Genomic DNA, 135,880 nt, shown 5'->3' with positions numbered 1-135,880 from the left:
CTACATGAAGAGCAGCACAAAGCTTTCAATTCAGGATGATAAAGAAACCTTGAGTCCAGGGCCGTGGCATTGACGCTGCTACCTGTTTGTTGTGTGTGTGTGCTTGTCACACACTTGAACCAAGGCTGAAAAACAAAGCTGTGTCTGTTTTTGAGTCACAGGGGGGTGTCCAGTTCAGATTCCCACACCAGGCTGCTCTTGAACCACAACAATAAACCACTACTCCACAGCACTGATATTTGTAAGAAGAAAAAAAAAATCTGCCACCGTAAGCAGAAACCGTGAATATATGGGTGTGATCAGTATGCATGCTAATGCATATGGCGCAATCAGTACGAGTGGTATTGGGGGAATGTTTGTTTTTATGGTGGGACCGCAGACAGAGGTATTGTTTAGTTTGGAGCTCTCCCAGTGTTTTGTGCAGTGACAGAAGAAAAACGCACATTATTATGACAACAGTAATCCTCCTCACTTAATGATTTTCTAAATTACATGCGGCATACTTCCTTCAAGATGGCAGTAATGTCCTGTCGTTCAGCTTGAATCTGTAAACGCTCCATCAGTCTGTCACAAAATATGAAAATCATCATTAGTGATGGTAAATATCTATTTATCCAGTGGTGTGCACAGTGAGAGGGCGGGGGGCGTTCGGGGGGTTCTGCCTCTGCTACTTATGCTCCGAGTGCCAGAGTCTAAGTACCCCCATGGACCCTTCTAGTCCAAAGTGTCTCCTAAATGCCGATCTAGTTGGTTGATATGCCCCTCTGATGAGCCGAGTTGTCCCTCTATTTTGTAAAATATTACAAAATAAATTTAAAGCTGGAATAGGCAGTTTTATTGGGCAAAAATCCTCAAATACACTTTGAGCATATTGCAGTGTGAGCGGACTGAGAGAAAACTAGACTTCTTCACCTCTGCTTGATGTAATCACGGGTCATTTCAGAGAGAGGGCGTTCCTATTGGCTGTATAAATGCAGATGCACGTCCCTTCACTGAAAGTTTCAGTGGCGGAGAATCCTACAGACAAAGGTACTGTTCAAGCACTGGAAACAACTGCAGACACAGCAAAGCAACCCAAAAAAAGAAGACGGATTTATGAAGAAGAGAATCTCAAAGAGAGTCTGACAGTAAATGAATAAAACGTGTGTCAATATTGGTGAAGCATTTGAGAGATGAAGAGAAAATGTTGCTAATAGTTTAGCCTTCTGCTAACCAGAGCCAGTGTCTCATAGCCATGGCTTCAAGTTCATGTTTATATAGCTAATAGATTGCTAAGATTCATACTGTCTTCGTATTTAGAATATTTTAAGGTTTTCTTATATTCAGACAAACAAGATGTAAGGAGATGTGTTTTACCTGCTTGACAGTTTCAACTGAGACTCCAGTCTTCCTCAGAAGCGTCATCTGACGTGCTGCTGACGTGTCATGTATCAGCTGGTAGGCCTGGTAGGCCTGGCAGACCAATCAGAGTCTGTCAGGCCAACCCCGCCTCCCGTGTCGTTGTCCGTTTTCTGGAGTAGGGAATCCCAGGTATGCGAGAGGGTGTACGCCCCCTCGTCCCGGTTGATGGTGCCGCTTGCCTGCTTCCTGATCTCAATGGCCTCTTTTAGCCACCGTTTGAATTTATTGGTCTCTGATGTGATTATTTTACTGCTGTCCCAGTCCATGATGTGGTTATTTCTTCTGCAGTGATCTGTGACGGCTGATTTTAGGTTTTCCTGTTCTGCTTTGTCTTTTTGTGTCCTTGTGAATTGCCCCGCTGTCTCTTTTTCGTGTTCTTTTTGATGTTCTTTTTTCCTTGTGTTGAATGATCTGCCTGTTTCCCTGATGTATGTTTTCATTCATGATTTGCATGGTATTTCATATATGATGTTGCATTTCTTGTCCGGTTCTACTTTGTCATGTCAAGCAGGTAAAACACATCTCCTTACATCTTGTTTGTCTGAATATAAGAAAACTCCAAGAAGCCTCCAATCACAGTGGGTCCCTAAGCTCACTGCTACAGAGACTTGGGCAGCACCTTCAGAGAAGGATCCCCGGTCATCGGCCACAGTAACTCAATTCCAGCCAACACAAACCCAGCTCCAGTGGACCGGACAGCCCTGATACCACTGGATCAGCAAACTTTCTGTTGCTGCCTTTACACGGGTTAGACCTGGTGCTGCTGCTTGCTATGTTACACCCAGTGCTGGGAGGTGTGCACTGGTGACATTTGCAGATGACTGAAGGTCTGTCTCTCCAGGAAAACAGTCCGCAGTGGTGGGAGCAAGGCGGAGGGAGTGCTGAACGCTAGGTAGCTAATTCTCGCATCTGTGGTCTGATACCCAGTGAGAGCGGACAAGGATGGGTTAAGGGAATGAGCTGTGTGCAACTTGACGATAAAATCAATTGATGTGTTGGAAACATTGCATTACTGTATAAAGCGCATGAATATGCATATTGTCGTCTGGTGGGAGGGCCTTAGGACTGAGAGGGTAGAGCTGCAGGAGGAGGGTGTATTTTCAGATTCTGCCCTCGTTTTGCCTTTTCCAGATTTTAACCTACCCCAGCCTCAATTGGTTAAAGTAGCTCTTAAGTGCTTGTCTGGTTGCTAGAGGAATAGTTTGTCATTTCAGGGAATAGGTGTAATCACTTTCTTGCAGAGAGTTGAATGAAAAGATCAATGCCACTCTCATATCTTAGAGTGGCATTGATCCTCTTATCTCACTCTTGACAGGAAAGCGAAAGTGCAGGTCTTAAAACATCAAACTATGCCTTTTAAATATTGCTCGCTGCACCACAGATTATTCACTTAGTGCTAAAAAGGTGCCTCTTTTTTGTATTTGCAATTGCTCCTGAGCTGCAGTGGTGTGCACAGGTTCTCTGTCTCAGATATATTTAAGACATACAAATTAAGTTCAAACGGTGTGATCATTGTTTTGCTCTCTGTAATACTCAATTGCTTGCTGCATGTGTGTATATCTCAATTACATATGAAGCTACACTGTCAGGGTTCCACAGGGCAGGCTGTACTGAAAGCTACTGCAGTGATGATGCTTTGTCTCACATTGATTAAAAGCAGTACCATTGAAATGCACACATGCTGTTACAGGTTAAACATTTCATCACAACTTACACAGACAAGAGAACTGGTAAATCACTTCACATCTATTACGGATTCAACACTTCTCACTAAAGGATCACATCATGAGGGTGTACTTTTGTAACAGTTAGAAACAATCTCTTAACTTCCTTAGAGCACTTTAAATGTTGGCACTCCTTTTTTCCACAGAAACCACACCCTTTCATCCTTAAACAAGCAAAAGGATAACATGGCTAATATTTGATCAAGACAGAGGCCTTGTAGACTTTTTTTTATTTACTTTTTATGAAGTTTAACATCGGTGTCAGCTGGACACAAAAAACACACTTAAAGTGAACTCAAAAGAAAACAAGAACTCAGGAAGGATTCTTGAAATAAAAAAAGCAAGATATAAATTTAGACGTTACCGTTTATATTGACATAGGGCCAGGTTGCGTTACATGACACATACCACAGCCGTTTCTCAGTATGCTTTCTTGTGCGGACTTGTGTTTGTGTGGACTTGTGACACGTCATAAGTCACAGCCCAAGTACTGTTCCAATTCAAAGTTCACATCTAGCCAAGTTCAGTCCAAATTCCCGGATGTGTTCTCGCCACACCCATTTCACCGGGGATGCATCGGAGCAGACTTGTGTCAACTTCAGACAGCCAGGTATCCCAGCATGCATTTCGCAACAATCATCAGAAAATGACAAGTGAGGGAAAGGCGCACAATTGTAAGCCATACCGATATGTTACTGTTTTGTCACAGAACATAGTGTTTTCATGCGTAGTTTAAACTTCAGACCCGTGGTCGATGTTTTAATATAGAGCCCGCTTGAATGTCAGGTCCCGCTAGATAACAGCGGTGTCAGCGCTCATGTGTTTATGAGCGCTGACACCGCTGTCATCTAGCCGTGTCAGTGCTCATAGATAATAAACGTGTGTGTATGAGCGCTCAGGCTGCCCCACAGAGAGCAGCCTCTCTCGGGTAGTCCTTTTGAAATTCGTGGCTGATATCTCTGTAGTGGTTGAATATGAAATGTAATTCATTTGGGGAATGTCCAATGGGCAATATTCAGTCTCAGTATAAGATATATTCTTGTATTATTAAATGTTGTAACATGTTATTGTTCTTTGCATTCTTTTGCTTATTTATGTGTTTTTACCATTCAATAATGATTTTAAGAATTTATTGTAATTTATTTATTGTATTTAGATGAATTGTATTTATTGTAGTATTTATTCAACAACATTTTAAATATTGATTATCTGATATGAATTGTATATCTGATGTCTGAAGTGTGGCTGAATAAAGTTTTCCTCTGAACATCTGACCTGTTTGATCCCATTTATATCGGTGAGGACAGACTAAATGACAAACTGCTGTCATTGTAATCCAGTACAGTTCAACAGCACGACAATCTACAACTCAACACTTCAATATAATGTTAGACTGAATATTAAACTGGTGTTGTTTTTTCTAGGTGTACCAAGTAAACTGTCAAGTCTCCATAAAAATGCAGACAGCATAATGATGAGACAAATGCAGTGATGGACAGTGACTAAGTATATTTACTCAAGTAGCTACTGTACTTAAGTACAAATTTGATGTACTTGTCCTCATCCTCCGCTGTCTTTCTCGGATCTGCCTCCTCAGCTGGGCAGCCTCCTCCTCAGCCTGCAGGTACAGCAGTCCTGCTGTAATAACTGCGCCAAGACGCCTTTTCCGATCCGTTATTGATTTTTGATTTCCATCTCGCCAATGCTCACGATCACAATAACCACCAACTCTCCACAAACTTTCCCCCCCGCACTTGACTTTTGATTATAATAAGAAGCCAGCTGTGGGGAGAAGGTTTTAAAAGATATTTTATGAAAATATTTTGGCTATTTATATGTTTTTGTATGTCAGTTATATATGTTGAAACGTTAAAAACATATACATATTAATTTCTTACAATGACAATGAAAAGCCGCAGGACTGTGTTTATATTGTTTTATTCTAAATGCATGTATACAACACAGAACAACAGCCAAGGCGAGCGGAGGTGGTGACATCATCAAGTTTGCTGCTGTTTCAAAAGCAGAAATGACTATACTGCCATCCTCCCGTTCTCCCATTCTTGGGAAGTCAGGCCTCTTGCGTGGACTTGCCAAGTCCGAACTTGCCAAGTCCACAAGTTCGAACTGCCGAACTTGAGTATTGAGAAACAGCTCACATCTCCTCTCTCACACTCTCCACACAGCTCCGTCCCACTCACTCACTCACGGGTTCTCCAGCAACACTTTTAGAGCTGTAGCCTGACGTGCACCTCCCCAGAACTGTACTATACTGTAACTATACGTCATGGTGACACAGACCTTCTGACCTCCATTTCCCTCAGTGGAAACAAAGCTTTTATTTACTTTAATTTCACAGATAAGAAACAATAAATTGTGAAGACAATAAAGCCTCCACAAAAATAGCATTTTAAGCATTGTGTGTGATTTATCCTGGCTTCATATTAGTAGAGGAAAAGTCAGCTAGCCACTTGGCTAATTTAAACAGTGTAAAATGCCATAGGCTTGTGCTAATGACGTTAGCATGTTATATTTGTTTGGAAAATGTGTTTAGTGTAAGAGAATTGTTTTGTCAGTGAACCTTGTGAGTTGTAATGGAGCCGAATTTTGTAACATTACCTTTGTTAAATGTTGTGCTAGCCGCTAGTGTGGCTTTGACTTGCAACAGAAAACATGTAGCTCATTTCATAAAAAAAATACAGAGAACCATACCGTGCATGGCCAGTCAGCCTGTGAATCCCAAGATGAATTTTTGTCCTTATCACCCAGCCCTAGTACCCTGGAAATCCAGAGTTCTCACGAGAGCACAATTTGAATTTGCTCAGTGAGTTACTCTGGGAATTAGTAATGATGCTCATTACCTATACCCTTGCAGCAGAGCTGCACCAATCACATTGGTGTATCTGATATAGGCCGGCCAGAGGCGAGCTAAACAGATGACAACAGCACTGTGACGACGAAGTCTGGAATCAGTCAGTAAACATTGCAAGATGGCTACGGATGAACACCAGTTGTTTGAAATGGCTTTGGCCGCTACAATGAATGAGTTAGACTTGGCTTTTTCTCTAAAAGAGGAACAGAAGACGGCGCTCGAATCTTTCCTTTGCAAGAAGGACGTTTTGCTCTCTGCATGTGGAACAAGTTGGTGATTTCTGCCAGCGATTTCTTAAAGGAAGCAACATCCTCATTTTTTGTGACATTAGTTATTGAGTAAGCTGCCCTTCTGAACTCTTCTGACCTCTCTGTGGGTTCCCCCAGCTCATTTTCTCTCCTCAAAGGTATTTGAGTTTTCAAGTAGGGGGTTGGTTTTTATGACCCGTTAAAACAGAGTAGATAGCCATGCGTCCATACCCAACATGGCTTCACCGGAAGGCCCCCCCCCCCCCCCAAGTCCTTGTAGACTTTTATTATGTATATATTGTCCACCCTGCTTACACTGAATTAACTTGGCAATCAAACATTGCTGTTTTCTGAGATATTTATTTGCAAATACGAGAGGTGTACTGAGCATTTAACAGAGGCTTGATAGACTGTGTTTGAGTAGGTGACATAATGTGACACATCTTTATGTTAATGGGACATTCATATATTAACACCATGTAAGGTAACAGAACAGAGAAGGAGGGTGTTATCTGAAATAACATCAACTTGCTGAAGCTGTTTCAAGCAGAATGTATAAGAAGTCTATGATGCTTTGAGGCCTTTCACAACTTATCGTTTCCTCATTTCACAAATCGCTTACTGACGCAACATCTGACAGTTCCTCACAATGTTAAGAAGGGAAACTGACAGACGGACAGAGGAGGAGAAGGGAACTAAGAGGGTTGCCAGGCAAGGCTCGTGATGTTTGTTGGACCACATTTTTCTATCAGCAATCACTAAAAATTGACAATCAATAAATCAAAGTCTTAATTCTATGGTCCCGCTCCCTGAGTGGCGCCTTGAGGGCTTTTACTGGAGAGCGATTTTTAATGAAATGCAGGCGTAACAACAATATTTCATGTTTATTGTCTTTTGTTCATCAATGCTGACCTCTTTAAAAGCAACCCTGTGCATTATTCAGTTTTATATACTGTCACTCTAATTACAGGCGGCAACAAGCTGCACAGCCGAGGACTGTTCGATTTCCTGTTTTGTTTACTGATGGTTTGAAGGGAAGGCTCATCCACAAATCATAATGCATATTTTTCCTCTTACTTGTAGTATTATTTATCAGCCTAGACTGTTTTTGTGTGAATTGCATTGTGTTGGAGATATCGACCGTAGAGATGTCTGTAACTAGATCAGTAATTATGGGCCTATAACCCGCTTTCCTTTTCTTGTGTCCTCAAGTAGCTAATCTTGAATGTTTTCCAGTCAGGTTAACATGCAAACAGTGGCACCATCAGGTTGACGTTTGTATCATTACTTGGTGGTTTACTTGATTACGACACAGCTGATAATATTTTAAGTGTGGCCAACTTGATTTATTTATGGAAACTTTTACATTTCCCTTGGTAAATTTAAATCAGAAAAAAGTGTGGTGTCCCACAGAGGTCAGGTTTAGGGCCCTCTACAGTTTAACTTGTATAGGTCCTAAAAAGTATATCATACAACAGTTAGTTCTGACCGAGTAATTTGATTGGACGAGAGGCATTCCATGAGTGCTGATACAGAGTACAACATCACTGGGACATGTAACAGTAAAATCACTCCGCTCACAGTTGTTATAAATATAAATACAACCGTTAATTAACCAGCTGTCACACTCGCTACATTGATGCAAACTGACACTATAGCGTTACACCAAGAAGATGGATATTTTCCCCAAAATTACATTGGAATTAAATTATGAGTGGTCCTCAGGATAGGACAAGGAAAAGGAAAGCCAGGACTCTTCTGTGCAGACCTCCAGGTGTGTTTGAATCTGGCTGTGCCAACATCCAGGTTTGCCAGCATTTCATCAGCCGAACTGGACGAAGTTACACAGTTGCAGATCAATGTAAATACAAAGTAGCTTGTGAGTTCCTGGCATGTGTGCTGCGTTGCCTGGCAACAGACTGGGGGAACTGTTTTTTTTTTTTTGCGGAGCTACATAACATTCATTCATTCATTCATCTTCTAACCGCTTCATCCTCTTGAGGGTCGCGGGGGGGCTGGAGCCTATCCCAGCTGACATCGGGCGAGAGGCAGGGTACACCCTGAACAGGTCGCCAGACTATCGCAGGGCTGACACATAGAGACAAACAACCATTCACGCTCACATTCACACCTACGGACAATTTAGAGTTATCAATTAACCTGCATGTCTTTGGACTGTGGGAGGAAGCCGGAGTACCTGGAGAGAACCCACGCTGACACGGGGAGAACATGCAAACTCCGCAGAGAAGGGCTCCCACGCCCGGGATCGAACCGGCAACCCTCTTGCTGTGAGGCGAGAGTGCTAACCACCACACCACCGTGCCGCCCAGCTACATAACATATTTAAATAATTTATTTCATCACCTTTGACCGAATCACAGCCATGACGATATACAGTACATCACTCCCTCTCGTGTGATATTGCTTAAACATCCAGTGCTGTACTAACACTAACATGCACCTTTACATTGTAGTATCTTAACCCCACTACCAAGAAGTTGGTCCATCTGTCCCATTCTTATGAACATGATATCTCCTAATTAATTTAATAATTAATTTTATTTCCTTAAATGTGGCACAGATGTCCACTTGAACTCAAGAATGAGCTGATTAAAATTTGGTGGTTAAAGGTCAAGGTCACTGTGACCTCACGTCCGTCCCATTCTTGTGAACTTGATATATCAGGAACTAGATGGTACTCGGCTTGTGGTACTCAATCTGCTGAAACAAACAAACCATTTGTCTCTTTCAAGAATACATAGCCTGGTAGCTTGACATAAGCCACAGACTTTGTCGTGAGCAGTTTCATGTAGAAACCATTTTCTTTCTCCTGAACTACACCTGCCGACAGTATCACCACGCAGACGGAGGCGTGTATCTACTGCTAGCTGACCTAGCACCACTGAGCAAGCTAATGTTTCAACTCAGCGAAGGAGAACGCCATTAATGTTTACTTCACTCGCTATCTCATGAGTATGAACCACTTGTCCCTAAGTAGATGCTTCCCTCAAAGTGGTGATATGGTTACTGGGTGTAGTTTGGTAGATAGGTCCTTCATGAAACTGCTCACAACAAGGTCTGTGGAATATCTTGACTAAGCAGGCCATGGTCTTTGCAAAGAGACAAACTGTTGAGTTTTTTTAAAATGTAAGTTTTGGCATGAGATTGATAGATAGCACTACAGGTAGGAGGAAATATGTATTTTTGATTTTGGGGTGAACTGTCCCTTTAAGTTGAATAGACAGCATTTATTGGAAAGCTGTTGGGAATGTAGCAGCAATACCAGCGCTATCGGTCAGCTTTGATTAAATCATGTACATCAAGCAATCTGTATTACATGAAAAAAACAAACAACAAAAACAATGGTAGATTGTCACAGACTGAGGGCTAGTTAGTGGAGATTGTGGTTTCTTGGCTCTACTATTTCTCCCGCTTAGAAATTAGAGGCAAATCTGACCACAATTATTTTAAAGCACATCAAAGGTCATTTTCTACAGTCTTAAGTAATAAGTAATGATTCACTTTTACCATGAACACTGCTTCTCAAGTCAGTCAGTTGTACTGCTTGAGCAAGGAGACAGCTGGATGGGGTTGTTCATAAAGCATCTTGGCTGTGACTGTGCATTTGTTTCCTTCCTTTTATGACAAATGCATCAAAGACATGTGCTGGCTCTTTTTAAAATTCCTTCCTCCTGGCCAGAGACCAGTAATCACTCTCATCATGTATCACCACTGGAGGTAGCCCTGTGGGCAAATTCACTCAGTGTGGTTACACTCATTTTAGTCAAGTTTGTTTGACAGTAAAAAACTTGTTTGTTAAAGATGGCACAATGAAGTTTGGAGCTGCATATCCATTGTGGTCCTTATTAAATAAACAGAGGATACAGTTGGAATGGCAGCATTGAATAAATACAATTTACGTGATTATGATAACACCAACGGGTTTCAACCTAAAGAATCACACCACTCAGATTTACAAATTTTAAATTCAACTTTCATACTGAAATGGTGGATTGCCCCCTCCAGGTTGGGAGAGAGTTACTGCCTAAAGCGAGGGATCAGCGGTTTGGTTCAGTTTCTGCAGTGGTGCGGGCGATGTGACGGACCGCCGTGGTGAAGAGGGAGCTGAGCCAGCAGTTAAAGCTTTTGATTTACTGGTCCTTCTACATCCCAACCCTCACCTATGGTCATGAGCTCTGGGTAGTGACCGAAAGAATGAGATCGAGGATACAAGTGGCCAAAATGAGTTCCTTTGTGGGGTGGCTGGGCTCAGCCTTAGAGATAGAGTAAGGAGCTCGGACATCAGGGATCGCTCCTTCATGTCGAAAGGGGTCAGTTGAGGTGGTCCCTGGGTGCCTCCTGTTAGAGGTGTTCCGGGCATGTTTTGCTGGTAGGAGACCCAGAACACACTGGAGGGATAATATATCTCATCTGGCCTGGGAATGCCTCAGGTTCCCCCAGGAGGAGCTGAAAAGCGTTGCTTGGGAGAGGGGTGTCTGGGGTGCTTTGCTTGGCCTGCTGCTGCTGAAGATGGATGGATACTGAAATTAACTGGAGAGGTAGAGCGCTCCACATCAACAGGCAAACTATTCCACTTTCCTAAGTATCTAAACCACTTTTTTCCAATCATTGCTCTAACCAGACTAAAATCAGTGACACTGTATTTTGCATTGCAGCTGTGTCTCTCATAGGAGAAATAATTCTTAGTTTGGAGCCCTGTTGTTAATTACTTTTTATGAGTTCTGATTCTGTCTTCTCAGTTTTTGATTATTATGTTTTTATGTCTTATTGTTTGCTGTTTTGGGGCTCCGTTAAAGCAGTTTTTCATCAACAATGTTGACAAGGCAATTACATATTGAAGTTAATTGTGTAATCAGTAATTATAGGCCTATAACCAACTTCCCTTATCTTGTGTCCTCAAGCAAAGAATCCTGGGTGTTTTCCAGTCAGCTTGACGTCAAGGCCTAATGAATCAGCAGTGATGTCAGTATGTTGTAGTTCACCAGATTTGACACGGCTGATAATGTTTTAACTGTGGCCAATTTGATTTATCTGTAATTTGAAAGGTGGAGACTTTTAAATTTCCCCTAGTAAATTTAAATTACAACAAGGGAGGTGTTCCACAAGTGTCAGGTTTAGTGCCCTCTACAATTTAACTTGTATACTCTCTTTAGTTTTGTGAAGTATAACATCCAATACTAAAGTTAAACAACTCCCACCTTTACAATACATTGTCATCAAGGGACCTTGGCCCTACTAACAGCAGAGTTTAATACCATTGCTAAAGGCATTATGTTTTCAGGTTGTCTGTTTGTCCCATTTGCTTGATTGTGGTAACTCAAGAATCCCTGGAGGGAATTTCTTCAAATTTGGCACAAATGTCCACTTGGATTCAAGGATTATCTGATTAAATTGTGGTGGTCAAAGGTCAAGGTCACTCTGGCCTCATAAAACGTTTTTGGCCAAAAGGATTTATATAATTATGACAAAATTTGACACAAATGTCTAATAGGGTAAAATGTTGACATTTTTTATCTAGGGCCACCAGCAAGTCCGGGTTTTCATTTATTCAGTTACATATAACATCTACCATTAGGATTGGTACAAATTCATTACAGTGAACATGGGTAGGGCAGCGTGATATGCAAAAATGATCATGTTGTGTTTATTTTGGCAGATTGCAGTTGCAATGTAAGTTATGATTTTAGTGGGAATAATAATATTTGCATTTCATTTTCACTGGAAAAAAAAAGATGGTTGCTGGGGTTTGCACCGGACTAGTGTGTTCCCCTACATCTAGAATATGATTTGTAGGCTGAGGCGTCTCTTTATTATTGTCTGGTTTGAGGACATTTGGACTTAATTATCTTTGACAATGTTAAGTTTTTTTTATACTTATTGGGTACTATTGATCCCAAATAGCTGGGGGAAATTAAAAATGCATATCAAACAGAAGTTCTCAGGAGGCTCGGGGGTCTCAGGAGGATATAATGTGCACTTGTCTTCATTGTCTTTCATTGTCATCGCAAGGCAATTGAATCGAACGCAACTGGACTTGGTTTTGTCTGAGAAGACATTTCACCTCTTATCCAAGAGGTTTCATCAGTTCATGCTTATCTGACTAGGCTGAAACTAGTCTGACGTCTTCTAAGACAAAACCAAATCCAGTTGCGTTCGATTCAAATGCCTTGAGATAACTATGACCTGGATGAATGAGAATATCCACAGGCACGTCTTTCATTGTCCTTCTCAAATTAACAAATAAAATGTTTGGATATTGCACTTGACCATATTGCAAATTTAATTATATTTGGATTAATTCTGCAGTCCAAAACATGGGTATTAATTTTTGTTGTTGTTGAGTAGATCCCGGATACACATTCATGCTGGTTTCAATACACAGCTGAAAAAAATATAATCAAATTCACTCCTGTTTGAGTAATATTTCTGAAAACTACAGTGCCTAGATTTTTAGAGTATTACATTGCTTTACTCTAAAATGAAATTTTTTGACGCCTTCCTTAGAGATTATCGTCTTAAGTGTGACTCAGAGGGGCCACAAACAGGGTACAGAGGTTGAAAAGCATTGATAAATGGGCTTTTGCATTGTTGGTTTTGGTCTTTTTATTAACGTTTTTGACAATAATAAAATTATAGAATATCACTAGACATTTCCTTAAAGCAGCATAAAAGTGAGCAGCCTCAAAACATTTTCCAAAAATTATGAGTATCAGCTTTTAACTGTTCCTTTTCCGCCTGTGTTGTATTGTATATATTTGGTGTCCAAACTAATTAGTTTAATCATCAGATCTCTCACTGTATTTCCTAAAAAGAAACTTGAAGAAACCTATTAGTCTCATAAAACAAGGGAGGAATAGAATAAGATATGTAATGCATTTTGGGGGGCAGTGCGTCGCATTAACATCCCAGTAAGAGCTGTCTGATTGAGTTATGGCTAGACTTAAAGTGTCTGTTGAGAATGTCTCCAGTGTAGCAAGACGCTGTGCTGTGAAAGAGAGACGGGGAGAGGAAGAGAGGGTGAGAAAATAAATTCAACAGCAAGTCATTATCAAGCCAGTGAAGAAGACAACAGACAGACAGACAGACAGACGAACGGACAGGATCTCCGGTTCATTCTAGGGATATTAATGGTTCTCTCCATGTTCCACCCTGCGCCTGTCTCTTTTCATCAGCCACAACCACACTGAGGCAAGAGAAGCGAGTGGGCTAACATGGTCAGGTTGAGATCTAGAAACCACACTTTTGTAGCATGCAAAATTTAAAAACACACAGACACTTGCACCTTTTGTTTCTTTATTTTCTGCAGATAAAGGAAGTCTTAAGGTTTGAAGACTGTTAGCAGCATCGCTCTATAGATGGCAAGGTTGGTAGAGCCATCTCTTTAGTCCACACTGAGGCATCTCAAACACAGGATGGATTGCCATGAAATGTTGTAGACATTTATGGTTCCCAGAGCATGACTCCTGCTGGCTTTGGTGACACGCTGACTTCCCCCTAGCACCACCATACGGTTCTCATTTGTTGTTTGAGTGAAATGTTTCGTCAGCTATTGGTTGGGTTGCTATAAAATTTGGTACACACATTCTTGTTCCCCACATAATGAATTGTAAAAACGTTGGTATCCTCTGACTTTTCATCTAGCACCATCATCAGGTCAAAGATTTAATCTGTGCAGTGCTTTGGTTTATCACCAAATACCTGCAAAACTATTGACATCCCAATCAGCCTCCATTGTCCTTTGTTTGCTAATTAGCAATTGTTAGCATATTAACATGCAAAGCTAATCAAATCAATCCACCAAGTTTTTAGTCATGTGGATTTAAATAAGAATACACTTTTAATGAAATGTAATCCCGTCAGCTCCTTCAGACTTTGCATTAAAATAGACTGCATTGGGGCAGTCTTAGGCAGGGTCCGAACTGATGGGTCACAGTCCAAAAGTGGGTCATGGGTCCATTCTGAATGGACTGCAAGTGACTCATGAACATGTCAAGTTTGTAAAAAGCACTTTTCTGGCACAGTTTTTATTTTGAAGTGCCATTTCCTGCTGTAGAGTGAGTGACTAATGGACAGCTACTTGAGAGAGACAGCAAACTAGTTCAACAACTTGGCCAAACGCAAGTATGATGCTTGATATATTAAACTTTGAGGACCTTGAACTAATGACTAAGGAGAAATCTGGATCTCATAGCTGGACCCATTGGGAACCACTGTCCTTTATGATCTTTGGGGTGTGAGGGTAGATGGGAGCAAAGGTGGTTATCCAGGTGGCTAGTATCTTTAATGATTTTCCAGCACGTGGTGTCCATCCTTTAGGCAGGGTAGAGCAGCATCTTCAGTGTGTTCAGCTGAGTGAACAACTCTTTGCAGGGCCTTGTGGTCCTGTTGGTTGCTGTTTTGGTACCAGGCGGTGACATTCCCCATCGGGCGCATAAAGCCAAGAAAGTTTGACTTCCTGGGTGTAAAATTACCCAGATGTTCCGCAGAGCAGGCGTAAGACTTCAACGGCTGAGCAGCGAACTTGCGCCGGCAGAGCCAGCTACTTCTGGTGGGTCCATGTCATTGGTCCGACAGCCCATTGGTCCGACATCCCATTAGTCCGACGGTCCGCGGTGCTGAACGGCTCCCGGCGGGCGTATTTCTGCCTTGATGGTGCACCGCGACCAGTTCTGGGTCAGCTGGGAAAGGCTTGAGGCGAAGCAGGCTCACGGCTTATGTGTTTGTCACTTTCTTTTTCATTTTAACCCACACCATGATCTTTTCCTGACCCTAACCAAGTGGTTTTTGTGCCTAAACATAACCAGACCTTAACCACAGGGCATCATGATGATTTCGGAACAACGGGACTTCGGAACAATGGGTTTAATATGGTCGGAACAATGGGATGTCGGACCAATGGGCAGTTCCCCTTCTGGTTTAGGCTTGAGATAACCTGAATGAGGATAAAATGACTTGTGTGCAGCTCTTGTTCTCTAAATGTTATCAGACAGAATGTATTGAATCTTGGTAGTTAAAGCAGCCATTTTACAGGGGGTTATGACACTTTGAGAAATGTATCCACTGATGTACAGACATTTCTTTTGCCTTGCAAGTCTATGGGACAAAGTCTTTTTTGGCTTTTTAGGCTGCACGGACCAAAAATGGGGATGGTACAGAACGGTTCCATTGGTACCATCCACAACTTTTCACAGTGGAAACGGAAAAAAAAAACGCACCGAACTGAACCGTACTGCTTGGTGGAAATGGGGCTTTAGTCTACAGTCAAACTTCTTATATCTTGTGTAGCAAGAACCATCAATTATCTGTTTGAGCAGCACTTTTGAAGTGACTCTCGGTTGCTTATAATTGTACACATGTGAAATAATTCTGTGTTCTCACATCTTACTGAATAAGTGTTTTCACATGATTCACCTTTTACAAAACTGAATGAAAGTAAAAACTCTGGCACACTGTTTTGATCACTGCTAGTTTATTTAAAGCAAATGTTTTGCCCCAAACAACATTCTTCAAAGATATTTTTCAGTGTTTTACATAATATGTCTGGTTTTGAATTTGTATTCCATTCAGGAGACTGTGAAAGGAATGTGAGCATGTTTGGGGGGAAAAAAGTGACATAGCAAGTGAAAAGACTCGCTGACAATACACACACAGTGTAATCAGGAATTAGTTTCCTGAGCTGGACATGAAAGCATTTCAGCAGAGGGGTCGCAGCGCAGGCCACGCTGCCAATAAATGGCTTATGTTCCATATTATAGTTGAAAGAAAATGGGAAGCCTTGTGAATGGCAAAATATAATTAGTTAGAGGTCAATCAAAATAAGAGAGTCAGTTAGGGTTAATACATAATTCATATGACCCCTTCACTCATGCTGACCTTTTTTGGGTTACGGCCCCTCCCGCTGAGGAGTGTTACCATGGCGCCTGGTCCCAGAGGAAATGGAAATTGTCAACAAAGAGGCTTTTTGTGAATTGGCTTTTTGTGCAAGATAAAAAACATGATTGTTTGGCAAAAATAGCTCAAATATACTTCTCCCTGTTATTGACTGGTGGCAGTCACATGGATTAAAGCTTTATGTGACCACACATTCATATGTGGAAGTGGGAGAGAACCAATTTGTGGTTGTTTTTTGTTCATGTATCATGTGACACTCTGAAAGGGGAACTTTCTAACCTGCCTCGTAATGAATTATCTGCCTTTTAAAGCCTTGTCAGTGTCTGTAGAAACGTCATGTTCAGTGGAAAGCAGTTTCTCGTACATGTGGATTCACATGGATGTGAAACTTTCAGTTACAATACAGTGGTCGTTTATTTGAACCATTCAAATCGTGACAGTTTCTGAAGTTGTACTCTGGGAATTTCTGTTTGAGCAATTTAAATTTATCACTTTTTTGGTGCTATATTCTGAATGACACTTCCATCATGCTTTGCATTGTTCACCACCTGTAGAGCAGCTTTTGTCTTGATTACATCATCAGAGCAGTCTCACTCTTTGATGGTCAGTAGATATGGTCAGGATAGACTGACCTTACTAGTATGGCTGAGTAGTATGATATCACAGACACTTGTACTCTCAGCTGAATTTTCCTTTAATCAATAGAACTTCTCATCTACATATAGATTGAGGTGCACTGCCCCCTACTGGCATACAGTATTACCTACACAGGTCAATAAATCTTTTTGTTTTTAGGTGATATTTTATGCAGTGAGGAGTTGCTGACACTCTTTAAGTATAACATGGTATGACAGGTATCTTCAGTGGTGACTTATTTCTGTTTTTTTTTCACTAAACATAGTGGAAATGTGGAAAGACTGAACCTCTGTTTCTGTGCATGTTTTGAATTAGTTTGAGTTTTTTCAGTTTTTTGGTATCAGTCAGTTGTGGTTTTAAATGAAATGTCCTGTAGCTGTAGTCCACTTTATTGTGTTTTTCCTGTTCCAGCTAGAATTTAATCCGTCATTTCCGTGCTCTTGGTAGATGCTCCTCTGCAGGGCACTAACTCACAATGGCTATCTCCAGCGCTGATGAATACACATGAGATGAGAGTTTTATAAAATAAGGAAAAACTGCAATCTGTGCAGGAATTTTAACTGTTTTGGGTCTGAAACAATCTGCAAAATGAAGAAGTACTTAATGGATAGCTTTACCATTTTTAAGTCTGTCTTAAAGGGATAGTGCAGTTCTTTGGAAGTGGGGATGTATGAGGTACTTATGCTCCTTTCTCATCCTCGATCTGTGGAAAAATATATTCCAAAGTTTACCTGACATTAAAATGAGGCTTCAGCCATCTGACAATAGGCAAATCAAGTGGTTATGTTAAGTTATAGCCTTTTTAGTACAAAGGTCCAACAAGTAAAACCTGTGTTAGTGTCCATAAAGGCATTGTAAATTGTAGGAAATTGTAAAGCTAATGTCAATATCCAGACTTAAATAATGTAGGGATAAAATGATTAGTTAATTGTGTTATTAGTCACTGACAGAAACAGCAACCGTTTTCATAGTCATGTGAGTCATTTTCAACCAATTAAATGCAGCCGTGATGACAATTTTTTTGGCATTCTGTTCTATATCTTTTTTTAATTATATTTTAATGTTTGTATGAAATTAGTATTTATGACATTTTCATGGCATGCTTTTTTATTGCTCTAAAAATAATATTTTGTATGACACACTATACTGTACTAAGGCTTTTTATTACATCTTTGTATGACACTATACTATGACTTTAATGTCAATGTCAATGACATTTGACGACATGCTATAGCATGACGTTTTTTTTGTCATTTTTGACAACATACTATACTATGATGATTTTTTTTAGTAAATTTGGACAACATACTATACTATAACATTTTTTCATGATTTTGGACTATAAACTATACTGGGGCATTTTTTCAGTATTTTGGGCGACATGATATACTGTGATGTTTTTTCATGATTTTAGGATGACACGCTATACTACGACTTTATTCCACGATTTTGGACGCAGACTATACTATTTGGACAACATACTGTACTATGATGTTTTTTCATAACGTTGGACAACATACTATACTATGACTTTTTTTCATAATTTTGGATGACATACTATACTATGACTTTTTTTCATGATTTTGGACGCAGACTATACTATTTGGACGACATACTATACTATAATGTATTTTCATAATTTTGGACAACATACTGTACTATGACTTTTTTTCATGATTTTGGACGACATACTATACTATGACTTTTTTTCATGATTTTGGACTATAAACTATACTGGGGCATTTTTTCAGTATTTTGGGCGACATGATATACTGTGATTTTTTTTCATGATTTTAGGATGACACGCTATACTACGACTTTATTCCATGATTTTGGACGCAGACTATACTATTTGGACGACATACTATACTATAATGTATTTTCATAATTTTGGACAACATACTATACTGTAACATTTTTTCATGATTTTGGACTATAAACTATACTGGGGCATTTTTTCAGTATTTTGGGCGACATGATATACTGTGATTTTTTTTCATGATTTTAGCATGACACGCTATACTACGACTTTATTCCATGATTTTGGACGCAGACTATACTATTTGGACGACATACTATACTATAATGTATTTTCATAATTTTGGACGACATACTATACTATAATGTATTTTCATAACGTTGGACAACATACTATACTATGACTTTTTTTTCCATAATTTTGGATGACATACTATACTATGACTTTTTTTCATGATTTTGGACGCAGACTATACTATTTGGACGACATACTATACTATAATGTATTTTCATAATTTTGGACAACATACTGTACTATGACTTTTTTTCATGATTTTGGACGACATACTATACTATGACTTTTTTTCATGATTTTGGACTATAAACTATACTGGGGCATTTTTTCAGTATTTTGGGCGACATGATATACTGTGATTTTTTTTCATGATTTTAGGATGACACACTATGCTACGACTTTATTCCATGATTTTGGACGCAGACTATACTATTTGGACGACATACTATACTATAATGTATTTTCATAATTTTGGACAACATACTATACTGTAACATTTTTTCATGATTTTGGACTATAAACTATACTGGGGCATTTTTTCAGTATTTTGGGCGACATGATATACTGTGATGTTTTTTCATGATTTTAGCATGACACGCTATACTACGACTTTATTCCATGATTTTGGACGCAGACTATACTATTTGGACGACATACTATACTATAATGTATTTTCATAATTTTGGACAACATACTATACTATGACTTTTTTCATAATTTTGGATGACATACTATACTATGACTTTTTTCATAATTTTGGATGACATACTATACTATGACTTTTTTTCATGATTTTGGATGCAGACTATACTATTTGGACGACATACTATACTATAATGTATTTTCATAATTTTGGACAACATACTGTACTATGACTTTTTTTCATGATTTTGGACGACATACTATACTATGACTTTTTTTTCATAATTTTGGACAACATGCTATACTATGACTTTTTCTCATGATTTTGGACGACATACTATACTATGACTTTTTTTTGATAATTTTGGACGACATACTATACGATGACTTTTTCTCATGATTTTGGACGACATACTATACTATGACTTTATTTCGTGATTTCAGACGACATGCTATACTATGACTTTTTCTCATGATTTTGGACGACATACTATACTATGACTTTATTTTGTGATTTCAGACGACATACTATACTATGACTTTTTTCATGATTTTGGACGACATGCTGTACTATGACTTTATTTCGTGATTTCAGACGACATACTATACTATGACTTTTTTCATGATTTCGGACGACATACTATACTATGACTTTATTTCGTGATTTCACACGACATACTATACTATGACTTTTTTCATGATTTTGGACGACATGCTATACTATGACTTTATTTCGTGATTTCAGACGACATATTATACTATGACTTTTTCCTCATGATTTTGGACGACATACTATACTATGACTTTTTTTCATGATTTTGGACGACATACTATACGATGACTTTATTTCGTGATTTCAGACGACATACTATACTATGACTTTTTTCATGATTTTGGACGACATACTATACTATGACTTTTTTCATGATTTTGGACAACATGCTGTACTATGACTTTATTTCGTGATTTCAGACGACATACTATACTATGACTTTTTTCATGATTTTGGACAACATGCTGTACTATGACTTTATTTCGTGATTTCAGACGACATACTATACTATGACTTTTTCTCATGATTTTGGACAACATACTATACTATGACTTTTTTTATAATTTTGGACAACATACTATACTATGACTTTTTTTCATGATTTTGAAAAACATACTATACTATGACTTTATTTCATGATTTTGGACAACATACTATACTATGACTTTTTTTTATAATTTTGGACAACATACTATACTATGACTTTTTTTCATGATTTTGAAAAACATACTATACTATGACTTTATTTCATGATTTTGGACGACATACTATACTATGACTTTTTTTTATAATTTTGGACAACATACTATACTATGGCTTTTTTTCATGATTTTGGACGACATACTATACTATGACTTTTTTTTCATAATTTTGGACAACATACTATACTATGACTTTTTTTCATGATTTTGGACAACATACTATACTATGACTTTTTTTCATGATTTTGAAAAACATACTATACTATGACTTTATTTCATGATTTTGGACGACATACTATAGTATGACTTTTTTTTATAATTTTGGACAACATGCTATACTATGACTTTTTTTCATGATTTTGGACGACATACTATACTATGACTTTTTTTTATAATTTTGGACAACATACTATACTATGACTTTTTTTCATGATTTTGAAAAACATACTATACTATGACTTTTTTTCATAATTTTGGACGACATGCTATACTATGACTTTTTTTCATAAGTTTGGACGACATGCTATACTATGACTTTATTTCGTGATTTCAGACGACATACTATACTATGACTTTTTTTCATGATTTTGGACGACATGCTACACTATGACTTTATTTCGTGATTTCAGACGACATACTATACTATGACTTTTTTCATGATTTTGGATGACATACTATACTATGACTTTTTTTCATAATTTTGGACGACAAACTATACTATGACTTTTTCTCATGATTTTGGACAACATACTATACTATGACTTTTTTCATGATTTTGGACAACATACTATAGTATGACTTTTTTTTTTATAATTTTGGACAACATACTATACTATGACTTTTTTCATGATTTTGGACAACATACTATACTATGACTTTTTCTCATGATTTTGAACAACATACTATACTATGACTTTTTTTTCATGATTTTGAACAACATACTATACTATGACTTTTTTTCATGATTTTGAAAAACATACTATACTATGACTTTATTTCATGATTTTGGACGACATACTATACTATGACTTTTTTCATGATTTTGGACGACATACTATACTATGACTTTTTTCATGATTTTGAACAACATACTATACTATGACTTTTTTTCATGATTTTGGACGACATACTATACTATGACTTTTTTTCATGATTTTGAAAAACATACTATACTATGACTTTTTTTCATGATTTTGGATGCATACTATACTATGACTTTTTTCATGATTTTGGACGACATGCTATACTATGACTTTATTTCGTGATTTCAGACGACATACTATACTATGACTTTTTTTTCATGATTTTGGACGACATGCTATACTATGACTTTATTTCGTGATTTCAGACGACATACTATACTATGACTTTTTTTATGATTTTGGACGACATACTATACTATGACTTTTTTTCATAATTTTGGACAACAAACTATACTATGACTTTTTCTCATGATTTTGGACAACATACTATACTATGACTTTTTTCATGATTTTGGACAACATACTATACTATGACTTTTTTTTATAATTTTGGACAACATACTATACTATGACTTTTTTCATGATTTTGGACAACATACTATACTATGACTTTTTTTCATGATTTTGAACAACATACTATACTATGACTTTTTTCATGATTTTGAACAACATACTATACTATGACTTTTTTCATGATTTTGAACAACATACTATACTATGACTTTTTTCATGATTTTGAACAACATACTATACTATGACTTTTTTTCATGATTTTGAAAAACATACTATACTATGACTTTATTTCATGATTTTGGACGACATACTATACTATGACTTTTTTCATGATTTTGGACGACATACTATGACTTTTTTTCATGATTTTGAACAACATACTATACTATGACTTTTTTTTCATGATTTTGGACGACATACTATACTATGACTTTTTTCATAATTTTGAACAACATACTATACTATGACTTTTTTTTCATGATTTTGGACGACATACTATACTATGACTTTTTTTCATGATTTTGAACAACATACTATACTATGACTTTTTTTTCATGATTTTGGACGACATACTATACTATGACTTTTTTTCATGATTTTGAAAAACATACTATACTATGACTTTTTTCATAATTTTAGACGACATACTATACTATGACTTTTTAAAAATAAAAAGTAAATTAAGTAAGTAAGTATATATAGTATAAGTAAACTGTTATGTTACTGTTATGACATTTTAAAGCATACTGTATTATTACTTTTTAAAATATTTTGTATATCATTCTAAACAGAAAAACATTGACTTTTCCATGACATACCAGTGTTACTTTTTCATGACATTTAAATGGATACTATACTAGATAGAACTTGTTTTTTTTCTCAAGAAAACTTTAACTGACTCCTCAAGGCATTTTCAGATGAATTTAATATTGCAACTTGCATTTGAAAGACATTAAGAATCCAAACATGGATAGACCATCCACAGAGAGCAAAGGCAAAGAGCTGTAGTCAAAACAGAGCTTCCTCCATATTCTTGAAAGGAATGCGTAGACAGAAAAGAAGCCATGGGAAAATCGACTCAGGTTGTTTTGTTAAGTCTCTTCTTGTACAGCACCTCAACATCTCCCACAGACAGACGGCACAAAAATCACTTGACAGATCCTTGCTGCTCAGCCACTTTCACAATGTTAGCATTTTGTCGTGTAGTATTTACATACAGCATTAACAAAATCACACATTTCATTGAGGATTAAAGCAGAGCTTGGTCAAATTATTCCAAATATTTGGTTTAATGTTGGAGTACCAGATAGATGGTGGGGTTACTGTCATAGACAAAATGCACAGAAAAGCTGTTTCACATTCAGATGCTTTCCTATGAGTTAAAATACTATTAGACTCTTTTCTATAAAACATTCTGCTTCCTCATTTTGACCTACGTGAGAAAAAAACGAACCCATGATTCTAAAAGTTATGAACTAACTGAACATTGATAATGACTTTTTTTGTTGCTCTGGCATTAAGCAGGCACTGAATCACCACCTGTGTACTGTGGTTGCTGCCATTACAGAATTCATGTAATGTTTAACTTTTAAGTATTTCTTTCTATGAGTTAACTATGCATCTGACACAGGTTGTCATGAAATCGTACTGACTCTACTGCATTTAGCGACTACACCTACCTTTTCTTACGATCACCTCTTAATGCTCAGCCTTCACCTCAGGGTTGTTCTATTTTTCCGTGTCTTAAAAAAGTACATATGGCACTGATTTGTGAAAAATCTATAATACAAATAAAGCAATAAACATACTCTTGAATATTGCAGGTTCTTGGCAAAAGGCTTGGTTATATGTGCTTTTAATGTGCAGTCATTTTAGCAAAATACTTTTTGCTGTCTACAGACAAAAGGCAGACTGTTACATCCATGTTAATCGTAGTTGCATACCACTTTTTTTTTTTGAGGTACAAAACCAGTTTAATGGTATTTCATGACTTTGTGATACGTTTAACTGAGAAACTTCTGCCTGAATCCACATCAGAAATAAGCCCCTGTATCGTCACCTGCCTCTGTTAGATAACTTTACCTTCTTGGCATTATGGCTGACGTGATGCATTCTCTTTCTGACAATATTTCCAATGGAAAGAGCATCACATTCGTGATGGGCATGTAGTCTCAATATCGCCTCTAATCTCAGATAGAAGTCATCAATAAATGAAATTATGTACTGTATGTTTACATTTAAAAAAAAAATAAAAAAATCTTAACATTCCCGTCGTGTTCTCCAAACTCAAGAATGGAATGTCATCGTCAATACATAAATACATTTACAATAACTACAACTCTTAAAAATATTACGTGGTCAATCCAAAATAACACTTAGATAAACACTTAAAGTACAGTATTATACAACAAAACTGAAGTAAGAGACAAAGTCTGAAACAACACTTCATGACAAAATAATTATCATACATGATGTGAAATATACATTATTAATCTAACTTTTTTCATTTACAATTTTCATCCACTGACATACAGTATATTACAGCGAGGATGGCGTTAATGATAGGACAAGTGCATAGCAAAATAGATCATTTGACCAGGTTAAAGAAACCCATAAAACTGACAAACCAGCTTTAGAAAACAACATTAAAAACCATGTTTAAGGCAAATCTCGTCATTTAAAATTGGCATAGTCTGAGAAAATGTCGACAAAGTCTTGTACCACCCTGTAGCAGAAGTCATACTGTTCCTGTGGAAGAACGAGAGACAGAAAAATGGATTAGGGTGTAGTCTGTAAAATCTGTTTCAGTCAAGATAAAGCAAGAAACACGAAATATTGAATAAGATGCATAATAAAACAGCAACAACATTAGTTAATATACGTCATACATAAATCAATTTTGCAAATTATTTTATGGCATAACTTAAAACATAAAACTGACTTAAAAACATTTTTAATGGCATTTCTTACTGACATTTTTATGACATACCATGACCTTCATTTTTTCATGGCATACTTTACCATGATGTTTTCTATGGCATCCTATACTATTATTACTATACTTTTTAAATTTTAAATGGCATACTATACAATGGCCTTTCTTTCTGTATGGCAAACTGTAAAATTACTTTGAAATTGCTTGAAATAGTTTCTTATTGTATACTTGACCATAACAACCTCCCTTTCTTTATGGCATACTTTACTATTAATTTTATTGTTTTTAATACTTATTCACACATGGCGTACTATACCATGACATTTTTTATGGGATTCTGTGACTTTTTTTTTTTCATGTCACACTTAGCTGTGATGTTTTATATAGCATACCCTGCAATGACATTTTTTCTAGCATGCTATACTATGACTTTTTTTTTTTAAACGACATTGTACTTTTTTTATAGTATCCTTTACAATTACAATTCAAATTTGGCATACGGCATACTATACTATGACCTTTCCTTTTTTATGGCATACTGTAAAATTACTTCCATTGTTTTTTATTGTATACCTAACCATAACGTTTATTATGGCAGACTATACTATGACTTTTAATATTTTTTTAAGGCATAATTTACAATGAAGACAGACTTTTACAGCAAACTACACTATTACTTTTTAATTGTAATGCCATACTATACTACCACCTTCCTTTCTCTATGGCATACTTAACTGTTACTTTCATTAATTTTCATGGTATGCTTAACCATAAATTTTTTCAACTTTTAATGGCGTACTATACCATGGCTGTTTATTAGAATTATGTTTTATAGCATGCTGTACTATACTATGACATTTTTTTTTAGCATGCTGTACTATATTTTTTTATGTTATATGGCATACTATTCTATGATGTTTTTAATGGCATATTATACTACTATATTATACTATGCTTTTTATGGCATGCTATGACTTTTTGTTTATTTTTGAGGGCATACAATACTATGACATTTTTTATTATATTTTAATCAGACTATACCAAGAACTTTTATGGTATAATGTTGTCATGATACTGGAATTTCTAACTTCAACACCTTGAAAAATGCCAATATTTGAAACTATATTTGGTGCCACAGGGAAATTTAACACTGAGGGACATAAAATTTAATTAAAAAAACAAAACAAAACAAAACAAAAAAAAGAAATATAATTAGGCTGTAACATCAGATGACAATTCTTTTCTTGGTTAGCAGCAGAGAACAGCAGAATGACTGTAGTAAACATTAACATTCAGAACGAGAAAATGCAGCTGGTACCAGTGAACTGATACTGCTGGAAATGAGTACTGAAATTGTTTCAAGTATAATTAATATGCATTGATAAATTGGCTTACTATACCATTATTTTATTATGATTTTTTTTTAAATTGATAGACTACCAACCTTGCATGTGCTTAGTCACTCAGTTCATTCACTTGTGCTTTGTTTCCACCCCATCTATCTACGTTATGTTGCATTGATACAGTGGTCCATGGACTTACAATTATGACTGTTTAATTGTGCTATCATACAATCAGTATATGGTAAACTGAAGTTGTCACTGATGTTAACGGTTAGAACTTGAAGTGGCGATGAGTTTTTAAAATGTATGGGAAGGGTGTTTTAAAAAGTCTTTAACTGTATTAAATTTAACTGAAGGATTCCTGCACATACCCTGATACATTTTTGTAGTTCTTACGGTTATTTATGATCCACTTGTGTTGATACTTACCACAGTTTGGACCATATGAGGCCTCTGCATGCGTAAACTCTTCACAGTTTGGAACACGTCCAGCAGGCCCTCGGCCTTGACTCGCTCCAAGATATTGCTCAGTGCAATGAACGTACCTGTTCGCCCTGCACCAGCACTGCAGCACACAAACACAAAAACTCTTAGAAATTAAATCAAGAGCGACCAGTGGCCTGCAAGCACAGAATCACAATACTGTTTTAAACAAATACAAATGCCAATCTAGACCATGCTCAAATGTGTGTTTTGAAGCTACCTGCAGTGTACGACAATGGGATGGTTCCCAGACTGCTGCTGCTGTCTCTGCACTGAGGCGATGATGTCGATCATGCCTTTCCCCTCGGCCGGGATGCCGATCTCCGGCCAGCCGTGGAAGTGGAAGTGCCTGATCACCCTCGTCTGCTTCTCCTTTGAGAGGAAATGGACAGGCAGACAAGAGATCATAATACCTTTCAAATATGATTTATTAGCAGCCTATGAAAGCATAATGGCAGGCGCAATGTCAGGGTAGGTTAAGTGTGCAGCAGATTAGCGGTGGACTGATGGGTGCTGCTCCGGGAGGCAGGAATGTACTATTGAGCCTCTCAGAGGTGATGTGGGTCGAATTTAATGAAATATATGAGGTGGGAGGCTCCCACTTGATAATCCTAAACACATCCTGCCCACCACATTTCCTCTGGCAGCCAAAAGAGTTTTATGTACTCACTTGTCATAAGACAATCAAGTTACATCCTGTGAAGCTTGTTCTTTCTCTCTCCCTCTAACTCCTCCTCCTCCACCCTTCCACGTCCCCTCTCTAACTCCTCTTATTCTAACTCACTGATTACAACATTTGCATCTGCTGCATAGTGTTGGGCCAATTTCTGGTTGTGCTAGTCTGGTCTGGTGCACAAGCTATTCTACATCAGAAACCTGTGCCTAAAGTTAACTTTTATATGTTTATAAATGGACTAAAGGAGCCACTAGTGTCTGACGAAACAAGGCCGCTGTCGGCAACATGAAGGAGATCAAATTTCAGTAGCGGAAGATGTACACATTGTTTTACTAGAAAGTTCATGTGTTTTTTGGGGTGATGAGTTAAGACATGGCATGGTCTCTCAAGAAAACTGCACTAGTATGTTAACATTTTGGATTTGAAGCCATAAAATAGGGTTCCTCACACACAGCCATGTGGTGCACCATTTTGAGTAAAATTTTTGTTGGACGTCTTGTTTCTATTCATTCATGTTGCTTGCTTTGAAAGCGCCGCAATTGACGAACAACAGCTGATTCGTGAAGTTCAATTGCAGAGTTATCTATACGATACCTTTTTATTTCATTAAAAAAAAAACAGAATGAGGTGGCAGCTGGCAGGAGGGAGATCAACAGGGAGCTGAAAGTTTCTGGTAAATGACCATCGCCGATAGCAGCCTACTTGCTACTGGTTATATTGCCATTTCTGATAGTCTGATGCTCACTTGCTGTAATGGTATGTGTCTGCAGGATTCATCATTTCCACCCTTCCAATTCATTGTCTATGTGAGCAGCTGTGCATCAACAGGTGTCGACTGATTCAGCAACTGCATGGCTTACTTCTCGCCTTAAATGTTTTCGGAAACTAGAGCTGCCAGCTAATAGTTGACCAAACGTTAGTCGACCAGAAAAGTCGTTAGTCAGCAAGATTTCATTGATCGCTTAGTCGCAGTACCGCCCAGCGCCAGACCTCTTGTTTTCCAGGCATTTAAAGACGCAGTATGTGTATGGCCTTTAATTTCCAGGGCTGGTACCTGCGGTTATTCCACAGGCTAGTTAATAACATGTCGGGCAGGAAATCCAAAGTGTGGGATCATTTTGAGAAGGTGAAGGACGAACCCAAGGTGATATGTAAACTCATCTTCATTGGTCGACTACAAACATGACGTATCATCTGAAACATGGAAGCAGCTACATGCCCATTAGCCCACAGCGTCATTAACAGGCGGCTCGCTCAGTGTGTGACGTGCACTTGTAGATAAAATATAGGCCTATATTAATGAAGGTTCATTAGTACGGTTTTGTATTTCTCTGTAATGTAGCACAGTGTTAACAATGTTACTGATACTATTCTTTCTCACACCTTCAACTCAAACCATTGTGTTGCCCCGCCCACAATCTATCATTTGATAGTTGAATTAATATTGCAAACATGTGGGCGACTAGTTGACTAATGGCCCTAAATGATGACTATCGGTCGGCTAGGAAAATTCTTAGTCGTGGGCAGCCCTGTCAGATAACATCGTAACGTTTAACACAGAAAGTTTCCAAATGAGCCAACATGTTTGAAGTCTGCCAGCAGACAGCCCACAGGCCTTACGGCATGCCTATTAAGCATCCAAGGCTGGGAAGCAGCGCAACCTTTCACTTAAAAAAATGCCCCTGTGGACACCCACCTTTACATGCTGTCATTATGTTCTACTCGGGAGCAGCTGCTGGGTCAAGTACACCACCTGTGGAACCTCTGGTGTTTGGCTTAATGTAAAAAACCGGGACAACCCTACTGCTGCGATCTTATCTAACCCTGACAAGCAAATATAATGTGTCGTTAACTGCTTCATTCTAACAGCTGTGTGATAGTGCGAGGTAATTTGCTTACCGGGACAAAGGTGAGTACCAAGTCTCGTAGACTGAAGGTGTCACACAAAGTGTCTCCCTTCAGCTCCACTGTGTAGTCTCCGTAGGTGACGGAGTCCTCTGCTGGCCAGTACTGGCAACATTTATCCTGCAGAAGCAGAGAGACGTGTTTGTTTAATGCCGGCAGTAAATTAAACTGCAGGAATACATGGAATGTAACTATTCCTAAAGTAGTTTTGGCTCAGAGTATAAAATACTGCACGAACATGACTTGACATGAAAGTAGTTTTGTGAAAGAGGCAGAAAATCTGAGCATGATGGTTTGTGCTGCTCTGCTGTAGTGGTTAATGCTGTCATTACTCTCAGCCTGCTCACAGTCATCAGCAGCTTACCTGCTCCCTCTCCTGGAGCTCAGTGAGCATGACAATGGAGTGACATTTCCACTCCCACACCATTCTCCAGAAATCCTCCACTGTGTGTGTCAGAGGGCCCTGGGTGGCAATGAAGTAGTCCTTCTGTCTGTAGCCCTGCGTCACAGCAAAACACACATTACTCAGATCCCTGTTATCTATTTCAGTAGCAACACCCCTGAACTACTGCAGATATAAATGCAAGAATGAAGGCATGAGGTAATAAAATGTGCGCTTACATCTATAAAAGATGCATTGATGTAATCGGTGAACTCCTGACCTCTTCTCATGGAGAGAATTACTCTGTTGAAGTCATCTGAAATGGGAATACAACAGGAAACCATTTGAAACAGAGCAGCTTATAAACATGTTCACAGAGCATCAGGTACACAAAGTGACCCCGAGTGGCTCAGCAGAGCAGATTGGAAAAAACATGTTCAGACTCTAAACATAGTAACAAACAATATAATCTGGAGGTTAAATCTGCCGCGAGCTGATACATGGAACAGGCCGTCTATTTTTGTTGTATGGGTTTCCTTTTTCTCTTACATGGAATAATTTGCAGAACTCTGTTCTTCTTCATGTTGGCAGGGAGGTTCCCCGTTCTCATGTTCTCCTTCATTATTCGCATGTTGGTCAGTTTCTGGGCAGAAATCAAGCAAACAAACCATTAGAAACCTGCAAACGATCGCTACACACTTATCAAGATTTTAGTATTAGTGAGTAAATCTGTAGGCTCTGGCACATTTCTCAGTTCTTGTGCTTTCATAAGGCTCATTTTTACGCAACAAATTTATTAGCAATAATTGGTTTTTCAGTGATAAATATAGACAATACAGGTTTTCAGTCACTGGCCACTTTATTAGGTACACCGTGCTGGTACCGAGTTAGACCTCCTTTGCCTTCAGAGCTGCCTAATTTCTTTGTGGCATAGATTTAGTCTCTATATACAGACTCTACATTCAGTGAATGTAGAGTCTGTAGGCAAACCCCGGAGATCTTGCCTCCAGAAGAAGAGCGGAAGAGCCCTGATTTCCGGTTGTAGGCTGATTGTAGTCCGCGTGATATTGACCAATCACGTTTGAGCCGGCTGCAGTTGTTGCCAGGTTAAACGGTCCGTGCGGTGAACTAACGAGGTGGAACATGACTGGTGTCACTGCAAACTCTGAATCCATCGCAGTGGTTCAGCATATTTACTTATATATAAACAGAAGTCAGAAACGGAAATTCGCCTCCTCCGCCCAAATCAAACCGGAATGCCAAAAAATCGGGGGTCTGCCCCCAGAGGCTGTATCGCTGTCTGCCGGAAGTCAGACGCCGAATACAGCCAATGGGTTCCGAGAATGGCATAGATTCAACAAGGTGCTGGTCTCTTCCTTTGCTTGAGACGTTTTTATGCACATGGTTGTTTTTTTTGTACAAATGTAATTGATAAAATTAATTCATAAAATAAGATTTAAAAAGTGTTACATTAAGTCTGATGATCTGAACTCAACAGTTGTAATGATTTTTCTACTGTCATTTGTAGATTAAAAAGAGGTGATTTTAAATCAGCTGCTCCTGGTATTCTAGCTGTTTCTTAGTTTGGCAGTAATAGACTTGATATCTGATTTAAATTAACATTTAAATAAAAATTAAATAAGATTAAATAATAATAAAACACTAATTTTGAACAGATGCCAAAATGCTGATTGCATAAAATATTGAAGGGTTACCTCTGGTGCTTTCACAACATACGTACACAATGAAAGTTTTGATAAATAATCATCAGTAATGTGGATAAAATGACTAAGTGAGTAAAGACAATTAATAGAACAGCTAGAACAGTCTACTAAGTTCAGAAAATTACATCATTTTACTGTAATGCAGCCTTCAAAACCAGGAACAGACATCGCTCATGATATTATCATATCAAAAATCTAAGACAATATTTAGTCTCTTGTCACGATATCGATATAATATCATTACATTGCCTGGCACTAATTTAAATGTGAGTTATTATGGATTGTGATATAGCAATTCTAACCTTGAACTCTTCCTCTAGGCCAACCCGGTCACCGTTTGCAAAGGTGTTGTGCAGTTTGTGCAGATGTCCTTCCAGAGACGACACGTCCAACTCCGTGTCTCCGTAGAGGTAGTATTCAAGCAGGGCCTGGTAGATGAATGAGTACTGCATCTGAGGTGAGAACACACACAAACAGGTTAATACACACAATATGCACAGGCACATTTGAACATTTACAGATGATTAAGGAAGTATAATTCACACATTATCTGTCAGGTATTTGTGTAATGTCATGTGGCACGATAAGCAAGAGGAAACTCGTCTCCGACTCACATCTGTCTGAATGAGCTGTGAGCGCTGCTCTCGTATCTTAGCGACGAACCCAAACACATCAACTTTCTGCTCTGCGTGCATCATGTCGATCATGGCATCTATTACGATGAAGGTTCCTGTCCTCCCAACACCAGCGCTGCAGGGACACAAAACAAACCACAGATGGAGTGAACCACAATCCTCAGCTGACGCTGGAATGTTTAATAGACAACAGCAGTGAAACAAAGAGACGTCTGTGCTTGTAAACACATGTATTGCTGTAGCCACTCACAGTGTTTCCAGACATAGCTAACAGTTTGTTTTCCAGCTATTTATCTCCATAGAGACAAATTGTATAATTAAAACCATTTAAAAGTGATGTTCAGTCAGAAGCACGTAGATCCAATTAAACAACAACATAATAAACAATGAGCCATTAGCTCAGCGTTGTGGTACCTGCAGTGGACCACAATCGGCCCAGAGAAGGGGGGATTGACCACCTTGACCTTTTTGAGGAATTTGAGCATGCCGATGGGGGAGAAAGGAACTCCAAAGTCGGGCCAGCTGGTGAAGTGAAGCTGGGTGACGAGCCTGGGAGTCTTAGCAGCATCACTGGCTTGCTACACAGAGACACAAATGAAGCACAGACACAGTTAATGGTGTTAACAGCACCTGCATAGCAAGTCCGAAGACACAACAGACCCAATTTGACCCCAAGGAAATCTTTGGTAACTGTTCATGTTGTTTTTGAAACGAAAACAACAGTTCAAAAGTTATTCAGATATTCAAAGCTACTAGAAGTTGTCTAGTTGACTCCCTATGAAAAAGGAACTGAACTACACAAACAGTATACAGTGATGTTTCACAGATGCCACACCTGTTCCTGTTAAAGCTGTAGAAGAGTAGAACATGAGGCAGATATTATCTTCCTCTGCCTCGTCGTAGTGCTTGTAATGTTTTGTCTCTAATGCAGCTGTCAATCACTGCTTGTGAACTGCCGTCAAACCAGGCAGTGCTGATCAAATATGAATCTGTGTTCTGTCACCACGTGCCTATTTCTCGCAGCTGTCGATCTACGCAGCTCTGATCACCTATGAATCAATATTTGTTATTACATTGCCTGTTTCTCGCCTCACATGCTTTCAGAAACATATTTTAGTGAACTGTTGAGCTGTAAATTGAGACCCTTTATGAGCTGGCTGGCATTTTGAAAACAGTTGGTCTGGCTGGTTGGCGGTGCTTAGTTTTTGGCTCACTGTCTCCTTTTACAGCTAAACAGTACACTAAAATATGTTTCTGAAATCACGTGAGGCGAGAAACAGGCATGTAGTGACAGAACACACATTCATATTTGATCAGCACTGCCTGGTTTGACGGCAGTTCACAAGCAGTGATTGACAGCTGCAGTAGAGACTCCTCAGCTGTGATTGGTAGTTTTCCATAAGCCTTGATGGATTCTAGCAAATGCCATTAGAGGAACAAGGAGTGGGAGGAGGAACCTGATTGTTTCTGTCTCATGTACTTCTGTGTGGATGTAGTGACAGTTTCAGCAAATATGACAAAATTTTATAAAAGTTAACAACTCTAAAACTGTTGGAGATATCGGCTGTAGAGATGTCTGCTTTCTCTCAAATATGATGGAACAAAATGGCACTCGGCTTGTGGTGCTCAAAGGTACCATACCAAAAGTGTTTGGTGGAAACGGGGCCTTAAGGCCCTGACACACCAAGCCAATGTTTGGCCGTCAGTCAAAGTCGGGCCGTCGGTGAGCATCTGTCGCCCTAGTTTTTGTGGTGTGTTCTACCCCGTCGGCGGCTTTTTGGCCGATTGAGCATGTTGAATCGGCAGCGGAGCTAGTTGGTGAGAGAGATCACTCTGATGGCTGTTCAGGTTTTATTTCCTCGCCCCTGTAGCGAGTGAATCTGCCTGTAGTGAAACCGGAGCTAACCGGTGTCAGCTGCCCGACAGACCCGCTGTTTCTTCCCACTTTAACCTGAATAACAAACCGTGGCTAGCTGTGAGGCTAGCGGAGCGTTAGCCGCAGCATGACCAGAGGGAAGCACAGCCAGTTAGCCTCCGCTAGCTTCCCAGCTAGATCCAACTGGAGCACCGAGCCCCGGTTTGTTATTCAGGTTAAAGTGGGAAGAAGCAGCAGGTTTGTCGGGCAGCTGAGTGCCATCTAGTTCCATTATATTCGAGAGAAGGCAGACATCTCTACGGCTGATATCTCCAACACTTAAACAATCTAGATTTTATAAACCACTACAGGTGAAAAGACAATGTGTAGTTTTGATTTTAGGGTGAACTGTCCCTTTACCATACATTTCCCAAGCACTGCTTGAAACTTACATATTGAATACAGAACTTGCGTATGGTGTAGTCGACGAGGACAGTGAAGTCTTCTACTGCCACCCTCACATTCCCGTAGGTCCAGCAGCCCTGATCCGGCCAGTACTGGTAGCACTTGTCCTGTGGAGAGTTGACAGCCATGAGTCGATATTAAATACCTACAGTATAATGGAACTGTTCTTCTGGAACGTATTAAAAGACTTTCCTTTCAAGAAACAAAATGGCTCAAATGCATGACTTCACAAAGGTGAGCTTTGCAAAATGCGTCAATTTCACAGCCAGTCAGTCCAGATTAGTTTAAGTGAGAGGCGAGAAACCACTCAATACAAGTCTGTGCTGGGTGATTATGATGCCGCCGTGGAGGACTTTATTACACATTATGTAGCCATTGATTTCAAAGCGTCCACATGCTGATTTAAATCTTCGCCAATTCTCTTCTTATTGATCCTTTTAGCCTTCCTCCCTCCCTCTCTCCTTGTTCATCGAGGGAGTTCTGGTTCACATGGTTCACAACAAAGACAGAGCTATTACAGCAGAAAAACAGATGTCAGAGGGGAGATTACAGGTGTGAAATGAATAGTTTAAAACAGACTCCAAGGTTTCACCTTTGACCATAACTAATGAAATCTATTTGGAGCACATTTCTTCTCAAATCTTTTTGTGATGCTTCATTAATCCTTACAGAGAGAGACGACTTCTCGCTTGCCCCCTTCACAGGGAGCAGAGAAGAAACCCTGGAGCTCGTAGGAAGAAGTCATTATTATCGTCTTCACGGACACTGCAGCAGGGGAGCCGAGACATAATAAACAAGGCCAAATCACTCACTTCTTTTCTTTCTTTCAGATTTGTCAGCATGACAATGGTTGCTACTTTCTGCTCCCAGATCATCCTCCAGAAATCTGCTACGGTGTCTTCTTTTGGGCCTGTGAGGAAAAACAAATAGTTGAAGTAATGTGATTTATTAAGACATGAAATTAACAATATAGATCAACATAATTATGCATGTCATTCCCACGCGCGCCACTGTGTCTTACCTTGTGCTGCTATGAATTTGTTCTTTTCTGTGTAACCCTGTTGGAAATGAATATCAAGTTAAGGACTTTAATCAAATCAAGTTTACTTATATGACACATTTATAAACAACTGCAGACACATATAATATTAAATATAATATTAAATACTAAAAAATATAATATTAAATACTAAAAAAAAAACGCTACAAACAACCAAAGGCCATTGAAAACATGTACGTTTTAAGATCGGCTTTTAAAGTGTCAATGGAGGGGGAGGATTTAATTGAGAATGGAAGGCTATTCCAAAGCTCCGGAGCAGCTACAGCAAAAGCACGATCTCCCTTACCCACCAGCCTCGATTGTGGGACAGTTAAAAGAAATTGGAGGATCTAAGAGGTCGGGAGTTGGAGTAGTGGCAGACAGGTTCAGCAATATACTGGGATGCCAGCCCATGTAAATAATAAATAATAGATAAATATAAAACTCCAGAACATCTGCTAATAGACCTTGTGGCGAGATTGCGTCCTCAACTGCTGTTTCCAAGAACAAGTAAGGAAGATTTTCTCAAGGTTTAAGCCAAAATAGAGAAGTTGTATACTCAGAAACAAACGGGAAATCAACTGCTGATTGTACAATAAGATTACCAGTCAATAAGTATTACATTGATGTATGATTAAATGAATTCATTAAAAACATGAGGCAATAACTGTTGTTCTGCTACGCTTAGTGCTGCCATTTTACAAATGAATGTACCATGTTCAACAGAATGATGAGAAAGCACAACTCACATCAATGTAAGAAGCATTCACATAGTCTGAAGAGGGATTTCCATCCAGCTGAGACAACACCACTCTGGAATGATCGTCTGTTGGTGAGAATACATTGGAAAGTTTAGAGCAGGGGCGTCAAACTCATTTTAGTTCATGGGCCACATGCAGCTCAGTTTCATCTCACATGGGCTGGAACAATAAAACCATCGCACAATAACCTGTAAGTACCATCAGCTCAGAAGAACAAGTGCAGTTTCAACAGTATGTCTCAGTGTTGCCACATTCTGACAGTCGGCTTCTCACCGTCAGTACATGTGCATTTATCCAGAAACTTCCTGATGCAGATTCTTTTGAACTGAAGCTGCTGATTGACCACATTTTGCACAATGTTCGATTTCTTAAAACATGGTTACAGTAAGTATTCACATCAGGGTGGAAAAAAGCCTCAAAGCAGAATTTTACAAAAAGTAGGCAACACGTTGTTTAACTTAGTCTAGTCATGTAGAGGGCCATATTGGACCCTTTGGCGGGCCGGTTCTAGCCCGCAGGCCGTGTGTTTGACATCCTTGGTTTAGAGAGTAACAGCAGAAAAACAACACATAGAGTATATGACCTATTAAACACTGTTACAGTGCAGGATTGCACAGTAGTTTGACTTGTTGGGGGAAATACTTATTTGCTTAATAGCAGAGAGTTAGACAAGAAGATTGATACAACTCTCATAAGAAATATGATAGGTAAATATTAAGTTAGGAAGAGGAATCTTCACTAGCTCTCACTAGCTTCAGGCAAGCATTTAGTCTGGCACATAACCTCCCATAGAACAGCTAATTGTCGAGTCCTGTCATGGCTTTCTTAGTACAACGAGGTTTATTATCCAGTAGAGCTCTGGTCAGCTATCTTACTATATAATAACGAAAACTCTGTCTGTGTGTCTGTTCCACGTTTTTCTCCTCACTGACTTGGTCAATCCATGTGAAATTTGGCACAGTGGTAGAGGGTCATGGGAGGATGCGAATGAAGCAATATTACATCAATTGGCCAAAGGGGGGCGCTATAGCAACCGACTGAAATTGCAAACTTTGAATGGGCATATCTCATGCCCCGTATGTCGTGGAGACATGAAGCTTTGCACACAGATGCCTCTCCTCATGAGGAATAAATTTGCCTCAAGAACCCATAACTTCCAGTTATATTTTTTGCCATTTTGAATTTTTTGAAAAACACTTAAAATCGATCTCTTCCTAGGAAGTTAGACCGATCTGCATGAAACTGGGTGAACATGATCTAGGGACCAATATCTAAAGTTCCCTCTTGGCAAAAGTTGGAAAACTTACTAAAACTGAGCTTCTATAAGGCAATGACTTTAACTATCTGCCTTTCAATGCGCTACCTCAACTACTAATGTACAGTTTTAGCCCACTAACTATCCCACTATTGGCAATGGTACTACTGTACTTTCAATAAAGCAATCGTACAATCAAATTCACAAAAACTCTGTCTGAATACATTGCTCTTCGTAATGGATTCAGTTGACTATTTAATATGCAATTTCCTATGAACTGTATCCCAAACACACACCATGTAAAACTGTAGGTGGGCAACTGTGCACTCAATGGGTATGGACTAGTCCATTATTGTTGATGAAAACTAAATAAAAATTAAGTTTAAAAAAAAACAAAAAAAAAACAACAACAGCTAATTGTCAGTTCTTGTACAAATTAATCAGTTAAAAGTGTTAAAGGTTCAGTGTGATGGATTTAGGGGCGTCTTTTGGCAGAAATGGAATTTAACATTCATCGCAGAATGGACAAAACAAACACTAGCTCTACATGAGGCCATTTGTGTTTTCACATCTGCCACCATTCTCCTACACACCCATCTCACGGGAAAAGTTTCTGTTCTGCAACATCACTAGGTGCCACTAAATCCTACACACTGTACCTCTAATAAATTAGCTTAAGAGACGCTGGTAGGCAGATTTTGTTAGCTTTGACAGAGCCAAGTTAGCCCAGTTCCAGTTTTAACACTATGCTAAGCTAACCAGCCTCTGGCACAAGCCTCATATTTACCATGCGGGAGTGAGAGTGTTCAATCTTTTCATCTGAGGCTTTAAAAGAATATTACACCCACAAAATAATTATTTATGTATCAGTTACTCACCCCGTTTGTCTTGCATGCCTCCTTGGTGAACGAAGAATCCAAAAAGTGTTTTAAATCATCAGGGTTTTAGCAAAAATACATGTGTTTGGGAGGTGCTGAGCGTGAGACCTGGTTAGACTGCACAAGTGGTGTGAGAGTTTGTAAACAAATGTTTTAATTTAGCTTTACTGCTATTAAACACAGCCACCTTTTACTCTAATTTAACAAGAATTCTCTCTGTTTTTGGATTCTCGGTTCACTGTGGAGGCGTGCGAGAAAAACGCATTCACAAATTCAACACAGGATGAGTAACAGATATACAAATGACCATTTTGTGGGTGATATGTTCCGTTACAGATCAAAATGCAAGAAAAATACATCGCACACTGAATTATTAATGAGACAAATGAGTGATGGGAACTGCTACTGTATGAGGGAAGAAGGGTGAGGAAACTCAGGACTGAGGTGTTTCATTGTGAATGAAATGAGCTAGTGGGGAGGACCTACTGTGAGAAAAAAAAAGACGTGCACACACAGGCAGACAGGAAACTGTGAGCTCTGAGTGTGAGTCAAAAGAAAATCTAGCTGCTATAGAACAGAAAGTAAACTCACAGGGAAGGATGTTGGGGTATCTGTTCTTCTCCTTGTTGTCGTCCTTGTTAGCCTCCTCGTACGTCCCCTGGGCATTACCCCCCGGCAAGGACTGCAAAACAACGTAACAGTTTGGCAGTTAAGAGTCAGATTGTGTAGAAACTGTGACCAGTGCATTGTGTTGTGCTGTACGTTCGGCTTTGTTCAGTCTCGATGTAGGCACTTCCTCTGCTACCTACAGTGAACGTACCACCATTAAAAGCTGAGAACTTCAACTTCCTCTGTCTGTGCTGACAAACTGTCTGAATAAAATCACACTAATGTGTTACATGAGCCATGAGTCACACACTTTATTTTGACTCAGATCCCTTATCATAGCCAAAAATACCTTAAAGGGTATTTTTCATGTGTGCGTGGGTGTATGTGTACAGTATGTGTCATGGACAATGTGACACATTTAACTCCAGTAGTTTTCCTAAATAAAAAAATGCACAGAGGTCAAAATCTTCGGCCTCCTCGCGCACACAGCTCATCATAGCCGTTGTGGGAAAATCCAGTTGTAGATATATTGTTGAAAGGTTTTGCTGCCGTAGTCGAGGGCACAACACAACGTTACATATTGGTAATATGGGTATGTTTGCTTTTATAGAGCTTTAAAAAGGTACACTTAAGATGTGGCAATTGCGTCACAAATGAGTCCAAATTGACACTGTTGTAAAACTCACAGTAAAGGTTGAGCCCTCCTGTAAATCATGGCGTGTGTATACGCCACAATACTTTAACACCAGATGTAAACACTACTTCCACTTGTGCAGAATGCAAAAGACTCCGACCACCTGTTACTCCAACCTCCAGGCGGAGAAGAGAGAATGCTTACATTGTACTCCTCCCTGAAGAGCTTGCCATCGTCAGCCGAGCGGAGCCTGTACTCCTCCTCGAGTTGGTCCACTGGGATGGGGAAGTAGGTCTTAGAGGCTGAAGGGGATCTGGGCAGAAGGACCACCGTCTGTTGCTCTGTGGGGAGAGCAGGCAGTGGGTTTATTATCCCTGCTGGTCTGACGCAGTTTAATGATGGTGAATGATTTGTTGTGTTCAGGAAAATAACCGATTTGTCCTTCATTAACATTATTATTAAATGACCAGCTCAGAGGAATTTATTCTAAAACAGAATTGGGTTTAATTAGATCAGTGGCTCCCAACCAGACGTACCAACAAAGCCCTGTCAGACGAACAAGGCACCACCTGTTGTTCAACACGAGCTTGACGCCAACGATTACGAGAGTGCCACTGGAGAGCATTGGCAGTGCCATCAGTGTGGTTAACTCATCAACATCAGAAAAAAAAAGTGCAAATTCATCTAACAAGTAGTTCATTTCATAGAAGTTCTTCGGATGTAGCCTATATACCTACCTCAAATTATGTGTCCATTCCTCAATGACCCTGCAAGTTATTCATATTTCTTTCTTCTGTAAGGGTCCTCAGATTAAAAGGATCAAAAGGGTTTTTCATAAAAATTAATCCAAGTTGTGAGGATAAAGTGGTGTTGTGTTGGTATGCCAGGTGTCTTAACTCTCTAATTGGAATACTATCTGAAGCCTAATTACTAATATTCATACTAATGAACAATTTGATTATATTTACCATCTTTACTGAGCAAATGTTTTGTGTGAAAAGAATTAAAGGGTCTAAGCAAAACTGAAATTTTATGGTAAAATATTAAGATAAAACACAAATTACAAAGAATTTTGTTTGGTTATTTTAATAAAGATTTTCAACATTCTTTTGCAGTGTGTTGCATTTTAATTATTAAGCTGCCATACAAATGCATTTATTCAATTACTCATTTTCTGTAGCCACTTATCCTGTCATGGGTCACGGGGGGCTGGAGCCTATCCCAGCTGACATTGGGCAAGAGGCAGGGTACACCTTGGACAGGTCACCAGACTATCACAGGGCTGACACATAGAGACAGACAAACATTCACACTCACATTCACACCTACGGACAATTTAGAGTTACCACTTAACCTGCATGTCTTTGGACTGTGGGAGGAAGCTGGAGTACCTGGAGAATACCATGCGGACACAGGGAGAACATGCAAACTCCACACCCCAGATTTGAACCAGGAACCATCTTGCTGTGAGGCAACAATGCTAACCACTGCACCACTGTGCCGCCCACTATACAGTATCTCTATTACTCAAAATACAAGGTGACGAAAAACAGCTACCGTTTTTTTTAGTGTCAGCAACTACAAGCTGATGCCTGGCTGAAAACCTGGCAACCACTTTTAAAAGTTTGTGTTGAGCCCTGTAACACTATTAATTATATAAATGTGGATATTGTTATATTATGTTTGATCCTACTGTGAGCGTTGTTACAACCATTTATTAAATACTTTTAGCTAACTTTACTCTTAACTCTATTTAACCATTACTTTCAATATCATTTCTGTTAATCTATAAGCAAACTCTGCATATATATTTTAAACCGACTGCCAAAGCACCTTCTGGTTGGGAACCACTGAATTTGACAATAAGCTTATCAAACTACTCTGCAAAAACCTTAATGATTGTCAAACTGATTTCAAATCTCATGACACATTGGTGTGTGTTTTCCACCACCTTAACATTTGAAAAACACAAAAGGAGTGTGAGTATTCAATGATCACCAAACATCAACAGGTGTTAGAGAACCAAAGGACCCCAGGGACCCCACTTACAGCACCCTGTACATTCTGGAGTGGAAAACCTCCCTAAAGCACCCGGCTAGGCATTCTGTTAGCGCTCAGGTTAAATAAAAAATTACTGAGAGTGTTAGTAACATGATGCTCCTGGCGCCGCCACCCTGTATACCTGACCTGGTGGCACAATGGTGTATAACGACTCAGTACTGTATCCAAACTCTAAAACACAACACATATCAAATCAGCACACACGTGTACAGAGTCATAAAGGCAAAACAATACTGTCATTACAAATAGCATTAATGTTCATAAAACAGACATATGACACTTCTGCTTTCACTTTTATCGATTAAAAAATACAAAAACAACATCTAAACATCAATAAAGCTCAAGAAGGAGTATATTTAATTTCTTGAGTGCAGAACATATGCTTCCTGAACTGATTTAACATTGCATCTTAATATATACTGCAATGTTTTCCAACTTTAGTAACCCTTTAAAGTTAAAATTAAATACAATATCACTTTTTATGGAAAAACAGGGTGTCTACAGGTATCAGACACTTAAATTTCATGCTTTTTCAGACATTTTAAAGCTATTTCTAACCAAATCTAAGGCTGATTTATGGATAAATCATCTTTTTCTTATTCATATATTAATATAAAAAGACTATGAAACAGAAATACGTAAATAATTTCAATAAAATACAGATAAAAATGTGCATACTTAAGATAGTAGGAATTAAATATATACATCTTCACTGTGCTGAGTCTGTACGTGTGTAAAAATATACACATATGTGCAGCGACGTCCCATGCAGACGCAGAGGCTTTATGTAGGAACATGGTCATTTAAATGAGTTGGAATTTTAATTTAGATTAACCTAAGAAATTAGATAAAACATTTGTGGCATTTAAGACCTCACAAATCCAAATTTAAGACTATATGATAACTTTTAAAGCCCAATATTTAAAAAATAGAATTTCAGACATTTAAGGACCTGCAGACACCCTGGAAAAAGTGGACAATGTGTCATGTTTACAATCATAGTAATTAGCAGCTCGGCTAATGCCTTGTTATTCACAGCCACCTCTGGGTGTGCTTTTCCAGCCACATATCCTAAGTTACATTCCTGTCTGCAGGAATACAACCTGTTCTGCACTTTCCATTGTAATGCCAGATAAGAAAACACTTCCTAAAGAACTCTCGCAGCTCCTCAAGACGTATTGTTTCCTGTGAAGTCCAATAGCTGTCAGCACACTTCACACAAATCAGTTCTTAATATAAACGATGCAGCTCAGAGGTGAAAAGCCCTGATCTTTGCAGCCAGTAGTGGTACTAATTTTATAGATCGTGTCGAGAAGCTATACATGGTGCTGATGATAACAGAGCTCTGTTGTTCACATTAACTACAGGAAGTCTATAACCACAGTGCAGTGGTGGGACCTGCACACACAAACATAAAGCTGCCGCCTCTTAAACACCTCCTTTTATCTGTCTGAATCTCTTTCTCTTTCTTCGCCTCCTGTTTCTACACCTCTACTTCATGTTCTCACTGCTGTGCTTCTTTTGAGTGCCAGCCTGTCGCTCTCTCAATCTACAAACTGTCTCGCTGTGTCTCACAACAGTCTTACCTTGTTCCTCCAGGATGCCATTTGGTATCTTCTTGTCGACCGTTGTGACGACTGCTTTTCTCTGGTTTTTTAACCTGCAAGAAAAATATTCAATAAAATGAGAACAGAGTGGCACAAAACGTTATATTCAATTGTCATGGTAATAGAAGTTCAAAATTTAGGTAACCATGAAGAAAAGGCTTTCTGTCGCACCATCTGAAACTGAAGCTATTCTTTCTCATTAGCTGATGTCTTGGAAAGATGGCGCTCTAATCCGAATGTGGTACAGAATTTGTCCTTCTCTCTCCTCTGCTGCCCGTCTAGGTCCTCTGTCACAGCCTGGCTGCCTGCTCTCTTCTCACTAAAGCATGAGAGGGAGTCGACTAGCAGCACTTCCTGACTGGGCTCCGCCTCAATGACTAAAGGAGGAAGTGTTTGTCACCCTGAGCTCGGCCCCCAAGCCTGGCTCACAGCCAGTCAGCGGGGGTCCTGAGAAGGGAGATGAGGTGAGAAATGGGGGGGTGGGAGATTTCTTTCTTTCTTTTTTTTTTTTTTTTACCTGAGGAAGTACCAGGCTAGCAGCGCAACGATGAGCAGCAGCAGGGACAGGACCAGCACGGTGGGGAGGATGTGGTGGCTGGGGGATGCAACGTCTTCTGAGGAAGAAGGAGAGGCAGAGCCAAGGGGTCAGGGAGCACCGCCAACAAAGAAGCAGGAAGAGGGAGCAAGGCCAAAGAAATATGTGCATAGGTTTATGTGTGCTGCGTTCATGCGTTTGAGCCAAGTGTGTATTGCATAACTGATAAAGCTAAATCAATACTCAGCACCTCCCGTGTTCTCCCCTGGTCACAGGCCTAATTTAATAACTGGTTTCTGTAGTGTTTCATCTACAGAGATAAGCATCAGCCCATTTCGCCCTGCCGGTATGTCTGTCTGATGGAAAATAAGAAGCTCTAAGAATGGAGACTCATCCAAGAGTCACAGCCACACAGCCAGCTATTAACTGTGTTTATAAAGACGCACAATAAGCCATAAATTACGGTGCGGGGCTGCTGGAGTTCATTGTGATCCCGTAATAACAAGTCTGTACAAAAGGCTATTATCAAGCAGATGCATGCGCTGAGTACGGCACATAATAATCATATCTTGGGGAAAAGTGATGACTGCAGTGGATAGCAATGGGATTTTGTTGCCGTCTCAAATTGTTCAGCCTCACACGGGGCAATGCATCGCCCTTGTTATTGTTCTTACCTTTTGTATGGTTGCCATTGCCCGTGGAATTGGATGTTGTCGTGGCTGCCGCCAAAAACAGAAGTGGGACCATTGTGACTGCAGGAAAACAAAATGAAGACGGATATTAAATTTAGTGCCAGACATGTCTGCGAAAGTGAGGATTCATGCGAACATGGCCGCTGGATAATATCGCCATTTAGAGAGCACAAAAGCTATTGACAGATCTGAGGCATATTTCTTTATTCATGACGGCTGCTTTCAGGAATGTGCTCATCGGTGCAAAGTTCACGGGGACACAATGGAACAACACACTCATATCCTGGTCATTCATTACTCCTGTCATAAAGCTGGCAGTGTAATGCCTGGTAAGTCCACGTGGAGGCGCAATACACCAGTATTTGAGAAACAAGGCTGGTCATGACAGCATGCTCTCTCACCAACCCATTGAGAAAAAATTGCAAAGATGACACCCAGGCCAAGGAAACATCCATTTTTATATTTCTTTTTTTAATGTTATCAAAAGCATGTGTGTCCACAAATACCACTGCTGCATATCTGAATCCAAAGCAATGATCTTACTACTCCAATAAGGCATCATGTGTTAATCAGTGTGTTATCAGATTGAGCAAAGAGAACTTGAGTAAATGCCACTTGAAGCTGATAACAGCCATTTCCCTTCAGCAGTTTCCGTGGCTATTCCATGCTGAAATGTGTGATTTCCAGGATATAGCGTGTACTATATGTTAGACATCACACACACACACACACACACACACACACACACACACACACACACACACACACAACATGCATGCCAACATAAGGCCTGGACATCAGCTGATACTGAACTACGAATGAGCGGTTAAGCCGAGCGAAACTGGATGTATCACATCACGGGGAGCGAAATCTAGAGTCAGGCTGCAAGAGGCTTAACACATACACTCTCATGATCTGCTCTCGGCCACCTCCCCCCCATTCCTCTTTAATAGCATCTCCTTCACATGCACACACATGCACGCCAACACCCACAGCACCAAGAGCTGTGTCCAGAGCCCCATACACAGTGACGTCCAGGAGTCTCAGCTGATTGGCTCTGATCATCCCTTCATTTTCTCCCAGTAGAAAAATGCAGAGGAGGGAGGATGAAGGAGTTTCTCTGATCGATTCTAGTGTTTGAGCATTCAGAACGGGTTTCACATCACATTGATTTAAGCACCGCTTTTCCTTTGAAATCTGCTGGTGAGCTTTGCAAACCAATAAGCCTTGAGATGTTTGCAGTTTTCAAGGTGTTTTTTTTTTTTTTAATTTTATTTTCACAAAAGTTGGAATCTAAGCAATGCGCACCGGCACCAGAGCTGCTATCACCCCATAATGAAGCAGAGCAGAGTGTGCTTTGTCTCCCCAAGGCTGCAGGTGTGTGTGTGTGTGTGTGTGTGTGTGTGTGTGGTGCTCTGCAGCTGCGGTGAAAAAGAAAGCCCAGGCCAAGTGCATAGTCAATGAAGACACTGTGTGTTGAAGCCTCCACGCTGTGCCGCAGTGTCCTGTAATGTGTCCAGACAGGACACCGGAGGAATGTGGAGGCAGCAGAGCAGAGACACTGACTGCAGCAGGGAGAGCGGGAGCAGAAGGTCCAGGTCAATAATATTTCCTGGAGCGATTAATAAACCCTGACATGTCCCCCCACGCTCCATGGGGAAGACTGATGAGAGAATTCTAATGAGAGGAGAGGGGAGAGGAGGAGCATGCTACCCCCTTCTCTGGCTCTCCTCCCTCTTTATCCCCCCTCTTTAAGGCTCTCTCTGCAAATGTCACAAGCCTGGATGAGGGGGAGGTTATCGAGCTGAGTTAGTACAGCGTGTGAATCCTCTGTGTATAAGACTTGAGGTGCTGTGATGTGGAAATTTACTCATGGTGCCGTTTGGGACTTTCCGCTACACAAGCTGCGATGAATTTTATGTATGCGGTGCCTGTTTGTTTATATGCGTGTGTGATGGCTCAACAGGGACGGCCAGCAGAGTGCTCGTAGCAAGCCCTAAGGCTGTGTCTTGTGGTTAAAGTGCTGCTGCTTCTTGTGAGCATCTCCTAGTTCCTGGCTCCTTCTTTCCCCTCCGTCACCTCTGGAGATGTCACCCTGTCACGTCTTAGCCTCCAGCCCTGCGAGGCTCAACTGCTCCTGGGGGACCACAGAGCTGCTCACCCCTTGCTCTCCGGCTTTTCCCATCTTGTCATTGCAGCGGTCTCCAGCCTGACCTCTCCAGCATCTCTGAGGAGATGCTGGACTCCCTTTCCTCCATCTTTGTGGGGGAATGTCCGTCACATAACTATAAATAACACTGCGTCCTGTTCTTCGGAGTATCTAATCTCTTCTTCTCTGTTTCTCCTCGCTCAGCATAAACCAGCCGAGACCACAAGTCTCAAATTAGACTATTAGTGTTCGTCATCATTTAGCTCGGGTCAGACTCTGGGCAAACAGCTATCATCACATTGTGTGCTCTCGTCTGTGTATTGTCCTTTCTCCATTTAGCACTCTGCAGCTCGTCACCGACCATCAGCCATAATGAAAATAGGTCATGGGAGATGTCAGCTCGGGGGAAGTTCTAAGGCGTCCTTATTTTCCGATAGGAGACATTTGCAAGTAGCCTTGGGGAAGGGTATTGTCCTGACCAGTTATTTCAGTGGCATGCGTGTCCCGAGTTACCCAGCAGAGAGTTCGCTCTGTCTCACGGCAGGTCAGTGTCATCCTGGGCTGCAGAATGGGAAGCACTCATTCATCCTCTCCTCTCTATACTGGCCGGGAGACGATCCCTTCTTGATATGATTCCAGTGGAAGAGATTAAATATGAGGCTTCGGCACTCTGAGTTAGCTGAATCAAATGGGCATCTTCCAGATTTAGTCTTTCTAGTACAAAATCCCTTTCTGTTTTTCCTTGCTGAGCTGCAGCAGTGAGATGTAACTCATTGACTCTCAGCGGACTGCATTGTGATTAACAGCCTGTTATCTTATTTACAAAATCCTGCTGCCCAAATTTAAAATTGTGTGCGAACTGTAGTTAAAAACAAACAAAACTGTAACAAAAATTAAGTTAAAGATGAGTAAAGACAATTTTCTGATGTACAATAGAACACAGTTCACTGCCAACTCCAAAGCCCCCTTCCCACTGGACACAAAACCCACAAACATCCTCTAACATCTGGCCCTTGTATTTTAATGGGAAAGGCTGAAATCTGCATTCATGTCCAGGACAAATGATTGCAGCAGTAGTCATGGGTATTTAATGGCTTAGGCGCCAATGGAAATATGACACCCAGGTGGCCATGCTAACTGTCACCAGCTCTCGGACGCCATGCAATAACACTTTGCCACAAATACTGTCCATCTCCGTCAAAGGAGCAAGCGAACATCATTCCAAAGCCCTGTCACTGCATCTGTGTGGGTGGACTCTTACCAGTGAGTGTATAGCATGACAAACCTCTTGCTGGTTAAAAACAACAACATATCTGCCGCTCCTATGTTACAGGGAGATTACTCAACGGGCCTATCAGGCAAAGGCCAAGGGATCCAAAGTGTCAGGCGCCCCCATGGCCTTCATCTGCAAAACGTAACTCAAATTAACAAAAAGCTACCAGGAAGTCACTGAAAAAGACCACAAAGAGATGCACAGAAACTGCAAAGAGACACAAAGCAGCTACAAAGAGACATAGCCAGATGATACAAAATTACCTCTGAGACACACAAAATGATCACAAGGAGACACAAATTTACCTCAAAGAGACACACAATCACTTCAAAGACACAAAACTTCAAAGATACACAAAAGTACCTAAAGGAGACACGAACTTACCTAAGGACACATAAAACGACTTTATAGAGACATAAAATTACCTCTGAGACACACAAATCCACCTCAAGGAGACACAAATTTACCTCAAAGATACAAAAATGAGCTCTTACTATCAATCCACCAGGCCAGCATGCAGACGGCAGACACACACGGAGGGTAGGAAGAGTAGTGGTCAACTTAGTTAACTGACTATTTGTTTTCTGCTCTGGTTTTTTGAGAGTGATATTTTTATTTGGTTTACACTCTTACTGTTTAAGAGCACTGATGGCATTGTTTTGGGCACAATTAGTGAAACTGGAGCCATGGATGGACTATTGCTTGTTTAAACAGTTGTACAATATTGTGTGTGGTTTTTTGTCCCCTCTGTTGGTCCCAGGAAACAGCAGTACCAGGCTGGCACTGACACTACTAAAATAACTGAAAAGGAAAGGTTGCATTGTTTGTTAAATGTCAACAATGTCTTGTGGTGTTAATCTGTTTTCTATTTATTGGGGGGCCAAAGCACAAGTGTGTGGAGTCTTGCTGCTATTTTAATTTCAGTATTAGACATTTTCAAGATTTCTTGTGTTGATTTATTTTCTATTTATGAAGGGGCCAAAGCAGCCAAAGCAAACCAGCTATATTTTTTATTTAATGTTAATGTTCAAGTTTAAAGTTTGTTTATTTAACCCTGTTAACAATTAATGGCTCAGTTTCTCATACCATCTTGTTAGAGTAATATTGCTTGATCAAACCTTTTCTAACATGACTGACAACAAAATAAGTGAATATGTATAATACGCGCTTGGATCGGATCGGTATCGGCCATAACTCAAGGCTGTAATATCGGTATCGGATTGGAACTGGAAAAAGCTGGATCGGGACATCCCTACACAAAACAACTTCAAAGAGACACAAAACTTCCTCAAAGATACACAAAATGACTTCAAAGAGACACAGAATTACCTCTAAGACAACAATCTACCTAAAAGAAACACAAAATTATGTCAAAGACACACAAAACGACTTCAAAGAGACACAAAATGACCACAAGACACAAAAAACTACAAAGAGCCAAACCCAGAAAAAGATGCATTACAACTGGAGACAACGGAGACGAAAACAACGCACATCAAAAGAGGCCGAACAACAATAAAGTCTGAGTTTTGCTCCTATGTAAGAAAGGCCTTTAAGCCCACTGTCTGATAATCGGCCCATGAAGTGGTCACTCTAGCTGTACGTAGAGACATGTTCCAATGCCAGGTGTGAACAGTCTTTAAGCTGTCCACTTGTGATCAGATCACGCAGGATGCACGTTAATTCCAGGTGCAAACACGCTCAAAGTGAGTAGGTTGAAAGTGTGAGGTAGACCTGCCTGCATACTGTATATGACAACACCTCAGCCACGCTCGTGTGTTCATAAAGACCTCCAGCACCTGGTATGCACTGTGTGACTCACAGCTCTGCCTCCACTAATTACAACCTGTCACCTCAAAATACCTGCAACCCGGACAGCATGTAAACAAAAATGTGGAGACACACACACATGCACAGATATCAGTATATCACACTGAACAAACAGGCAGCAGAGAATAGAAGCAGGCTATGACAAGGCTCCTCTTTATCCTCGCTCCAAACATGAAAAAGCCAGTGTGGGAATTCTGACTCATGCATACTGAATATTGTGTCGTTTACGGTCCCAAACCAGAGAGCTGATAAATGTTCTTCCCTGACAGTATTTTGTTTTGGAGGATGAGCTATCCCTCCCTGTGGTCTTGTGTTTTCCTTGTGGTGTGCTTCCCTGCTCTGTCATTCTTCCAGTCTGGGTTAAAAGTGACATAATGATACCCCTGCAGCTCTCCACTATTGTCTCACTAATTAGCCCCAGAAACCTAACCATCAGAAAGGACAAGCTTGTTACAATTAGACGATAAGACAGAGAAATTGTCTGTCTCTGCCTGTGACAGGAAACACGGTGTTCCCTGGCATCGTGTCTTCCCGTAGACAGAGCACTGTCAGTTCCACTGAATGTGGTTTCACTGGGCACAGAGTCGCTCTGTCTCTTCAAATACATCAGCTGGGGAATTTGGAAAATGGGTGGTGGGTGTAGGGGCGATGTGACAGGGTGAGCGGGCAGTAGGTACATTGTGTCCTCTGAGGAGAAAGCTGCCAGACTATTTATCCTTTAGGCGACAAGCTTTTTTTTATGAATATAACTGAAACCTGCAAGATGGCTTATAAGAGGAAAACAACCTATAACCTGAAGCCGTCTGTGTAGTTTCTCAAAGCTGTGTTCGGTGTCGGCACCCGTTTTGTTCTTGCCCAAAACGGATTATAAAAAAATAATCAGACATAGATTACTTTAATGGTTTAAAGGGACAGTTCACCCCTACATCAAAAGTACATACAAGAAATCATCATGATAATCCACAGACCTTGTTGTGAGTAGTTTCACGTAGGAACTATTTTCTTTCTACCAAACTAAATCACCCTCACTCATGAACAAAACCCTGCGATACTTGAACTCCCTCGCTTGAGGCAGTAAGTCCCTCGGCTTCTGCTTTGATGCAGGTGTGGCACCGGACCGTCATGGTGAAGAGGGAGATTTCGATTTACTGGTCCATCTACGTCCCAACCCTCACCTATGGTCATGAGCTCTGGGTAATGACCAAAAGAATGAGGTCGCAGATACAAGCGGCCGAAATGAGTTTCCTCCGTGGAATGGCTAGGCTCAGCCTTAGAGATAGGGTAAGTAGCTTGGACATCCAAAGGGAGCTTGGAGTAGAGCCGCTGCTCCTTCGTGTCGGAAGGGGTCAGTTGAGGTGGTTCAGGCATCTGATCAGGATGCTTCCTGGGCACCTCCTGCTGGAGGTGTTCTAGGCACGTCCCACTGGTAGGAGGTCCTGGGGCAGACCCAGAACACACTGCAGGGATTACATATCTCATCTGGCCTGGGAACGCCTTGGGGTCCCCCAGGAGGAGTTGGAATGTGTTGCTGGGGAGAGACATCTCTACAGCCGAAATCTCAACACTTGGCAACTCACATCAAAACAAATCTAGATTATCAGAAATAATCTTGCTTGCTTCATGCGGAGGATAAGATGAGAAAATTGATGTTACTATCATAACTGTACAGTCATATCAAGCTGCAGCCACGAGACAAATAGCTTAGCTTAGCATTAACATAAGACATAGGATGAAACAGCTAGCCTGGCTCTATCCTAATGTCAAAACATACCAGCGCTTCTAAAGCTCACTAATTAACATGTTGTATCTAATTTATTCAATCTATAAAAAGGGAAAGGAGCAACAAGTATGGATGGATTACTCGACTTCACTTACAAAAATGTCAAATTAAAACATACCGATCAGGAAAGAGACTCAAAATGACCATAAAGAGATACAAAGCCACAAAAAGATGCACAATGACTACAAAGAGACACAAAGTAAGCGTGTCTTGTTCTTATGTAGGAGTGGTGGTGTCGACCTTTGCATCTCTGTGCCCAGGGGTCCTCCGTCTGGTAATCCACCCATGGCAACAAGCTGTGGGTAGCCCTTTCCCCTTGCTCCCAGTCTTTATGCTAAGCTAAACTAAGCTAAGCTAACTGTCTCCCAGCTGTAGTTTCATACTGAACTGACACATACCAGAGTGGTGTCAAATTTCACACCAATCTAGGGCATAAAACAACTACGTGCAATATATTTTCAAGTAAGATATAAATGTAGACAACACCATTTATATCATTGTAGAGACAAGTTGGGTTACATGACACATACCAGTGTTCATCTCTCCTCTTTCACACTCTCCTCACAGCTCTGCCCCACTCACTCACTCACTCACTCACTCACTCACTCACTCACTCACTCACATATTCTCCATCAACACTCAGAGAGACACAGAGCTGTTCCTCTGTTTAATCTGTCTCTTAATTAGTCTACAGTGCGACATCGGTCTGTATGTTGCACGTGCTAAATCAGTCTGTGAAATGAAACGACCGCAGCCGACGTGCAGTACAGCACTGCGCTGCTAGTTTGTGTGTGAGGTGGCTTATAGCATGTCGCTGTTCAGCTTGTTAGTTGTAGCCCATTATGTGACATGGAGACAGCGCCTGAATGCAGGCGACAGACGTGTTTAAAAAAATGCAGCGACAACACAGACATTTCAACAAGATGTATAAAACGTGGACAAAGTATCTCTTGCTCTCTTCTGTGCATTAATAAGATTAATAGACTAAATAAATAAAATGATTTAAATCATTTCCAGCACAATATTCATTTGAAAGGTCAACAGAAAAATCCCCCCACAAAGATTCTTAATTGTTTCAAACCTACTTAATACCTTTATACTCATGTTATAGTTTTGTGTCCTGTGCTGCAAACCTCTAAACCTCTGTAGCTCCAGTGCTGTGTGCAGAAACATTAACGTACAGTCCTGCTATTTATTTTAAATACTTTTTCTTTTACATGCCATACAGCTGTATATTTTCAAACAGAGAATAAAATCCCTGTCTCTGCATTTTATTTTGATCATTTTTGTTTTTATAAAAGTGCTTGTGACGTCTCAAATGCGACTTTGACTTGCAACTGAAAACATGTCGCCCATCTTGTAGAAAATACTGAGATATGAATTTTGTCCATATCTCCCAGCCCTACATCAAACTCTCCACAAGAAAACAAATACGTGTGTTTTATAAAATTCAAAACTTCTCCAAAATGAACTGATTTTTTTTCTAAATTCACGCAGGAACATTTACTATGCTAAATGTAGCCAGACAGATAAAACAGCCGTCACATATCCGCTTTTGACAAATATATCAGTAATGGCATATGAAGGCCGATACGTAGCAATAAATTCATTACAATATTACTAGATTTTTTAATTTCTCACTTCAATATTAGGTCAGCCTGCATTACTGTATAAAAAGTACATTTATTTTCTTAAATAATAGCAGTGCATGAACAGACCAATTGACTCTCAAGTGCAGTTATTAATGAGCAGTCTTACTTTGTCTTACGCACATGTGGCTGTCAGTGATGATCGCATCAGCGTCGACCACAATGTAACATTAATATCAGCACGGCCCTTCTCCGCTGCTATAAAGGTACAATATAGTCATCCTTACTTTGTCTTTGTTAGCTGCTCGCTTGCTGTGGTGCTGCCGCAGAGTGACCTGCGAGCAAAATAGAGAAGTCTTATTTACAGAGCAAAGCTACAAGAAGCTGATCAGAGTGATAAGGAGTGATGTGGCGGTTGGATGGTATATTGTGTTTGTTTGTAGTTGTTTGTTTCGGTAACTGCAGGTGTGAAATTTAATTGTAATGTTTGGTTGCCATGGCAGAACGAGAATGTGATGTTGTAGGGTTTTTTTGTGTGTGTGTGTGTGTGTGTGTGTGTGTGTGTGTGTGTGTGTGTGTTAAAATGTGTCTAAAGGCTTTTGAATGTATTTTCTGTTGTCGGTCTTGACCCATTTTATGGACTAAAAATCAGTACACATCATCCTCTACTGCATCAGTTTTGACCATCGTTTTTTCAATGAGTCTCCTATGAGTCACCTGACTTTATTAAAATGTACTGAATCACTGTGTTTGGGTATCTAATGTGAAAAATATTAATAAATCTCTATAAGAAAACAGTTTTAAATCAGCCCGTGCAGGAAGCCTAACAACTTCTTGCTTTCTGTTTCAGCTGGTCGTCCGCATATCATGGCGCCTCTGTGCTCTCTGCCTTTGGGGAACTGCAGCATGTAAACCTGGGTCGGGTTAGCTATTTATAAGGACACTGCACTACATTCACAGTCTTGACAGAGGAAATGAAGCTGGGGTGTCCATCTGCTCGCGCAGATGTGCGACTGCTTCCCATGCAATGTAACCTAGTTGGACAAGGTGATTACTGTTGCTCTTTTGAAACTTATCCACCGTGTTCCTGCAGATTACCCCCGTAATCTAAATTCAGACTGTATCACAGTGCAGTCTGTGCTTTTTTTTTTTTTTTTTTTAACATTTAAAATGAAACTACAGGAGCCATCTGTCTCCACTTGTGACACTATTCATGATTCAGTCTAGTATTTTAAAAAAGTACGCTGCAGGAAATGTAGATTTGCTTTAACATATATAGGCCTACGACTGTTTTGCCACAATGTGTTCCCATGGTAACCTGACCAGCAGTACTGCCACCGACGTGGCACCTGTGGGATGTGTAACACGTTGATTTTATCAAGATTTTTTTTAAAAAAGGGAAGAAAAGCCAGCATGCAGACACCCGCTGAAAAACTGGGAACCTGATGTCAATCCAGCCTTTTGTCTGAGTTAACAGCTCCTGAGGAACAGTGATTTTTGGTAAAAGCAGTGAGAGGGAGTGTTTGGTACAATCTTAAAGACCCCCTCAGATGAAAATGAAGTTTTTAACCTAATAAACGTGTTTATATGGTGTTTTTCAGATGCTACACGACATATCGTGAGCAAAATAAGCACTGTGGTTAAGCATTTCTGCCTTAGGACGTCCGTTTACCAATGACAGTCTCAAAAACACAGATTCAGACTTCCAGGGTTTTACACATCACACACCTGAGGAGCCAATGCTGTCTGTTTGCAGGGTGGGGCTTTCCACATCACTAACTAATGCTGCAGCGAAATGAGGGGTACTAGAGGAGAAGCCAGGAAGCCAGGTTGCCCTTTCATTTCAACGTGTCAGAGCCTGGGAACGAGGTTTATCTGACATTAGCTGCACATTGTGAGCTGTATGATAACACAGACACAGCGCTGAAGGTAAAGAGGTACGCTTGAGCTTTAGGGGAGTGAGACAGAGTCGGAGACTTATTTGCATATTCCAAGATATGCAAATAAGCAAAGACGTAGAGTGACAGATCACCACACTTTTTTTCTTTTCTTTTTTTGAGTGTGTGTTTCTTTGTGTGTCTCTGAATTCACAGTTGAAAGCGCAGTTGGAACTCACTTCACACTTCATACTTTTTTTTTTTATTTTTATTTTTTTACCTTATCAGCAGTTTGTTGAGTTTGAGTCGCAGGGTAAAGAATTGATGAGTCAATCAGTTTGTAGTTGAAACATCAGATCAGATTGATGGATAAGAGGAGCAGCTGCTGCAGAGGTGAGTGAAAGCAAACTTTTAGACCCGGCGTGGGCACACGGTTGCGCAGTTTCTTTGACAACGAAGCCGGTTTCCTTTGAAGTAGCTCATAAAAATGATGAATGAATGAAATGAAACACTTAAATGAGAGCGGTGCTGTTCTAAGAAACAGAGCATTATATTTCTGTTTCAATTAAGGAACGGTTTCACTCTCACTGCGCCTGGTGTTCTGCTGCTCCGTCTGTGCCAAGAGTTTGCTCTGCACTCCAACAGTGAGGTGCCAAACAGTAACTATATTCCAACTGTGCTTCCAATGAACGGTCCAGGTCCAAAACTATATCATCAATATGTGGTGGCAGATGCTGATATCACACCAGACCACCAAAAATAAATGAATGTGTGGGAAACCCTGAATTAGAAGAATTACTTTTTTTTAGCAAGTAATTTTTTAATAACATGCCTCAGACTGTCCATAACTGCAAACCGAGAATGAGTCCCATAATCTATCAACTTCTCTTTACTGAAGATCCAACTCTGCTACACAAAGAATACTATTATTATCACCAGGACTTGTAGTACCGTGTCACACTCTGCAGTATCTCACACCAGCACTATCTATAGCACCATTCTACAGTAGCAACTTCTGCAGCGCTGCTCTCTTGCCAATCTGGGCTCCTCCCCTCCTGCACTCCTAGCATTGTCATTAATCAATTCCTGCCTCCTTCCCAGGGCGCCCAGACGCTGTGGCAGTGGTAATGACCTTGGAGACCCGCTGGCTCCGCTCTGCAGCGTCAGCCCTCCACCTCTGTGGGAACAAACGTATCATCTCCCGAAGAGATCTCAGCTGAACACGTGAGAAAATGCATGCATGCTTATGTATGCAGGTGTTTGCATGTAGGAGAGAAACATTTACTGAATAAAAGAACAAAGAGAAAACCAGGTGAGCCACTGCCGGGGGGGGAGCTGTGGTTGGTTGCCAGATTCAGGCCAGAACATCCTGTTGACTGAGATATGGTGGCGACTGTGTCTGACCCTGAAAGCGCCGCCATTAGAGTAGTCCTCACTGGAAATAAGAGCTTTTAGCTGCTGCATATTAGTTAAAAATAACATGGTGCTAGATGAAAAGCGATTATCGATAATCCTCTTAAAAACATTCCAGCCATAACATTTGAGAGCAGCTCTCGTTCGGCGTACAAGTTAATGTCTTCAGCGTTTATAGCACTTAGAAGCTACTGTCACATTCTGGTGAGGCATGGAAACCAAGAGCGTAATTGGTAGTAAATATTTACTCAAGTCTTTCTTCTGTGCAGGCAAACACCACATCTGAGCTTACACTTGGTTGGCTTGTTTGAGCGTCATTTAGTCTGTGTGTTCGCGCGGCCGTCTGTGCGAGTGTCCCCCTCAAACACACACATACACGCATACACACGCACTGTCTCAGTAATTTTTTCCAAGGAGCCAGTAGGCCTCTAAATCACTTCTGATCCACAGATTTACACGCTTGCACAATCACACTACACGCATACGTTTCTGCCCCAAACCTGGCATGCACAGCTACACTGCCTGGCTGCTTGGCATGGAATACACACACATGGGGACGCACACATACCCACAAATGCTTCAGCAGGGATCCATGGGAAACACATGATGTGCCAGGGACTGTTTGAGGACCACCATGCCAGAAATCATTCTACTAGTGGTCCATCATTCACCACACGTGTGTGTGTGAGGAGGGCAATCTCCCCGTGAGGGTCTCATCATGTCCTCCAGGCCCCCTTACACCTCCCGAGCTGACAGCATTAAACACAGAGGCATCCATCTTTCTCCCACCTTGACACCTCTGGGATTTGCCTCCTCCCTTCTTTCAATTATTCAAAGGCAGAGCAATTATGGCCTGGAATCAGAGCCGTCGATAGCCAGCGTAATGCGCAGCAGCTGGGCTGGAAATGACGAAACCAGCGTTGTGACACTTCTTATTATCACCCAGCACTCGGCGATTACCAGCACTCTGCTATGATCAGGTATTAGTGTGGGAGACACGTGAAGGGAAAGAGAGAGAAAGAAGGGAAGAAGGGATTGTATATAAAGCTGTGGGCCTGTCAGTGTGGTGATGTATGGGAAATTTACTGCTCAACTTGTAGGGCCATTACGGAGGGGATCAACACGTAACATACAGTGGTAAACTAATGAGTTCTTAGGCTGCTGAATATGAGGCGAGGGTCTTTTTTTTTGGAGGTCTGAGTACATGTTAAATCTGCATTCATCAAACAGTTAAAAGACAATTCTGGTATTTGTCAAAGTGGGTGTTATTCTCATTTTTAATGATCATGACTGTTGGTCATATTTATGGATTTTTGGAAATCTGGGACTGCAGCAAGAATGATGTTGATTGGGGCAAGGACGCAAGCCTCTTTTAATTTAACAGAACATTCGTCTATGAAGCTAACAAAACACACTAAAGCGGGATTTAAACTTGTGTGGCAGAGCCTACGCCGTAGCCTACACACATGGCCTACGTCGTTGTGAGCATTTATACTTGTGCGGTGGTGTGTTTGTGTCACTCCACAGTTACACCTCCAAAACACTAGTCGGCGGTGGAGGTTTCTGTGAAGTGCTGTAAAGTTTAGTTAATTCAAAACACACATTAAACACACATTAAACATGGCTTAATAGAGACAGTTTCAAACACAAGTACACAAATCAGCTTCATTATAACTCGCAGCATTCACAGACAAACACTTGTCTTTATCTGGACACATTTTCCCCACAAATACAACATGCTAATGTTATTAGCACAAGCCTATGGCATTTTACATTGTATAAATTAGCCTAGCGGACAGCAAGCTTTTCCTCTACTCATATGAAAGACTCATATGAGACAACAGCAACATTCAACAAAGGTAACGTTACAAAATTCGGCTCCATTACAACTCACAAGGTTCACTGACAAAACAACTGTCTTATACTAAACACGTTTTCCAAACAAATACAACATGCTAACGTTATTGGCACAAGCCTATGGCATTTTACATTGTATAAATTAGCCTAGCGATTAGCACAGATTTCCTCTGCTCATATGAAGCCAGGGACAACAGCAACATTTAACAAAGGTAATGTTACAAAATTCGGCTCCATTACAACTCACAAGGTTCACTGACAAAACAACTGTTTTATACTAAACACGTTTTCCAAACAAATATAACATGCTAACGTTATTAGCACAAGCTTATGGCATTTCACATTGTATAAATTAGCCTAGCAGCTAGCAGAGATTTCCTCTGCTCATATGCAGCCAGGATAGATGACACACAAAACTTAAAATATTATCTGTGAAATTAAAGTAAATAAAAGCTTTGTTTCCACTGAGGGAAATGGTTTCAGCTTACAGAAACAGACAGGAGGTCTGTGTCGCTGCGAGATGTGGTTACATTTCTGGGGAGGTGCACGTCAGGTTACGCCGTAGGTACAGTGTCGATTCAACGCATGAGTATAAACCTCGCCTAACAAACACTGTCCCCTGGAAATCCACATAGCTGTTGAAGCCAAATGCAATTTGTCATTTTATGTGTGGAATTCCGAGATGAAAAACATCTTCTCAGATTTGCTATTACTTCTCTAGTGTGCACACACTTAGCTAAATCACAAGGGAGCCTCAGAATCACAGTAAAGCAAACAAACCTTAAATCAAACAGGAGGATTTCTAGACAACTTCTGTCTGTGTTCACTGTCAGTCAGACTCAAAGACAAGTATTTGAGATTATTTCTATCAACTTTTAAGGAATACTTTTCAGCAAACAAGCTAGTTTCTTTTTTGCAGAGAAGAAGACTGATACCACTCTTGTGTCAGAGAGATAAACACGAAGCTACAGTCAGCAGGTCATCAATCACAGAACTCATCAGCTATCGGTCAGACAATGATAAGCTTCTGATGGCGACGGCTAATATTTCGGGAGATCCAGTGCGGCTAGCAGATATCTGGGCCCACATTTCCTCTTTGTGCCGGTTATTTCAGCTAATCTCTCTGAACAGATATCTGCAGGTGCATTAAAAAACACTTATATGAAGCTAAATCATCATCAGAAGATAGCCGATGGGTTCTGAGATGCATTTCAGCCAGTATGCTTTGTCTCCTCACACTGACTGTTTGACCTGTGGCTCAAACGTGGTCAATACTACTCAAACTACAAAGGGAAACCAGAAGTCTTCGGATACAAAACACTTGCCTACAGATATCTGCATTTATATACAGGTAGCTGTTTATTTGAGATGAAGGAAGAAAATTGATTTTTGGATTTTATGAATCGATATCAGGTCATTCAAATGGAGATCAGTTTGACTCGGATGAGTCGATTATTTCAACCCAGCCCTATTCAGCTGCGTTAAAAGCAGGAAATACATTTTGAGAATGTTCAAATTATTAAAAACATTTATTGAATTGCTGGACAGTAATCAGTGGTAGTGGGCCAATCACACATTGCATTAAATAGAAGAACATTTGCGTTGATTGGCTGCGATATCTTAAAGGTATCAACCAATACCCAGCTCAATATGTCGGTGAGTGAAATGTTGATGATAAAACTCTAACTATTGACAAATACTAGAATTTCGCTTTAAAAGCCTCACTTTTATCAGGACTCTCTATAATTTGTAACACCGCCTTTCTATGGATAAGTGTTTGATTGGACTGTGCGGGTCCTTTACAGTTGTTCTACTGCATTTACTTACAGGAAGCGATGCAGAAACATTAGCCATTCAGGAACCACATCCTCTCTGATTACAGGCTTATACATCAGAATAAATCTGAAACAATAAACAAAATTATGACTGGTGGTCATATTATGGGTAAATCACCTCTTTAACTGACCATAAATCCATCAGAGGTCCGTTTTGAGAAAGTTTTAATGGTCAATAAAAAGGATTAAAAAAGATTAAAATGCAGTTCGTTGCAGAACCATAACAGCTGAGTCAGACGGCGTCTGGGAGCCTGGTTTTAGAGAGCATTACAACCAACCAGACTGCCTCCCCTGAGAATGTATGGCTCATTTTTATGTCATGTTATTCAAGCGTAGAAATAACAGGCAATTGAGAAATCCTGTGGGATAAAGAAACCTACTTCACTCAAATGAATTAGAATAAATCGCAGTGTCAGTGCTTGTAATGATGACAATCCACAAAGCTTTTCTACTGCTGTGAGATTTGTTTAACATCAGCGCTGACACACAGAAACTGGGGCTAAACAGACCTGGCTCTGGTGGAAAACCAACCCCCAGAGAAAGAGGGGGGATCTTGAATAGAACCCCCGTTTTCAGACACAGAGAGACAGAGATAACCACAGTCTTTCGGGATCTGCACAGGACAGACAAGATCTATCCCCAAAAATATCCTTTCACTCCCCGGGAGGAGGATGGGGAGGAGGGGAGCGGTGGAGAAACGAGTGATAAGCACTGCTGCGGGAGAACAAAAAGCCACTTGATTCAGAGGGGAGGCAAAGAGGAGGAGAGGAGATGTGGGACCAGAAGGGATAAAGTGAACGGCCCACGCTGTGAGGATGAGGAACCTGCCTCTGCTGCTCTGCAGAGATAGAGCAGACCTGTCTGCTCAGTGCAGACGCAGACTATAAAACCCTCCTGTGAGTCTTTAAAAAGGGACGTGAAGACTGGCTCTTGACATGTCCCCAGACTGTCTGTACGAGAGGCAAGGTTTTACTGTCAAGCAGCTCCAGTTTCCATAGCAAAACCGCAGAATCACACTTCATCTTCCAGAATAACAGCCCCTTTAATGCTCCCTTATCACACGCCCGGCGACAACAGGTTTGACAAACAAGCAGAAAAACAACCGGTGTTTTCACGGTACAGTCCAGAGTTGCAGTGATTCCAACAGCAGCCTGCCCCTGAAACAGAAACTGGAAGTGGCAGCAAAGCAATTATGTTACCCAAACTCAAAACCCCAACCTAACACATTTTTCACAATCCTCTTTCGCAGGATCACGGCCCCTGCTGAGCACATTATGAGCAGCACTTTGTTGATTAAGATTGTGTAACCCTGTTGTTTGGTCTCTGCCTGGATTCTATAGGAATATGAGTCACTCAGCGAGGCCTTGGGAACCATAGTGTGCCTCATTGTCCTCCCTCCTAAGCAGGCTTGTTACACGAATGAGAGAGGACACACACACACCATATGGAGAACAAATGACTATCCTACATCGAAGGCCTCTCAGAGAACTCGCTGCCCTCTTAGAAAAAGGAAGTGCAGCATCCAGTCCTCACACGCTACTGACAAAAGCTCTGCGAGACATGCAAGGAGAGACCCAGCCCGCCACTAACAGTTCCTGACAGAGGCATGGAGGCATGACAGGCCATCAGATATCATGGGCGTACACACCAAGCGGGGGGCAGGAGGAGGAGGAGGTGATGACATATTGAGCGACGCTAAATCTCAACAACGGACAAATGTGTTTGATCTGCAGGCCACAGAGGTAACACAAGGGTCAAAATCTCAGCTCTGCTTGTAGACATGTCACGATACTACAAATTTAGTAGTCGATACCAAGGCTAGTTAAACTCCATTGTCCTCTGTTGTTGCTGTTTAGCACCTACACATGTGTGACGGTTGGTGTTGTAGTAAGCTTTTTGTCCCGCCCCTCCTCCATAGGAGCAGATTTCAGGGTGCCCTCCTCATTATTTGGAACATGTGTATTTGTCCCCCTTAATTAAAACATGAAAGTAGAAGAGAACTTTTATTTTGGCCAAATTAAAGACATTCACACCATTAAGTGACGAAAATTTACCAGAGCGCAGGAAATAAAGTATATGACACTTAGAATATTCTGGCGGAGGAGCCCCAAATGTTAAAAAACCTACACCCTTGCCCTTATCCACTGTGACTGGAAGGCTGAGTGACAAGCACAGCGTTTTACCCAAAGTTTAACATTTTTCAACTCTCAGCAACCAGAACAAAACGGTAAACATGCAGCGCTAGGGCTGGACGATATCACCTCAAATCAATATCACGATAAATTGAACATTTTACCTCGATTACGATTAATGAACGATTATTTTGCTTTGGTTTTTGCCCTCATAGTTAACTGACAAGGTTTGTACTGTAAATATGCTCAACTGTTAAAGCTGGGATACTTTCCTAATGAAAGAGTGCATATCTTATCTTTGTGATTTTAAAATAATTGAAGGAAACACGCCCACATGATCTATTTATGCTAATTTGATTGAATATTTCATGATTGAAATCAAAACAAACGTCGCTTGAAATGAAAACGTCTTACAAAAAAGGTCACATTTTAGTTTAAATATAAAAAGCGAGTTCCCTAAAAAAGCAGAAAATAAATAACTTGCATCTCTTGCAAACAAAATAAATTATTTTAAACATTGGCGTGTAAATAATTTGAAAATAACTCACATCTCCTCAAAAATGTCACATTTTAGTTTTAAAGTAAAAATCAAGTTCTCTAAAACTGTATAAAATACAGTAACTTTTAAATATTATATTATAAATTTTAAATATTGCCATGTCAAAAGTAAAAAATAACGCATATCACTTGTGTTATGACATGAGTTGTACATGTTTGGCAGCGCAGTTTGTCGTTTGAGTTTTAATGAGGTGTTTAAACCCTGTGCTCCACTGTAGCTATGGGACCCATATCCTTTGGGATGTAGCAGGAAATGGCATCGGTTACTTTCTTGAATCTTTATCATATTGTGTAAATGCTTGTGTTGTCGAGAGCTGCTTCTTTTTGGAGGCACTTGTTGCTGAGCGCTTGTCAGTCTCTTTTGTCTGAGCCATGCACTGTTCATATCTGGTAACGTGATTGTGCTCAAATGCTGAAACGGTTTTTCTGCACTGTTTACATTGTATTTTCCTTCTGTTCGGTGTCATCTTCACAAAAGCCAAAGAAAAATGTGCGACGGACATGGCGTTTCCCTTTAGTACAAGCTGCTCAAGTTGCTCAGTTTGCTCTGTGTTTTGAGTTCTCCTCCATGTTGCTTCTGCGTTGTGGACTGGACGGGGCGAAGTCACGTGACTACACATGCATTAGTGCGTTTTTAAGGGGGCAACACAAGAACACACCAAGTTGGGAAAGCATTAAAAAAACAAATTTACCAAGATGGGAAAGATTACATCAGTTAGAGGTTCTGAATGTTGGTTTTGATTAACTTTCGATTGACTGCCCACCCTACGCAGCACTTGGTGCAGACTAGCGCCAAGTCATGCTGCTGGTGTTTGCAGCATTGTAGACGCTCCCATTACAAAGAATTTTTAAAAAATTTGCTGGCCTCAGAAACATTTCTTGCTGATGCTGCTACAGCCCAATGTTTTCCTTCTTTGGTGTAAGAGTAGGGGCAGAGTAGACTAGAACACTTGTAGGTGTTTATGCTGCCCCGTCAGGTCCGGAAGTCTTGCATCCCTGGTATCTAAGGTACTGGAGAACATTGAGTACAGTTGTGTTTCAAAAACTCTGGCATCCATTTGGTATAAAGTATCAGCTCTTGTGGCTTCCCTACTGCTTGTGTCTATACCTATGAGACAAGACCAAACTGAACTGAAAAGCTAAATGGAAATACATGCCCCAAAGACCTACAGCTTTGGTTTAGTGTATAAAAATATTAGCCAGTATTTGAAAGTCCTTCTCATACATAATCAGATTTTTTCTCCAGTTTTGCGAACGAGGCGAAGCATAAGCTTACTGTATGTGCAGGTACTTTCTGACCCAGCTCTGTTTTTCAGAGATGAGCAGAGATTTGAAGGTTGAAGAGCTACAGGGGACTGCAGCACTATGTTAAGTATAAATACAATGAGGGAAGAAAAAAAGCATTGAGAAAAGTCAAGAGGGCAAAACAACCTTCCAGCAGGTAAAAAAAATGTCTTTGCTATTTTGAAAACATGTCAAAAGCACATCTGAAAACTTGAGTGTCCTCTAGCTTCCTCATTCAACTACAACTCTGTGAAAACTTCTGATTCTCCACAGCACAATGCTATGTGCTATGTCTCACACTCTTGATAAAGCTCCTGTATTTGCACACAGTTCCTTATGTGTGCAGGACTGCATGCATGTGTGTGTGCGTGTGTGTGTTTCTGCAGTGTAAGCACATGCTGTCCTCCATCTGCTGTTTGATAGAGACTGTTTCCTTTCCTGTGCAGCCAGCCAACCAGCCAGTCTTCCTGTACCACTCTGCTCCAGAGCGGAAATGGGAGCAAGACTGCCACACACTCCTGACAAAAACCCTGGATAAGATACGTACACATGCAGACACATGTGGAGAGACAATGACTTAGCCACACATTTTAACACACAAACACACACACATAGTCTCCTCTCCTTTCCCTTTCCTTCCGTCTTAGACTTCGAGCCTTTGTTTTCCATTCGTCCATCTACTGTATGTTCCTTTTTTCTTTATTTTTTTATGGTACAACACCTCCATAAGTCATTAAATAGCTTGGCGGAGACCAAAATGCTTGATTTGAACAATAATGAAGGGGATTATTAAATACAAGAAAAGTCAAAAGCATGGGTGTTGAGAGGCTTTCGCAGTTATAAAATCTCCTATAGCCACAGAGCATGGGTTGTAATAACAGGAAAGTGAATGTGTGCTTTTCTTTTTAATTCTACAGAGGCGGACTGTCTAACTGGGAAAGCCCCAGTGACCTCAGTTGATGGCAGAGACTGCAAATTGAGAAAGAACCATCTCGATTAAAAAAAGGCAAAAAGAAATCACTCACTGCCTTACATTTGGATTTACCTCCATCTCTGACTGCTTAGTTTCCCCATCACGTCTGACAAAGTGATACCTGTTAGTCCTCTGTCTTAATTATACCAGCCACTTAAATGCCACAATGTGCTCTAAGGAGCAAAAACTTAGGAGTATTTGCCTCTTTAATAAAAGTAGGCAGTTATGTCTCCAGTTAAAGGGCCAGTGTGTAATATTTGGCATGGTTTATTGTCAATCTGAATCTGAATCTGAATATTATACCCATTAATATGTTTATATAAGTGTATAATCGCTATAAAATAAAATTCGTTTGGTTTTCGTAGCCTTATAATTATGCTTTTATATATTTAAATAAACAGTAATTTTATTATCAGAAAACACAATGCCAACAAATACAAAACCAAAAAAAAAAAGCCTCAGAAAAACTGTCTCAGTTCGTCTCTCCACTGTTCCAACAATCACCAACTCTGGTTTGCTTGAAATAAACCCTGAAGTTACCCATTTAGATGTGAAAATACCCTGTCTCTATACACACTTAAATAACTACTTTTTTAAATGGAGTTTGGTGGGTTGGGGGTGGCGATTTTGGGGCTGTTCTGGTGAAACAAAAACGATCTTACTCTTCAACAAAGAGGCCTCGCTCTGTAGGGGTCATTTCTATAATGTTGCCGGACACTTGTAATAGCGCTCTGAACCTGTCAGTGGCAAAAACAAGTACTTTTAGTGGACGTACCTTGAGGGGAAGAACGCGCTACATTGCAGCCTGTTTCGCTTCTGCACTCACTCAGTACTGATTAAATTAAAAAAATTTCCAATAGTCACTTTGACACAAAACATGGAAAAATAGGGACCGGGTTGAAAAATGCCAAACCTTTTTACACACTATGAATACAAACCGTACCATGCAATATTTCAAACAATACCACTTATTTGAATAAACTGCAGCACGCACGCTCAACTTAGTGGATGTTTACTACTGTGCACTGTACTGTGCAGGCCTCTGTTCTCACCCGTTTCACATTACTGTCCAACTTCCTGTTTCTCTGTCCTTTCTACCAGCTGACAAAGACAACAACCGCTAGCCATGAATCTCCAGATTGAGGAAATGACTGAGTGGCCACAAATATGCTGGGGAAAAAAGTGTGTCAATAATACCAAGAAAACAAACAGCCCTGTGCAGAGCAAAGGTAGTTGTGTGTCCAAGTCTTCAAGAACATCCCCAACCTCAAGTGTGACCTTATACAAGGCTCATATCAGCAGCTATATACATTAATGCAGTGTTATGTAGGCAGGTCACAGTGTGCTAAATTACCTGGATGAGTGTTGATTCAATGTATGCGGAGTCTCAGATCCATAATAGCAGGTCACATGGCTCTGACAGAGACCAGTAGTCACATTGTTGTCGTCTTCAGTGAGAGGTTGGAGAGAAGCTGGAGGTGAGGGAGCGAGGTGTGCTCTTACAGCCCAGTGAGGAGAGACAATCCCTGGACCCAGGCGGCTGTGAGTTTTCGGGCCTTAGCACTTCACTTCCAGGGGCTCACTGAGCAACAGCCGGCTTGGCACCACAAGCCTTAACAGGATGCTGCTCGCCACCTTTATTTGAACAGAGAGCAAGACAGACAGAGACCATGTAAGACACTCAACGACACAGCAGAGAGACAGATGAGGTACCAGGGCTGGAGGAGGGGGAAGGTGATGCAGTTCCTGTGTTGTGCAGGAATGGTATGTAGCAAGAGGAGAGTGCAGTTAAAGCAGAGGACAGCTTCCTCAAAGGACGAGGCTGTGAGGTAATAAGGAGACCCCGGAGCCTTGTGAAACAGCTTAGATATCCTCTATAGGTTACCCTTCACTTATAATGATGCCATTAAGCTTTGAGGGAAATTCATGAGACAGTGTGAACATTTTCCTCACCAGCTGAAGATGGTGAAGCTGGCATGAAGAAGGTGAGCAAAGGCGATGTGCGCTATCGGCAAATAAAATGACATTCACCGATGGCAGTGGCCAATATCTTTTGTAGCATCACTTTAATTTCGCACAGGCTAAAAAGCAGTGCTCAAGACTGACAGGGTCATGTCATGTCGCAAACAATAGAAAACATGTTAAGGATGAACAGAGATCTCCCCCCCAACACCTTTGAGAAAAAAGACCTCCCTAAAACTCCCTATGTGTTAGAGACACACACACACCCTGTTATTTCCTGTTAGCTGTTAGCAATCTGTGGCCGACACTAACAGCTAACGGGGGTTACAATAAGTTACGTTAGGATACATTCAAGCTCTATTTGGTAAAAATTAGTATTGGGGAAGGTAAATTATAATGTTATCATGATGTGTTCAAATGCAATCTTGTAAAATGTACTATGAGAGTGAGAAACTTGAGTAGATGCAGTATATACTAAGGGTGTGCCATATCATCTTGCTCATGATAATACTGCTTTAATTTTCAATGTGATATGTAGAATTCATGTCGTGATACTCGCTATATTTCGACTTGTTGACATATTGACGTCAAACCGTTACCCACGGCAACAACAAGCGTAGCTGAAAGTGAAATTATTACCGACACCGCGGTGGTTCCAAAAAGAGGAGCAGCTTCAGTAGTGTGGAATAAACTGTGGCGTCCTGAATGTTTCATGAACAGCCCCGGACTTCTCAGACTCTTTTAGCGACTTGCCACTCAGAGGGAACTCAATCAGCGGCTCCTCTGGCAGCAGCACAGCGTCTCTCCCTCTCCTCTCTCACCGTGCGCACACAGGAGTCGGTGTCGTCAAGTGATTTAGTCATAAACCAGACATGTCCAAAGTCTGGCCCGGGGGCCAATTGTGGCCCGTAGACCAATTTTAATCGGCCCTCAGCTTGACTTTCAAAATATACCATATGTGGCCCTTTACACAATAATGGTTAATCGAGCAAGATCACTTCCAATTTTTACCCTTCACCTCACATACTGTATAGGACTATCATACAGTTTGCAGACAGTCATAGTAGTACGTATTAACAGTTCATTAAAAGATAAAAATGGTTGAATTTGTCTCACTTTTTTTTTTAAAAACCCATCTGATGAAAGAATCAGTTGCCCCCAGGTATTTTCACATTGTTTTATCTGGCCCCCATTCAAAAATGTTTGAACATCCGTCATAAACCTTTGGTAATATAAACCTACGTGACGCTCGTGGCTCGACCAAAAACTCCATATATGTGAATTTGTGATAGTTGTGGTATCGTAACAGCCTGTCACAGGTTACAGCGCGATGATTAGAGGAGAAATGGCAGAGCATAAAGATCCAGGTGGAAAAAACAATCATTTAGGATTTTACTAAAAGAAGGAAATCACCTGTTGGTTTATATATATAGAGCCCAGGGGACATTTTTTTTTATTTGGGAGCTGTTTAAATGTGTAATTTGTGGTAGATTTTATTTTGTTGAAGTATTAATACTGTATACAGAATCTGAATCTCACTCTGAGTTACTGCTGTTGTTCACAAACTAAAGAAATGAGAGATCATTTTACTGAATGTTTGAAGGCAAACTGTAAAACTATCACTTATTTTGTTGCAATTCTGTTAACCTAAATTAATAATACTTGTTTTTGGTTTTACTAGTTTGTCATATTGTCAAGAATATCGTTATCGCAAAAATACCCTGATATATCATGATATTGTTATAGGGCCCTATCATCCACCCGTATTATATACAGTAAAAATACTTCTGAGGCATTTTTGCAAAGATGTTTTTCATGTGGAAGGTCATATCAAAGGTTGTTTCATAAATTTATTTGAATTTGTACTCATTTAAACATGGTGTAACGAAGGGCTGAAAGATCAACAAAAACAACAACAAAAAAAACATCAGTATCGGCTGTAAACCAAATTTTTCTTTTAATCATGTATCGCCCCAGAATTTCAAAACGGGTGCATCCCTAATGGTGATGGTCACAAAATGTAAGCATGGTAAAGAAACGACTTTGAGTTATTTTTAGGGGGAACATTTACAGAGCGCCTTTAAAGCAAATCCAGCAGACACCAACTCCTTGTGCACATCATTTTGTATCCAGGCTAACCTCATTTAAAAACAAAAATAAAAATTAGGTTCCCCGATTTCTAAATCTACACACAGCGAAAAATGCACATCAGCCCAGATTTGAAGGCGAGTTTTACATAAAGCCTCTTTCCATCTCGTTACCACATATTTATTTGATCCCAGAGAGAGTCAGATGTGTCACTGGATGCTTTTTTCTTTTACTATTTCAGTCTATTTGTGTGAGAAAATACTGGAGTATAGTGTGCACAAAAAGCTGTAGTAGAGATTGTAGGTTGGTGCCATCTCATATATAATCCCTGCTTTTACCCACGGGAGGCCTGAGAGGAGTGTATGGAGGGAGGAGAGGGGTGTGTGAGGGAAAAAAATGGACAAGGAGCACAATTTATCTACCTGGGAACGCTGAGCAGCCAAAGAATCTGGAGGCAGAATGTGGAAACCTCGTAAGGACAGTTTTACCTTCAACTAAAGGATTCTGGGTGAAAACTCGATTACATTCTTCAAAAATATGAAACCATTTCCCCAAACTGCAAAAACTCAAAACCAAACGCTCACAAGTCCTCCCCTCTCTGCTCTTGCTACTTTGACATTTTGGAGATACAAGGTTTTCATCTGCCAGCGGCGGGGAGCATGCCGAGTGGTTGCTATGGCAACGTTCTCGTCTAGCCGAGCAAAAGGGAGGTGTGGAGGGGGGTTCTCTCTCTTTTTCTAGGCTGTAACGACAAATGAATGGACACGTCTCCTCCAGCCCCTCCCCATCTACACCCCTTTCCCTCCTGGAGCTCAATAAAAACAGGCAGTCAACATTTGCTCTATGACATCCTGGGAAATGAGTTGTCATGCTTGAGGATTTCCATGACAGCCAAATAATGGCACAAGCTAAAAGAGTCCATGCTCAGAAGGCCAGATAGAGCGGAAGGGAGAATATATATTAAAAAGATCCTATCGTTAATCCTGCGTAATATAGTTTTCAATTTACACCTAAGTTCCTGGAAAGCACTGTGAGGGAGTATTTCAAATCACACATCATCTCAAAGTTCATAAATAAATAATACGAGGTCTGACAGCGTGGAATCAGATCAAGCAAACTATTGAATAATAGAAGAAGCTCTCCGTAATGCAATCGGATGCAGAGCATCAGGCTCCGGGAAAAACACAGTGGCACATGAAAGCAGCCGAAAGCAGAATAAGATTTGTGTGTATAAGGTGCTGTCTACATGTATACACATATTTCTGAAAACATATTTTTCTCAATAGCCCCATTTCTACCGAGCAGTAAGATACGGTTCAGTTCAGTATGCTTCTTTTCCGTTTCCACTGTAAAAAGTTGTGGATGGTACCAATGGAATTGTTCTGTACCATCCCCATTTTTGGTCCCCCCTCTGTTGGTGTACCTAGCACACAGATCTGGTACTAAAAGGTGGAGCTGTGAACACTGCAGTCTGTTGATTGGTCAGTAGAGGACGGTCACTCTGCTCAGGGCTGAGTTGTGGCTGGTTTTGAGGCTCATGTAACCACTGTTCATACTGTGGAGAGTTTTATTAGTAAACTGTAACTATAAAATGAAAGGATGTTTTGCTGCCTCTCACAGCAGCTGGAGTCTGAGAAAAAATAACTTAATTCACTGGGCCGACTGCTGGTGACTTTTAAGGTGGAACGTTAACTTGTAATGTTACTCAATGCATGAGGTGACGACATGAATCCATCAGCACACCTTAAATTTCACTGTGACAACTTTGACCACCACTTTAGTTTTTATATGACATACACTTTTAGTAATGAGTGGATCTTCAAGCATTTATATATAAAAATTTCCACCAGCCAACCCCTGAGCTTGCCTGAGAAGGACTAAATGCACAACCCTGCTATCTTTAGATATCCAGGGGAGAGAGACTCTCACTGCAGCCTGTTTTATTTTGTTCTGAAAATGTCAGCGTGCAGCCTCGTTCTGTGGACGATAAACGAGGTACAGACTTCCATCTGTGTCACTGGTAATGAGGAAATACAGTGAGTGCTGGACGGAGCAGTGAGTGACAACAACCCCGCCCACATTTAAGAGCACTGTTTGCAGTGGAAACACTAGGGTCTAGGTACCATGTCTGAAGGGTTACTGTTGGTTCCAAAGGTACCATACTGAAAGTGTTTGGTGGAAATGGGGCTTATGTTTTGGCCTGTTGTCCATACGATGATGTCATCTCCTCATTTTACGTGTGCCCATTGTTGCTTTGCGTAATAAGAATATGCCTGAAACAGTAACAAGAGTGGACTGGTGGTTTGTTTATGTTTTGTCAACACTGCTTGGTCTAATGTCAGCTTACACTTAAACCGCTGCACCACTTGAAGGACTAACCGAGGCATCTGCTGTGCTCAGTGTTATTTGGTTTACCTCAGTGCATGCAGTTTACAGTCCACAAGAAACAACGGTTTAGGATCACGAGGCCTGGTTGAACCTTGCTGTCGATGAGGAGTGAAAGGAAATATTTGCATCTCCAGGGCCCAGTTGTTCAAATCATGTCACTTGGATACGAATGATTGAGATTTGGAAATCCTATGTCTCCTACTTTTGTGCCAGCTTTTCAAAGCAACACTGGATGAGATCATCCTCATCCAGATACTAACTTTTCAAGATATCTGGATAAGAGATCAAAGATCCTCGAGATTGTATCTTTAAGTAATTTTAGTTTGATATTGACCGCTATTTGCAGGATTATCTTATGGGGCAACTATCTAACTTCACTTTACTGTACTGAAAGGCTTAATAGGAATTTAATTTGAAAGGACAGACACAGGAAGCGGCCACGCTCAGCAGTCAGATAGGAGTTAATTTCCAGGGCTGGTACCTGTGGTTATTCCACAGGCTAGTTAATAACATGTCGGGCAGGAAATCCAAAGTGTGGGATCATTTTGAGAAGGTGAAGGACGAATCCAAGGTGATATGTATATCATGATATGTACATCATGTGTATGTGCACTTGAAGATAAAATATAGGCCTATATTAATGAAGGTTCATTAGTACGGTTTTGTATTTCTCTGTAATGTAGCACAGTGTTAACAATGTTACTGATACTATTCTTTCTCACACTTTCAACTCAAACCATTGTGTTGCCCTGCACAAAATATATCATTTAATAATTAAATTAATGTTGTAAATATGTGGGCGACTAGTCGGCTGATGGCCCTAAATGACGACTACTGGTCAACTAGGAATATTCTTAGCCCTAGTGTGGACTGAAACAAGCTGTAGTCCATCTAAGAAGGGTCACCGTTGATCTGTGCCCTCTCACAGCATTGACTGGTCATTGCTGCAGCGACAGTCCCACCCAGCCAGTGGGTACTGGACTTGAAAAAGGTAAGAAAAGATAGCAAAGAGTCAGAAACATGTACTGGGTTATTACCGGCCAACTGAGATTCCCCAGGTGGTGCCCTGAAGGTGAAGTGACTGATTCAAACAACAACGCCCACCTCGACGCCATTCCTCACATACTTTCTTATCTTTAATAAAAAACAACCAGTTTCCTCATTTTTTTCCTAAGCTACAACTCCACAATCACCATCACTGTGTTGATTACAGAGTTTACGTGAGGGGAAGCAGGAGCTCCCAGACAGCATGTGGTGTACACGGCAGCGCTCGGTGACTGTCTACAGCTATCAGTGTATCATTTCCTCACAGTCATACACCGACTACCACAGTGCATGTGATTAACACTACATAAATATGGGCATTATTCATACAAGATTTATACCACATGGATGGTGAAATCACGTAAGTGTTGTGGTTTTTCTGGTGAACTTATTTGTGCTTATCTCAAAGTTGCAAGAGGAACAAATAGAGCGAGTTCCTGGTATTTCTTAAGATTTGAGATTAAGTCCATAACTGCTACTAATATCTGTAGTCAGAGCACTGGCCGTTTGTGTCTGGTAAACATGAAGAACGCTCGTGCATTTAAATTAGCATTAAGAACATGAGGTGAACACTTGCTTCATATTCAAATAGAACAAACCTGAAGAGTTTTCACAGAAGCATAACACACACACAGGCAGCACACAGAAATGACAAATCATCTCTGGCACTGTATCAGCTCTCCGGCAGGCCAGATGCTAGGTCTGTGTGTGTGTGTGTGTGTGTGTGTGTGTGTGTGTGTGTGTGTGTGTGTGTAGAGGCACTGTATTTTCTGTGTATCACCTCTCTGTGCTTCATCTGAGGGTGTAATAGATTGTCCGACATGTGGACATCTGCATGTGTGAGATTTACAGCTCTAGACCCAAAAACACAGTTTCACCAAAACTCTCATACAGCTGTTATTTCCCCCGACAAGACGCTAAGCTCAGCTGAATACACACAGAACCAAGGTGACAAATACCAGCTCAAAGACGGATGGACACCTCACATATCTGTATGCATACACACACACACACAGACACACACACACTTGGCTCTTTGACTCATCCACCTCTCCGGGGTTGTGGTCAATCAGATTAGAGCATCACACCGGGATCTCCGAGTGCACCAACACAAATCCATTTATAGAGATAAGCTTTGAGGGCAACCGCTGCCACACGCACACGCACACACACACACACACACACACACACACACACACAGCCGGAGAAAGAGAGAGAGAGAGATGTCAGTTGCTATCAGGCCCCTGAATCAGTTCAGCACAACGCTGTGTTTACAGAAGTCCTCTCTGACCTGCTGCTGTGTGTCACTTCCAAAATCAGAATACCTCCAAAAACAGTTCAGATCTCCAAAAATGGATCTCAGGATAAATCTCAAAGGTCATGAGATGATTAACAGGACAGGAAAGCACGCAAAATATGTTTCTCCAACACAATCGTTGCTTTTTTTGGAACGATTTACTTGATAATTTTACGTCCTCAGGCCTCTATCAATTATACGAATAAATAAATCATAAGGCGGGAAATTTAGTTGATTCAAAACATACCCAAGAACCCCCATTAAACACACATTAAACATGGCTTAATAACGAAAAGTTCAAACACAAACACAAATCAGCTTCACTATAACTCACAGCATTCACAGACAAACACATATTTCCCACAAATACAACATGCTAACTTTATTAGCACAAGCCTATGGCATTTTACATTGTATAAATTAGCCTAGCAGCTAGCGATCTTTTTCTCTTCTCATATAAAACCAGGGACAACAGCAACATTTAACAAAGGTAACGGTACATAATTTGGCTCCATTACAACTCACAAGGTTCACTGACAAAACAACTGTCTTATACTAAACACGTTTTCCAATCAAATATAACATGCTAACGTTATTAGCACAAGCCTATGGCATTTTACATTGTATAAATTAGCCTTGCGACGAGCAGAGATTTCCTCTGCTCATATGAAGCCAGGATAAATCACACACAAGACTTAAAATGCTGTTTTTGTGGAGGCTTTATTGTCTTCACAATTTATTGTTTCTTATCTGTGAAATTAAAGTAAATAAAAGCTTTGTTTCCACTGAGGGAAATGGTTTCACAAAAACAGACAGGAGGTCTGCGTCGCTGCAACAGCCGGAAGCTGTATCATGTTAAGTTGCTATGAGCTGTAAATTCAACACTTCTCAGAGCCCGACCAAGCAAAGCCTTTGCTCCTCAGACCAGTTGTGTCAGCTCATTGCAGAAGCACTTGCTAATATGCGCTCACCTTTTTCTCTGATAACTTAGGATCCAGATGTTCAGGAGGTGTTAACCGGGAACTTATTCTGGTACAGGGTGTGCTGGAGCCTATCCCAGCTGTCATTGGACAAGAGGCGGGGTACACCCTGGACATGTCGCCAGACTACCGCAGGGCAGATTTTTAGAGACAGTAAATTGTTCACACACACATTCACACCTACGGGCAATTTGGAGTCACCAGTTAACCTGCATGTCTTTGGACTGTGGGAGGAAGCCAGAGAACCCAGAGAAAACCCACCCTGGCACGGAGAGAACGTGTGGTTTCAAAACCCGCTTGCTGTGAGGTGATGGCGCTAACCACTGCGCCAGCTTGCCGCCCCTGAATAAAACAGTTTCACATTAACAGTCAGTGTTTTTCCGACGCTGTTTGGCTTGTCACGGAGGGGCTGCTAACTTCAGTGGGCAACATGAAACCATGAACGGCCCTATTTAGAGCCAGTGTTTGGTTTGTCTGTTCTGGGCTACTATACTACCTTTAATTGGTCACAAGATAAAATAAAGATTAGGAACCACTAATACAGTGAGATTCCTTCTTATAAAATATAAGAGTATTTTCTAAATGCTGCGTAATGGAAATAATAAGCGATACAGTAATAAGGTGGTGTTAATGATGAGGCTTTAATTAGAATAGAGCAGCAACAGCAGTCTAGCACCGACTTTACACAGTCAGTGTTACAGAGATGTAAAAGTGGGAGAAGCAGCAAGGCTCATTGTGATTTATGGTGTTTACAGGCAAACCTGAAAGGGACAAAATCAGCCCCAAGATGAAAACTGCAGCAGCAGGAAATTATAATAAATGGCACTGCAGGAGAGAAATGCATGTGCGTGGACTTTATGCCTTTGTGATCAGATGCGAATAGAGCCGTGTCCTCGAAGAGCTGTCCAGTCCACACACATTGTGAGCTTAATGTTCCAGAGCGAGACGACAGACAGCAGCTAGGAGTGTGATTTTGTTAGCCGAGACTCCCTCGCCTGTCCGCCTCAACGCTGGTGTATCTTGGCATCCAGGTTTTGCTGAGCACCGCTGAGTGGCTCTTTGCCAAAGCAAGCAGGATGTGAATGTGATAATATCATATAGCGGCTCGTCTAAACTTGGCAATCGCAGTTATAATCAAATATCTGGAAATTTCCTAAATGGCCCAGGCAGGACTAGATCATTTACCAACAGACTGTGTATGGGACAGACTACATCAATAGTGTTATTTATTTAGTGGGTAACTAAATTAGAACCCTGGTTTAATAACTCACCTGTGGCTCTCTCAGATCAGTTACCACTAGAGTGATGGATTAAGTCTCTAAAAATGCAGGAAATGTCCAAAGTCCATCAACAGTATAAGTGAGAAACTGCTACAAAGGCCTAAAGTAATGACTCACAGGCAGTTATAAATACCATCTGCATAACTGATAACATTCCCACTGGGGAATTGGTGCCAATTACCACTGTTAGCATGCTAACATGCTAAATTAAGGTGATAAAGGTGAAGATTATACCTGCTGAACATCAATATGCTAGCATTATTATTGTCAGCATGTTAGCATGCTGGAATTAGCATTTAGCTCAATGTCAAATGAGTTATATGAGTCAAATGTTTATGTTTACCTTCTTTAGCTTTTTACATTTTTAGCTGTTGTAGTATAAGTAAGTATATCGATAGTAATAGTCAAATCCCTATGTGTAAACAAAGTGGCAACCTCAGGGGCTAACCAAAAAAAAAAAGGAAGCAGATGCACAAGAGCCAAAAAACTGCAGTTCCTCAAATGGCCACTTGAGGGTGGCTCCAAAAGCAAGTCAATCCCCATAGACACCCATGTTAAAAAGTCCAACTTTATAGCATAAATGAACATATTTACAGCCTGGTACAAAAACAGTTTTGGTCTCTGTAGCTAATTTCTTAATTCAAGACAACTGCATGGAAAATAAGTTCTTATAAAACTGACCAGTTTAAATTTCATTGAGGCTTAAAGTTATGTGTAATTAAGTGTATGGCTGCTTTAAGTGATAGGTGAGTGCCATCTCTTAAAAAGGTGCTACTACAGCGTCAATGTAGGGAACTTAACCAAGGCATAACCTCAGATTCACAGAGTATAGGCACAGCCGTAGCTTCACCTCAATGATGGCCCTTTCCAGGCATATTTTAGGATGATTCATGGGCAGTCTGACAACCTGCTGTCTATCATCGGGCTGTATAGCTCTGGGTATCCAGCAACGGCTACCACCAGTTTTTCCTCCATTGTTTACCGACTGTAAACTTGTTGTCGTTACCAACACAGAAGGCCCGCCCCTCAAATCATCTGATTGGACAATGGGAAAAAAGATGACGTGGAGTGCTTTTCCACTCTGAGTTGAAGTTAGAGCGCTCCGGCCAAAAACGCCAGGCAAGACGAGTCTCGATGCAAAAAACGCCAGCAAAAAGCGTCATTTTTATTTAAAACAGCTACAAAAAAACACCTCCAGCTGCTAAAACACTTTCTGTGTCGGATGCTCAGTTTTTCCAGTAAGTATATTTTGTTTGAAGCCTGTTTTTATTATTTATTATTCGAAAAATTGTCGCATACTTGCCACGATTTTTGAATAGTGTTTTTGCTTGTGTTGCCCATCCCTACAAGCTAGCAGGTAGTGTCAGGGTTAGCGCCAACCTCTTGTCCAGGAATGAGTTCACAAACCCGGAAATGAGTTGGCATTGTAGCACTTCCGGATTCCTAGTCTTGAAGTCACTGGGTTTTTGAAATGAGTTTTTAAAAAGATGCCTGAAATAAGGTTGTTATGTACAAGAACTTCATGTTTTGTTCTACGACATAAAATACACCAGCAAATATGCCAGCTGTTAATTTTGAAGCCTTTTACGTGTCTTAAAAAAAGTCAATACAATCTATAGTATTTACTCAGCCAATAAAGCTAATTCTGATTTTGATGTACATTAACTTACATATGTATTTGAGTGATTACAAATATCCAATTGTCTCAGGTGCTGTTATGATTTTACCCCTTAAGTGTTGCAGTCTGTTTGTTTAATTTCCAGTGAAGGCCTGTGAAATGTTCTTTAATCAAACCATGTGCTGACAGTGTGTGGGAGCCCACCACTTTTTCATTATATTCCATCCTCCTACGCACCTGCCTTATGGGTTTGCATTAGGTTATACACAACTTTGGTTTAACAGCAATAAAAATAAATAAATTAAAAAAAGAGAGGACCTGTCTGGACAGCCTGTCAATCCAGTTTTCAGCTGAAAGCCCTAGACCTGACTTACAGCTGGCCAGAGGCCTTAAAAAATCCTCACTTCATTATAAGTGCATGTAAAAACAGAAATTATTCAGCCTTCCATCACACAATCCGATACGCATCCCCTCAGTGGTGGCGTCTCTCTTCCCTTCCTCATCTCACATCCCCTCCCAAAGCTCATTCTCCGGGGCACCTGGGAGCAGCTCAGACAGAACGGGGTTGGGATTAAACGAGTCCCCAGCCGAAGATTCCCTGCAACACTTAAACTCCATGAACCCGCCTTGGTAAATATTCATGACAGAGAAATAGTGGTATTCCAGGACAAGGGGGTAGAAGCGAACACATCTCCACACAGAGACAGCTACAAACCATTCTCTAATACACACACAAAGACACATATAGAGTGACATTAATGGGCAAGTAAGAAACATGCACACCCACACAAAGGGGAAAAAATGCCCTGTGGATTTCTCAAGCTTTCTGTGTGTATATCTGGCTACAGCCCAAGGCTACACGTCTTGTCTGTCTGCACAACCTTGTCTGGGAACGGAGATGTTTCGCACGTTGGTGAGAGAGCCATGAACGCCTCCACTTTTTTCACAGAGAACTGCCAAAAGTGGGAACCGGAACGAGAAATCAAAACACAAATCTAGCTGTGAAGTCATATAAAGTGGTGCTCTCTTTCAGGAATTGGTTTATTTATCCAATTGAGATCATTGTGAAAGAAAGGTCAGACTGTCTACTGGATGATTAACACTTACATCAACAAAAAGACACGGGTGAGAATTGTGTTAAGCTTGGCTATTAAGGAGAAAACTCTTACTGTAGGCTGAATACTAACATAACTGTCCTTTGGCTTACTGGTCAGGGGAACTCTTTCTCCCCGCTTCACGTCTTTGTGATTGTATGAAGCTGACTCAGAAGACTCGCTGTCCACAAGCAGGAAGAGAGACAGTTTAGATCATATCCTGTGTATGAACTGTGGTTTACAGCCAAACACGGGGGGTATAAAATTAGCCGGACTGTGAGAACTATAAAGAGAGAGAGCGAAGGAACAGACTCAACTCAACCCCCCCTTACTCACATAGAAAGGAAAGACTATAGCCCAAGGAGAGGGAAAGAGTTGGAGCCTTACTTGGAACAGCTCTGCAAGCGCCGTCTTCCTGTCAAATGCGACAACAGTGGCTACACTAACACAGATGTCATAGCTTGGCTCAATTGTGTGGCATATTAAGCCAGATTAGAGAAGGAAACGGCACAGAAAAACTGCATATTTGTGAGCAATGACCTAGAACATTTATTGTGGGTGTGTCTCACACACATAAGCCAAGTATTAGTTTGCTAAAATGACTCATTCTGTAATAAATGTTGAAAAATACCAGACCACAGCTGACTTACACCAGTGGCTTAGTGGAGAGATAAACCATGGGGAGACAACTTTTAATAGTTGCTTAGTGGGGCAAATGATGAAAACTTGTCTGGTCTAGCTGGCCAGTGGGAGGCACCTGTTAGGCGCTCTGAAAAAAAGCACATCCTTTTAACTTCTAAACACGAAATATCCCTTTCCTATTAAAAACAAAACAGAAATATATGTCTCAACGTTTTAATCAACACCCCAGAAGCTATTATAAGGACATATCTTTGCATTATGGTTGTAAATCCTGATTTTATCCTACTTTTGTAAATATGTTTTATTGATTTTCAATGTCTTAATCCCACAACAAGGATACAAAACATATATATTTGTCATCAATTTATCCACTCCTCCCCATCCCTACCCTCCTGCCCACCCATCTATAGGATTACAGGATACAAGATACATTCAGGTGAAGGAGGAAAGCTACCAGAACTTCACCAAATAATTGTATCAATTACTCAAACCAATGTAGACAGAGAGGGGAAAAGGAAAGAGAAGAGAAAGCTCTCTGCTGTCATGTCACATTGCTCTCTGCTATCCTGCTTTTGATCACTATCAATCTTTTTAATGTTTTTAACTGACTGCTGATTAGGCTATTAATCAGCAAAGGCCCAGACACACCAAAATGACGTCCAGGAACTAGTGGCGGCAACGGCCAACTGTTGCGTTGCCTCACATTGCCTGCATCTCAGCCAAAAATTTACACATTAAACACACTGCAAAGACTCCAGCCAATGGCCAACTAGCATGTATGTCCTGTATTTGCGTGAGAGGATACAACTCTCCATACCAGCAGGCAGTGGTAGTCTGTATTCGTCATTTTACAAGGGAAACCAGAAGTGTGACAGGAAGGAGTCAGCACGCTAGTTAGCACACAACCCAATTTTGAAAGAACAAATCATATTTACTGTGTGCTAGCAAACAGCGACACAAATAATTGACCCTTGGCTAAGCCCTGCCACTTTTCGATGGTTTGTAAAGTTGTCGGAGTTAGCATGGAGCCCACACTGTAACTAACTGCATTCCCCGATGAAATATGATCATATTTTGTTTAAAATGGTTCCTGTACAGCAGGGTCGCTCTTTTTTTTCACTGTTATAATCATTAAAAAGCAAAAGCAGCATGTGTATACATTCAGTAGGCTATATCTTCAGTAGCTAGCTAGCTAACCCTACACTTTTCAGGGTTTGATTTTGGTTTTGGAACAGGGAAGAAACGTATATCTTTTTCCAACCTCTCCAGGTAACGAGTATAATTAATACACAACGTGCCCCAGGCACAACATTTAGCTCCAAATCCACAAAACCAGCCTGAAAATGAAGGAAATCTGAAATGACTGCATTAGAGTCAATGGAGCACAGCTAAGTTGTTCTTGAATCCTGGTCTGGGCCGGCCCGATGCTACGTTATGATTGGCCAGACTGCGTCCGGGGGCAGGACTTAGAGAAGGGTCAGTTACAGAAGGTTTCTGCTAAAGAGCTTAATGGCCAGAAAAATAATCTTAACTAATATAACAAGTTTGTTTTGATCTCACATCCTCTTGATCCATTTGTTTACTTTCCTCACATCCGTTTCTCTTCTCGTCCACTACGGTGAACTGCCAATCAGAGAGATTTCATTCACTGACAACAATTCAATATGCTGAATTGGCCAAAAAACAGGCAACAAGGACCAACTAGTGCCAACGGTGCAGGACACACTGCTACAATTAATGACAGATGTTCACCGACAGCTTGACATTGATCAAAAGCCACCCTTCAAAGCCAATAAATTTTTTGTCCAAACCTCTATTACTAGATTATTTTTGCCACTTGGGGGCAGTGGAAACAAGCTGCATAAACAGCACTGACATATTATCACCTTTTAAGTTACAACAGCAAACTTGTTTGTAAACATTTCCCTATTTACACATCCAGCAGATACAGCAACAACAGCTCTTTTTTGGAGTCTTATTTCTGTCCACCTGATGAATGTGCTGCTGAATATTTACTCTCCCTCTGGCTCTGCTTTGCTCTCCATTAACTCTGAGGGAAATCTCTCAGCCAACTAGCTGCTGACTTTGTCTGTCTGCCTTTTGATGCTGGGCAAGTAGTGTACAGTGGGTTTATTGGAGAGCGGTGAGAGTGAACCATGACAACAGTAGTTCGGGAGCAGACAAGAAGAGATGCACAGTCGGATTGTAAACTTTGTGTTGATTCATTTTTGACATAAAAATATTGATGCTTTAACATTCATTTTATATATATTTTGAACTACTGGACTCAAACAGCTGTTATGATTTGAATTAACCTTAAAGTTATTACATCACAAAAGTCCAGTGAACTGTGATCTCACTAGCTGGACACCTCCATACTGTCTTGAAGAAAGTTTGCCTGGGACAGGAAGTAGGAGCTCATAGGAAGAACGCCCTGTAAACTTAAATCAACAGGATACGGGTGATTTACACGGTAACATCCACTGCACTCAGAGGCAGCAACCAAACATGCCTGAAGTAAGGTTCTCAAACCTCTTTGTATCGTTCTCTTCAAAGGCATCACTTCAGCTGATCTCCAGGCTGGGCTGCGCACATGAGTAAATACTGTAATCTAGTCATCAGACAAGAGGGAAACTTGCGCCCCCCACCCGACCCTCCTTCCAGGAAGAAGTCGTGTAAATACTCCGTAAATGCTCTGCTGACATGTAACATGAAACATGCTGGAGGCCACTGGCTGCAGCTTGGAGGGCAAAAGGATCAGATTTGCAGCTAAGATGGCAGATGCACTGATTTCGGTATTCCTCAAAAAAGAAAGTCATGATGAAATTACATCTCTTTGCCGCAGACATGTTATGCATTTCCCAGAACAGGCCCGAGAGACTTGAGTCCTCTTCTTCAGAGCGCAGTGTTACTGTGAGCCACACTTCAAACAATATCAAATACAGGATTTCTTCTTGGATTGCAAATTATCCAAGGGTTAAAATTACAGATGCAAATTCCCCAGTGTGTTACTTTAATCTATTTCCTAGCCGTTTCGGCGACCCACAGGGAAATCATGATTCGGAGAGCTGTTAGTGAAGCCCTGCTGTGGTGCTCTATCTTTAACAGGTAACAGGAAATTGGCCATTCAGCACATCATCTACAGTAGCTGCTCCAGTCAGCCAACGGACTGATGGATGGCTAGTCACACTCGAGCTGCGACACCATTGATTTTCTTCGCATACAACCCAAGACTGCTGATTCAAGATAATGTTACATTTTTAAAAGGCTTCGCTGTGATACTGTGGTGATAAATTCAGCCCATGAAACTGATAAATGAGTTCAGGAAACATTGACAGGTGAGATTTATTTCCAGGGCATTGATTCACACGTCTGGATGATGCACATTATTTATAGTTTATCGTTAAATGTGTTCTTTCATTTCTGGTGCAGTATCAGGCTTTTAGAGACAAATAGATTATTGAGACGGCTGCAAATCTCCAACCATCACGAGGCTGGTTTTTCTGTTAGGGAAATTAACGCTGTCCTCTGTTGTCATAAACAAATCCGGAACTGTCAAATACTGTACATCCAGTGAACCACAGTGTCATTTAATGACATTTCCCAATATTTACCGCATCACAGTTCATCACGATGATATAAACTGAGGCCCTTGTGATTCTGTTGTTGGCTTCAATTGATCCGAAACATCATTGCCCTTCTTACCTTTGCCTGTAAATCAGACTAGCGCTACAGTAAATATCACCGTCTGCGCTCAGCTCAAGTGATATTCTCTAACCTTCTGTCTTTTTACTACTGTCAACCAAGCTCACATCAAGACAGCCATGGATCTTTTTCTCTCTGTCTTGGCCTTCAAGCCACACTGAGCCACAGCTTTTCACACTCAAACACAAGCTTTTTACAATACTTTTTTTTTTTTTTTCCCGAAAGCCTGGAGAAATCTAAAAACGCCAGCCTAAGGCTATAGTGCAAATGGGGAAAACGATGACATATGTCTGCTTAGACATGATCAGGCGGGCTGTGTGGCAGTACACTTGAACACACAAAGTGAGAGGCAGTTGTGTGAGGAATGACAAAAGAAAGCTTGAGAGAGAAATTGAAATATTGCAGTCTCCGTCACCTACACACACCTGGACAATCTACATGAAGTGGGCGTGCTTGGTGGATTTTCTGTTTGGGAACATTACAAAAAAAAGTTCCCAGTGCCAGTGTCAGTTAGAGCAGGGTTCAGATACTGTTTGTCTGAAGCATATTAATTCCTTTAGACGGACAATTCCCATTCTAAATGTCAATATATTATGATGTGTTTTGATTGGCTGCTACCTCGGCCAGGTCTCTCTTGTAAAAGAGATTTTCAATCCCAATGGTTGAGGGTAGCAGATGCCAACAGACCCAACAAACTGAGTCGCAAGGCCAGTAATGTCGTAGGGGTGGAGCTGGACTCTCTGGTGGCAGTGTCAGAGAGGAGGATAGGGTCTTACATGAGTATCATCTTGGACAGTGTCTCCCACCCACACTCAATGTGCTGGGCAGACACAAGAGCACATCCAGTGACAGACTCATTCCGCAAGATGCACCACACATTCAGTAGGCTATATCTTCAGTAGCTAGCTAGCTAGCCCTACACTTCTCAGGGTTTGATTTTGGTTTTGGAACAGGGAAGAAACGAATATCTTTTTCCAACCTCTCCAGGTAACAATCCACAAAACCAGCCTGAAAATGAAGGAAAGCTGAAACGACTGCATTAGAGTCAATGGAGCACAGCTGTCTTGTTGTCGGATCCTGGTCTGAGCCGGCCCGATGCTACGTTATGATTGGCCAGTCTACTTCCGGGGCATGACTTAGCAAAGGGACAATTCTACACCTTGAGACCCAAACTCAAGAACTCATTAAAGGAAATGGCCACTTTAGAATGAAAATACAGACAGTACTTACTGACCCTCATGGTGACAAGAAGTCCAGTGAATTTTTTTAATCCACAAAACTTGTTCGGGATATCAGAGGATACAGCTAGCCAGATTTTTTCATACACTTGAAGTGCATGGAACCCACGTCCAAAATCATTTTGAAAATGTAATAAAACTCCGCTAATGCATTTCAAAAATGTCAGAACGGCTCGTCCGTTGTAATCCAAGTGCCCTGAAGCTGCAGCATGCAAAATTGACTTGAAAAGACGTAATTTACTCCCACTTTTATAGCATAATTTCTCACCGAGGTCAGTTAGCCTGCATGTGTGCTGTGTTTACATGGCAACTTGCGCGAGACTCAAGAATAAGTCTCGCAAGTTGCAGGCTAACTGACCACCACCATACCTCTGAACGAGTTTTGTGGATTAAAAAACTACACTGGACTTCTTGTCGGCATGAGGGTCAGTAAGTACTGTCTGTATTTTCATTCTAAAGTGGTCATTTCCTTTAAGAGTTGTGCTTGCGCTGCATTCATGGACCCACAAAAATGTCCTAATTCAAAGAGGGGACACAGAATGATGAGCTACCCTTCGTCAGCTACACATAGATTCTAATGGGGAAACACTTACTGTATAAGCCAAAATGAAATCTGTTTGTTCAGTTCACTGACAACAGAAACAAAAACATGTAAATGAGAACAACAAAACCATCACACACAGTTTAAGTTATACAGAGAGCAGGAGGGGACAATCAGCTGAGGCTCAGCAGAGCAGGCTGTCTGTTCCACTCCTTAACAGATGCTGGCTGTGACAAACTGTTTGTCTAGTAAAAGAGAAGAAGGAAGGAGAGATTCTCCCGTCATTTAGTGTGAAAGAAGATTGGGTGAAATTGGCTTGAAAAGGACTCTGAGGACACACAGTGTTCTCACAGTCGCCAGTCTCAGTGCACGCTCTAGTCCAGCTAGTATCAGTGCTGGCCATCAATAAAGGGATGAAAGGTTGGAGTCTCGTCAGAGAGTCGTGCTACCTGTCACGGGGATTACTGGTGTGGATCATCGGAAAGAGCTGTAAACAAAAGCCCCACGTGCACAGCTCTGAGGAGAGGAGATAAGGAGGTGAAGGGGGTTCTGGTGAAGCGAGGGGGGGGGGGGGGGGGGGTGTCACTGATCATTGTGCCAAGCTAGCAGCTGTGTGATGGATTTCACACACATCTACTCGTCTACATCTGCATCCCTTTGTGTCAAACAAAGAGCAAAAGAGTCCCTTCTGAGTGCACGCGGTGGAGGATCACACCATTTTTGCCATTCATGTCATTTGCCCTCGCTGCATGTCGTGCATGGACAGGCAAACACACCCCCATGGTCCTTTGGCGCGCTCAACACAGGCATGCAATTATTGTGTTTGTCAGCGACACTGGTCCCAGGCATGAATATTTCCAGGAAAACAAATATACAAAAAAACAATTTGCCGTCAGGAAAGCTGGCAGAATTCAAAGTGAATCCGTGGATACATCTGACAAATCCAGCAACGTGACAGCTCTGCATTGTCTGTGCTGGTATCAGACAAGTGCAGCATCTTGGCATACACGGCAGACAAAATCTGAACAGGATATTGCATCCCTCATGACATAAGCCGTGAGCAGCCCCCGTCATTTTTAGAATCAGTGACATTACACAAGCAACAAACAACAGAGATGCCATGTCAGCCTCTCCAGAGGGTCAAAAATGTGCGGATTAGACTGTCATTAATACTGAATCTGGATTATAGCAATCCTGAGGCAGCTCTATAGCCACAGATTACTTCTATCCCAGCCGCAGCATTGAAAGACAATGGCACTTTTTGTTCCCCTAGAACTGACAGTACCGCACAGTAACAAAGGAGGACTCATTTCTAATAGGGTCAGGAGTGATTAGACAAGCGGCAGGCCTGGCAGTGCATAGAGAGGCCCAAGATCCCCCAGAATCCCCCAGAATCAGACTGGATTTGTCAGATTACGACTCCAACAGCAACTCCAATTAGCCTATTAGTTTAGTTGGATGTTATAAAAAGGGGTTAAAATGGCAATATAGTCTCTAAGCTGCAACTTACGACAAGATACATCATTCTAACGTGGCCCTGCAGAAAAGCAGGCTCATTTTTAACAGAATATCTTTGCAGCTACCTCAGAGTTACAAGGAGCACTTTACCGTGATAAACAAATGGCACCCAACTGTCTAGACATCTTAACATATCTTGTGATGGCAGCCTATCCATAATGGCTGTTGTGAGCGCCGTTGTGCTTTTGATGTATAATTTATTAGCCCCCAACAAGTCAAAGATCTTACACTGAGTCGTAGACCTTATAGACTTCTGGAAATGCACCATATAAAGAAGGACTGTGGTGTATTTGTATCAGTTGCTGCAGTTTCATGAACAATATGTCTTCAGTTTGACTGAAGTCTTTCTGATTAGAGATTCTAACTTAAACTTTTACATGGTTCATGCTAAATAAAGTCATCCGATATAGGGCTGGGTGATATGTCCTGAAAATTATATCGTGATTTTTTCCAGCTTTATCTCGATACATGATATATATCTTGATATTTTTAAATCTTCCCAAAAGCAGTTCATTAATGTTAGAACAGGGAGACAAATCCAACTAGAGCTGAAATGATTCCTCGAGTAACTTGAATAATTCGATCACTAAAATTAAATCAATCCAGTACAACTATGCATGGATGGCTGTTTCTGTTGCACAAGCGCTTATGTTACTTTCGCTGTTGATAGCCTACACGGCTGTGATGTGGATGTAGCGCGGTTTGCAAAACGACGGAGGAAGAGCGACAAGAAAAGAGCGAGGGACAAAAGAGGAGACACGCCAAAGAAAACGACAGAGTGTGGGATTATTACAAGTTAAAACGAAAACAGTTCGGTGTGTACTGCAAAACGGAGTTAGCCACAATGCTACAGCATCTAAGTAGAAAACATCCAGCGTATGCATCAAGTTCACCGAGCGTACCCGACACAACAAGATACATCAACATCACCTTTAATTGCATTTAACCTTAATTAGTGATCGCTAGCTGAGATTCATATCGCATGTAAAGAACGTACGCATATCATGGCTTTATAAAGGCTGAATAATAACAATAATAATCGGTAGAATAATATAATAGCTGCAGCCCTAAATTCAACATAACAATTTTTCTGACCAATTACCTTCTCTGATGGAAAAAAAAGTTGTAGGGATGACGACTATTGGTTTTGACTATTGCAGTGGGAGGAGGGTACGATCTTATTCATTCCCACCCCTTCTCCATAATTCAATAATAGTCAATTATGTGGCACCCCATTAGTGTAAAGCTGTACAATAATTAATTTTCCTAGACCTATTCTAATATTTGTCTTACAAGATATAAAGAATTACAAAAATACATATAACATAAAAATTCTTAGGTATATATATATATACACATCTTATTCAAAAAATAATAATCTCATCTTTATATCCTTATCCAATCATGACAGATGTGTTTTGCTCAAACTATGTATATGCACGCAAACAATGTAAATACATGCACATATACACAAACTAACACACAAACTGTGTATATACATACTTAAACATGCACATACATACACAAAACTGATGGTAATAAATGAATGAATAAATAAAGAGTAAACACCTTCTTCATTCTTGTACCTTGTTAAAATCATCTCTTTATGCCTTTTTTTAAACTGGTTTATGTTTGTATTAGGTTATTCTGACACAAACAGTACCTAATGTTGTTTTGTTATGGCATTAAACAGAAATCTGAGCGGCAGGAAATAATATTATTTCAGGCATTAACATTCATCTGATGAGATTCAAGAAACAGATATTGTAATGACTTGGGTTTCCTAAGCATTCCTTCATCACAATAAAATGTGTTATTGTTATTTCAAAGGAAGGAACGTTAAAAAGAAAGACACAAAGCAGAGAGAGAGGATCAGTGGATCACCGTAAACAAGAAGTGAAGACAGGAAAATCTGAAGAGTGAGGGGGCGGAGGAGAGGGAGACTCGAGAGAGAGGGAATTCAGATCAGCCAGCGTGACCTGTCCTTGCCCCACGAAAACAAATGACATCAGAGTAGCTGCCAATCAGCTGACGTGGCTCGGAGAGAAGCTGTTAGAATTCACTCCAGCGCTTTTTTCTGATACTCTGCCATAACCCAATCAAAAAGAAGAGAAACTCCTCACTGATGTGGCACCACAGATTAGTGAAACCTCTCATCATGTTTTAATACGGAACACACTCCTCACTGTAGCCTACAGTGATGACTGACGCAGCTGGTTTGAGCAAATAAAACAAGCACAGCCGATTATTCTTCATGTAAAGTCTCCCTTCGTTAAAGTGATTCTACGAGACACCTGAGTCTAATTTAATCCCAGACATATTAAAGGGAATCAATTTGGAGGGAAAAATTTAAAAGCAATTACAGTGGTTGATACGGCTGGCTTTAATGAACTTAATTAGACGCATCTTTGGTGACGAGGTATAAACCATTACAAATGGCAGAGCTGCAGGCACTGCGATCTCATCACTCCCTTATTGAGTGGAATCACTGCTCGTCATTAGAACAAACAACATTATGAATCCATGACCTGCACTAGTGTGAATACAATATGAGGAATCAAACAAGATTTCAAAACAGAGGTGAGGTGCCTCCCCTTCTGGTCAACCACCATGGGACCTTCATAAAAAATATGTGCAGTAGTCGAAGTGAGAAACAAATAATGTTTTGATTCCATTTGAATTGTGCCACGTATTACACGTGATGTTTGTAAAGTTAAAATATAAGTTTACTAGTCAAAACATCTGTTTGTTGTAAAACTGTTTAAGTAGAAGACTGGGAAAAAACGTAATCAGAAAAACTGCAAGTCGCGTAGGTGACGTCACAACTTTCTCTCTCACTGAAGCTACAATGCCTGTGTTTTTCATACTGAAATGACCTCACACAAGAATGGATTACTGAACAGGCCTTACTGGCAGAGGCCCAGGGGCCAAAGTGTCAGGGGCCTCCTTGCCTTGACCATCACCTGACTCAAAATGACCACAAAGAGATGCAAAAGGACTACAAAGAGGCAACCAGGAAGAGACTCACAATGACCACTAAAAGACGCAAAAGGACTACAAAGAGACACAAAATAACCACAAAAGACCCAGCTTCAAAAAGACACCGACTGACTTTTAAAGAGACATAAAACAAATATTGTGTGTGGAGCTAAGTTACCTAACTAGCCAGCTAGCTGTTGTTAGTGACTTATGGTGTGCCAGAGGAGAGATTTAGTTCACAGCTGGATTCACACAAAACAAATAGACCCTTTAGGGCCGACGTCACAATGACATCAGTTTGTTAGCTGGAGGCAAGACACAACTTGCCACCACAGGGCTCTAGGCTACATCAAATATCTGCTTGTGTTATTGGGAGCCAGAAAAGAAGGAGTCACGGCTCAAAACTTAGGCTACATTTTAATCAGATACCAGCCGCCACTGCCTGTCAACAAAAACAAAGACAACTATGGTTAAATGTGACCAAAGGACTGGACGGAGGCGATCATCAAAAATGCTCGCATGTGCAGCACACACTTCATATCAGGTTAGGGAAAAAGTATTTCCTGTTGTAGGGATGAAAAACGTCATGTGTATTAAGGGTTATCATGTCCACCTCATCAGGGAGGTATTAAGAAGAGTATTGGAATTCTCTGTAACGCTAACTTTTTAGCACATTAGCTAACGTTAGCTTTGAACAGGAGGAAACCGTTCAATTGTCGTCTCCTTTGTAAGACTAGCATAGTAATCAACCATAAAACTTCCTGTGACATCATCCATCCACTGAGTGAGAGCATACAGGTCGGCCAGTCTGGTCCCATTGGTCAGTGTTTACTTATTCAAGTAACACTTGAGGTCCCGGAGAGTGAGTGACCTGACATGGCACGTTCATAAATTCAGTCTGACGCTTTCCACTAAAATGAGAGCCCTGTTAGTAGAAGAAACGGAGCGTTATATTTCTATATGAATTAAAGGCAGTTAAGTTAATCACACATTCACTCTGCTCGGAGCTCTGCTGCAACAAGAGCACGGTGCTCTGGATAACCGAACGATACATTCAGACAACATTACAAATTTACAAACAGTCAAGTTTGTGCCACAGTGCGCTCTCCGGCACTTGGAATGAGTATTTCTGAATGCACCACTCGTATCATCTTCCTCCATTGTTGAAAACAAGCCAAAAGAACTTCCTAGCTAGTGCTAGCTAATGTCTGTGGAGAACTGTTTTGCCTCCGGCTAAGCCCCGTCCACCAAAAAATGTCATACTGTTTACTAACAGTAAAAGGGTCTGTTGGCACCACGACTTACCTTCAACAAACTGGGACTCTGTTGACTTGCAAAATTATGGCTTAAACTGACACCATTAATAGTACAATTCAAACAGTTACAACTTACAGGTTATTTATATTGGTTGTCACTAAATTAAGCTGTTGCAATTTACACTCAAGCAAAGCTAACGTTAGCGTGATTAGCTATACAGCCACAGTAAGCAGGGAGGTCGACGGGTGCAGACTAGAAATGAGTGCATTGTTTTCTTTTTTTGCAAACAGCAGAAGCACTTCTTCTCAGGGCATCATACACTGACGAGTGTTGACAGAAAATCATTTCAAATCTGGTGAGCATCCAAAGGTCAAAAGTAGAGTGTGCTCCTCCATTAATCAACCCACCTACTGTTCCAGAACAACGGTTTGAACTCCTTATTTAATTATCTATTTCTATGACACAAAACAGACAGATATTGATTTTTATTATAAAATATAGACAAGGACCTTCAGAGATACTCTGCCAATCTGAAGGCACTGAAATAGGTTGTGCTTTTCTCTGATTTCTCTGCAGTAGAAATAAAGTATAAAAGAATAAATTCTCTGACTTCTGAACTCAGTCTGAAACAAGACAGCTTCAATGCAAAGCACATCTTTTTTTCTGATTTCTGACAGAAAACACTAAAATCAGCAGGTTTCAGGACAGATCTGGACGGTGAGCGAGCAGCGTTCTCTAATGATGGCCAGTCTGTTTGAGACAGATAAGGTTGTTATTAGATTACCAGCTGTAGAGATCTGTGCCAGACAAAATACTTTGAACAAAGTTTTATGATGAGGTCCTGCACAATGAAATGCTGAGCCACAAATTAACCAGGAACACACACATGCACACAAACATGCGACATAATAAAGCAAAATAAAAAGATTTTTACACAGTATGTTCTTCTGAAGGTATTACTATAATCAAGTGTCAAGAGCCAGTTTGGGCAAGTGTAAACACAGCAATTGACCTATGGCTAAGCCCCGCCCTCAAACGCAATGAGCCAGTCACAGTGCGTCTAGCCATTCCCATCCACTCGGACATTCTCTGCCTGGATGTCCATTGAAATGCATTACAGAAAGTCAATTTTGTTCGGTTTTATGAGCTTTATCTGAGGTTTGAAGTTTAAAAATGGTCAAACGGTGTGCATGGGGTACATGCAACTCCGACACAAGGTATCCTGAGAGGCTGGGCGACGGGGTGTATTTTTTACCCTTTAAACCACATCTCAACCAAGAGAAGTGTTATTTTGGATAAAGTTGTGCGGTAACGTCAGACCACAACATCAACTCAACTTGAATAAGATTAACAATGATGTCTACATCTGTTCTAAGATAAGTCAACATTGTGTTTGAAGCAACATATTGTGACTTTGCGGCAAAGAAATATAAAGTTATCTTTAACATCTCCAGCTAAAGTTAGCCGAACGTTAGCTCCTAACTGCGTTGTTCATCATGTCAGCTTGTTTGCTGGGAGTTCATTAGCCTATTTTGTTCTAGTTTTGTACTTTGGTGATCGTACATCATTGTTAGCTGTTGTCCAAAGGGCTCTAGTTAAGCTAACGTTAACTTCTGGAGCTTAGCTTCATTAACTTATCTGTAGTAGCAGAGATGACAAAGGCTGGCAAACGTTATGCTGAATGATTCAGTGTAAATACCAGAGCTGCCAAGCGTCACGCTTTGAGTGTGACAGTCACGCAATTTGACCCATTCTCACACCACACGCCACACTTGACATTTCTCACGCTTATATTTCCCCGTTCAATACTCTATATTTATTTTTTTATGATAATAAACTTTGGTCCTCGCGGCTTGCCGTAGTTCGAGTAACTCTGATTGACTGACCGAGATAACCAATCCCAGACCAATCCATCAGTCCTCTGTGCCTAAATCTAACCAACCTCAGAAGGCACCACGCAATATAAACCAATCAGAAGCAACGTAAGGCGGGTCTTGGCGTCTCTAACTTTCTTTCACACACAACAGCGCCGACATTTAAAACCCACTCGACGTTCTCCTGCTTGCTAGAAGACGGACGGTAGGTAACTACCCAATTTTGTTCACTGTTGATTCGCTGTTTCTCCTTGAGTTTCCTAGTTAATATGTACTGTTTTAAGGCTGCTATAAGTCTATCATTGTCCTGTATTTGTTGCAGAGCTTTGTAACATTTATTTGCCTCTTCTCTTGGCCAGTTCACACTTGAAAAAGAGACTCTAACGTTAGTCTCAATGTGTGTGTGTGTCAGAGTTACAGACTTGTAAATATCAATTTAGACCCCCCTAAAGCAGTGTTTCTCAAAATTCTAAATTTCAAGGGCTATCCTTAACTCTGACAGTGTACAAATGGAACCAAATGGGGTCCATTTGGTTCCATTTGTACACTGTCAGAGTTACAGACCTTGTAAGGGTCAATTTAGACCCCCCTAAAGGAACCCACAGAGTCCCTGGAATCCACTTTGAGAACCACTGTAAAACTAGCATTAGGAGGCCACAGTACAGGGAGAGCTGCTGGCATGGAGGTGAGGACATCAGTCTTAAGGTATAAATCGACGTTAAAACAGGCCAAATCGATGTTAAAAAAGGCCGAATTTTTTCCGAACGCATCATGACACTAAAGTCTCACTCTTGTCATTTTCTGAAACTTGGCAGCCCTGAAATACTGTAGCACCAAACTAACGGAAAGACACTCTTGGTAAAGATGGTAAAAAGGCTGTTATCCTTTTCTCGAATTCTGAGCCAAAAACCTTAACTTCAGTGGCACTTTAACTTGTTGTTTTTGATGGCGACGGCAACGAGATGCGGTTTATCAGGTTTACACTGTGACCTGTAAGTTTTGGCTTGTAATTTAAGCTTTTCATCGACCTTCTCAACAATAAAATGATGAATATATCCCTCCAATGCGTAGTTTAGGCCCTTTTGGTTACGTCTCAATGACATCTGATTGTTATGTCTCAAAAATCATCAGTTGCCTCCTGCGAAATGCCGTGTGCTGTGAAACGTGCCATAGCGCCAGTCACTGAATGTTGATATTTTGTCCGAGTGAGTGGAGGGGGGCGTGGCTTAGCCATAGGTCAATCGCATTCTGGTACGCACCAAAACAACCGGACTGAGATCTTCTTGAAGAGGTGGAAACGTAAATAAACAGCTGTATTGGCTATTGGCTAAACTGTTATTTTAAACATCGGTATCGGCCCACAATTTTACAATCAACGCATCCCTAAAAACACCAGAAAATGTCCCAGAGCCATTTTCTTACTCAATAAATGATTTATGAGGTTGATTTTTGAATTGTTGTCAATTAAACTTCTTTAAATCAACTTATCAACTAACTAGAAAAGCACTTGGAGAGCGCAGACCTCTGCCAAGCAGTTCGGATTTCCCACCATTTTATTATTTTATCCACTTCGCTTCAAAATGTTATCATCTATTTCTTGTCCCATTATCAACCTTTCCTGAAAATGTCATCAAAATCCGATCAGAACTTTTTGAGTTATTTTGCAGACAATCAAACAGACAAACACAACAACGGCGGCGAAAACATAACCTCCTTGGCGGAGGTAATATTTCAGCAGTATTATAATTTACGCTATGATTTATCAGCTCCAGGATAAAAGGTACACAGCGTATGTAGGTTTGCCCCTCCTCTACATCACTCCCCAGAAAATAAAACCCAAACAAATGAGCTCAGAGCCCAAATTCTGGCACACCCAATCATATCTGGCAACCACCGCGCTTTAAGACAGGAGATCCCAGAAGCAGCCTGTGCCACCACCGCCCCAGCAGGATCTGAAGGAAACCTAATTGAACACATGCAAATGAAAGATGTGTTAGAAATTCCTCTTCATCATGGGGGGATGTATTTTGGCACCAGCAACCATAGCTTCCTGTGTTTCATCTTTCCCAGTTGGGCTTGTGGTTGTCGTATGAAGTGAGACCCACCCCCCATTTTCTCTCCCGCTTTCTCTTCATTTCCCCTCCACAGCTTACACCCAACCCCCCTTACGTATTTCGACAATAACCAATTACAGGCGCAGGAATGCAGGGGAAATGTGTGGCCTGGAGCATGTAGGTTTTATATCAGACACCACACTGATATGATAGTAACAGCATGGGTGGGGAAGCTATAAAAACAACCCTCTTCCTCACCTCCACATATTTTTGGAGCTCTTGGAAAATGACAGGCACAGTGGCGGCTGGTAGTACCAAGCTACCGCCGGCAGACTAATGAAAACAATCACGCAGAGCCGCAGGAGTTCGGGCTGTTTTCAGGACAAAAGTGCACAGCGCTGAAGGACCAACTGCTCACTGATGCAGGCACACAGGAGAAGCAGCATGCAGCTCAAGATGAACATAATAAAACTGGACTCAAACTAGTCTGCACTAATGAGTTTTTACCACAAGACTGAAGGCATCTTTCTGGGTAACTAAGCGGCTAACTAGTCCCCTGCTGGGGCGCAGCTGCTGGATGTGACAGTAAAGTCATGAATTAATAGCAGAGCCGTTTACTTATTTCCTGTTGTAGTCCAGCCAAGTCAGACTATGATGGCTCAGAGCTGTGTCCACGTGTCAGATCTGGTTTAAAATGCTGCCTAGGATGCAACAGACTCAACATTTGTCTCAAATCAAAAACAAAACAAGAAACAAACACTGTAATACAAAACAAGTCCCTGTTTGGAGACACAATCCCAGCATGCAGTGCTTCTAATAAAGCCGGCAGTACCGCCTGCATCCACATCTTACAGCAGCTCATCCCAGGCAGTCATAAAAGACTGCAAATGAGGGAGTGCCTTCAAGAGAGCAAGGCGTTTTCCCTCTCTGGGGAGGACAGATCTGATGATCAAATCCTTTCCTGTCTCCTCGTTGAGCCCCTCTCCGCTGCAAACAGAGGGTCTCTCATATGTCACACTCCGCTGCCCACAAGTTCTGATAAAAGGCCTAAATATGTACAGCCCAGAAAGATTGTACTCGTGAAAGGTAAACAAAGAAATGTGGAACTAATTACAGACAAATTCCATATGTACAATCCCCAACACACATTTCAGGAAACCTCACTGTGTGCAGCAATGCCAGTCGACTAATACAGCAGCAAATCAGGCAATGGTGGGACACAGAGATGGGTCGATTTCTGGTTTGGCTGGTACTGTCTAGTGTACAAGCTCAAACTGGTTTGATTTTATCCAAACCAGCTGAACTGTACTCGTCATTATGACACGTTCTGGCAAATTAAAAAGTAGACTGCACCGGCAACCTGTGCTGACGGCATCACAGCGCTGAATCGAACTTGTATTGCATCACTAAGAAGCAATATGACAACATGAAAACATAAGATTATGTTTGTTTATTAATGGAATAACGGAGCCACTAGTGTCTGACAGGCAATGTGATGGAGATCGAATTTCAGTAGAGGTGGGAGAGCAACGCATGTTATGTTTGTTTACTAGAAAGTTCATGTGTTTTTTGGAGTGACTAGATGAGACATGGCAGAGTTAGTCTCAAAGAAAACTAAATTGGACCTTTTCAGCACTCTTATCGGACTCAAAGCAATGACTCAGCATTTTTTGCGTATATGTGAACACTCCAAGAGAACTCAGATCTCTCTGAAGTGAACCGTACACAGATCACCTCGGGAGATGGTCTGAGTTCGGTTTGAGGTGGTTCGGCTTGAGGTGTCCTAACTGGCCACAAGTGGCACAGCGCTGCCGTTTGGAACTGAACTTCTGTCGGATACCCTGACTCTATTTATTTTTGTCACTTGCTTTGAAAGCTCCCCAATGAACGAGAAACGACTGAATCATGAAGATGAGGAATTATTTCTATAGAACCATCTTATTTCCAGAAACCTAAGTAAGGTGGCAGCTGGCTGAAGAGAGATTGCTTGGGAGCTTAACGTCTTTGGTAAGAGTATATTACCGTTACTAATAACAAGCCATCATTAGGCTACTTGCTGTTGGCTATTTTGTATGTTATTTCCAGTAAATATCACAATAAAAAACATGTTTAAAAAGTAACGCTACAAACTTGGGAAGATAACAAAGATGCACCTATCTTTTAAGTGGTTATGCTGCCAGTCTGATGTTGAGCACACAGCTCATAGCTACCATTCAATGGATTCATTCTGGACTGAGTGCTCTGTTATTGCATGGTGCAACAACATAGTAGGATGTTTGTTTCCTGTTAGGACATGGTGTCACTATGTTCCACTCAGGAACAGCTGCTAAGTCAAGTGTGATACCTGTAGTAAAATTCGGTATGTTAGTCCAGTCCGGTGTTTGGTCCAATATCAAACCAGTTTGAAAATGTTTCCACCGGCCCAACCCTGGTAGTAAAGTAGGCAATGGTGAATGAATTACAATAAACGCATTTGGAATATGATCTTTAAACCACAAAGACAGCAGAGCAGGAAGTGGTGTGATTTATAACAACAAATAACACCGATACACAAATGAGGGCATCCAGTGTGGTTGTTTTCTAAAGTGGCCGTGTATTTTCTTGCAGGATAACAAATTAGTCTTTGTGCAAAGACACAGCACATGGAGGAAGCCCACGGGGGACACAGACTCCCCGTTTTAAAAATATATCCCATAATGTATATTTGTCTTCTGCTTAGGCTCCAGATGCAGTAAGAGAGCGAAAGCAGGGAGAGAGAGGGTTCGAACAATTCCTAGTTCACTAGCAGTAAAATAGACGTTTGTGTGGACAGCCACCCACGGATGAGGCTGGGCCTACAAAGAGAAACACTGTGTGATATTCAGCCCTGGGACACATCATTATTATGATTACCGTGATCTCTAACCTCATTTGCCTCCATGTCTTCTCTATGAGCAGCAGTGAAAACACTCAGGGTTTGTCGATGGCTGCCTGTGATCTCTGCTCCGTCTTATCCAGCGCACAACTGTCTTACTGAGAAGCGCCATGAGAGGGGGAGGCCCAGAGGATGTGTGGGCGGATATAGGAGGAACTGGGCTTTTAGCACATGTTGCTCAATTATCATCACCATGTGTAGGTAGCAGCACTACATCTCCAAGACTTGTGGTGCAATAATGAAAGAGCTAAAAGCTCCAAAGTAAATCATAACCACTTGCTCTATATTGAAGTTTATGAATTTGGAACTGGCAATGCGTTACTAATGATGTGATGCTCATTTGAGTGGGATTCAAATGTTATTTCCATGGCCTACCAAAGATCAGTCAATTTGTTATCATGAGCTACTCAAAGCCAGAAACCAGAGAAGTAAGTCTCAAACTTGGAGAAGGAGGTGCTCCATAGACAATAGCTGTGTCTCAATTCAGGGGCTGCAGCCTTTAAAGGACGCGGCCTTCACGGTCAACGTCAGCCACGTCCTTTGAAGACTGCATCAGCCAAACCGAAGGGTCTCCAAAATAGGACGGTCTGGTCTGTGGAGGATTTCCTGGTTGCATCACCAGTTATTCTCACCCCAACCCATTGGTGTTCCTGTAACCTAGCAACCAGCTGCGCTTGACAAAAGGAGGCGTAAGCTAGTAAGTTAGTTAGCCCTAAATCATGGACCCAGAGATTGTTATTATATATGTATTTTTTTTTAATCTAATACTTGAGGAGATGATTCACCGCCAAAGACACCGCGGTCTGATACATTTCAGGCTGATGGACCGTTTTCTGGTAAACTTATTAAATTAAGATTGTTAAAGCTGTGTGTCACCGGCGCGCAATGCATCTTGGGATATTTTTTCCTCGACCAAAAACTGACTGACTTTTTTAAAAAAGACAGCCAAATTGAGTTAATTTCTGACTTTTTATAGGCAAAGCAACTAATCCATTCAGAGGAAGTTTTTCCCTAAAAAAAAAAAAAAATCGTTGCAGCCCTAGTTTAAACCAGTCCCCCCCCCCAAACTTCATGCACCCACGCAGACAGAAGTTGTTTTCTTTTGCTCACCACCATAATTTACAGCATGAAAACCTTCAAGTAAAAGAAAATAAGGCGTAAAATTGAAGGAAAATGCAAATAAGCTGATTAAGCACTCTCTAAGAAACACCTGAATGCTAAAACTACACAGCAATTTCACTTTTTTTTGTTTTTTGCATATTTTTACCAACACTCAATTAACACCTTTTTGGGGGAAAATAAAAGCTGAAAATGAGCCCCACATACAGAATATGGCGTTGTAGTCTAATTACTAGCTCTCACTTCTGTGAAACACCAAATGGCTCTTCATGGTTGAATCTCTGCTGGCATCAAGGCAGACTCTAATTATGATAAACAAATATCCCATCGTTGTAAGTGAATGGTGTGGATCTGGCATTGTCTCTGCTGAGCACAAAAAAGGCTCTGGCAGTGTTTGAGAAGAGTGTGATTGTCAACAGTGTGCTTTCCCAGTGGGAAAACATATTGTATGACCAAATGCTGCAATGATTAGCAACATACAGCATCGCTTGGTTTTATTTGTTGGCATGAAAACCATAGAAATAAAAAAGAAAGCATGTATGTGGAGTGTTGACCTGTGTTTTTCATGTGTAACACCCCGCTGCACAGTGAAAATGTTTCACAGCACTTATGGATTACATTTCCAGAGCTGAAGGTCAGTGTGACAAAGTCATGGTGTGGCGTGTGTTTTCTTCTTTCTTACGTGGATGAATCAATCCAATCTCCCCAAGAGGACCAGGCTTATTATATTATCTTCTCCAAATTATAACTGATGACTGTTTTCTGATCTTACGTGATGACACTATAAACAGGGCAGAGGCAGCCATCTAACTTGTTTGTAGAGCATAATAACGTTAACCAAATGCCATTTATGAAATACGAGGATTTTATTAGAGGGTTGACATCTGGAGCAACATCTTTGATGAGTAATATAAAATGTGGCGGCCTATTAATCAAACAAGTGTCATGACAGCAGCCACAAAAATCTGCCCTCTACCAAAATGAATGGATAAATAGCAGCCAATTACAGACAAATCTCAATTAAGTTAAGATGTGACATTTGGGTATTCAGAGTACACATCAGAGTTAAAGCTGAGTGACTGACCCACAGACCAACATCTCTCGAGCTAGTGTGGCCAAAAGAAATTAATACTGCAGCCCAGTTGCCACAAGAAAATATTGGCATTGTAGGTTTCTGAAAACCACAGACATGTTGCATCCATAACATTTCATACATATATCAACTTTTTAAAGTAACATAGTATATGTATAGTATATTTCTTGTTTCTTGACATTGTAATCAGGAGGTGGAGGGGATGATCGATAGCGTGACATCTAGGCGAGATACCCGCCAAGCTGCAGACCACCATTTGAGACCAACACAAAACAAAACGGCTTGTATTTTGAGTCATGGTTGCATTGTGGGCGACCTTTTAGAAACCACGTGTGTTTTTTTTAGTGACCTGTTGTTGTCTTCCCACTGGGGATAATGCCACGAAAAGAGGTTGTTTTTTAACGACCCATTACACCAGGGAGAGTGCAATGAGACATTGCTGAACTTCCAGCGAAGATAGTGCCATAAAAAGCGTTGTCTTTTACCAAAACATTGCTGTGTTTTAAGTAAGGATAGACCGATACAGCTGCCGGCTGATATATCGGGCCGATATTTGAGTTTACTTGTATCGGCATCGGCCGATACGCGCGTGGGTTCGTGGATTTATTTTTCCCTGGCACTTTTTTTCATTTGAAAGTATGTGATTAAGTTGAACAAAGCTGTTGAATCCTACTATGTACAGTAGTTGTTGTTTTATTTATGCTTCAGCTTAAATATTTGTTTATTTTATAAAGACATTACTGAAAGATTTAAGAGCACTGAACTCTTTTTTTATTTGAATGTATAATAATAATAATAATAATAATAATAATAACAATAATAATAATATTCTACCTGTTCTACCTCAACTTTCCATCTTTTTTTAGTATTTTTTCACTGTTCAATAAATGTTTCTTATTTTAAGACCTTGAGACCTGTAATATTTGTTATCATTGTGTCATTTTTTTGATGTAAACTGAGGGAGCAAAAGCAGTATCAGCCCCAAATATCAGCTCAAGAAAATCGGCAGTCCATAATTGGTCATCGGCTAAGTGTGATGGAAAAAAATCGGTATCGGCATCGGCCCTAAAAAATCCATATCGGTCTATCCCTAGTTTTAAGCCAGGATGGTGCTTAAAAAGTGGTTATTTTTTAACAAGACCTCATCATGTTTTCAGCTACAATAGTGTCACGAAAAGCAGTTGTATATCACCTTGACACTGCTGCGTTTTGAGCTGGGAGAGTGCCACAATGTCGTTGTTTTTTAGTGACCCGTGACCAGGGACAGCGTAACAAAAATCAGTTGTCTTTCACTAAGAAATTACTGCGTTTCTAGCCAGGTAGTGCCACAAAAAAGTGTTCTTTTACCAAAACACTGCTGAGTTTCAAGCCAGGGTAGTGTCATGCAAAGTAGCTATTTTTCACCAAGACGTCACTGTGTTTCCTACTGGGAAAGTGCCATGAACAATGTTTTTTTGCCTTAATATTGCTGCATTTCTAGCCATGATAGCGCCACAAAAAGCGTTGTCTTCTACCAAAACACTGCTGTTTTAAGCCAGAAAAGTGCTTGAAAAGCAGTTATTTTTTAACAAGATACAAATGTTGTAACCATGGCTTGCAGAAACGTACAACACCAACTTTATTCTGGTGATTCGGTTGAATATTGGGGCTAAATTATAATTGTCAGATATTCCTCTCAAATATCAATACCAGTCTCAAGCCTTAAAACTCTCCTCAGACCTGCTGGGCTCGACTTAATCTTTTTATTTTCTGCTGGGCTTCATCACTATCAGTTCTTCCCAATTAGCAGCCTGTCAGACATCTGAGAAAGCCAGATACTATATGTAAAAGGCTTGCATCACTGTGGGGGAGCAGTCATAAACCTGTTTTCTGTGCTTGTCCTTCCATCTCTAGGTGTTTGCTTTTTATCTACAACCTATCCGCTCTTTTTTTGTGCCTCACCATCACATAACAGCAGCTGAAAATACATCATTATACACAGACAGGAATTCAATACGATGAAGCATGTTCAAGGTCCATCCCCTCATTTTATTTCAAACATACTGCATGATCAGGGCTGCCTTTAACCTTGGTCATTTATATCATCCAGGACAGCTCTGATTATCATCCCATACATTAGCGCTTTCTGGCGCTCGCCTGAGCCTTACATGCCTATCAGCATGCAGGGCATGTCAGCTAACCCCTGACTGTGGGCTCACTGCCGCATCTAACTGCGCTCATTTAGACACATTCATCACAGTCGAAAAAAGAAAAAGGCCTCAACACTGCAAAGCTTCCCAAAGAGTCCTGAGTTAAAAGGTGCTTTTGATGAAATAGATCTGAAATGGCTCGCCACGTCACATTCTTTTCAGCTCAACACAAAAAGTGACAACGCAAACATTGAATTAATGCTTGTCGCTGTCACTACAGGCCTTTGTGATGTGATCAACGCACTTTTAAGTACTACAAGCCTCAGGAATACTGATGTTAAAAAAGAACCTTGGAGAAGATAAGACTTTGAATAAATAAAATAGGATTAGAACCGACGACTCTATGCGGTGTGTTTGAATTTTTTCTATGTGACACGAGGATCAAACAAAACAAGCAGTTCCTCTGAACTGTACTTGTGTGAAAATGTTTATTGGAGTTACTCCAGAGCCCTCAAAATGCATCATGTTACTGAAGCACAATGAAAATATTGAAGGGCTGACATGATGATCACACACAACTCCCTGTGTTGCAGCCTTGAAAGAATGAATAGGAAATGGGCTGCTTTAGTAAGCATCCATTATTCATTAAGCACTGTACTCCTCCATGTCAACAACCTCTGTAGTGACACAGCCAAACCATTATTTCCTCTTTCACTCTCTTTCTGTCTCATCCAGTCTCACCCAACTTTCGTCTCATGTATGATCGGTTGCCAGTTTCTCAGGAGACTGTAAACTCTAAAACATCCAACAAAACACTTTATAATCCAACTATGTTTGATGTCAGACTGTTAAAAGAACATGATACGACATTTCGGCAAAGACGGGGGCTGCAGCTGGTCATTGTCGCATTTTATGGAGGATCAAGAAGAAAAAAATCATTGCATGTGCTGATGTATTGCAAAAAACTGTCTGACATTACACGCAGAGACTGATAACATGAGTCACAAGACTGGGTGGGACCTTGATGCTTCTCCAGCCAGGTTTTATGGTGCTGCAGAAATGAGGGGGGATATATGCACCGTCGTCACGTGAGACACAGCCTGCTGCTTTTTGAATCAGTTAAAAAAGCCACTTTACATGTTTGTGTCCACACAAGAACAATGAAGTTCAATATGGTGTAAGGTGGAAAATTCAAAGTGCCGAACATTTGAAAAAACTAAACAGCAATGTCTCTTTCCAGAGATTGTGACCCGTTAACTCAAGATACTCCACAGTCCTTGTTGTAAGCAGTTTCATACAGGAACTACTTTCTCTCTATTGAACCACACCCGCCAACCATATCACTGCACAGAAGGAAGTGTGCATCTACTGCTAGCTCACCTAGCAGCTCTGAGCTAGCTAACTTTACAGCTCCATTCACAAGCACCATTCACATTTACATCTCGCACTGTCACAAGCACTAACCTCTCTCCCATCAGTAGCGTTTCCTTCTGTGGAATAATATAGTTGGCAGGGCTGTTGATAACAGCAATACTCCACTACCGCGCAACTGACAAGCCAAGCACATGTTCATGTGATTTCTTTTTTCATGGGAGCACCATATACTTACGCTCAGCTACAAATGACAGCAGTGTGATGAGGCGCTGAGCACTGCATGTTTGCCATTCATTTCTGAAAGCCGAGAGCTGGAAAATATTCAACTTTGGGTAAAACGCTACAGCTGTTCGTCACTGTCAGTTTTTACCCAGCTGCCAAATCACAGTAGAGGAAGGTTGGGACAAAGACCACAAAGACAAACATTGCTGAACAATGGCAATAGAGGAGCAATTAGCCTCACAGACCGCCAGGTGCTTCAGCTTTCTCTTCAATCAGAGCAAGTACTCTACCTTACACCAACATTTTTACTTCTGCAGATATTCTGTATCATAGCAAACAGATGCAACGAAAAAACGCTGCCTTCTGTGTTCTCCATTTAACAATGAACAATAGGGATGATGAACGATATTGGATTTGCCGATATGCTGTTATGTACAAACTCATTTGACCGATACCCAATACCAGTATTGAAATATACACTTTTTTCCCTACCTAATTTTAGTGATCATCAAGTCTCTTCTGTAGTGGAATTAACATTATATTATGCAGAGGGAGACATGAATTACAATACTTTTAAATGTATGTAATATTCATTTATTGTGCAAAATAAGAAAAGCATGTTAGCCGATCCTGATAGTTCATGTTAAAGACGATATTGGCTGATAATGATGACATGCTGATGTTACCGGGCATCCCTAATGAACAAGTATTTAATTTGTGTTTTACTGTAATGACGAAAACTCTGTCTGTATGTCTGTTCCACGTTTTTCTCCTCACTGACTTGGCCAATCCATGTGAAATTTGGCACAGTGGTAGAGGGTCATGGGAGGATGCGAATGAAGCAATATTACATCAATTGGCCAAAGGGGGGCGCTATAGCAACCGACTGAAATTGCAAACTTTGAATGGGCATATCTCATGCCCCGTATGTCATAGAGACATGAAACTTTGCACAGAGATGCCTCTCCTCATGAGGAACACATTTGCCTCAAAAACCCATAACTTCAGGTTATACAGATTTTCCACCATTTTGAATTTTTTGAAAAACACTTAAAATCGATCTCTTCCTAGGAAGTTTGACCGATCTGCATGAAACTGGGTGAACATAATCTAGGGACCAATATCTAAAGTTCCCTCTTGGCAAAAGTTGGAAAACTTACTCAAACTGAGCTTCTATAAGGCAATGAATATTGCAGAGGGCGTAGCTCATCACATAAAGGTGTATAACATCTCAAGGGTTTCACCCATCACCACGCAACTTTGTAGGCATATGACCACACATAATCTGAGGGGACCCCTCTGTTATTGACCCCATCAAACAAAATGGGGGCGCTAGAGAGCTAATTTCTTATCTAGCCCTAACCGCCATATTGATTTTTACTAAACTTGGTAGATATGTAGAACAGGACGCCTAATAAATTTAACTCTAATTGGCAACTGGGTGGCGCTATAACAACAGAAAAATGCTTAAAAATGGCTAAAGTGCGACTGATCGCTGTGGCTCCCCCTGTGGCCAAATGTTTGTTTGTTTTTTCTCATTTTTGGTATGTCTAAGTCATGGTATGGTATGCTGTACATAATCACGGAAACTGTCTAGACTGACAAACAGCATTACAGGTAAGAGGAAATATAAGTAATTTGGATTTGAGGGTGAACTGCCTTTTGAGAAACAACAGTGATTCCATGTATGAACACATATACTAGTAATAGTAAGCCTCAGTTTCACACTATTTGCGTCATCTTTTAACCCCAGAGACATTATCATAAACATCAGGCTATCTAGAAAATGTGTGGGTGTGACTTCTTATGTGCATATAAGATGACTGCATCTCAGATTTGAGATCAAACAAACAGCTTTCAAGGGAGAAAAATCCACAATAGCTCAATATCTTTCTTCCTGGCTGTCAAAGCGATATTAAGCATGTCCTCAGCCCGTGGGTTCCCCTTTGTTTTCCACAGAAGGCCTAATATTTGTTTTTCCTAGTCATTCATTCAGATAAAATAAAGTGGACTGAAACATGTTTTAAGCCAGAGCTGGAGATGTTTGCTTTCAGTTAAATCAGGCCACGTAGCGCTGGGAGTTAATCTCTTCTGGGCTGCTCCACCCTGCCTTCCCTGAGCAGGTCACCAAATTAGGTTGCCATATTTCAGCCCAAAAAAAAAGGAGAGCTCAACTGACTACAAGTTATGTTAAAATCACATCTGTCAACATGCTGCCCCCACCAGCAGCTGACGTTAAGCATGAGACTGTGTGATTATGACAAACAACTTCTGTCCGTCTGCTGTCCTTTTTTTCTGTTTCTACAAGCCAAAAAAACAGACAAAGACATACAGTTCTTTAAGGTTTTCAACAATGTATTTCTCCCCCTTTGTAGACTCATAAAACAACTGCAAGGTCACCAGCTCAATCTCCCGAAACGTGTCTTTTAAGAGCTCTGTGGTGTACTTTGTAATGCGCTCATGTAGCGACTGACAGAAATACAATAGAGAAACTATGTGTTGCCTGGAGGGGAGAATACACCCATATTACCACTGGGCAGCTGTTGTGGAGTTACATCATGCACTACTTCCCTGGGCTCTCTTATTAAAACCAGAAGGGCTTAAAGTAGTGGTTCCCAGCCTTGGGTTTGGGATTCCCCAGGGGCTTCCAAGGTAAACCTGAGGGGTCACGAGGTGATTACAGGGACAGAGACATAACTCTGTTGCATTAAATTAGTTTTAATTGCCCTGGTTCTGCATCTGTCTTGTAAAACGCAGGACACATTCTCCTTTTCGAGCCTCATGTGAAACAGGTGGAATAGAAATCTGGTCGAACTGCTCATAATCCAGGGTCATACTAAGGTCATAACCTGGTCACAAGCGTTTCCTGTGCATTTTTCAGTTTTGCGCATTAATAAACTTTCACTGGAAATGCTGAAAATTTGAAAAAAAAAAATCCTGAAATATCACAAAAGGTTTTTACACTTGGGGGAGGAGGAAAAGTCTGGTGTATCGATAAAAAAAAAAAAAAAAAAAAAAAAGGCAAATGCCACTACTTACAATCTCAGTATTTACAGGCTGACTAGAGACACATGATGTACATCTCTGTATTTTCTGCGAAATGGGCTACAAGTTTTCAGTTGCAAGTCAAATCCACATTTGAGACGTCACAAGCACTTTTATAAAAACAAATTGTGATCAAAATAAAATGCAAAGACAGGGATTTTGTTTTCCTCTAGAAAATATGCAGCTGCACAACAGTCACAATTCCAATACGTGCTGTAGAGTGTTGTAAAGTTTAGTTAATTCAAAACACACATTACACACACATTAAACATGGCTTAATAGAGACAATGTCAAACACAAGTACACAAATCAGCTTCACTATAACTCGCAGCATTCACAGACAAACACTTGTCTTTATCTGGACACATTTTCCCCACAAATACAACATGCTAACGTTATTAGCACAAGCCTATGGCATTTTACATTGTATAAGTTAGCCTAGCAGCTAACAAATGTCTCCTCTACTCATATGAAGCCAGGGACAACAGCAACATTTAACAAAGGTAACGTTACAAAATTCGGCTCCATTACAACTCACAAGGTTCACTGACAAAACAACTGTCTTATACTAAACACGTTTTCCAAACAAATATAACATGCTAATGTTATTATCGCCAGCCTATGGCATTTTACATTGTATAAATTAGCCTAGCAGCTAGCAAACATCTTCTCTACTCATATGAAGCCAGGGACAACAGCAACATTTAACAAAGGTAACGTTACAAAATTCAGCTCCATTACAACTCACAAGGTTCACTGACAAAACAACTGTCTTATACTAAACACGTTTTCCAAACAAATACAACATGCTAACGTTATTAGCACAAGCCTATGGCATTTTCCATTGTATAAATTAGCCTAGTGGCTAGCGGACTTTTCCTCTACTCATATGAAGCCAGGATAAATCATACACAAGACTTAAAATACTATTTTTGTGGAGGCTTTATTGTCTTAACAATTTATTGTTTCTTATCTGTGAAATTAAAGTAAATAAAAGCTTTGTTTCCACTGAGGGAAATGGTTTCAGCTTACAGAAACAGACAGTAGGTCTGCGGCTACAGTGTTGCTGGAGAACTTGTGAGTGAGTGGGGTGGAGCTGTGCAGAGAGTGTCAGAGAGGAGAGATGCACACTGGTATGCGTCATGTAACGCAACCTGACCCTATCGATATAAATGGTGTTGTCTAAATTTATATCTTGCTTGAAAATATATCGATATAACGAACAAAGTCGTTATATCGCCCAGCCCTAAATGACGTACCATCATTGCATGAGTCACTGAAAGCGCTCTTCATCGTCTCTGGAAGGCTTTTAACACATTAAAAAGCAAACATGGCTGTTACCAGAACTCTTCCAAACAAAGCATATCACTGCAATATTATTTTTTAAAACTCTGTATTTCCACCATCCAGTGTGCTCTGACCGCTTATCTCAATGAACTAACTCCTAATATTCGCAAAACAACAGTAGATATTAAAGCATATAAATTAACATTTTCTTTTGCCTATTTTCAGTCAACTTTGTTAAAATTTAACCTATACATCAGGATGGAACCCAACTTAAATGTACAGTAAAAACTCCAATTCCAATATTGTGTCAAATGTCTCATTTTGTCCGAGCAGTTCAAACTTGACACATTTGACCTGGAGTCATCAAATGTTTGGACTTTAAGCTTGAAAAATGACTTAAATCAATTTCTGATTACTGTTTTGTTCCATTAACTAATCAATTAATCAACTAATGTTGCAACTCTATTTGACTCCTCGGTCAGACAGAAAGATTTTGCAGGGGTTGCAGCACTATTTTGGAACAACAGAACAGTTTGCTTTAACTTCTCCTCGCTAGATTCTCTTTTGTGTCTCGTGCTCTGCCCTACTGTTATCTCAGAGGAGCAACTTACAATGCCTCCTTTGAGCAGATGGTGGGTGAGTTCTGACGCATCTGAAAAGGGAGAAACCTTGATCTCTGTCCAGCTGTTTCCGTGCTGCAGTGGCTCAGCTGAGTTTTAAACACCGCTGATAGTCAACAAACACAAATCTGCACAGCTTGAGTTTGTACATAATATCAGTCACCAGCCACAGCAGTTTCTCACTAGCCTTCCACAGCAGCAGCCACAGCAGCAGTGCTGGCCCTGGGTGTGACACAGATCAGATAGTGAGTGGAAGGGGGGAGGGCTGCAGGTAGCCACTTGCACAGCCGCGCACTGTCCTTGTGGCAGGCAAGTGTTTAATTGGGCCTCCTCTGATGGAGACACACCTTCTCTGCGTCACTGAGGTCCCACCTCTCTGTGAGGCCGTGGGGCTTTCCGGACTCTATCCTCCAAACAGGAAGCAATACACCTCTCACATGCTCCGTTTCTGCTTTCCCTGGTTTTGCTCTCACTGTTGATACTCTGGTTTCCAATCACAGTTCATAGTGTTTTACTACAATTCCACATCTAATACAACCCCTCCCATCATCCATTGCTTTGTTTTAATCCAACTGCCTGGTTAAGTGAGGGTTAAATTTCTCCTCACTGTGAATTACAATATGTTTTATCATTACTAAATCATTTACATGCGATGCCAAAATCCAAAGGATGACTGCAGGCTGTGCATTCTGTAGCACTAGCCGCAAGCACAAACAAGCCTACAGTTGCAACATACTGCAGCTTAATGTGCTTTAACAAGCTTCCACTGAGGCGAGCCGAAAAATAACAGGTTGGATACAAATGTTGTTTGTATCAAAAGGAACTTATTACTATGACATTCACATGCCTAATTCAGGAGCTCCCCTTCGAGGCTGGCTAAAAACATTTCTGCCGGCAAATATCTGACAAGTTCTGGGTCAGACCAGGCTCGTCCTTAATTGTCGTGACTTTACACCAATTAGTCCCTTCTCCGCCTGTTTGAGAGAAAGGAGAAAAAAAAGTGTACCTTCAAGCAGAGCGTAGTTAATGTGGTTACAGCCTCAGAGAGCGCGCAGCACAGTGTGCAGTCTCTCAGCTCAAAGTTAGAATCTGAGCGTTTCCAAGACTCAGAGCGAGGTGGTGGATAGATAGAGGGTGGGCGAGCTGCGGGGATTTACTCCAGGGCTGACAATTTGAGGTTTATACCCAGCAAGCTGTTAGAAACTCCAGGTATGCACAACTCAGTCCTTCTCTACCTCGCTGTGGCTTTCATTAATCACCACATCTGTTCGCCGCGCACAGCACACCCACGCTCAAATAACAGGCACCTTACAAGCATTCCAATATGCCTTTTATACAGTTCTAACTATAGTCGGGGAAAAAACACTAGAAAAGAACATCTTGGCGGGGTGTTAAACACCAATTAAATGCAGGTTGAAAATAGCTCCAGCAATTATAAACCTGTTGAGTTTTTGCACCACTTTATTTAGAGACTTCAGCACTACACAGCCTACCTTCACCTGGTGAAATACATCCTGGCACATGATACACAGTTGATATTCTCTCTGTCTCTCCTGAGGCCTCACAAAGAGAATAAAATTTAAGTCAGATATGAACTCTAACAAGATGAAAGCCGAATCAATCTGCAGACAGCACTCAGCAGTTAAATGTTATTTCTTCCTGCGTCCTTACACAGTCTCATTTGTCTTGGTGAGCACTATTTGTTTGTTTCAATGCGTCCTCATCAGCTTCTGCCACAGTAATTGCCATTCTTCCCAAGATCTATGCCGTATAATTGAAATGGAATTCACACTGAAATATCACAGACTGTTTACGTACGAGACAAAAGAGTACAGACAGTGAAGTCAAGATGAAGGAGGATACATCAGGTGGCTGCTACATGAATATAAAACTACAAGACCAGTTCAGTGCCGACAGGTGTGTTATGATTAAGGGTTTTATTCACTGCTTTTTAAAATGTGTAACATATCATTGATTGACGGCTAAATTATGGTATCTCATATCATAGAATAAAAGCTGTGATTTAAAGGGAAACTTTTGTAGTTTTTGAACTTGGAATGGTTCTTCCTACGTTTTCTGTCAAAGTGACTAACAAAGAAAATACTTTTTGAAATTGATACAGTATTGAGAGAGACCAACAGGCTGCAAAGTAATCCCTTCAGGATATTGTGCACCATTAAACAAATGCCAGACTTTCACCGGGGAACCTGTTGTTCCTTTCCCATGTGATATAACGTAGTGCTGGTATATGTGGCATGCTAGTGGTGTCATGTGACGCTAAAGTACGTTAGTAACAAATAGGAGTGTAACTATGATCAATGATCCAGTAATCGAGGCAAAGTGAAAACATCCATGCATATCGTCATCTTTAGGATGGATGCTGTGCACTCAGAGTGTATATGCGTCATGTTTCTAGGTTGTTCTAAAAAAACAATAAAATTAACTGAATAATAACTGCTGCAGCTGTCTTTCCCAGTACTGCATCGCTTTGAAAATTGTGGTCCCCCTTGGTCATTAAGCCCTGTTTCCGTTTCGGTTCAGTTTGATACGCTTTTTTCCCGTTTCCATTGTGAAAAGTTGTGGATGGTACCAATGGAACCGTTCTGTACCGTGCCCATTTTTGGTCCCCCCTCTGTTGGGGTACCTAGCACACAGATCTGGTACTAAAAGGTGGAGCTGTGAACACTGCAGTCTGTTGATTGGTCAGTAGAGGACGGTCACTCTGCTCAGGGCTGAGTTGTGGCTGGTTTTGAGGCTCATGTAACCACTGTTCATACTGTGGAGAGTTTTATTAGTAAACTGTAACTATAAAATGAAAGGATGTTTTGCTGCCTCTCACAGCAGCTGGAGTTGGAGAAAATAATTCACTGGGCCGACTGCCAGTGACTTTTAAGGTGGAACGTTAACTTGTAATGTTACTCAGTGCAACTTCGACCATCACTTTAGTTTTTATATGACATATGCTTTTAATAATGAGTGGATCTTTAAGTGTTTATATTAATTTGGACCTGGTTATGTGAACTGCATATATTCTAATCCTCACTCAGAGAAAAAAAAAAAAAAAAGTGTCGCAGAGCGTAGTTCCTGTGGGCTCCAGTAACACTAAACCCCTGAGCTTGCCTGAGAAGGACTAAATGCACAAACCCACTACTTTTAAATATCCCACGGAGAGAGACTCTCACTGCAGCCTGTTTTATTTTGTTCTGAAAATGTCGGCGTGCAGCCTCGTTCTGTGGACGATAAACGAGGTGCAGACTTCCATCTGTGTCACCGGTAATGAGGAAATACAGTGAGTGCTGGACGGAGCAGTGAGTGACAACAACCCCGCCCACATTTAAGAGCACTGTTTGCAGTGGAAACACTAGGGTCTAGGTACCATGTCTGAAGGTTACTGTTGGTTCCAAAGGTACCATACTGAAAGTGTTTGGTGGAAATGGGGCTTTAGACACAAAAAAATCAGAAAATGGGGTCCAAGTTGAAAAATACTGAAGTTTTCCTTTAACAGGTTGGCCTCTGCTCACTTGGCTTAGAGTTTTAGAGCTGACCTGAAGAGAAGTCAGGTGTCTCTGAGAATGTTACCTTTTTAATGTAAAGGAGCAGAATGGATCACTGTTTAGCAAAAACTGGAAGTCACAGCAACCTGTTAAGCATATCAATGATCATTGTACCATATGGACAGTGAGGGGCTGACCTCTCAGTCCTGTTTGCTGCTTGTTGGAATTTGTCTTGTTTTCAGGACAGAAATTACACTTTCCACATTCAAACCTGCGTTCTTTTTCCTCATCTGTTGCTCCTAGAGACAGCCGTGCTCAGTCTGCAGCACCTGCCCCCGTCAAACAGACAACAAGATTTATCCAAAGTAATTAAGCAGGATCTCTGACATTGATGAACTCAGTGTATTGTCTAACATCTTGCTATGTTGCGGCCAGAAATACAGCAAACACACAGCGTTTAACCATCAGAATCGGTCCGTCCGAACACTAAAAACAGGAAGACGTTAAAAGCATGGAGAATTAGTTTCACTATAAGCCTGTGGATGAGTTCTCTGTATCATAATGGCGTCTAAATTAAAGTCTTTTCAGCAATATAGGCTGTCAAAGTCTGTTCTCTTGTTAATGGTGAGTGGAGCACAATCTTGATGGAGTCTTGGTTCATTTAACTTTTCATTTCCATGGTCTGATTAGACAAACGTCAGACTCAGTTCATCTCCCAGCACCCTGTTGGAGACAATCTGCTCCAAGGATGATGAGTTGCTGACCCTGACCCCTGACCTCCCCTGGGAGAGACCTTCCCTGTGGAGTTTAATCACGTCCAATGATGTTTATATTACAAACTACTCAAAATTTAAATCCGCACAGACAACACTACATTCAAGAGTCATAATCTCAGAGCATATCTGAGAAACCTTGAGGAGTCCCCCATCAGTAACATGTCTTAGCAGATCCATCCATGATATGTGAAGTACCAATACAGCCTCTGCTCACCGACATGTTGAAACTGGCTCAACTGCAGCCCACATACACAAACATCCAGCCACCGAACGCGAAGGAAAGACTGATAATCTTCACTGGGATGAATGCAATGGACAAACTGAATATGCAAACGAGGAAAAATACAAACCACGAGGGGAGAACAGAAACTCCAAACGCTTGTTCCATTAACCCACATTGACACACCGGGTTGGCTCAAGTGGCTGCAGGTTGTCAAACTGAAAGCACACAGATGATTTTAAGCGACAAACGTCACCGGTTTAATAAGAGATATGTTCAGTGGCACGTTTGAGCCGCACACGCACCTGAAATGGACGAAAAATCAGCCGCGCGCTGCTGCTGTGCGTAACGGCCAGGTAACACGGCGTTTCGTGTGACAGGAAAAAAAAGGAAAATGACTGATTATTTGACGTGTTCCGCGCGCCAAACTAAATGCAAAAGACGTCATGACATGGAGTAATCTTATCACTCACCTCTGATGGCACCGGCGTTTAGTCCTGAGCGCAGATTGTGCTGGGAAAAGGCGAGGCGATGCTTCAGTGTTGCCGCCTGTCACCGGGAAGGAGGAGTTTGTGTTTACTCCAACATAACACAACTGGCTGTCAGCGAGCACACCGAGCTTCTCCCGGGTTGGCGAAGAAAGGGAGCCACAGCCTGGCCACACACTTTATTACAACATGTGTGTGTTTGTCTCAGAGTGCCTGTAGAGTTGTCTGTCTTTATTATTGGAATAAATTTTGGGTCATTATTGGTTAAAAGACACACTGATAATCCTGATTTTAATAGGCTGCTGAATGTATGAATATGAATGAATGAATACATTTTCATTTAATTTTTAATTTTTATTTTTAATTTTATTATTTTATTTCATTTTTATTTATTTTAATGAATCATTTTTATTTTTATCATCTGGAAAAAACAAAGATTATTTCACTTATTCTCACAGTCGGTAACCGAATATTAATCAAAGGATAACCCAGAATATCAACTCCACCAAAGACAGGAATTAAATAAAATATTAATTAAACACATTATACTCTATATTATAATCCTCGCCTCGTTCACATTTTGATAATTTTATATTATAATCCATAATCATTTTGCATTTGAAGGCTTTTTTTTTTTAAAAAAAAAAAACCCAAAACAAACAAACAAAAAAAAAACAACAACAGAGAGCTACACAGTTTCAAATCAGCACCGAGTCAGTTCCATAACTTGACTCCCAAAATTGAAACACATCTGATATAGAAGCTGAAAAACTGTAATGGAACATTAATACTCCTCTACATATGTCACACAATTAATTTTCGTCCTTTTTAAAAAAAAAAAAAAAAAATTCAGTCTTATTTTTTATTATTTGAAATTATTTTATTTTTTAACATATATTTATATATATTTATATTTTTATTTTTATTAATCTATTTTGTTTTTTTGATTAATTAGTTATTTATTTTTTGAAATTATTTTATTCATTTATTTTTTAACATTCTTTTTCTTTCTTTTTTATATTTATGTATATTTCTTTTTAGAATTATTTTTCATTTATTTATCATTTTTTTGTCATTTATTTTCTTTTGCTGGTCTGGCTTTCTCTGTTTCTGGGTTGGTGGGTGGGTTGTATGTTTTTTTGTTTATTTGTTTGTTGATGCTTTGTGCATCTTACTGAATTATCAATAAAAATTGATCAATTGTTTGTTCTTGTTTAAAAAAAAAAAACTGAAGCACATCTGTATTTCACATTGGTTCTCACTTTACATGTTTCATGAGTAAACAGCCCTCTTCAGTTATAATTTAGATTTAGATTTAGGATTATTTTTTTCAACTGCAGTCCTTTAGGAAGATGTTTGAAACCCCCCCAAAAAATTCACAGAACAAAGTCACAGGACAAAGACAGCATAAGGACAGCATTAACTACAGCAAACAGAATTCTCAAGATAAAACAGAAGCCATGCAAAGCAACAAGCAACAGCAGAGTCTCAGTACAATAACGCAACAACCACAAACAGCATGTGAGCACAAACAGACATGAAGCACCAACACACAGATTAGTATTACAGTCAGACATGCAGAGATAGAAACACAATAGTCATTATGTATGGTCAAATGCATTAACACACAAGCCATGCCACAGAAACTTAGCTATGCTGTTAGTAGAATAGATATTTCATACATACACATGCAGAGCTGGACATAAAGCAAGTTAGCAGCATGTAAACCAGAAATAACAATTGCAGCGTTAGGGTGAACTACTGTGTTGAGTTGGAAATGTTCACGTCTGATCGTCCAAAAACTGGGACTTGAGCGTTTGTTTGAAGGTGTGATAGGTGTTTTTAGTGTATTTAAGTGATGATGCGTATTGGGTTTTCTGTCTCTTTTCCTGCGCACTCTTTCCTGTTCTGTGCCGTAAATCAGTGGCACCAGTCAGGTGGCATACGGTGTAGAGTGACACAGTTACACAGACCAGATCAGAGTGTTCTCTCCATGCTTGTTTTCCTCTTTATGGCATTATTTATATTAATGTACCAAATTTTAAGTGTAAATAATTTGTTAAAATGTTGCACCTCTTCTGTGAACTGACACCAAGCCCCTATCACAGCTTGATGACATATACATGAGATCAAATCATCACACCTCTTCCAGTAACTTTGTTTTAGTGATGGAGGTAAATAATTAATCTGCCTTGTGTTTTATGACCGTACAATTTCGAGAACAGGACTTTGAATCCAAGACAACACTGTTTCCACGACATACACCACCACAGGGTGTGTGTAGACACTAAACATCAGGACATGCACATGTAAAAAGTGTCTTTTTAAAAATGTGTGATTTACATGTCCTGAAGTTGCTCTGTTCAGTTTTAATTGTGCATCCAATGTTACTAGAGCTAGCGCTTCAGAAATATTTCATAGCCTTCACTGAACAGCCAGAAAACACATATGATTTACCTTTGCAGTCTGGGACCAGACGTGACACAGCTATCATGTTGGGAAAACTAGTGTCCCTGCCATGACAACCAGCTCTGGGTTTTCCTTTCAAACCAAAGGGAAGTGACTTCACCAATGGAACTGCTGACATCAGTTGGACGCTTTTTGATGGGTATTTGGTCAGAGAGTACTGCCCCTCGTTTGGAGGTGAAGGAGATTTTGAAGGTAACTTTCCAAGGCTCTAAAAGGGCCAGTTCACCAACATTACAAAATATTGTCTCTCTTACATACCTTTAGAATATATCCACGCTGACAGTTTGGGTTGTATTTTCTCCAGCCTTCCCATCTTTGAGATTCCTGCCCGTAACAAAAGCACTGAAAAATTAAATTGAAGCCATGCCCCTGTTACGTTTACGCTGGATAATCAGAAGAACACACCGTCAACTGTTTTTTTAATCTGTTCTATTTCTTCTGTCGAAAGTATTTCCACAGTAAACTCGGCATAGAGAGGCCTCAAGGACAGATATCTGACTAAACGTGGGTAAATGAGGTTAATAAGGAAATGTGTTCTTTTAAAGGTCCAGTGAGTAGGTTTTAGGGGGATATATTGACATTATTGACTATGTTTTCATTAGTGTATGATCACCTGAAACTAAGAATCATTGTGTTTTCTTTAGCTTAGATTGAGCCATTTATATCAACTATAGTTGCATAATAATAACTAGATACCAAATGCCAAGATGGCGCCTATTCATTCCAATGGAGTTGTTTGCCTAGTGTATAAAGTAGGAAACAAGTAAGTCCACACACCAAGCAGATCCCATTTGGGCATTTTGAGCCCACGGCTCTTCCTCAGACTTTTGATAAATGACAGAAAGGCCCTGTTTTAAATACCCATAGTGCCTGAGCCAGAAGTTTAAGGCTTCTGGGTTTACTTCACAGTATACAGCCCTATGGCAAGCCGTTTTAACATTTAATCGCCAAGTTTGACTATCCGGAATTACCATTATAGATATCAACAACACCATTTTGACTAGTTGTAATGTCATTGTGACTAGTATGCATTTTAATTGAAGATATCTATAACGTCATTCTGACTAGTCAAAACTACAGTTACAGATATCTGTAATTAGATTTTGCCTAGTCAAAACTCTAATTTAAGATATCTGTAATTCAGTTTTGACTAGTAAGATTCAAACTACTTTTGTCATTCATGTGTATGGGGTTTGTCATTATAGATATCTCCAATGTAGTTGCGGATATCTGTAATTCTTATTGCGGATATCTGCAACTGAATTGTAGATATCTCTAATTCCAGTCTGAGATATCTACAACGTCATTTTGACTATCTGAAACTTAATTCAAGATATCTAGAAAGGACCATGTAGATATCTTCATCTGATGATAATTAAAGATATCTTGAACTTGAATTATGACTAGTCAAAATTAAATTGTAGATATCTCAAATTGGAATTAGAGATATCTACAATTCAGTTGCAGATATCCGCAATAAGAATTGCAGATATCCGCAACTACATTGGAGATATCTATAATGACGAACCCCATACACATCACACATGAAGTAGTTTGAATCTTACTAGTCAAAACTGAATTACAGATATCTTCATTTTTTTTTTTAAAGTTTTTTGACTAGGCAAAATTATGTTGCAGATATCAGTAATGAATATCCAGTCTCGCTATTAAATGTTTAAACGGCTTGCCATACAGCCCACTGTATGTTCATAGTAGTGTTTCTCCTGTTGGCCCCACCCACTGGTTCCTGCTCGGCTCATAGACTTTTACATTGTGATGATGTCAATGATTTTTAAATTGCTCAGCTCGAGGAAAGTTTTTCGAGAATGAAAGCTCTGTGGATTGAAATTTAACAATAAAAAGAGTCATAATTGACCTTGTTTGCAGTTCAAGGCATCCTGTCAACAGTTTTACACTCTTTTGCACTGGGGAAATTTTGGGCTTTTTGGCCACAAGATTTTTTCACTGCAATACTGCGAGTGGCCACAGTGACAAATTGGAAGCAAGGCTGAGCTGCTCTCCTGGGGCCTTGATATCTACATACAGAGCGGGTCCTCTTTCGAAGAGTCTGCCATGTTGTTTCTACAGTAGCCCAGAACAGACAAATCAAACACTGACTCTAGACAGCGCCATTTGCATTTTCATGCTTGTCACACTGTAGTTTTAGCTGGTTGCAATGTTGAAACCTCACCGCTAGATGTCAATAAATCCTACACACTAGACCTTTAAATTTTATTTTGGGTTAGCTGGCCCTTCAGAACAAAACAACTGTGAAGATACAGAAATACTGCACATCATCATTAGAGCTGATATTACTGTAATAACTGAACAGCATGTTTAAATATTCTTCTCACACAGATAAGGCCTGCTCACATGGCTTCACGAGCCTGTATATAACGCAGGTATGATTATATAACCATAATGGTGTCATACTGTGTGTGTGTTTAGTGCTTCCTGCGCTGGTAGAAACAGGAGTTACCTTTGTGGCCCTACACGGTGTGGTTTTGTGCCTGCTGGCCCTGTGTCTGCTGTTCTCCGCCTGCAGCATCCTTGTCTCCCTCTACAACAGTGTCAGCAACCCTTATGAGACCTACATGGGGCCTGTTGGTGTCTACGTCTGCAGCTCGCTCAGCGGTAAGTGACACAAATGCTGGAGCACTAAGCAACTGGAGTGAACTATCAGAAACAGATCCACGTGTTTTTTCATAGCACTGATGAAGATGTCAAAGTGGTGGCTGGGATATAATTTTTCTGTCTTTCGCCTGCAGCGTGTTTGTCCGTTTTGGTCCTCATCATATACGCGGTGAACATCCTTGTGACCAACATGGCAGAGGAATTGATAAAGAGCATGCACGAAGATGCGATCCTGAGGAACAAGTCTTCAGAGATGAAGCTGGGATACTACCTGATCATCATTTGCCCAGTGCTCTATCTCTCCGCCATTGTTGTGATCTACTTGTACGACCACGCAGCCTACACACAGAGGAGAGAACAGCAGAGGCCTACAGAGGACGCACCCAAGGAGATAATGATGTATTAGTGGCCTGCAGTGGAGTCAGTGACATTAATAAATTGATCATCAAGACTTTCTTTACAGACTGAAATCAACAGCTATACATAAAGCCAATGACGTTTTTTTTTTGTGTTCTGAGTCTGAAACAACAGTTTGCCTAAATTAAGTGAATGTAAATAAACAACTGTGATGAGGTTGCTCTTTTTTTTAAAAAAAGGATGAAATTACAGCCAACTTTAATATGTATCCTTGTCATTTAATGTTCTAGATTCAGTGAAAGAATGGAACACAGGTTAAGAAACAAGCACAAAGCATCTGTAGTTGCTGAGTATTTTGTGAAAAACCCAAAGCTTAACTTTAAATAGAAGGTAAGGTAGATGGAGGACAGTGGGAAGAGGCATGTAGGAATTAATTGATCTCTGCTGCCCTCTATGTCTGAGATGAGGTAAATGCAAAACTTCAACACCTACCCCTGGAGCAGGAGTAAAAGAGAAAATATGACTCCTTTGGTTTGTCTATTTTTAAGCATGGGGGATCTATGTCAAATTGTCTGACTAAAGAAAGACAGAGTTAAAGTCAAAGTTAAAATCTGCAAGAAGGACACAGGAGTCACATACTTGGACTCTCACAGGCATTCCCATTATTGGAAAACCCCAGACTTGGGACAGACCTGCGGTCCCATACCAAATTGTCTGAGGAGGTGCACCTCTGGCTATGGCGTAGGTTATGGTGTAGGCTCTGCGTCAATGCAGAACCCGGTATGGCATCAATTCAGTGCAGAGGTCTAAATCCCCCTTTATGCTCTCAATCACAACACAGCTTTAAAGTGTTACAGATGACTCAATGTGTGGATATATTTTTTTATCTGATTAGAATTTCTGTTTTTTTCAGGCTAGCACCCTCTGAATCACTGACATGGATTGTTTACTTACCTCAAATGCACTGCATCTTAACTGTATCAGCTTCCATGAGGGATCAACTTGAAAAGCCTTGATGAGAGATAAAAAGTATTACATATCTGTTTCATTCATTTCAAAGGATTAAAAATAACAAACAAGCAACGCTGACATACAGTGCACAGTGATCACAACAAAGCTTGCTGATTCTGTAGAAGCTGAGATGGCTCTCGCTAAGAGTCGGCATCTATTGTCTCCCGGATCTTCAGACGTTCTCACAGCTGTGATTCACATGACGGTGTTGACATAAGAGCAGGGCGAGGTGTCCTCTTACCGTTTCCCGTGTCCCATCACTCAGGGCCTAAAGTCTGTTTGGACATGCCCTTTCCAGCACCTCTCAGCCCCGCAACGCCTTCTACCTGCCTTCAAAAGAACCACTCTTCCTTCAAGTCTCACACTTCAAGGGACCTGTGGAAGGATGCAGCAATCTGCTCTGTGGTTGCAAGTGTGAATATGTATTAAATTTCTTAGGATGCATGCTTTCCACGATGAATCAAAAGTATTTCAGGCAGGGAAGAAAATCCACCACGCCTTAAGGTGCAAAAGTTTCATCGACAAGGACAACTTCACTGCTCATTCCGAGTCCAGTCCAATACTTCTTTGATTCTTAGTCTATAAATGCATTGAATTAAACTGATAAATGTTTAAATTTCAACATTTACCCTCTCACCTGTCACCTAACTACTCCTGTCAAAATATTCATGATGTAGGATGATGCAGCCCGATGTAACCCTTCAGCTGTGACCGGGACTCAGTGTGAAGCCGGTGCAGGTTGTATTCTCCAGAGGAGGCCACGTCAAAGCCTGTTTCACAGCAGAATCACCTGCTGTGAAATTGATAAGCTTTTCACAACACAGCACAGATCTGTCAGCCATTAGAGACCCTTGTATTTTATTTTTCACCCTTTAAGATTCACCACTGACCCAGTCTGACCTCTGACAGACAGCAGCCAGTCAACAAACTAAAAGACATGCAAGAACAAAATACTAAAACTTGACTTTACTTGATTTCTAAAGTAATTTTTCCACTCAGTTGGCAAATACACAATATATATCTTCACTCATTCATCTTACGCATCATAAGAAATAAAAGTCTCCTAACAGACATGCAGAAATACATTTTAAATTGATGCAGGGTCCCTCTGTTCTGAACATCAACCTGTTTAACAGCTGCTGGAGGAGATATTTAACTATATCTATTACCCGTCTTCTCCTGTGTGCACTGAGGTGTGGAATCGCTGAATTGGTATTGAGAGATCCCTTTCGCTGTTTGCTGTGCAAACATTGATTGAATAAAATCAGAGATGGGCAGTAATCTCTTCCTCTCTGCATACTCAATGTCTCTTGGCTCACTAGAACAGATAAACCCGGGATTATGCAGAAGCCCTGAGCCCTGACCACTCACTCTGTGTGATAGGATTAAAGCGGAAACTTTTGTACCTGTGAAACCTTATCCTCCGAGGTCCCGCATTACAGAGACCTGTGAAACAGACACCTCCAGCTGCAGGGCAGGGGGCACACATTCAGCCACGTAGAGTCCACTCTGGTGGGGCATTGCAGGTTGGGGGAAGGGGTCTGGTCTTCCTCAGCCTCTGGGAGTTGATTTCACATTGACGACAATGCGTCAGCCAAGAGGTATGGGTAGGTGTATATGTGTAGGGGGAGAGAGGGACTAGAACACTTGTTTTCACACTTTGACAAACACCTTGAATGGCTTCTTACCTATACTTCCAGTCGAGTGAATAAAAAAATAAAACCACACAGGTGCCAAGACAGAAACATTCATAACATTCCTCAGAGAGAATACTTGAGGCTATCAACCTGAAAAATCTAATCCTGCCCCATGGCATTTTTATTTTACGTCCTTATCACTACTTCAAGTGACCTATTCCCTCCACAGTGGCAGTGGGTATGTCTCTCCAGGTATGTCCTGTTGCGTTTTCCTATAAGATTATGAACATTTATGGATCTGCTGCTTGACATCACGACTTAGCAACAGCAAACAAACATCACACTCAGCCTACTCCTCTATACTGTCCATGTCAATTGTCTATTGGTTTCAGTAACTTTAGGTCCTCACATTCTTCACACTTAAAACTACAGTTAGTAACTTGTATGCCCCGTTTCCACCAAACACTCTCAGTATGGTACCTTTGGAACCAACAGTAACCCTTCAGACATGGTACCTAGACCCTAGTGTTTCCACTGCAAACAGTACTCTTAAATGTGGGCGGGGTTGTTGTCACTCACTGCTACGTCTAATACTCACTGTATTTCCTCAGTCTGCACCTTGTTTATTGTCCAAAGACCGAGGCTGCACGCCGACATTTTCAGAACAAAATAAAACAGGCTGCAGTGAGAGTCTCTCTGTCATAGTGGGTTTGTGAATTTAGTCCTTCTAAGGCAAGCTCAGGGGTTTAATGTTGCTGGAGCCCACAGGAACAACGCTCCACAACACTTTTCTTTTTCTCTGAGTGGGGTAAGTCCCGATGGTGTGGGACACACCGCAAAAACTAGGGCGACAGATGCTTACCGACCGACCGCCAACCATCGGCTTGGTGTGTCAGGGCCTTTAGATTGTCTAGCTGCAAACGACACCACTGCCTTTGCTATCTTATAAAATGAGTGTGCCACAGGCTCTCAAAGACAGTAATGTCATCTTCTGATTATTTTCACCAGGGGGTGCCAGTAGTGGGGCCAACAATTGAATCTGGGGGCTTTGGCCCCCATGGCCCACCCCTGGGGGTGCTACTGTGAGGAGGCAGAGGAACATGATGGGTTTTTTTTTTTTTTTTGCAGATTATCTGTCTAATGAGCTTTTGTGTGTCTAAGATTATTGTATTGTATGTATGTTGCATATCTATTTGCTCAGTCAATGAAGACGGCAACCCTGCTTTTCACTGCACATTGTACAGGAATGATTTTGCATATGACGCATTAAAATTAACCGAGGGAAAGGGAGGATTTAGAGGGAAGAAGTATAAGAGAATAACACCAAGTGCTCTCACACTCAACCTGACCGTGTGATATCGGAAGGCAGGCAGGTTCCTTACTTATCTCCGTCATTAATCTTAATTTGTCAGTGAAGGCTGAGGTGAAGGCGGAGGGAAGGAGGAGGAGGAGCAGGGCTAAAAGGTAATTGCACCCCTGCTGCTCCATTATGGTGTCATTCCGCTGTTAACAGAAGATAAGATCTTCTCCAAATCACCTGAAGCCAATTCTCCACTTTACCTGGCTGGGACAGAGAGACAGAGAGAGTGAGACAGAGAAGGTGTCCAGCTTGGTTTCACCGACCATGATGGAGACAAACTGAACTAATCAATCTGTGCAGATTCTTTCTGACCAATCTGTATGTGTGGTGAAAAAAATAAACACGTCTGATGCTGGATGACGGTTTATAGCCAGATTGATGGATGAAGGGAGGGCCGAGCACTTTCTCTGCCCCATGCCGCTTGACACCATTGTTGATTAATGCGCCTCTGATTGGCAGGTGTGATAGATATCAGTGGGTGCAACACGCAGGGACACACAGTTAACCTACTGACACGACACATGGTTCAGCTGAATTGGTGCCATTTGACCCAGACCCAGAAAGAAACAGTTAACACATTAACAATGGTAGAAAATCAATACTGCAGAAACTTTAATATATTTTTGGTGAAAATATTTCCATATTTCTGCAGACATTCTGGTGGTATCAGTGTTATGCTGACATTATATTGAGTCTGTGAATTTGTTTCATATCTCACATTACATATTTGCATATCTAGTAAGCAGAGCTGCCAGTGACCTATTTCTGTCTAGACAGAATGCCTATAAAAACTCATCCTTTCTAAATTTCAAATTGGGGCAGGCAGACATTGCCTATCCTCCAGCACTCGTAAACAAACTTAAACTTCTGTGCTCCGTGATTTCCTGCAGATAAATCTTTCTTTCTTTTTTATAGTTTTAGACACTCGTGCCTCATGCTGTAATTGGCTCACGTGTTGCAACAGTGTACAATGAATATGTGAATGGGGAAAAGAATCCTAAGTTATACACTTTTATTTCTGCCTTTTAGGCTTTAAGTGTGGAACAGTTGGTGACGGAGACATTTGAACACTTGTGAATGAGGCACAAAATGACTGCTTCAGATTTATAAAGACTCTGCGGCTCTAATGGTCCTCGGCTGGGGCAGATTCTGGCAGTTGCACTGCAGAAGGGTTGCTGCTCAATAGAGGTGGAAATCACAAATTCATTTTGCTGATTTGAATCATTTTATTCAAGTTTATTTCAAAGATTTTTCGTCACTTTTTTCTCTAAGCTAAGTGGTCGCATCACCATTAAAATGTGCTTCAGTACACACATTAGTACGCAAACACGTCGTTGTTCATATGGACCTGATGTTTATCAATGATTATCTCCACCAGATGTGCATCTAAAGGGGATCATACATTTGGTCATGTGCGTGTGTGCATCTGTCTGTCCATGGCTAACGTCGCAAACTACTTGACCAGTCAGCCTAATATTTTGTGTAACTGCATGCTCAAGGACCCCTTGTGGTTGCAGGGATTCATAATTGTTAAAAAAAAAAACAGTTTTAGAGGGCTGTCCTCCTAATAGACCTCCGCTAGTCGAACAGAAAGGTCATTTCTGTGGGAGATTTCATTGGTCGCTTTGTCACAGAAAAAACAAAAAAACAAAAAACAAAAAAGAAAGTGAAACTCCATTAGGAGCTGCGCTTTGTCAAAATAAATCTAAACCTATATGACTGGACCATGTGGGAATTTACTTTGAAAGGACAGACATAGGAAGTGGCCATGCTCAGCAGTCAGACAGGAGTCACATTAATTTCCAGGGCTGGTACCTGTGGTTATTCCACAGGCTAGTTAATAACATGTCAGGCAGGAAATCCAAAGTGTGGGGTCATTTTGAGAAGGTGAAGGACGAACCCAAGGTGATATGTAAACTCATCTTCATTGGTCGACTACAAACATGACGTATCATCTGAAACATGGAAGGAGCTACATGCCCATTAGCCCACAGCGTCATTAACAGGCGGCTCGCTCAGTGTGTGACGTGCACTTGTAGATAAAATATAGGCCTATATTAATGAAGGTTCATTAGTACGGTTTTGTATTGTACTGTAATGTAGCACAGTGTTAACAATGTTACTGACACTATTCTTTCTTACACCTTCAACTAAACCATTGTGTTGCCCCGCCCAAATATATACTTAATAATTAGATTAATATCGCAGACATGCAGGCGACTAGTCAACTAATGGCCCTAAATGACGACTACTGGTTGACTAGAAAGAGTCTTAGTCATGGAAAGCTCTACTGTTTTATTGACTGTTTTAAACCATCACTGATTGCTAACGCTCACTCTTAACCGGCCAGTAGGGGCCGCAAGTTTTCTGGAAATAGGCTCGGCTGAAACTTTGGCCACGGTTGTGGCTCAAAAACTGACATCCATAAAAAAGTTTGGGCTCATTTTGAACTGGAACATCTGCAGATTAGTTCAGTACTCTATATATTATGATCCACTACGGTTAATCCCCATTTTCGTTATCTTTGCTGCCATCCTGACTGTCGAGTTGTGCAGCAGCTCCATCAAAAATAGACAAGGCGCGTATTTTTCCTAGCTACCTACCTGGAAGCTTCTGAAAGGCGTCTGTGGGAATTAGAAGAATTATCTTGAATGGCTACAATAACCAGGTGGCCGTCTGGCAGAAATCCGCTCTCTACTGAGGGTCCTTTTTGACTTGTGAAGCTCTAGCCAAAGTTAAGTCAGGAAGACAATATTTTTCATGCTCAGGCTGTAGGTTTCTTTCTCATCATACCATTCACTCTGTGCATGCATGCTTACTCACTATCTCTAGGTGTCACTGTCTGGGTAGGTCAATTGAGTCATCAGCTGATTCACAATCAAGCAATAGCACAGCGACACACCTTCTCTGTCAGCCTATCATCTTACTGCTCCAAATATGTTTTTTTCTCTGCTGTAGTTCTGTCTTGCTGCCGTCATGCACGCCCTCCACCTCCCCATCACTACCCAGTCTTTACGGATTCATCAGCCACATCCGCCTCAGCAGCCTCAGAGTCATCAGCAGCCACCACCACCATCACCACCACCAACAGTGTCTAGACTCCATGGGGGGATTTATCCTGCTGCTGCTCAGATGTCCCTTGATCGCAAAATATCTCCCTCTGGTGTCCAAACACCAAAGACACAAATCATCTGTTATTCTGTATTAAATGATATATTTACTTCATTTTTCTGTCTCTCCTGATTGAACTGTCTTCACTTCAGTAGTATGTTCAGTCTGTTGCTAATTCAAGCTGTCATGTTCAGTTCAGGATAAAACTAGTCTGTACAAGCACTGCATGTACGATTAATATCTTGTTCCTATGAAAACATTTACAGTCACAGTTTAGCCTGAATCTTCTGCAACACCAAACACATCAACATTAATTTCTCACAGGAGCTCTCACCAGGAGAGTTAGTTACTCAAGCTTTGCACCAGGTGGCAGCATTCAATAATTAAATCAACTGCATCAAATCTCTGTTTGAGGCTTGTAGAACAGCGGTAGTTGCATTTACTGTAACACAATAACTGATAATAAAACTGAATGTACTGTAAATGTCTTGTCTGTGTCATCATAAAGCTTGTGATAATACAGAAAACAATATAAAATCCCACCCCCAGCCTAAGAAAAATCTGCCTACTTTATAAGTTTATTTTACATGTGGGTTTATAGCTCTTAGCGGTTTCCAGGTTCATCTGTGCCTGCAAGAGATAAAAGGCTCCTGTGTGAAGGAGGCGCTCAGACTGTCACTGGAGCGGGACACAAATCCATAGATCACACACACTCGACTGTAACCAAGACACTCAGTCACAGACCGCAAGCTGTTCTCCGATCCATATGGCCATAAAACTAGAGAGATTCCAGCAGTCTGCACCCACAGACAGCACATATAAATTCTAGTCGGCCTTGCACAGTATTTCCTTACCCTTGTTTGTCCTTGTCTGGGCAAAGAATTCAGGTGTTTTCAGAAAAGGTGTGTGCATTAAGTGCCTCCTTCTGTCTATATGCTACATTAATACTACACACTGAGGGAATTTCTGTGATGAAACGTCATGTCTCATAAAAGCTCTCAGCACCGCATGTCATCAGCTCCTGTCAAGCATCTGACGGCGCTGAGTGTCTTTTACAGAAGCCAGATGGGGAGAGGTGCTAGGATAAAGTGCATCAAGTGCCCCCCTATTGAGCTTTATGAACGGATTAAAGGATTTGCAAAGCTCTGTCATAAGGCCGTCAATCATTGTCACACCCGCCTGAAATTTACGGTGCTGACCACAGAAAAAACCTTGGGGCTGCTGTTGTCATAAAGAGTATAACTTCATCTGTCAAGTCACTCAGCTCAACACCTTAAGGAATGGAGATTAAAAAAAGAAAGAAAGAGAGGTTGGAACCATGACACAAGACACTACAAATTACCACAGCATCTAAATACCTGAAGTTTACCTCTAGGAATGTTGTTGCAATTCAATACTTGTACACTTCATCACGTTTTCCACCTCTCCTCTGAGCTGTGTCGCTGTGGCATTTCAGCCTGGGATGCAAAGTCTTAAAAGCTGCATTCACCTGTCTGTCTCTTCTAATAAAACAGAGGTTCTTTGAATGGAGCTGAATTTGATATCGGCTTTGTAAACCCTGCATAAGAAACAATGCAGCCTCTCTACAGGAGGCAATGTTCAGTGTCATTCAGCATAGACGTGGAGACACGCTGTCTGACTGCTGGAGGGATCACAAGTGCCTCAGGCCTGTTTGCATGTGTATGAAACAATTTGTCAGCCTATATAAGCAGCTGACCCCTCGCTCACCACAAACCTGGCCTCCTTCCATTAAAGGATAACTGCGCTTTAACACAACTTGGGTCTTATTTTGTAGTTTTTGCCACAACTTCTATCATGTACGATAACAATATATACTCACCACAGTTATAGCTGAGTGTTGGGAACACTGTCACAGCAAAGTCTAATGCGGCACAAGAAACACAGTTGATCTGACAGTTTAGCCACATTAAAGCAATGAATTATAAAATAATTGTCACAATGATAAATTATTATCTTAATGCAAATATATTGGTATCGGTATACATGTCAGCTAACAGCAAGAAATCACAGTACAGGGATGGCAAACTAGCTTTAAAACCATAAGGAACCTAATCACCAGAAAAAATGTAATATTTTTTGTTGTGGATATGTTGAAACTTTAGGTTTCTCAAGAGGGCTGTGATGAAGGTGTGGTAACGTGCATATGCACAAAATGTTATGGTTAGGAAAATATCATGTTTTGGTTCGAAATGCCAGCTTAAACATCCAGGTTTGGTGGCTCAAACGCCGGCGATAACTTTTGAACCTGGAAAATAAAGCCAACATGGAGTGCCAAAAACTGCAGTTCCTTGAATGGCCACTTGAGGCTGGCTCCAGAGGTGAGTCAATCCCCATACACCCCCATGTTAAAATGCCCAACCTTACAGCAGAAACAAATATGTTTACAGCCTGGTATAAAAAATGTTTTGGTCTCTATGGCTATTTTTTTCCATTCACAACAACTGTTGGGGGCTGAAATTTTACATAACTCACCAGTTTACATTTTATTAAGGCTTAAAGTAACACATAATTAAGGGAGGGCCACTTTGAGTGACAGGCTGTCTGCTGATAGTGTCCTCAACTTCTCAGTCAGATCCACCCTTTGCTCCACTACAACGTTGAAATATAGCCATTTCTGTCTCCAAAAAAAACCAAGATGGCAATGGCCAAAATGCCGAACTCGAGACTTCAAAACAAGAGTCCAAAAACAAATGGGTAATGCCACTGTAGCTACTTCCATTATTCTTACAGTCTGCCCTCAAACACCGCTGGGAAACACTGTGATGTGTCACTGAAAAACAAGCAGTGCTGATGGTTTCGAACAGTGGTCTGCAGACAGGCGCATTACCAAGGTGACATGCTATTCACCATCCCCTCCACCTTCCACTGACAAGTCATCTTATATATTATGTCACTTTAGAAACATTGATATGTATGAAACATGCAAATGTAATGTAGTCACAGTTTGCAGAAGTGTGTAATGCAGACTTTTTGTTGCGACGGAGCTGCATTCAGTGTCGCTATGACATCCTTTGTCATCAGTGAGCACTGACAAGTTGATTCTTTTAAATGTAAAATGTCCTGCTTTGTATTTGGTCACAATTAAAAAAAACGAAACAACTAAGATTATTTGTTAATGATATGTGTTTTATATAAGAGGAAGAAAAACTATCTGCTGATATACCCTTATTAGATTTGTTGAAAGGCTAGCTAACATTAGCGATGTAGCTAACGTAGCTAGCATGCTAACTATCGCTAACAGCTAGAAACAAACGATGAGTCAATGTCAAAGAACACGTTTCTTGTGGTGTCCTTTTTAAAAATGAGCAGTGGTGAAAGTTACTATATTCTGTTACAGTGAAGGTGTTAATAAACAGACAGCGTTAGCTAGCTAGCTGAAAAGTTGTCTGTTACTTCCACAATAAATTATATTATATGGGGACACAAGTTTTAACCAAGGACAATGAGCCAAATCCACGGTTGACAACTGTGAGTTTTTACAGTTCCTTATGATGAATTATCTTTCACCACGTCAGTAATTCTGTTGATGTAAGCCAAACACACACTCTTCTACGGAGCGTCCAGCAGCAATTATAGCCTGAATATTGCACATTTTCAACTGGAGACGAAACTTTATTTTCTACTGCGCCATCCTCTGCGAGGGTTTCTATAAAAATGAAGGTTATCTTATTCTGTATTCCTGTTCTGACATCCAACGGCACACCAAGACATTTTTATTTCAGCTGTTTCTCTCCAATATATGCTGTTTTTTCGCCACAAGTTTGCGCACGCAACTGCTGTGACGTCCACTCATGTAGTATGGTATACAAGATTCAAAGGTCTAGTATTTCCATTTTTTAGTATTCAACAAATCACAATGGAAGAAAAGGAAAAAAACAAAATAAAAACAGCAACTAGAAAAACAGGTCTACACAAAAATAGTAATTGGGCAATAAAACATGCATACATAGATATATACATGAATACATTCATGGAAACAATACAGAAGCACAAAAAAATAAAAAAAAATGGACAAAAAAGGATTGTCAGTTGTGCTGTTACCTAAAAATAAAACGGCATGCATAATGAGACCACCACAAAAAGCGGTAATGGTGGAGATAACACTCTCAGACCCATCTTCACCCTCTGTGTCAACTCATCACCTCCTGGTTGGGTGTCAATGAAGGGAGGAAGAGGAGAGAGAGGTGGGGGAGAGGGGGAGCGACTGGCAGGAGATGGATGGGGGGGTGGGTGAAGGGATCACCTTGCCAAATCCGCTGTGAAGGCCTCAGCTCGGTGCACTTAGCGTAGCGACCGGAGCCAACACGTAGCTGGGTCTAGGTCCGCCTGAGGCGACACTCAGGCCCTGGCCTCCCTGCCATTGTCATCTGTCCGTCTCTCAGCCTCTCCGTGCAGCAATCTGCCTGGAGGAAACTCACTTCCTCCCTCCACATTCTTCCTCCCTCCATTACCCCCAGGAGGAGCAGGGGAAGTTGTGTCGAAGGGGACTCCCAGGAAGGGTCAGGGGAGTATCAATGTCAGAGCCGAAATACTGAGGTCTTGCCGCTAATTAGATCATAAAGCACTAAAAGACGCAAAGAAGTGAAATAATTTTAATTTAAATTAAAGCTGGACAGAGGATGTTTGAGCTGGCGGCTGTATGACAGTGATAAGTGATAAGATGCTCACACACCTCACTGAGTGGAATGGCAAATATGTCATCATCCTGAGACAGGGTCTAGTCAGGCCGTTTCAATGAGTGCACCCATGTCAGGGTGATGTATGGACGCAGTAACACAACCTCTGAGAAGGCATAGGGGGGAAACGCTGCGCTGCCAAACAGCCTCTCAGATCCTGAGCAGAAGAATAGGGGCCGCATGTAAACATTTGAGACGTGTCACTCATTTCTCCTCTGGTGATTTATAACCAACCTGGACACTCCACCTGCCGGCAGCCATGTCTGCAGAACTGACTCACCAGCGCTCCACCAGAAGCCAACACTTTTTTTTATATAAAAGTTCACAGTGAAGGAGATAGACATCAGAGTTCAAACCAAAGGTCAGCCACTCTGCTTTTAACACTATGGATTACACCTTCAGAGGTTTGTTGGACAAAACTCTGCCCTTTGGCTGGTTATACATTTTGTGAAGCTCACAGAAAGCCTGTCCCAAGTCTCTTAATGGAAATGGTTTGGGAACTCATTTGTGAGAAACGGTGAGAGAAAACACTAAGTCTTGGAGGAATTTCTTCCCCTGGGGATGCCTAAGTGATGTCCATCTCCCCTCGGTCATTCAGAGAGCTGAAACAGGAGAACATGACTGACACTTTGAGTTCTCTCACTAAGGGTCCTTTAAGCAATCTGTTTATCTGAATCCAGTTGTGTGTTCACCGACACAAAATTAACCTTGCCTGCCATGATATTTATCCACACAGATATATAGTTTGATAGCAGTTTTATTGGCCAAAGTTTTGACTCAGCAACTGTCTCTGAGATTTCTGCCAATACAATGGAAATTAATTCAGTTTAAGAACGAATTTCTTGGCTGGGGCTTAGGGAGGATGATAGTTGCTGCTTTGAGGTGCAGGGCAGATATCAGGGCAGATGAGGTGCAAATTTAAACTAAATCCAAGCAATCAGTAAAAAATGACTTGAAATTCAGTAGGTACCCCCACCATCTCTAGAGTGGTTGTATTCTGCACATGTTCATTTCAGGGATGAGTCAAAACACTGAACAATTTCGTCACTTTTTGCTGTAAAAATAGTTTTGTTACCACTATCCATTTCATGAAGGGGACAACCACATTATGTCTATCTTGGGTAGGGGTATCTGAAAAATCAAAGCCCTCAGGGTTCTCGCAGATCTTTCCAAAGTCTTCAAAGGCACTGTATTCATTACCTTAAAAATAACACCTTAATAGAAATTAAGATGTCTTGAAACAATCTTTCAAAAGTCTTTAAAATACTAAGACATGGAAATTAGAATCTTTTTGTCTTTGCTGACGTTGCATTGTAAAATCTCAAAATTTATTTTCTATTTATTTTTATTTATTTTTCTTATTAGTAAATGGTTTCATTACTGCAGCAAGAGTTGTTTTAAGGTACTGGAAAAATACAGGAACCCCAAAAACCAACAGGAACCAGCAAAGACATCCAACATTTAATCAGTTCAAACAAATATTGAACGCTACACTAGAACTGGAGCAACGCACTTACACTAAAAATAAGGGGGAAGTCTTCCTGAGAATATAACCTCTTATGGATCTCTGACCATCCACCCAGCCTCTGACCATTTTTCTTTTTTTATTTATTGATAATATCTATTTATTTTTATTTTATTTTATTTTATTTTTTCCTCATTAGTCATTACTACTAGTCCATACCCATTGGTAGCTTTGTCACCTTCTACCTATGCCAATCCTCAATGCCTATGTGTAGTTTCACATAGATTGACCACGTCAGTGAGTAGAAAAACGTGGGACAGACAGAATGACTGACTGACAGAATGACACACTGACAGTTTCCGTGATTATGTACAGTATACCATACCATGACTTAGTCATACCAAAAATTAGAAAAAAACCCAAACATTGGTCCACAGGGGGAGCCACAGCGATCGGTCACATTTTAGCCATTTTTAAGCATTTTTCTGTTGTTATAGCGCCACCCAGTTGCCAATTAGAGTTAAATTTCTCCAGTCACCTTGAGGCGTCCTGTTCTACATATCTACCAAGTTTAGCAAAAATCGATATGGCGGTTAGGCTTAGATAAGAAATTAGCTCTCTAGCGCCCCCATTTTGTTTGATGGGGTCAATAATGGAGGGGTCCCCTCAGATTATGTGTGGTCATATGCCTACAAAGTTGCGTGGTGATGGGTGAAACCCTTGAGATGTTATACACCTTTATGTGATGAGCCACGCCCTCCGCAATATTCATTGCCTTATAGAAGCTCAGTTTTAGTAAGTTTTCCAACTTTTGCCAAGAGAGAACTTTAGATATTGGTCCCTAGATTATGTTCACCCAGTTTCATGCAGATCGCTCAAACTTCCTAGGAAGAGATCCATTTTAAGTGTTTTTCAAAATATTCAAAATGGCAGAAAATCTATATAACCGGAAGTTATGGGTTCTTGAGGCAAATGTGTTCCTCATGAGGAGAGGCATCTCTGTGCAAAGTTTCATGTCTCTACAACATACGGGGCACGAGATATGCCCATTCAAAGTTTGCAATTTCAGTCGGTTGCTATAGCGCCCCCTTTGGCCAATTGATGTAATATTGCTTCATTCGCATCCTTCCATGACCCTTTTGTCATTATATAGTGAGATTAGGATTTTATCTTGGCTTTACTGTCTATGTACCTTCTGTTTTTGTTTTTGATTGTCATTTTATAAGTCATCTGTTTAAAAGAAAATCAATAGAAATTAAAATGACACACAGATAAATAAATAATTAACGTGATCCAGATCAGGATTTTGGAGCCAACAACAGTTGTTTAATGTGTTTTCTTTTTTTCTAAATTATTATGTTTTTTTTCCCCCTCAACTTAGGTTATTGGAAAACTGATCTTAAATTTCACTCTGGATAGCATTTTAAAAAGTCTTAATCGAATTTCCCTGAGACTGTAGGAACTCTGAGCCATTTTGAGGACCCACCTTTGTAATCAAAATGCTGCTCCTGAAGACAACTACCTAATATTGACATGTTTAATTATTCATGAGCCACAGATTTAATTGGTCAGTAGTATAAAGGCATGCATTGAATTCTCTACTGCGTGCTGGTAGTAAATTAGTGAACCACATTAATGGAGGAACTCTCACATGAGCACTGTTTGTAAAGCCAGACAGTGACAAGAATCTCGTGCAAGAAAAATACATCTCTTAGTGCATTGTATTTGTGCTGAAGTAATCAGTGCCACAACCTGCCCAGCAGAGGCCCTCATCCCCTCTCCTCCCTCCACTCAGAAACCAAAAACCTCTGTCACCATACCAAAGCAATATCAAGACAGAGGATCCTAAGACACAATAAAATCGGAGATGTATGGGAACCATCTAGGTAGAAATGTCTCCAGTGATTTATTCCAGCACGCCTTTCCCACTTTAGACTCAGACATGCCTACATGTGAAGATTTAAATGTGAGATACAGGTGAGGGGATTTAAAATGACCCTTGCAAGAAACTATGAAATATGGGAACATAAATGTACATTCTGTCAAATGGGTAAAATATCATACGGGTAACACAAACTCCTCCATACACTGAACCCCTGCCAGCTCCCTGGAACAGTGCCCAAACCTAGGTGCTGGGACTGCTCGCTCACTGTGTTTGGGCAAAGTTGCTAATCTCCCCCAATAAATAAATGTGCGGTTCATTGCCTGGATAACCTGAGCGGTAAAACTATTCAGTAGGTGATTCCAAACATTATTCCTTGTGCTTTTCAAATGCTTTCTAATCCTTTAAGTGTGACACAAACACTTAACAAAGGAATGCTTCTTCGCTGTGCTTAAGCACGACCCGCTGAGAGGAGAGTTCTACTTGCCATAAGATGTCAAAATAATCAGCTCAGAGTGTTCAGGAGCTGGCACGGCCTCAAAGGGCCGGCCATCATGTATGACAAAGCCAGAGTCTGCAACCAGGACACAGTGGAAAACAACACCGTGTCTGTGAGTGCAGTAGACCGACAGCGGCAAAACAAACACACAGTGATATACAGTAGCTTTAAATGGAGAGGTTAGACAACTTGAATCTGTTGTTGGCAATCGTCAGCATCTCAAATAACACAAAATGAGCTAGTCATTTTAAGCCAAAGAGATTTATTGCTCCTCTTCACCTGTGTTGACTCCATCAAGTTAATACAGAAAAGGCAAAGCTGATAAAGGCTATTAAACAAGTTATTATGATTTGGCCCTTTCATCCATTAGTCCATTGACAGAAAATTAATCAGCAACTATTGTGATAATTTATTAATATTCAAAGACATTTTTTAAGTACAATTTCCAAGCATTATCAGTTCCATCGTCTAAATTGTAATTGTGTTTTTAAGTATTAGTTGGACAAAACAAGACATTTTATTTCCGTCACCTTGTGCTTTAGGAAATTGTGTGTGCATTTTTCAGTCTCAAATATTTTATAGACCAGAAAATGAATCCATTGATACAAAAAATGAATCATCATTGCTGCCCTAATTATGAGAGTCACCATTTACCATTTTGAAGGTTTACTTTTTTTATGTTCCTTTTTTTAAGTAATATTGTATTCATTTTTTACATACTGTTTTAGTTAAGTTCAGTTTGCTTTTAACTTAATGTGTCATATGTAGGTTAAAACAGGGTCAACGGTGCAATAAAATGCATTAAAGACAGAACAGGTCACCTCAGCACCAGACGTCACTGTGACTTCAGAAAGACAGTGGACTCTCACGTTGGACAGACATTACATTTTGGTTGGACATCAACATTATATCATTTTGCAGATGTTGGGTTTTGTTCTCCGTACCTCATGTCTAAATGTTATTCTACACAAAGATGATGTTGACATGAGACATTTGGAAGATGTTGGATTTTCGGATTACTTCACAAAACAACTTAAAATAAAAATTTTAAAAAATGTAATCAGTAATCAGAATTCGATGTCAAATTGACGCTGGCATTAGACATTGCCCTGACATTGAATTTGGTCACCTGAGTTCATAACCTAAAGTCTTTGCT

General features: G+C 40.7%; 2 protein-coding genes across 4 annotated transcripts; one reads left to right on the top strand and one right to left on the bottom strand.

The window, feature by feature from the left end:
* Positions 1-23,144: 23,144 nt before the first annotated feature.
* ptprea (protein tyrosine phosphatase receptor type Ea) lies at positions 23,145-113,700 on the bottom strand. 3 transcript variants are annotated; one of them, XM_049564071.1, is made up of 21 exons: positions 113,588-113,700; positions 66,617-66,897; positions 44,695-44,772; positions 44,003-44,099; positions 43,465-43,538; positions 40,022-40,158; positions 39,166-39,256; positions 36,430-36,506; positions 35,663-35,699; positions 35,454-35,551; positions 34,629-34,748; positions 32,736-32,899; positions 32,301-32,436; positions 31,989-32,138; positions 30,512-30,605; positions 30,202-30,278; positions 29,945-30,079; positions 29,575-29,700; positions 27,220-27,371; positions 26,946-27,081; positions 23,145-24,986 (listed from the first exon to the last, which is right to left on the bottom strand). In XM_049564071.1, exons 3-21 carry the CDS (start codon positions 44,765-44,767, stop codon positions 24,912-24,914), a joined length of 2,049 nt encoding a protein of 682 aa, XP_049420028.1. In that variant the 5' UTR covers positions 44,768-44,772; positions 66,617-66,897; positions 113,588-113,700; the 3' UTR covers positions 23,145-24,911. The 3 variants fall into 3 exon arrangements, with proteins under 3 accessions (XP_049420028.1, XP_049420029.1, XP_049420030.1); XM_049564072.1 differs by lacking the exon at positions 113,588-113,700 and having other exon boundaries at positions 44,003-44,096; XM_049564073.1 differs by lacking the exons at positions 44,003-44,099; positions 44,695-44,772; positions 66,617-66,897; positions 113,588-113,700 and adding an exon at positions 43,657-43,853.
* On the top strand, positions 113,387-119,576 carry LOC125881278 (clarin-3). The gene is made up of 4 exons (XM_049564365.1): positions 113,387-113,470; positions 116,158-116,263; positions 118,520-118,705; positions 118,840-119,576. The coding sequence occupies exons 1-4, from the start codon at positions 113,387-113,389 to the stop codon at positions 119,109-119,111; spliced, it is 648 nt and encodes a 215-aa protein (XP_049420322.1). The 3' UTR covers positions 119,112-119,576.
* The last annotated feature ends 16,304 nt before the right edge of the window (positions 119,577-135,880 follow it).

The sequence above is a fragment of the Epinephelus fuscoguttatus genome, linkage group LG20 (assembly GCF_011397635.1).
Source record: "Epinephelus fuscoguttatus linkage group LG20, E.fuscoguttatus.final_Chr_v1".
NCBI classification, from domain to species: domain Eukaryota; kingdom Metazoa; phylum Chordata; class Actinopteri; order Perciformes; family Serranidae; genus Epinephelus; species Epinephelus fuscoguttatus.
Note: the sequence above shows the minus strand (reverse complement) of the source record. Positions and strands in the feature narration are given on the sequence as shown.

What these genes read in the sequence shown, in the direction of transcription:
- ptprea (XM_049564071.1), bottom strand. Translation starts at nt 44,767, where the DNA reads ATGGTCCCACTTCTGTTTTTGGCGGCAGCCACGACAACATCCAATTCC. An exon ending in TGGCATCCTGGAGGAACAAG is followed by an intron (nt 40,159 to 43,464) that starts GTAAGACTGTTG and finishes CTCTCCCCACAG; the next exon opens with AGCAACAGACGGTGGTCCTT. An exon ending in TGAATGCTTCTTACATTGAT is followed by an intron (nt 35,700 to 36,429) that starts GTGAGTTGTGCT and finishes CATTTCCAACAG; the next exon opens with GGTTACACAGAAAAGAACAA.
- LOC125881278 (XM_049564365.1), top strand. Translation starts at nt 113,387, where the DNA reads ATGTTCAGTGGCACGTTTGAGCCGCACACGCACCTGAAATGGACGAAA. An exon ending in CTGCTGTGCGTAACGGCCAG is followed by an intron (nt 113,471 to 116,157) that starts GTAACACGGCGT and finishes TTCAAACCAAAG; the next exon opens with GGAAGTGACTTCACCAATGG. An exon ending in CGTCTGCAGCTCGCTCAGCG is followed by an intron (nt 118,706 to 118,839) that starts GTAAGTGACACA and finishes TTTCGCCTGCAG; the next exon opens with CGTGTTTGTCCGTTTTGGTC.